Genomic DNA, 131,511 nt, shown 5'->3' on the forward strand with positions numbered 1-131,511 from the left:
AGGAACCACTCATCTGCTTTCTGTCTCTAGGGATGTGCCTCCTCTGGACATTTCATATAAACGGAAACGTGCAATATGTAACTTCTTGTGTCTCGTATCTGTCACTTCATGTTATGCTTTTGAAGATCATCCAAGTTGTAGCAAATAACAGTACTTCATTCTTTTTAAAAATATTTATTTATTTTGAGGGGGGGAGGGGCAGAGACAGAGGGAGAGAGAGAATCTCAAACAGGCTCCGTGCTCAGCGTGGAGCCCGACGCGGGGCTTGATCCCACAACCGTGAGGTCGTGAGCTGAGCTGAAATCAAGAGTCGGACGCTTAGCCCACTGAGCCATCCAGACACCCCCAGTACTTCATTCTTTATGACCAAAGAGTATTCCACTTTGTGGGTGTAGCAGAACTCAGGCAGTCATCCGTTGATGGGCATTTGGGTCGTTTCCACCTTTTGGCTACTATGATTAATGCTGCTACAAACATTCATGCACACATTTCTGGGTAGATGTATGCTCGCATTGCTCTAGGGCCATATGGTAACTCTGTGTTTAGCATTTTAATCAATTGCAAAACTGTTTTCCAAAGCTGCTGCATCATTGGGCACGTCCACCAGTACAGTGGGAGGGTCCCTCGCCCTCTTATCCAGTGAAACAAAACAAAACCAGCAAAACAATCTGCTTATCCTAAAACACGGCGGCTGCCAAGGGCCTCTCCAGAACCAAGTGCGTTTCCTAACAATGATTCACAAAGCAGCTCTGGTAAAAGGTGAGCCTAAAACGAACACACCCAGCTGGTCCACAAGCTGCCCGCAAAGGCGGAAGAAGCAGGTCTGTCCGCCGCTTCAGGGGAAGAGACTCTACTGAAGTTGTTCTGCTCCTGTGCAACCCCCACCCCCCACCATGGTCAGCTGCTCTTTGCCCCCATTCGAACGGGTCCATCAGCAGGTCAGCTTGGCCAGCCCCCCACTGAGCATGGACCGCGTGCCTCCCCAGCTGGTGGGAAGACGCGTGGAAGAGGAAAGAGGTCAGGTGCAATTCAAGGAGCATGCTGCAATGTGGACAAGCCTGGAGCAGCGCGAAAAGGGGTGGCATTTTAGGGCTGGAAAGGACTTTGTGATCTCAACTCCAAGTCAGGCACGAGGTCAAAGTTGAAGAAACGAAGGTCACTCCGGTTCGGGGAAGCCAAGGCAAGAAATCGGGTCCTGCTACGTCTGTGTTCCCAGGCTCGTCCTATAAGGCTCACCTGGGGAGCTGGTAAAATGCAGATCCCCTGGCCAGGCCAACCAGACCTGACTATCGGGGGACAGAGGCTGTGCTTTTAGTGGGTCTGATCAGGAAACTTGGGGAAGATGCCACTCATTGTGAAGAAAATGATAAAGCTGATTTAGCAGCAGCAAAGTTGCCTAGTTCTTGATTTCATTGCTGATATCCCCTTGCATTGGAGTGAAAATATGAAGTCATCATGTTTGTATGCTATGTGGTTTCTGTTAGTCTGCCTTAGGTTCTGATGGTCCCATGATTTAGATAGTCCCAGCCTATGGGACGCACACCTGCGTGCACGCACACGCACGCACAGAATGGATGGCGAGTTGCCCATCTCCTTTAAGCCAGATTATAGCAACTAACCTCACTGTTCTGCACCTCGCTTTTAAAAAGGAAAAAAAAAAGAGGGTGCCTGGGTGGCTCAGTTGGTCAAGTGTCTGACTTTGGCTCAGGTCATGATCTTACAGTTCACGACTTCAAGCCCCGTGTTGGGCTCTGTGCTGACAGCTCAGAACCTGGAGACTATTTCTGCCCCTCCCCCATGTGCACGCTGTCTCTCTCAAAAATAAATAAATACTAAACAGATAAATAGAAAAGAAAAAATATCTTCCTTAAAGATTTCTTCTCTTGTTTATTTTTTGAGAGAGGGACAGAGTGAAAGTGGGGGAGGGGCAGAGAGAGAGGAAGACACAGAATGTGAAGCAGGCTCCAGGCTCTGAGCTGTCAACACAGAGCCCAAAGCAGGACTTGAAGTCGCGAACCGTGAGATCATGATCTGAGCCAGAGTCGGACGCTTACCTGACGGAGCCACCCAGGTGCCCCAAAAGAAAAAAAAAATTAAGTGTGGTGTCTAATCTGATGAAAATTAAGGGAAAAAAAAGCCTGTAGGGGTGCCTGGGTGGCTCTGTCGGGTAAGCACCCAACTTCGGTTCAGGTCATGATCTCACAGCTAATGAGTTCAAGCCCCACGTTGGGCTCTGTGCTGACAACTCGGAGCCTGGAGCCTCCCTCTCTCTCTGCCCCTCTCCAACTTGCACTCAGTCTGTATCTCAAAAATAAATAAAACATCAAAAAATATTTTAAAGACTCTGTAGTAGAGATTTTTAAAATCCTGATTTCACAGATAAAGAAACTGAGATTCTGTGAGTCTCAGATACTTGCTCAAAGTCATGAATCTAGTCACTCACTGGCTGTTATGGGTTGAACTGTGTCCCCCTTAAAAGATTATACTGGTGTCCTAACCCCCCAGTACCACACAGCGTGACCTTATTTGGAGACAGGCTTTTTCCAGAAGCAGTCGAGTTGAAATAAAATCATTAGGGTGGACCCTAATCTAACATGACTGGTGGTCCTTATAAAAAAGAAGAATTTGGATCCAGACGTGCACACGGGAAGACCACCATGCGAAGACAGAGGCAGAAATTGGGAAGATGCTTCTACAAGCCAAGGATTGCCAAAGATGGCTGGCAAACAGCAAGAAGCTACGGGAGAGACATAGAACAGACTCTCTCCCGCCAGCCCTCCTAAGGGACCACCCTGCCAAGAATCGATTTCAGACTTCGGAGCCTCAGAGCTGTGACACAGTACATTTCTGTGGTTTAAAGCCACACAGTGTGGGACTTTGCACGGCAGCCCTACACTGGCCGAACTGAGAGGCAAACCTGGGCCTGTCCACACCTAATTAAAGTGCACCCGTCACTGCACTGCGACCACTTCAAAGAGCCCAGAGTGTAATGGGGGAAAGATGTGAGCAGATGAGCACCTGACTGTTCCACACAGCTCTACGCAAAGATCATGAGAGCACAGCGTAGGGAGTGGCTGGGAATGGTTAGAGGTGGTTTCAAGCGGGTGGTGCCTGGACATGGCCTGTGTGCTCAAGTTGGTTCCAAGGTCATGGTCTAAACACAGTACAGCAAGCATAGATCTCAAGACACACACAGATACGCACACCTGTGCGCATGCACACACACACACACACACACACACACACACACACGAACAGTACCATGGACAGCGGAAAGAGAAGCCCCCCCCCCCCCCCCCCAAAAGGCAAATACACTGAGTCCAAGCCCCATTCTAGCTCTAGGACAAGTCACATAGTCTCCCAGGTCCTTAGTTACTCCTGTAAAATGGGGATAATAAATAGTAAACCTACCAACCCCAGTGCGTGGTAATGGACCAGACGCCCATTTATGGTCCATTTATACGGCTTATATGTGGGAAAGGGTGGCTTGCCTTTAGGTAGCGGTTTCCAAACTTGGTTCAGTCCGGCGAGTTGTTGAAATCTACAGATTCCAGGTTGCCTCTCCCAGAGCCTCTGATTCAGTGGCCTGAGGTGCTGCCACGGAGTGCGTGGGGAAACACACTCTCCAAGGGACTGTCACGGGCTGCCAGGGAGAAGGTTCTAGATAATTGCCGAACACCCAGGCAAACGTGCTGTTGTGGGTCGTGGGTTCAGGGAGCTCACGTGTGCTGGCACAACCAGACACATACTTTGTCAGGCCCAGGGAAAAATGAAAATTCAGGGGCTCCTTGCTCAAAAATTGAGGATTGTAAGACAGCAACACCAGAGCATTCAACTCAGCACAGATTCTTCTGAGTGCAGTTCCTGTGCTGAGTTAGAGCAGAAGCTGCTGGAGGCCTCAGTGGTGATGCCCGCATTGGGGGAAAAACAGCTCAGAGGATGCCCGCTAAAGCCAGTCTGATGCGGAGTCTTTCGTTTTATTGGCTAAAAGCACCTTGGGATTTTGGAGATGGTGTAGCATGGTCCAGACAAGTCAGCCTAAAAGACAAAGCCAAGGATCCTCAAGGCTCATGTCCAACGATCCAATTACAGGGCCTTCCCCCATGTCAAATTCTGCAGCCAGTCCCACGGGTTTCCATTCTGCTATAATTCAGACAGACACACAAGTACAGTAGCAATTGTGCAAATAGTCCCGAGCAGGCAGGGTGCTGCTCACCACATTCATTACTTTTGTCACGTTTCCAACATACTCTTGGTGCCAGAGATCACGGGCCCCTGACTATTCCGAAGGGTCTATTTCCTTTCTGTCGCGTGCAGCAACGCTGACAGGTGAGCACAAGAATGGCAACTCGGTAATTGGATTCACACTCTGATGTTGTAACAACTCCTGCCTGAGAACAGGTCACGGGGAAAACACATTCTTCCACTGAACTCAAATAACCTAAGCAATTTGTTATCCCTTCTCCTTCCGGAGGGGGGAAAATAAGATGATATAAATGTTGAATGCATATGTGCATGTATGTATGAATGTATGTATGTATGAAAAGGTGTATGAATGCATGTGCATGTATGTATACGTGTGTGCGCGCATGTGTGTAGGTATATGTGTATGTGCAATATATGTGTATGTGTGTATATATAAATATATACGCATATGTGTATACGTATTTAGGTACATTGTTTCCATAAAACTAACAAGAGTTATGGTGACTATGAAGGCAACTTTAGTCAGTCAATATTTATTTGGGGGGAAAATAATGTATTAGAGAGGCTATCAACTCAGTTCAGAGAAAACTATCACCTCGTATGGGGAAAACTGGTTTCTTCCATGTCTGCTTATGATGCGGGACTTAAATCACCTCTGTACAGACCTCAACCTCCCTTTCCCTCCCCTGCCTCCCCCCCTGCATATTTGCCAAGTCACAAGGTTCATAAAGCATATTTCTCCCTCATGCAAAGAAATAGGGACGGGCGTCTGGGTGGCTCTGTGGGTTAAGCATCTGACCCCGGCTCAGCTATGATCTCACAGTTAGCAAGTTCGAGCCCTGCATGTGGGTCTGTGCTGACAGCTCAGCACCTGGAGCCTGCTTCGGATTCTGTGTCTCCTTCTATCTCTGCCCCTTCCCGGCTCGCTCTCTGTCTACTTTCTGCATGAGGCTGACGATGCCTGATTCAGAGGAACCAGATATTGAGACAAATAGCTCAAGAGCGTGAAAGACACTTGTAGGTCTTTCCTTGTGTTAAATAGAGGGTTGCCTGACATAGAGCCACACCAAGGCCTCACACGGATATAGAGTCAGTAGTATCTCAGGCTGTTTACTATTTTACTTTACCAACATGTCAAAGATGCATCCTGAAAAAGTATGAGGAAACCGTATGCCCATTTATTTTACTTCATGTCAACCGGCCATCATTGGGTTTGGTCCTTGTGTCGTCTAGGGGTACCAACTCTTTAGCAAGAAAGAAAGACTGAAGTTCTGGCCATTTTAGGAGAAAATAACTCATTTTTTTGGAGAATCGTCTAGGGGTACAAGCTCTTCAACAAGAAAGAGAGACTGAAGTTCTGGCCATTTTAGGAGAAAATAACTCATTTTTTGGAGAAGCCTCAAAAACCAAAACCTACTAAATCATGGTTGGTATCACTGCATGTCTAACATGAAAATAGAATAAGAGAGAAAGCAAGACAAAATATTAAGATCCATTAAACGCAACTGCTGGTTTTTTCCTGAAAATCAGACTGGCTGTTTTAATTTCCCTCTCTGACTCTGAACTCAACAAAGGCAGGGCTGTTCCCATGTTTCTGAAGTGCAGGCTGTTGCTTGCAAGATGGACCCTGACGTCTCCAAGCTTGCATTCGACACAGGTAATGTTCAGAGGGTGGAAGAATGAATTAACAGCGGCATGAAGAGAAAGCTTGGGGACCGGGGAGAGTGGTGATCGCCCGACACCGCGAACATCCGTCATGCCACCGAGGTGCGTACTTTACGATGGTTACAATGGTAGTTTTTATCTTTCATGTATTTTATCATAATAAAACAATTAATTAATGGGTGCCTACCAGGCACTGATTCAGAAATGGAAATGGAGAATAAAAAGCTCGAGGCTTCCCAAGTCCATTTTCATAGGAGCCCCATAACATAGTTCATAGATACCCAAATGTTATACTCAAAAGCACATCCACTCAAGGGGTGCCTGGGTGGCTCAGTCAGTTAAGCATCCAACTCTTGGCTTCTGCTCAGGTCATGATCTCATGGTTTGTGAGTTCAAGCCCTGAACTGGGGCTCTGTGCTGACGGCTCAGGGCCTGCTTGGGATTCTCTCTCCCTCTCTCTCTGCCCCTCCTCCACTCAAGCTCTATCTTTCTGTCTCAAATAAGTAAAAAAAAATTTTTAAAAGGCACATCCACCCAAGAACATATCCCACATACATTGTGGCAAGCCCATAAGGCTAGTGTCACATTAGAAGAAAAAAATAAATAACGGTGACTAGACATTATCCAAAGGAAATACTCTAAACCAGAAAAGGGGTTCGCAGAGATCGGCAAACTAGGGCCCTCTTGTCAAGTTCAGCCCCATGCCTGTTTTTGTGTGGTCTGTGAACTAAGAATGGTTTGCATATTTACAAATAGTTGAGAAAAAACCAAGAGAAGAAAACCATTTCGTGACTGGTGGAAATGAAATGAAATTGAAATTTCAGTTTTCCCAAATAAACTTTTACTGGAAGAGGTCCATTCGTTTAGGTACAGTCCCTGGTGCTTTAGAACTATAATGGCAGAATCTAATAGCTGTGATGTAGATCATATGGTCTACAAGGCAGAAAATATTTCTTATGTGGCTCTTTAAGAAGAAGGTTGCCAACCCTTGCTCTGGAGGGTGGACAGGACTTTCAGATGAGGGTAGACCGTCCTGGAGCCTTGATAAAGTCAGCGTGCAGACAGAGGTTCATCAAAGAGAGAGAGTCCAGTCCAGAGCCTCAGAGGGTCCCGCTCTGCTGAGCTCCAAGGCCGGAGGCACAGCAATGCCAGAGAGCACGGGGGATGTCCTGGGACCTAGGCTGCTGTGGGTAACAACACTCCCACCTTCTGTGTGCTTTAACACACCCTCACCCCAGAATCTGCTTCCTGCTTTTTCTCCTTTCAAAGCTTCTGCGTGTGCTCATGATATGTAAATATTTTAGGTATACCAATGTTAGTAGGGGAGGGATGGGGGTGGGGCGCCTGGGTGGCTCAGTTGGTTAAGCATCCGACTGAGGTCATGATCTCACTGTTCCTGGGATCGAGCTCCGCGTCGGGCTCTGAGCTGACCGCATGGAGCCTGCTTGGGATTCTCTCTCTCACTCTCTCTCTCTGTCCCTACCCTGCTCATGCGCGCGCGCTCTCTCTCTCTCTCTCTCTCTCTCAGTAAATAAACTTAAAAAAAAAAGACAGAAGGGGAGGGATGGAAGCATTGCTGAAGGACCTAACGGATGCCTGATATTTAAATGTTGGCTCTTCACTTCTTCTCTAAGACTCTCCCATAAGGTAGGCATTATTAACCCCGTTTTATAAATGTTACTAGCTACATTTCCTTTCTTTTTCTGAGTGATTGCCATAGTCCCTGGCCTTCTTCCATAACCTTTACACACGTTAAATCATTTAATCCTCAGGACAACTCTATAAGTAGGTACAATTATCACTCTCATTTTACAATTGAGATCGTTGAGGCCGAGGTATATTCAGTAAGTTGCTCAAAAACAAAACACAGAGCCAGGATTTGAACCCAGGTGCTCAGCTAGACTGTCTTCCACCGCAAGCAGCAGAGAAGTTCTGGATCTCGCTCAAGGAAACACAGGTGGTAACGGCAGAGCGGCATTTCAGACCAAACTTACCCTGCTTCCACTTGTGTGTTCCCCACACTGTTCCTTACCTGATCTTCCTCGTAGGCTCTGGTTCTGGGACATGGGCCACCAGAAAATGTCCATTAGTCAAGAAACCACTAGATCTCTCAATGTCTTCTGATACCCAGCATCGAGGACAGCTGTCTTTGTCTCCTTCTCTAAGAAGAATTTGATTGGCGGTAAAGTGAAAAGCTGTCCTCTTCGTGATGAAACTGACCTTCGGGATCCGAGTTGGAAAAGTGGCTTTTCGGCTCGCTCTTTTCAGAACTGAGACGGATTTGCTGGAGGAGAAAAAGGAGAATATCAACTCAGCTACCATTGTATATAAGGCAATGACTAAGAAGGCGAAATTCTTTCCTGATAGATTTAGTTGATCTAGAGAGAGAGAGAGAGAGAACTTCTTTTGACTCTACACTGGCTAGGGAGGCTGGGGAATCTCTGAGGGAAATTTTCCATGTGTAATAATATATTCGTAATAATCTGTGATTCAGGTAGCTCGTTCTAAAAAAAAAGGCGTTCACAGTAAACGGCGTAAGGGAGTCCGCAACGGACTCAGAGTGTGCCAGGGACATGAGCTCAACACTCCGTGTTCATGCGACTCCTCTCTGCCTAAAATGGATTGCAGCTTGTCAGCAGCTACTTGGAAGAACAAAATACTTTGAGACGATTTGGAAGGCCAGATTCAGGACACCAAAGAGCAAAAGGAACCTTTGTTTCTTGTTTCTTGTTTCTTTAAGCGTAAGGGTTCTGACTCAGCAGGCTTAAGGAAAGACTGGACCCCAGGTGGCAGGAAAGGGACCAACCCCTCTCTCTCCTCCTTCACCGACTGTGCTTGCTCCCCACAGCTTTGCTCCCAGCAGGAGCCTGCAGTGTAGACTGGAGATGCCCCAGTGACCTTGCTTTGGAGAGTGAGGGAAAGGATGAATCAGAGGCATTTTTCAGGTGCATGGATTCTACTGCACCAATGCAAACAGGAATGTACTATCACGCTGGCGAGAATGTTCTTGCGAACAGCATCCTGGGAGACCCTGCAGTTTGCATCTCTAAAGGGAAAAAAAGGGGCGCCTGGGTGGCGCAGTCGGTTAAGCGTCCGACTTCAGCCAGGTCACGATCTCGCGGTCCGTGAGTTCGAGCCCCGCGTCAGGCTCTGGGCTGATGGCTCGGAGCCTGGAGCCTGTTTCCGATTCTGTGTCTCCCTCTCTCTCCGCCCCTCCCCCGTTCATGCTCTGTCTCTCTCTGTCCCAAAAATAAATTAAAAAAACGTTGAAAAAAAATTAAAAAAAAAAAAAAAAAAAAGGGAAAAAAAAAATCTCAGAAGCCAATAGGTGGTGGGTGTGTGCCCTTCTGTCTGTAAGAGTCGGCGTTCATTTTAGCTGGCCGCACGGCAAAAAGATGTGACAGCCACCTTTGGTTTTAAGCTTTAATCAATTTCCCTCAATGCTTGGTTCTATTTTGCAAACCCTTACAGAACAGCTGCTTTGAGCCCGGCCCTGTGCCAGCCTCTGGGACAACAAGATCAATTAGGCACAGCCCCCGACCACAAGGAGTGCAAAGTCTAGCACCTTCTGCAGACCTCTGCGAAGTCAATCCCAAGGGCCGCGCTTGGGATTGTTGACTTGTGCTTTTGAGGGCAGAAACGCATCTGGTGGGGGCTCACAGATGCATGTCCCCACTCCTCCCAGGGGGCCCTCCTGTCCTCCTGTCCACCACACAGAGGGTGAAGCAGATCTGAGGGTTCTGTAGTCCCACCCACAAAGAGCTGCTTCACTTTCGTCCCGGTGAAACTCTGGGCCCTCCTGTCATTATTGCCACGCTGCCTCTGAGAAGTACAGATTTCAAAACAGGGCTCATAATTCCTGCCAAAGCTATCGTGCCGACGTCAGGCATCTACACTGGCCTGGGCTGAGGGGTGAGTGCCCTGCCGTTAAAAGGAAAATCAGAGGTGGGAACTCAGCCGCCACCTAGAAGGAGGGGACACACGCCTGCTCACGGTCCCGGGTGCCCACACGTGCCTCCTTCCCGCTGCTTGGACCCAATCACTCATGTGACCCCATCCCAAATGTCCAGAAAGAAGAATCTGTCCTGAGCACCGTGTGTTGAAAACTAAACACGAGCACTTCAGCAGCTTCCCGGAAAGAATATCAGCAGGGCAGTGCGGGCTTTCCTCCGGTTCAGTCATGGGAACACGCCCAGCCCGAGTGTGTGTACTGGAATGATCTTCATCCCCTGACGCTGGAGGAGGGTCAAGTCTGCCATGTTTAGAAAGTGAAAGCCGCAGGCGTCATTTGGCAAAAGTCACCAGTACCCTGCCCAGAGCCTATCAGCCGTGTTCCAAGCATTCCGAGAGCTGTTCTGGAGCTAGTTTGGCAATCTTCTTATGGCAGCAAAAGATAAGAATGCTAAAAACTAAGAATTTCCAAGAATGCGCTGTGGTCCGGGTCTGGCGATGAGGGATTTAAGGGCATTGGCCCACGGGGTCCTCACCACCATCCCCTGAAAGGATTATTATCATTCTCAGTTCACAGATGGGAAAAGTTAAGCAATCTGCCCAAAGATCGCGTGTCCAGTAAGTGATGGAGCTGGAACATGAACCGGGCCTGTGTGACAAAGTGACAGTAGTCACAGCCTGGGAGGGCTCCCTGCCTCGTAGTCCCCCACCTTCCTCCTGTTACCGGCTCGCCCCTGCCGCTCGGCTCTGGGGGCCGGGGTGGGGAAGGTACAGAGGGGAGAAGTGGAGAGAGTCCAGACGGCCCTAGTCCCAGGATGTAGGGAGGAAGGAAAGTCATTCATTTCTTTGTACTCGGCAGCAAAGTCCCCCTTCCCCTCTCTTTTTGGACCTCAGGTCCATTCAATTGAGACACCTTGGCTCCTGGCCTCCTCTTATCCTTTCAGGCGAAGCTTATCTGCTTCATTTTACGTTGTCTCCCCTTTATTCCCTCGCCAACATCCATTCTCACTGACATCTGGTTTACACACTAACCCGTGTAAATATATGTCTCTAGATATACGCGGACACCTGAACGCACACATCGACGTCCACGTCCTTAGATACAGGCGTATACCCGAATGTGTACACAGATATACACGTATATGTATACACACATATGCACATACAGCATCACTTTGCGTATACGTCCTTAAGCCCTACAGATGGCCCCGTGCCATCGATTTTATTCTATGTCTTCTTCCCAGTGACCACGTTTTTAAGTTTTATTTACATTAGCGTTTGTAAACCTAGTTCGTTACTTCCGGTGATGCAAAGTATTCTCTCCCTGCCCTTCTCCCTGTAGCCCTGATATGCATATGCGAGCGTGTGAGTGTGTGCACGTGTGTGTGTGCGCATGCGGGTAACAGCTGTCCGTTGTTTGTTAGCATTGAGAGCAGGGACTTGTTGTTTTTCTTCAATGCTTATTTGTTTTTGAGACAGAGAGAGACAGAGCATGAACGGAGGAGGGCAGAGAGAGAGAGGGAGACACAGAATCTGAAACAGGCTCCAGGCTCCGAGCTGTCAGCACAGAGCCCGACGAGGGGCTCGAACTCACGGACCGCGAGATCGTGACCTGAGCCGAAGTCGGCCGCTCAACCGACTGAGCCACCCAGGTGCCCCAGGGACTTGGTTTTAATCACAGCTACATCCTCAGCAAATAGAACAGTGCCAGGCACAACAGGTTCTCAGTTAATATTTGTTGAGTAAATGAATGAACGCAACTCCACCACAATTTCTTTTCTCCCCAGTGAGGAATACCTAGCGGGTCTCTTACTCTTTTTTACCACAAACACGGAATGGAGGAGAGTCACTGGGTTAGGAGGTGTATTCATGTTGAACCCTCCCTTCCCCCCTCATGCCCTCTCCCCCCGCCCCGTCTCTCCTTCTCTCCTTTCTTTTTCATATATATATATATATATATGCCACTCAAAGTTCTTTGAGTCCCCTGGAGGCAGAAGAATATTTATGTTCTTGGAGGTCTCACTTCAATTAGCTATAAATGAAATCTTTCTAAAAGTATCTGCTATTCCTGAGCAGATACACAGGACCTCAGATCACATATTTTTAAAAATTTATTTGGATTTGACAAGTATATATGGAATCCCTCCTCTGTGCAAACCTCTGCGACAGGCAGGGAGGGGCATGAGGAGCAGATCCCCAAAGTAGGGGAGAAGGGGGGCATGCAGGGAGGAACACATAGCATGAGGGAGGGCGTGGGCGGCCAGGTGCAGACTGAGTGCCTGTGTCATAGAGTGTGGGGCCTTCTGGTCTGTTCTAGAAACCACGGGGTACAAGTTTGAGAGGAACAGGATATTTATAGTCTCCTGGTATCTCCCCCACAAATTAAAAGTAACATCATGTGCCTCTTGGCACGATACAGTAAGAAGATAACATTTTTGTAGCATTTCTGCCAAAAGCTCATAATCTGAACCTAATCACAAGGAACAAATCAGGCCCAAACGAGAGGCATTCTAAAAACTGTGTGGTTCCACATGAGCGACAAAACAAGGCTGAAGAGCGAGCCATCCCAGATTAAAGGAGACGAGTGCGCCATGGTAACTGAAAGCAACATGTGATTCTGGGTTGGTTCCCGGAACAGGGAAAAGCAGTTTCTCTAAAGGACGTTATTGGGTCGATTGGTGAAATTTGAATACGGGCTGCATGTTAGGTCATATATTGTATCAGTGCTAAACTTCCTGAAGATGACAATTGTGTAGCGGTTTTCGTGTTTCTTTTTTTTAAAGTTTAGATAGAGAGAGAGAGAGAGTGCGAGCAGGGGAGAGGGGGAAAAGGAGACAGAGAGAGAGAGAGAAGGAGAGAGAACCTTCAGCAGGCTCCACACGCAGCACAGAGCCTGACGCAGGACTCGATCCCACCACCCTGGGATCATGACCTGAGCCCAAATCAGGAGTCGGACACTTGATCGACTGAGCCACCCAGGCTCCCTGTATGGTAGTTTTATATACATACATATGTGTGTGCACACACACACACACACACACACACACGCCCAGTTCCCACAGGCTAGGGCCAAATACTGCCATTCACCCAACTCTTAGGTGGTTTAGCAAAACCATCAGTAATGATAGCAAGTGTACAGAGGAAAAAGAGGTGAAACAAATGGGACAGAATATTAGTAATCAGTGGACCTGAACATTTCATTGTACGTTTCTTGCAAATTTTCGGTAAAGGTGAGATTTTTTATTTTTATTTTTTTATTTTTTCTTTCAGTTGATATTTTTTAAAAATGAAACGTTTAAAAAGCTGTCCTAGTGTTAAAGGCAGGGGTTGAAACATGGAGGCAGGTGTAGCGTAAGAAAAATAGAGATGAGCCCGTACGATCCTTGCGATGTGCCGGGCACGTTTTACCTCTCAGTGATCTAATCGTCTCAGTCAGCTGCAGGAGGTGTTATTATTACTGCCCCATTTTTTTTTTAATTTTTTTTTAATGTTTATTTATTTTTGAGACAGAGAGAGACAGAGCATGAATGGGGGAGGGTCAGAGAGAGGGAGACACAGAATCTGAAACAGGCTCCAGGCTCCGAGCTGTCAGCACAGAGCCCGACGAGGGGCTCGAACTCACGGACCGCGACATCATGACCTGAGCCGAAGTCGGCTGCTTAACCGACTGAGCCACCCAGGCGCCCCTATTACTGCCCCATTTTACAGGTGGGGACACTCACTCAAGATCTCACAGATAGTATGTTGAAGAGCTGGGTTCTGAGCCTGGGAAGGTTGGCTCCAAGAACGTGCTCTTTACTGCTGCTGTGTCGGAATTAAAACCGAGGTATGGGGGCACCTGGGTGGCTCAGTCAGTTAAGCCTCTGACTCTTGGTTTCAACTCAGTTCACAATCTCGTGGTTTTGTGAGTTCAAGCCCCATGTCAGGCTCTGCGCTGACAATGAGGAGCCTGCTTGGGATTCTCTGTCTCCCTTTCTCTTCCTCTCTCTCTCTCTCTGCCCCTCCCCTCCTCAAAAAAAAAAATAAATAAATAAATAAACATGAAAAAAACCTGAGATCAGAGACAAACATATCTTACAATTTCACTCATATGTGGAATTTGAGAAACTCAACAGAGTTTCAAACATAAGGGAAGACAAGGAAAAATAAGATAAAAACAAAGATGGGAGACAAACCATAAGAGACTCTTAAATGCAGAGAACAAGCTGAGGGTTGCTGGAGAGGCGTTGGGTGGGGGGATGGGCTAAATGGGTGACAGGCATTAAGGGGGGCACCTTTCGGGATGAGCACTGGGTGTTAAATGTAAGTGATCAATCACTGGGTTCTATTCCTGAAGCCAAGACTACACTGTATGTGAACTAACGTGAAGAAAAAAAAAAAAAGCTGAGATGCCAATCAGACCATCTGGCTTCAAATCCCACATTCATCATGTTCCTGACTGGGGGTCCATGAACAAGCTACTAGCCTCAGTTGCCTAAAATATTTTTTTTTTTTTAATGAGGGTTATATAGGGTGCCTGGCTGGCTCAGTTGGTAGAGTGTGCAACTCCTGATCTTGGAGTCATGAGTTTAAGCCCCACACTGGGTGTAGAGTTTTCCTTTAAAAAATGAGGACTATAAAAGCACTTACCTTATAGGGTTGTTCTGGCGTTACCTGAGGTAGAGCATTGTTAAGGGCTCAAAAAAAGTGCTCGGTGCATAACAAATGTATCATTACGCGTAACCTTCTGGAACCTGGGGCCCGTAGAGCGGTGGCTCCTAAATCCCACCAAGTGTATGGGTGACTGGGAGTAATTAGACAGAAAGCAGTGACCACAGAGGCGAAGGCAGGTTTGAGTCAGGGAAGTTGTTATGTGCAAAATTCACATTTAGCAGGGTGGATGTTCCACGGGATGACTAGAAACCACTGCAGACAACTGTGGAGGTTGGAATTTCGACCCTGTCAGTTCCTAGGTCCTTCCTGGATTGTGCAAGTAAATATCCATGGCCAGAACCGTCATCTACACGGACTCCCAAAGGGAGAGAATATTTTGTCTACGCGATAAAACAAACAGCTCATTCACTTTTGGGTCCTGTCTATACTGACAGAAGCCCCTTGGTAAGAGTTCTTGACTCTGTCTCTCGCTGTGTCTATCTGTCCCTCCCCCACTCCCCTGACACACACCATCACACCACCCAGGGTAGTTTTGGTCGGAATCCCCATGGATTTGTGTCTAGTAGCCCAAAACTCAGCCTGGCCACACTGACGGCCACTACTCTGCAGAGCATTTCTGTTGGGGATGATACGGGTCCCAGGAGTCCCCACGACAATCACCCCAGAGAACTCTGCTGTTTAAAGACAGATAGGTTTGGGGCGCCTGGGTGGCTCGGTCGGTTAAGCGTTCGACTTTGGTTCAGGTCATGATCTCATGGTTCATGAGTTCAAGCCCCATATCGGGTCTCTGTGCTCACAGCTCAGAGCGGGGAGCCTGTGTCAGATTCTGTGTCTCTGCCCCTCCCCCGCTTGCACTCTGTCTCACTCTCTCTCTCAAAAATAAATAAACATTCAAAAAAAATTTTTAAGTAAAGATGGCTACGTTCAATGGGCTATTTTTGACTACAGTTGTTCCTTTAGGGATAGAAAAAGTTAAAGTTAGAAGTTATTTGTGGAGACTGTATATATAGAGAGAGACAAAGACAGGGAGACAGAGACAGAGAATGAATTAGCAACCTGGAGGTCAAGGTTTGGCAAAAATGATAACCAACAGGGAGCGGTGGTTGGGAAATTTAGACCAAAGTATCCACAGAAAGGGAAAAGACTTGGAAAACCTGAAAATCGTTCGTGTAGCCCATCAACGAAAACCAGTCCAAACAGAGCTAGGAACAGGTCAGAAGAAAGCGAACCCAGGAATATGGGCCTTTTGGGGGCAACCACTTTAGCTAAGTGTTTCCTGTTCTTCTCAGGGCCAGGCTAGGCTGGTTGAGCGTCGAGCCCAGTGTGCTGGGGGCAGGGTGGGGGGGATAGTGGATGGGCTGGGCTGGGGGGCGGTACCAGGGGCTCAGGTATCCCGCAAAGGAGACACAACTTTGAGAAAAAGCCTATAGGTAATGAAAGCCTCAGACCGCTTTAGTGTGGGTTTAAACTATTTGTAGGTGGCCGCAGTGAAATGTCAAATGTCCTCTGGGGCTCGATGTAACATCCGTTAGTTTAAACCGACATTGTATCTTTCACCGTCCCTTGCCTCCACATTGCCCATGAACTATGACCTCAACCTAGCCCACGTTCTTAAGATTTTTAAGGTGAGCAATCAAACTTAGGTAAACATCCCCACCAGAGAGAGAGAGAGTAGCCATGGGCCCAGCTTCCTCCTGAAAGTGCATGTATATATTTATGTCAAACGTACAATCACAACCCTTGTGTGTTATCGGACTCGCCTCTGTTGAAAGAGAATGCTTTGTTGAGGAGGCTGAGTGCCCTGGAAGGAAGTTGCTCAATGTAAGTGGAAACCAAACCCTAGCTTTGGTTTCCTCGGGAAATTTTGCAGTAACTGCTTCTCTATAATTAGTTAGCATGGGCTTGACCAAGGCCTTCAGCCTAGACCCAGCCATCGGATGATAGACACTAGCCACGCACAGACCTCGGAGCCGTCCCACCAGTCGTCTGTTCCGTCCTGGAGCCTGGACGCCTTGGAGTCTTGCGAGTTTGCCTTTGAAGGACCCACCCAGTCTGGGGGTTTGCCGTTGTTTCTCTGAGTCTGCTGCGGATCCAAGAGAAGGAGTGAGGGGAGGAGAGAGGAGGAGGGGCGACGAGGGCTTGGTGCAAAGCAGAGTCACTTCCATCTATCACCCATCTATCACAGGCACACATGTGAAAGGCGGTTCCCTTGTCAATAAAAGGGGGAAAGGAGTTAACAATCTCAGATCTGTTTTTGCTTTTTCACTGATGAGGAAATAAACCCAGAGAGGTTAAGTGGCCCAAGGTTGTGAGTTTACGGTAAGTGGCCGAGACTTCTGGCTTCCCGCCCAGGGCCTGTTCTCACTACTGACCCGCTTCCCGCCCCCAATATAACACTGCGGACGGCAGAGTGACAGGTGCTGCTGATAAACCTCCTGAAGGCTGATTGACCATCCATCACTCATCAATCAACTATTGATGTCTTATCAGGCCGCCAGATGGTGCCTGGAAGGTGCAGAAAGGCTTCAACTCATGCCATCTTTCCCACAAAGAGCTTGATCTGTACTTTGAGACGTGACACATATTCAAAACGTGTGAAAGACAGTGCAAAACCAGGGCGGGGGAGTGTGGAGATCAACGTCACGGCAATGAGAGGAGGGAGAACCCTCTTCAAGGAACCTCCCTGGTGGGCTTTGCAGAGGTGAGCCCAGCGCTGAGCCTGGAGGATGCCTTCCAGACACAAGGGCAGGAGGGCAGCCCAGGCCCCTGCAGGGACAGTGTCAGCAGCAGAAACAGAGGGGTCTGTGAGGACCTGAGGGGGTCTCCTGGCACGGGGGTATGGTCACACTAGGAGAGATGGCCGCTCCCGATCGCCTGGACCTACCGGCTGCCCCCCTTCCCCTCCCGCCTGACTGATGGGCGAATCACGGTGATGCAGTTGCTTGCCAACACCCACTTCTGGATCCTTCATTACCCCTCCCCCACCGGCCTTCTCCTTGGCTCTTCTAGCCCTTGATCTGGCTTCCCTACCCTTCTCACGGCCACCAGAATTCTCTTGCTAAAGAGCCAATGTTGCTATGTCCTCGCTCTGCTTTTAGATCCAACCAACCCACTGCCTGTAGGATAAGTCCCTGCTCCTTTGCAGGGGAGACCAGGCCCTTCAAGGGCTGACCACACCTACTTTCTCTCCCCTCTCCCCCCACCCAGCCCCTGCATCCTTGGACCCAGGCTCATGTCCTCATAGCCCCTTCCTACAAACAACAGGCATTACTCTCCGTGAGGGTAATGAGAGCTGAATCTTCCATGACTTTCTGGCATTGTTCCTTCAGCCAAGAAAGTCTCTATGACTATTTGCCTCCTGACTTTTCTATTGAGGCTCACCTCGAATGCATCACCTCCTCCATGAAGCCTCCCTTTCTTGCTGCTCAGGTTCCTGGCCCTGAGCTCTGATATCACATTGTTGTTCCTGTTCCCTATTTGTTTAAATATCTACCTCTTCTGTAAGCTGGGCACCCAGGGCCTGATTCTCATTCTGTTATGCCCAGGGCTTGCTATAGCTTATTGTTCATAGAGTGTTCTTTTTTTTTTAAATTTTTTTAATGTTTATTTATTTTTGAGAGACAGAGCACGAGCAGAGAAGGGCCAGAAAGAGAGGGAGACACAGAATCTGGAGCAGGCTCCAGGCTCTGAGCTGCCAGCACAGAGCCGGACGCAGGGCTCTAACCCATGAACCGTGAGATCATGACCTGAGCCGAAGTTGGACGCTCAACCGATTGAGCCACCCAGGTGCACCCATAGAGTGTTCTTAATAAAGATCTGCTGAATGAAGGAGTGAATGAAGGAGTGGAAAAGTATGATAGAGAGGAATAAAAAATGAAGCCAGATTTTCAGGTCACTGGGACAAAATCAGGAGAGGACACTGTGCAGATGTGGCCCCATGGAGAGGCCAACTCTGCCCCAAGAAAGGTTGGGGTTTGCCCCTCCTGCAGTCGTCCCCCTCTGTTACTGAGCACTCCACCCTCCAAGACTGAGATTAGGGCTGCAGAGTGACTGCAGAGGTCACAACAGCAGAACTTTCACACATTTTTAAAAACCTATTTTGATGGTAAAAGCCAAAAAATAACACAGGAAGTCAGGACGAAAAAAGAAAGTTAGCGACGATCCTATGACCTCAATACGATCAATTACTATTGTTTTTTGATGTCCAGTCCAGTCTTTTTCCTTAGGTCTTGTGATGGTTAATTTCATGTTAGCCTTATAGGCTAAGGGATGAACAGAGGGCTGGTGAAACATCGTTCTTGGGGTGTCTCTGAGGGTGTTTCCAAAAGAGATTAGCATGTAAATCAGAAGACTGAGTAAAGATTGCCTCACCAAGGCATGTGGGCATCATTCAGTCTTGATGTAGGGCACAAAGGCAGAGGACGGATGAATGGTCTCTCTCCTCTCGAGCTGGGGTGCTCATCTTCTCCTGACCTTGGCCATCAGTTCTCCTGGTTCTTAGGTCTTCACACTTGGACCGGTACTTACACCATTGGCTCCCCTGTTTCTCAGGCCTTTGGGTTTGGACTGGGATGGCACCATGGGCTTTTCTGGACCTCTTCAGCTTGCAGACAGCAGACTGTAGGGCTTCTCAGCCTCCACAATTCCGAGCCAGTCCCTCATAATGAATCTCCTTCTGAAATCAACACGCTGTACACCTTAAACTTACAGTGTTATATGTCCTTTGGGATGTGAAATGTTGGGGTCGGGAAGTGAACGTTCAAGAAAGGATTCTTGAGACATCTTCGGTGCAAAAAAAGATGGTTTTATTAAAGCATGGGGATAGGACGTGTGGGCAGAATGAGCTGCCTTGGGGTTGTGAGGGGTGGCTGATTCTACACTTTCAAGTCGGGAGGGGGTTAGCCATAGTGGAGTCTCCAAGGCATTTGGAAGCAAGGCTTCTAGGACCTTAGGAGCTATTTACTACCGTCTAGTAAACCATTAGTCATGAGACCCTTTAGATGTATATCAGTGGAGCCACGTGTTTGGAAGATGACTGCTAACATTTATCTTTGGGGGGAGTAGACATAAAGGAAGTTTCCAAAGGGATTTTTATATGTTAAAGAGGACCTACAGGATCCTGGAGAGGTCAGGCTAATGTCAGGCTATGGTTGCCTTTTGCCTCTAGCAAAGTATTCACATCAAGGCAGTTGAGCTCCTGGAGGAAGGTCACTCTGCCTCTCTCAAGTACTTGTCAATGGCTGCAAAGGAAATGAAATCTTCTATATTTCTTTTGCCTTTGTTCTCCACATCAAACTGTCTATCAGCAAAGCTGTAAAAAAAAAAAAACAATCTCTTTCTATGTACCCATAAATCTCCTACTGGCTCTCTTTCTCTGGAGAACCCTACTTCATGTCTATAGTTGCAATTATGGTTTTTTAAGTAGAGCAGATAAGCAGGAAATCAAAATTCTTGAGAACATGTCTTTTATATGCCTTCCAGTGTTCTGCATACAATGGGCGCTCAATAGGTAATTTTAGGCAGACTGGCCTGTATCCTGACCAAAAGCTTTTGTGAAAGGTGATGTCACCACCCTAGCAACCCTTCCAGAAGGAAGCCTGTGATAACATCTCTCCAGTACCTCCAGCCTTCTCTTTCCTGCCTGGAACAACACTTTCCTCCCTTCGTGTTGTATTTTCATTACTCAACACGCCATTCGGTCAACAAACATTTAGCGAGTGCCGGTTGTAGAGTGGGTCCTGGGCTACAGTCCCCATGCTTCCTGCCCTGTGGCTTTGCTGACCTGCAAGCCTGTGCCTCCACCCTCGTGACAATCCTGCCCAGAGCCTCCTCGAGACCCTTTATTGGTGGCTCACCGCTCAGCGCTTATCCAGTTAAACCAAAAGTCCATGTGTACTCAAGTTCCTTCTTTTGTCTGTGCTGCACCCAGAAGCAAAATAATTGTCCAGCTGTCCTGAGAACAGCCAACAGTTGGGATTGTGTCAGCGAGTCTTTGTTCAGTTCCTATAAAGGACTGTCTATTAGGTAATAATCCGTTCCAAATGGAAAAGACGCCTTTCGTAAGGCCTGAAATTAATGATTGCCACATCCCCCTCCAGGCCCACAAACAGTTCTTTCACTACGAAAGAACAAGCTTGACTAACTAGAAAGAGTCTTGAAAACGTCTTTTCTAGCTCTAAAAATCATGGGATCTGGCCGCAGAGACAAGCAGAGGATGACAGTGCATGAGGGGAGCTCCTGTGAAGAGAGGCGAGCCAGGGGCGGCTGGCGTGGGCCGAGCTGCCACGCTGCTGCCCGCGCTGCTTTTCTTCCGTGCAGGGAGCATCAGCAAGGGTGGGCTTGCGGAGGGCGACGCCGTCACAGGATGGCGCTTGGACGAGGGCATCACCTCCACGCAGGCGAAACACCACGTGAGCTTGGGAGGAGCTCGTCCCACATCCGACAAGAACCGCGCTCACCCGTGGCGGCTCAGCACTCTTCAGCCTCCCCGTAAACTCACGAGGATGAGGCAGGAAAGAAAGTCAGATTTCGGGCACGCCGGCGCTCTTGCCGGACAGGCAGCTGGAACTTTCCGTAAGGCGCACGTGTGTGTGTGTGTGTGTGTGTGTGTGCACTCACACGTTGTCACGGGCTGAACTTTATCCCCCTGATATTCATACGTTGAAGTCTTAACTCCCGGGACCTCAGAATGTGACTGTGGTTGGACACAGGGCCTTTCGAGAGGTACTTAAGGTTCAATGAGGTCATCAGAGTGGGCATTAATCCCTCTGACTGGCGTCCTTACGATAAAGGGAGGTTGGGACACAGACACACAGTGGGACGACCACGTGGAGACACAGCGGGAACACAGCCACCGTTAAGCCACAGAGATTGGCCTCGGGAGACGCCAAACTTGCCGAAGGGGACCAGAATATGCCACCCCAGATGTGCCACTTCTTGATTATGTTGAGCTGAAGGCAATGAAGACCTAGCACATTAGGAGGAAAAATTTTCTCTCTCCCTGAACTGCCTGGAAGAAGTGAAAAAGGGGCCTGAGCTAGAACAAGAACAACGGCCGGAGGTAACTTTCTTATCTGAAAGACTTACCTGCGTGGCAGGACAAACGTCTGACTGCCAAACATCCGCTCTTTCTCATGGTCCTGTGCTGTGAATCACCCCCTCCCCTTTGAAGCCCCATAGGATGGCAGGAAAGCCTCAGGTGCCCGACTGCCTTTGGGTCCCATGTTTTCATGGGGCTCCTGCATGTACAAAATTAAAATAGATTTTCCCCCTGTCGATCTATCTTATGTCAATTTAATTATCGGAGCAAAGAACCTAGAAGGGTAGAAGGAAACTATTTCCTCCCCTACATGGCCAACACCTTGGTCTCTGACCTGTAGCCTCCAGATCCGTGAGAAAATTAACTCGTATTGTGTAAGCTGCCCAGTCCGCGGTACTTTGCGGAAGCTCAGGCAGACTAATGCACCCACTCCCACACATTCGCACACTCTCACGCTCATGTAGAAACACTTTCACACACTCAGCCTCGCACACACACACACACAGACTCATATACTCATACACCATCTACACAGACACACATCAAACACGCTCACTCACACATATATCCTTATACACTCCCCCCCACACACATAGACACACACACACACAAAAATCACACTCTCACATACTCACCCACGCAGACATGCTCGCACTTATCTCAAACACAAACACTCGTACCCGTTCTTGCACAGACTCGCACTCAAATGCACACTCACCCACACAGATACATACTCTCACACACCCACACACGCCACACTTCACCCTCACCCACACTTCCTGAGCCCCGAGACTTGGGCTGTTGTGGCTCGGGCCTGCACGGAGGTCAGTTCCCTTCCTTTGGTCTCTCTCAACCTCATTCCTCTTGCTAGAACCTTCGGTCCATCCGGGGCCTTCTGCCTGGAGTCTGACTTCTGGCATTCCGGCACTCCCTGCGTGCCTGGCACTTTGCTTTTCTGTCTCCAACTTTGGCCTGGATGGGAGCAGAGTGGCCGAGATGCTATTGACCGCAGGCAGGGCGCACACACTCTGAGTCTCAAGATTCTTATCCCTAAAATCAGTAATCTAAACTAGCACAGTGGTTCTCAAAGTGGGTCCCCAGACCAATAGCATCAAGGTCACCTGGGACTCATTAGAAATGCACATTCTCAGGGCACCCGGATCGCTCCGTTGGTTGAGCGTCGGACTCTTGATTTCGGGTCAGGTCGTGATCCCAGGGTCATGGGATCGGACCCCGTGTTGGGCTCTGCATTTAGCATGGCACCTGCTTAAGATTCTCTCTCTCTCTCCCCCCACTCATGCACACTCTCTCTCTCTCTAAAAAAGTAAAAAAAAGACATGCACATTCTCAGGCTCCACCCACATATACTGAATCAGAACCTCTGAGGGGGTAGAGCCCAGAAATCTGTGTTTTAACATGTCCTTTGGGAAGTTCTGACCCAGGCTAAAGTTTGAGAATCACTGAACTGCAATATCTCTAAAATTTCTGTTCGGTAATAAACCTCCCAGACTTGCTGTGTGTATTGGGTTATTTATGAAATGCCTTCAATGCGCCCATTCCCTTCCAAACATCATCTCTACAATCCCCTAAAGTAGGTGTCATTAAAAAGTGTTTTCCGGGGGCGCCTGGGTGGCGCAGTCGGTTAAGCGTCCGACTTCAGCCAGGTCACGATCTCGCGGTCTGTGAGTTCGAGCCCCGCGTCAGGCTCTGGGCTGATGGCTCGGAGCCTGGAGCCTGTTTCCGATTCTGTGTCTCCTTCTCTCTCTGCCCCTCCCCTGTTCATAAAAAAAATAAAAATAAAAAAACGTTGAAAAAAAAAATTTTTTTTTAAAAAAAAGTGTTTTCCGGAGTCACCTGGTGGCATCCAACTTCGGCTCAGGTCATGATCTCACGGTTCGTGAGTTCGAGCCCTGCATCAGGCGCTCGGCTGTCAGCACAGAGCCTGCTTCTGATCCTCTGTCCTGCTCGCTCTCTCTCTCTCTGCCCCTCCCAGCTCATTCTCGCTCTCTTTCTCTCTCTCTCTAAATAAATAAATAAATAAACTTTAAAAAACGATTTTTAAAAAGTGTTTTCCAGATGAGTGACACGAGGCGCAGAGAGGCTAAGTAACTCACAAGGGGACACACAGCTGGAGATGAGCAGGAGGAGGATTTGAACTGGGGCTGCCCCACCACGCTCTCTCCTGCCACAGTGACGAGGGCCTGACCCCCTATCAGCACCCAGGGAATGTCATTTTCTGGTGGTCCTATGACCCTCAGGAACCTGCCCTTCACACCTTGACCAGCATTTCTAGTGTCCACCACTGCCTATGTGAAGTGCCTTCCAGCTCCCCTCCATCCCCTCCCCCAGCTCCGCCTTCCTTTGGTTTTCACAGTGGCGAGTGGCGAGGCACCCCAGCACTCCCCGGATCCCACAACCCTCGGAGTCAGCTTGGCTACTGGAGGAAAGCCACTGTCCTAAGTTCCGGACCGTGATGGCCTGGAAAAATGCACCCTCTCTCCTCACCGTCTCTCCTTACGAAGAGAACCTCCTCCTGCGGGTGGCTGTTGAGACCATCAAAGATCTGATCCTCACAAAACCCCAACACCTGTGGGGGAAAACGATGCTTGCGTAACGTTCCCATGGACGAAGCCTGAGGCATGTGGGCATTGAGCGGAAGGTGAGCCCTCTCCCAGTACAGGTATTTGGGGGCGGCTGGACCACCCTGAGGCATACTTCGCTTCTTTCCCATTTCAGAGAGGCTCACCCCGCCCCACCTGGTTCTCTCCCAGCAACAAGCATCCCGCTATTCTCAGTAGGGCCTGCTTAGCGGTGCGTCCCCTACCGGGAAGACAGGGATTTTGTCTTGTCCCTGCTGTAGCCCTAGTCCACACACATAGAAGTGTCTCATCAATATCTGTTGATCGAGCGAATGACTGCTGTCCCGTCTACCGGTTTCTGCCTCACGGGAGAGCTTCACACACATGCATGCACGTGCCTCAGGGCCGGTGGAGGAGAGGCCAAGTTAGGGCAAGGAGGTAGGACACGGGAGCCCTAACAGAGGGAGGGTGATGGTGGGGCAAGAGCAAAGCACAAGGGGCCGAGGGGGAGCCGGGAACGGGTCTTTGCACAGTTGGGACTGAAAATGAAGCCCAGCTGAGGGCGAAGGAAAAGTATCATAAACCGGAAATCAGTCCCAAGACCTGATAAGGATGTTTTTCAGATTATGGAGGAGGTCTGCTCAAAGACAAATTATTATTTGTTGTGCCGAGTGCACAACGGTCACTGATGGTCGCCAGCCTGTGAACCTCCAATTCAGTCTGAGTTCAGACCAGCTGGCGGGGATGCCTCGTGGGCAGGGCTAATTTGGTAACATGCAGAGGTGCACCACGGGGGTTTTTGTGGGCTGGACTTTCACCCTAAGTGATGCTAGGTTTAGTTCTGTTTTCTGTCTGCAGAGAATTCCTGCACCACTTGTCCTTTGGGGGAAGCACTGCGCATAATGCGGTACACAGGGTGCCCTGCGCCAGATTTCATGGCAGCGTGACCAGGCTGGAGACTCCAAGCCGTCTGTGACCAGGTTAAAATTCAGTCCTCCCACCTCAAGCCCCTCCTCTTCCCCCGGGGCCCGGCCCCTCCGTTTTAATGGGTCCTCTGGTCATTCCCGGTAATTCCGAGACCGGGGCCCCAGCCGTCAGCAGAAGGGCGCGGCTCACCTTCGGTTTCTACGCCGCCCGCGGTGTAGAACAGGTCTGGAACAGGGCTGTCGCTACTGCCCTCTAGACGCAGGCAGTGGTTACAGAGATCAGCTCCGGAACCGAGGGGTGTGGTGAACCAAACTCCAGGCAAGGGAGGCGGCGGAAAACAGCAGCGATCTGTCCGCTCCTTTGCAGCGATAACCTGGTGTGTGAGGTTAAGTTCGCACTCGTTGCGGGCGCGCCCTGCCAGCTGCCTTCCCCTTGGGAAGGGCCGTCGGTTGTAAGTGAAGACACATGGTTGCTAGACAAACTGCCTCACCAGAAGTCAATCAGGGAGGAGTGGAGTTATCCCAGTGATGGATTTACTCAGTCCTGGCGAAGCCGCGTGACCAGGATGATCCAGCTTCGTGAACAGCCTTTCTATTCAGTTGTTCTCCCGGCTTAGGGGGTGTGTTCGATGTCAACAGAGGCTCTCCACTACGTGCACCAGGGACACCTATGGAGAGGAAAGTTGTAGGCATTACGTTCCTCCTGCTCAGAGCAGCCAGGCGTGTGATGCCTTCTGATGTTCCTGTAAAAGTCATTTTATTAGGAATTAATAACTGAAGGCGGCAGGGGTGGGGTGGGTGGGGAGCTAGGTGGCTCAGCCAGTTAAGTGTCCGTCCAGCTCTTGATTTCGGCTCAGGTCATGATCTCACAGTTTGCGGGACTGAGCCCCGTGTAGGACTCCACAGTCAGTGGGAAGCCTGCTTAGGATTCCTTCTCTCCCTCTCTCTCTGCCCCTAGCTCCCCTGCAATAAACAGGCAAAAATAACCGTGAAGCGATGAAGGGGGTCAAAGGCACAAAATTCCACTTATAAAATAAATAAGTGCGGGCCTTGTAATGCACAGCAATGTGACTACATAGGTAACAATACTGTATTGCATGTTTGAAAGTTGCTAAGAGAACAGATCTCAAAAGTTCTCATCACAAGGGAAAAAGTGTGTAACTGTATGTGGTCTGTATGTGGTGATGGATGTTTTCTAGACTTTATTGTGGTGATCATTTTGCAATACATACAGATATCAAATCATTATGTTGTACACCTGAAACTAATATAATGCTGTATGTCAATTATATCTCAATATAAGGCAATTTTAAAATTTTATTTGAAAAAAATTTTTAGTGTTTATTTTTGAGGGAGAGACAGAGTGCAAGGAGGGGAGGGGCCACGAGAGCGGGAGACAGAGAATCTGAAGTAGACTCCAGGCTCCAAGCTGTCAGCACAGAGCCCAACACAGGGCTTGAAGCCATGAACCGTGAGATCATGACCTGAGCCAAAGTTGAACGCTTAACCGACTGAACCACCCAGGTGCCCCTCAATAAAAAGAATTCTTAAAAATAGCCGTGAAGTTTTGTCAGCCATCTCTAGGCACAGAGTGGATCTTTGACTAGTAAACGAATAATGTGAAAATAATACAGCAAAAGGAATCTAATCACTAACTAAACCCAGGCTAAAATTCCTGATTCTTCTATATATTCAAAGAACTTGTGAATAATGAGCTAATGAGAGGTGCCTGGGTGGCTCAGTCAGTTCAGCATCTGATTCTTGATTTAGGCTCAGGTCATGATCTCATAGTTTCATGGGTTCCAGCCCTGCATCAGGCTCTGCTCTGACAGCATGGAGCCTGCTTGGGATTCTCTCTCTCTCTCTCTCTCTCTCTCTCTCTCTCTCTCTCTGCCTCTCCCCAGCTTGCACACTCTCTCTCAAAATATATAAATAAAATTTAAGAAAAATCAAAACTGAGCTAATGACACATTGCCCCAGGGAAAGGAGGTTTTATCTTTGCTTGAACTCCAGATGTGCAAGTAAATACTATAAAAACCAAATGGGTGACCAACAAATTCTAACTTTTTGAAATAGAGGAATTATTCCTCAATTATATCGCCAGGGTAGGTCAATGGCAGGAAGAGGTAAGGAAATAAAAATAGGAAAGGAGTCATTAAGCTCCTGGCTGGGATGATCACAAAACCCAGGTGAAAATGTGGCCATAGAAGATGGACTCTCCACAGGGTGGCCGGCTTCTGGGCTCTGAAGGGGACAGTTCAGTGATCTGACCTTCCCCCAGGACGGGGGTGGGGGGTCCGAGGAGAGCCCATAGCAGCCCTTTCTTCCCCAACCCTCAGGCACCTCAGGCCTTCCTGAGACAGTCTGCTTCGCCTAAGGCTATTCTGTTTCATTTCCCACTTTCCCTTTCAGGCCAGGGTCAAGGGAACCTAATAAGCAAATGGTTACAAAACTTCCGGAACACAGAGCTCCCTAACATACAAAACCCAATTTCCCTTAAGAAATGGGCAGCTGTCTCCATTTCTTTTTGGAAAGAGGTGACGTATAAAATATTTATATTCATTAAATAGAGTCATTTGTCCTAAAATAACATGTCAGCTTACCTCTGGGCAGGAAGTCTCATCTGCCCACGAGCACACCCATCTGCTTATACTTAGGGCCATGGTGCCTGCCTGCTGGCGAAAGTCATCAAAAAGTTGTGACCGCCAGTTGACCCAAGAGCTGGCCCCAGGCCATCAGAGGCTTCTCGCCCTCTCCTGTCCTTGGAATGTGGGTCTAGCTTGCCTTTCCTGCTCCTACAGTCTCCTCCAAGGATACAGCCTTGAGATAATGATGCGTCGTTGAGAACACCTGCAAGGTATACTTAACCCAGTTACGGCCTCTCTATAGATAAACTTAAGATGTGGCGGCAAGGGTGGGGATCCATTTGTCTTGCAGCCACCCAAGATGAGCCTCGTATGCAAGTTCCCTTTGCTTATTAAAGCTGCCTCCTAGGGGCGCCCGGGTGGCTCTGTCGGTTAAGCGCCCAACTCTTGGTTTCAGCTCAGGTCATGATCTCACGGGTCATGGGTTTGAGTCCCACATCGGGCTCTACACTGACAGCACGGAGCCTGCTTGGGATTCTCTCTCCCTCTGTCTCTGCCCCTCCCCTGCTCACTTTCTCTGTGTCTCAAAATAAATAAATAAACTTAAAAAAAAGAGAGAGAGACAGAGTTCTTGTCTTCACAAAACTCGCAGGCCAGTCTTGGAAGTGGATTCAGAAGTGGGTCATTTCAGTGCCTGGTGAGAAATGCCCCGGTGAGGGAAAGTTGGGGACAGCGGCGGTGGGGAAGGCTGTTGGTTGGGGGCGATGACAGAAGGGAGAGGGAGAGGCAGAGTGCCGGGCTCACCTACCCCGGGTCTGCAGGGACCCTGAGGGCAGCACTAGAGTGCATCCCCTGTCCTGGCCAGACTTTGCAGGAGCACTTCCTCCCCAGAGGGCAGAGCAGGTGGCCCTGCCCAGACCCCTTCTCTTGCTGTCACAGCCGCATCTTCCTCTTTGTCACTTTCACGTGCTACCTTCGATCATAGACAGGAACTACTGCAAGACCCGCATCAGCCATGGGTGAAGTGGCTCCGGAGATCGGGGACGTGGCTCGTGTGTGCCTCAGAGGCCACCCGCAGACTAAAGGGTATGGCTCATTCCCTGGGGTGTGCACCTTCCCCACCCTCACCCCCACCCCCATCCCCGCCGGGCACAGCACGGGCACTAAGCTGTGAAGCAGAACCAAGGAGCTTCCCATTTTCAAGGTTCTGCAATTGGCAACACGGGGGAAAATCTTTCCCCATCTCTCTCAGCTAGAAATTCTTTTCATTGTAAAGACAATGCTTGCTTACAATAAAGCACTTTTTGGAAAATGTTTATTTATTTATGAGAGAGACAAAGGGGCAGAGAGAGACAAAGAGAGAGGGCACAGGGGAGGGGCAGAGAGAGAGGGAGATAGAGATCCCAAGCAGGATTCTTGCTGTCGGCACAGAGCCCAATGCAGGGCTCGAACCCACAAACCATGAGATCATGACCTGAGCCGAAACCAAGAGCTGGACGCTTAACCGAATACGCCACCCAGGAGCCCCATACAGTAAAGCATTCTAGAGACAGTAGAGGACATGGGCCGCCTGAGTGGCTCAGTCGGTTAAGCGTCTGACTTCAGCTCAGGTCATGATCTCATGGTTTGTGGGTTTGAGCCCCGCATCGGGCTCTGTGCTGACAGCTCGGAGCCTGGAGCCTGCTTCGGATTCTGTGTCTCCCTCTCTCTCTGCTCCTCCCCTATTCATGCTCTATCTCTGTCTCTCAAAAGTAAATAAACATTTAAAAAAAAAAAGAGAGAGAGAATACTGATGCCTCATCCCAGACTCAGAGGCTCTGACTTAAAACGGGGCTGACACTGCGAACGGAGGGTTGACTAGGACCACCGGGCTCTGCCATGGGGTTGCTGTTAGACAATGGCTCGGGCTGGAGTCACCTGGGAGGTCTCCTCACCTGAATATCTGGCGGCTGATGCTTGCTGTAGGCTGGGGCCTCAGCAGGGACTACCAGGCCAGACACGTATACATGACCTCCCCATATGGCCTGGCCTTCCTCACATCACGGATGCTGGGCTCCTAGAGACAGAGTCCAATGGGACCAGGAGAAGCTGTTTTACTTTGCTAGATTACCGTCAGATTTCACACGGCAGGCCCTCGTAGTCACGGGCTTCCTTCGATTCAGATAGAGGGAGCATAGGCCCTACTTCTCGGGAGGAACGCCAACATCATATCAACACAAAATCGTAAGAATACGTGGGATGGGAGACAGTGTCACAGCCGTCTTGAAAAATACCATCTGCCACAGGGCGGAGTTTGGACACATTCGGCTCATGACTTGTAGGCCAGTGCTTTCATTCTAGTTCACAAGCACATGGTGTGGTAGAACAGGCAGGAATTGACTACATACAGATTAAAATCTTCTTTTAACAGTATTTGTCATATATATGACAAAAGGCTAGTTAGCTTTATTTTTTTTTAATGTTTATTTATTTTTGATAGAGACTCAGAGTGTGAGTTGGGGAGGGGTGGAGAGAGAGGGAGACACAGAATCCGAAGCGGGCTCCAGGCTCTGGGCTGTCAGCACAGAGCCTGACATGGGGCTCGAACCCATGGACCATGAGATCATGACCCGAGCCGAAGTTAGACGCTTAATGGACTGAGCCTCCCAGGTGCACCTTAACATTTTAATAATAGCAAGTCTTATTCTAGAGAAATGAGTAAGGACACTTTAAGTACAAGGGTGTTAATTGTTATTTACCGAAGGAAGGAAGGAAGGAAGGAAGGAAGGAAGGGAAAATGGAAGGGAAAGAAAGGAAGAAAGAAAGAAAGAAAGAAAGAAAGAAAGAAAGAAAGAAAGAGAAAAACAATGAAACATCCTAAATGTTTTTCAATAAGAGGGTTTGTGAGAGTTGATGGTCCTTTCACAGAATATAATACTATGCGGACATTAAAAGTGATGTTCATATGCACATTTATTTAAATAGAAAACAAAAATCCCAAAAAGTATATTTAGCAGGGTCCCATTTTTTGTTACATACATTTTACAAAATACATACAACAAGGTTTTGTGTGTGTGAGTGAGTTTTCATTTCTGGGATAAGAGATCAATGTAAGAATGGGGTGATTGCTAAATGGTAAGCTTTCTGGTGATTTCTTTTTCTTGTGCCTTACCTTGACTTTCTAATTTTCTGAATGTAAAATGGGTTGAACACAAAGACATAAAAGTAAGATACAGTAAAAATAAGTTTGTTTAAAGTATTATGTAAAAAGGCTGGTGGGAAGGATGTGTACAGTGTGGCCTATAGAGCAAACTAGATCCGGACGTGGGTTCTGCTGTGATATTTGGTGGCTGACTGACCTTTGCCAAGTTACCTCACTTTGGGCCTCAGTTTCCTGACTTGCGCAATGGGTAGATAAATTCTACTTCACAAGTAGAATTCTACTTCACAACGCTGAGTGCATGGCCCTGACTGGGTACCACAGTCATCTGTAAATGTTTGAGGCAGATAAGGCTTTGGGAGGAACCGCCCAGGGCTACGTGCTGGGGGGGGGGGGGGGGGGGGAGGGTGGAATCTGCATTTAAATTGCACAGGCTTGTGCACACAGAGAAACTGCGACATTTAGATTTCCTTTGGCAGCAGATGAGGCAACTAACCAATATTGGGAAAGTTCTAGAGCAACAACATGGGAAAGCTTGAACACCATCTTTTGGGGAAGTTATCTGGGCCTTCAGGCCTGCGAGCCTCAACCTCCACCCCACCCCCACCAGCCAAGCAGGCACGGAGAGGCTTTTTCTGCCCTCTAGTGGTCTCTTCTGGAACTGCCTTTGAGAAGACCTGCCCAGGTGGGGAACCTTCCGTCTCACTCAGGCTGCCACCTAGGCCGGGCTATTCCCAGCTACCCTTCAAGCAAACAAGGAACCAACCACAGAGCCTGTTCTTGCAGACTGTTTGGCCCTTCCATCTCTTAACTCTGGTTGTTGTTGTTGAATTTTCTTTAAGTACCGAGCAGGGGGGAGGCGTGGGGTAAAAGGAAGAAGGCCCACCGAGCGGGCCCACTCACTCTGGTGGGAGAACTGAGCCGGTAAGTGGGGGCATGGAGCCCTGCAGGGCCGGCCCACTCACTGCCCTGTCCCTCCCGGAGCGCACCGCACCCCTGCGGCAGAGAGGGCTGAGGGAGTCGCAGCAGCCCAAGCAGGCCAAGCGGCGGGGTGACGAGGCTGCAGAGTGAGGGACCGTGAGGACCACGGGACCAATGACTCCAAGAGCCACAGAGAGAGACCCCGCGAAGCCAAGCTGCCAAGCGCAGGCCCCACCGCTGGGGGTGCCAGGCCAGCCTAAGACTGAGGGGGCTGGGCTGGGGGCGTCCTCAGCAGCAGGCCCACGAGCCACAGAGACTTTAGACTGGGGTCTGGGTGGGGGGAGACCCCTAAGGAAGGACCCAGCGTGACGGAGAAATCACTGAATGGAACCAGAATTCTCCCCGAGTGAGCGGTCTGCCATCGCAGGGCTCCAAGTCTGAAAATCACGACGAGCTATGGAAGAAACTGGACTTTTCGGGTACATTTTTTGGGTACATCTGTATGATTCATACCCACTAGCTACACTGTAACATGTGTCCCAGTTGGACACAAGTGTATGTGAGGTGATCAGGAGACAGATTTTAACTTTTTTTTCCCCCTTTGGAGCGAAACTACAGACAAACATACAAGTAGAGATCACAGCCTTAAGAACTGTATCAGGTACGGTCTCGATAGGCAGGTGCGCTGGCATTAATTTGAGCGAGGTTTCACGTTATGGGTGGGGTGTGGGGAACCAGCCTGAGCTGTTACCTCCCCGACGCCCAGATTGACTAGGGGAGGAAAGGGGTTCTTGGGACCACTGGCGGGGTGTGGGGAGAGGACACCTGGAGAGGGGGCTGTGACCTCTGGTCAAGAGATACACCCGGTCCTGGGAGGGAGACTCAGCAGGGAGGGAGTGGGCGGTACAGATCTGTTCTCGCTCTCTTCTTTCCCTCCTCTGCCTCCCAGGAGGCCAGGGGGCAAGGGAGTCATTATGTCATCCATGTGGTTTGGCCTCTTGGGGTTGGGATCAGGACGGGGAGAGCAGACGGACAAATGGAAAGTATCTGGCATAACCCCAAGCGGCAACAGCGTATTAGGTTTCTGTTGCTGCCGTAACAAATCGCCCCACGTTTTGTGACTCAAAACGCCACCGTGGAAAGTCTCACAGCTGAGTAGATGAGACGATTAGCATGGCATGGCTCAGGTGGGTCCTCTGCTGAGGGTCTCATCTGGCCGTGACTGTGGCATCTGCAGGACTCCACCCCTTTCTGGAGGTTCTGGGGTTAGAACCCACCTCCAAGCCCATTCAGGTTATAGCAGGACTCAGTTGCTTGTAGTCGTAGGACCGAGGTCCCAATTTGCTGATCGCCAGCCAGGAATTGTTTTCAGCTTGTGGAGGTAACCTTGCTCCTCGCCCATAACTGCCTTCCTCCATTAAGACACCAATGTCCAGGCGGGTCCTTCCTACCCTTCAGCGTCATCTTGCCTGCTTTCTGTTTTTGCCTTAGTTGATTCTTCCGCATTCCTCTTCTGGTTTGTTTTTTTAAATTTTTTAAAAAATATTTATTTTTTGAGAGAGACAGAGACAGAATGCGAGTGGGTTAGGGGCAGACAGAGGGAGACACAGAATCCGAAGCAGCCTCCAGGCACTGAGCTGTGAGCACAGAGCCCGATGTGGGGCTCGAACTCACCAGCTGTGAGATCATGACCTGAGCCGAAGTCAGATGCTCAACCAACTGGGCCACCCAGGTGCCCCCATTCCTATAAGGGCCCACCTGCATTGTCCAGGATAAAGAATCCCCTGTTTTATGTTCTTTTACATTTTTTTTTTTACAGTTTATTAATTTTTTGAGAGAGGCAGGCAGAGTGTGAGTGGGGGAGGGGCAGAGAGCGAGGGAGACACAGAATCTGAAGCAGGCTCCAGGCTCTGAGCTGTCAGCATAGAGCCTAATGTGGGGCTTGAACTCACAAAGTGTGAGATCATGCCCTGAGCCGAAGCCCGATGCTTAACCGACTGAGCCACCCAGGCCCCCAATAACCCTAGTTCTCTATTTGCAAAATCCTTTCACAGAAGTACCTAGACTAGAATCCTGGAATCTATACAATGTAGCCAACTACAACAGTGATCAGCATTTTGCCAACCTTTGGTAACAAGTTGTTTTTCTTTTTTTAATTACAGTGATTTTTTTTTTTTGGAAAACTAAGTTTTGGGGCACCTGGGTGGCTCAGTCGGTTGAACGTCTGACTCTTGATTTCGGCTCTGGTCAGATCCCAGGGTTGTGGGGTCGAGCCCCATGTCCATTCTCTCCCTCCCTCTGCCTCTCTCCCCACTCGCTCCCTCGCTCTCTCTCTCAAATTAAAAAAAAAAAAAAAGCTTTATTGATATATAATTCACATGCCATATACTTCACTTATTTAAAGTACACATTTTATGGCTCTTGGTATAGGACATTAATTTTTAGAAGTTGTGATAGAATATATATAACATAAAATTTGCCATTTTAACTATTTTTAAGTGTGTGATTCAGGGGCTGTAAGTACATTCACAGTGCCGTCAGGGCATCACCACCACCTACGTCCCCAACTCTTTCATTACCCTAAATAAAAACTCTGAAACCGTTAAGTGATAACTCTCTATTCCCCCTGCTACCCGCCCCGGTAATCTCTCTGGTAATCTCTCATCTACTTTCCGTCTCTGTGAATTTGCCTATTCGAAGGACCCCACATGTGTGGAATCATGCAATATTGGTTCCTTTGTGTCTGGCTTACTTCACTTAGCATAACGACTTCAAGTTTCATCTATGTTCTTGGAAACTTTTTCCTCTTTGTAGCTGAATATTTCATTGTATGAGTACATTTTATTTATCCTTTCATCTGTTGATGGGCACCCGGGTTGTTTCCATCTTTGGTTAAGGTGAACAGGTGATACTTGTCCATGAACACTGATGGACAAGGATCCATTTGAGCCCCTGCTTTCAATTCCTCTGGGTGTCTACCTGGAAGTTATGATCATTTTCTTCTTCTTTTTTTAAAAGTTTATTTTTGAGAGAGAGAGGATCCAATGTGGGCTCCATGCTGACAGCAGAGAGCCAGATGCGGGGCTCAAACTTACAAATCACGAGATCATGATCTGAGCTGAAGTCACTTACGCAACTGAACCACCCAGGCGCCCCAGAAGTACTGTAATTTTCTATCCAACTTTTTGAGGAACCACAAAGCTGCCTTCCTTCCTGCTACACCAGTCTACATTTCCACTGGCTATGCACAAGGCTTCCATTTTCCAAATCCTCCTCAACACTTATTATTTTCTGGTCTTTTTTGTTTGCCTGCTTGGTTTTGGTTTTGATTTTCTGACAGCCATCCTAACTGATGTGAAGTGACATCTAATTGTGCTTCTGGCTTGCATTTCCCTAATGATGAATGGTGTTGGGCATCTTTTTGTCCACTTATTGGCCATGTGTAGATTTCTTTTGAAAAAAAAAATGTTTATTCAAATCTTTTGTCCACTTTTGAATTGGGTTTTTTGTTATGGTCACTGCTGAGTTGTAGTTCTTTATATACTCTGGATACTAACCAGGATTTGCAAATACTTTCTCCCCTTCCATGGGTTGGTTGTCTTTTTGCTGTCTTAGTTGTGTCCTTTGGTGCACACAAGTTTTTAATTTTGAAGACCGATCTATTTGTTTTTCTTTTGAGGTTTGGGCTTTTGATGTCATCTACAAGAAACCATTGTCAAATCTAAGGTCCTCAAGACTTTTTCCATGTGCTGGCCCCCCAACAATTAAAAGCAGCAGTCAGCAATCAGAACACACAACCCTGATTTTTGGAGAACAAGGTCCTTATGGCCCACCCTGGCCCCAGCAATGCCACTCTAGGAGCTTGGGCTGCTGTCCCCTCTGCCCCACAGTGGGGCTGCATGATGGCGGATGGCCACCACGACTCAGGAAAAGCTGAAATTGGCCGAAATTCAGCAGCCTCTTCATCAAGCTCTCCCCGGGGTGCAGCTGTGTTTTCCTACATCTAGAGATCCAAAGTAGTTCATGCAGACAGCTCCTGCCAGTGCAGTCCTTGTCTTGGTAGAGATGTATCCCTGGACCACCCCACTCTACCATCTGCCTTGATGTACCCTTTAGGTAACTAGGTTTTATGAACCTAAAACGCTGTAAGTTTTAGCCCAAATAGAAGCTGTCCCCTTTAGGAAGTTCACGTTGGCAGGCTGTCACTGGTCCCACGGATGCTGTCATGTCCCACGCAGGCCCTCGGGTACCAGTTCCCTTCTGCCTACAACAGCAGGTCTGAGTATCATCACCCCTGCAACTTCTGAGCCCCCCCTTCGCTCTATCCAAGTCAAAGCCCCATTCCCATCCCACCCAAGGGCCAGCACGGAACAGTCCAGCGATCTCAGGCCATGGTCAGTGCCAGGAAAGTGTCTTTGTTCCTTCTGGAGGTGAGGAGAGGGAAAAGAAAAAAACACGGCTCATCTTCAGAACTGAGTTAGGAAACTCCGTTGCCTGCGGTTGAAGAACAGTTTTCTAGAACATGAAAACAATGTCCAAAAGGGTGGTTTGGGGTCCCTGGTAGAATGATTTTTTAATTCAATAAGCCCCTAAGTCTTTTGTGGGAAACAAACCACCCCTTGTAACACTGGGGATGCCACAGATTTTGTAGATTTTTTTTAAAGAGTTTTATTTATTTGAGAGAGAGAGAGAGAGAGAGAGTGAGAGAGAGAATCCCAAGCAGGTTCCACACTGTCAGTGCAGAGCCCAATGCAGGGCTCGAACTCACAAACTGTGAGATCATGACCTGAGTCAAAATCGAGAGTGGGACGCTTAACCCACTGAGCCACCCAGACACCCCAAGATTTTGCAGATTATTAAATGGCGATCTTCTCATTGTGAATCAGCCCCCAACATTAAATCTCTTTATTCAAAAAGCATAAAGACTTTTTTTTACGAAAAAAATTTTATTTTCTGCGCTGATATTTATACAACTGTAAACTCAAGGAATCATCCAATACTTGTAAAAGTCTGGGGGGAACAGTTAATAAGCACCTTCAGTGGTTTCCACAGTTTAAGAATTTACCGTCTGAAAACTTTTAGAATGAATCTAGTAGAATGAATAAAATAGTTATAAAAATTATACAAAATCACGACGAACATTTGATATAGAGGGCTTGATATGGAATGATAAATATGAAAAGGTGAAACTAATTCATGGGGCTGGGCTGGATAAAAGACCCACACGTTCCCCGAACTGCGTGATTCTCGGGAATGTGTTTGGCTCTCAGAAGGAACTCCGATCATTCAGGGCAAGGCTCGTTCCCGGTCCAGGCTCCATTGAGATGCCGCAGCACATGAGGACAAAGTGAGGAGGGGATACGGGCTGGAGGGGTGATGAGTGTACTGAGGTGTGCAGATAAGGGAAGGACCTCTTCCCCAAGGAGAAAAACAGACAAATTCTTCCACGTCCTCAAGCGAAGGTGTCCTTTGGCAAAATGTGCCGTTTTCTCTTTGGAGAGTTTTTCCTTCTTGCCGTTGCTAAATACCTTCTTCTCCCCTTTCCTCTTGGGTTTTCCACTCCTGCTCCTGACCAACCTCTTTGTGACACTTTCTGCTGAGCCTTCTCTGCGCCCTTACCCCAATCTTTACAGACTCCATCTCCTCATGCCCCACTTTCAATCCAAAATCCCTACTGTTTTGCACCTCGGGGCGGCAGCTGATAAAAAGATAACACTAGCTGCTCGTACGGCCAGGAGATGTTTCTAAACAAACTGTAGAAACATAAACATGAAATGTGGTGACGGTCCCTTTAATTACACCAATGAGCAATAACGGGTCTGGGTCAGGAGTATAAATACTCACTCTGGCCCTCGTGGGTGGGAACACAGCCAGCAAGAGCCGTGAACAGAGGGGGAAACAAAGGAGACACGGGCTCATGCTGACTGACTGTAGGTTGGCTCTCACCAGTGGAGGTGCGAGATGAAGGCCTATAGACCCGTCACCACTGGCACCAGCCCCCAGTGGGGCCATGCTGCTCAAGAGACCAGATGCTCGGATCCAGGTGCTTTGGGCAAAGTGGGATCGTTTGGTATCCAATGGTGTAATTTAAGGCACATCCAAGAATCCTCGTCCTCAAAACCCGACTCTACGTGTTGAAATTCCTACCACTGGACACTCCTTTGATTGAAGGGCTTGGCCTACCAAGGGCTGCTGCCGAAATGCCAGTAACTTATCTGGGAGGGAATGCTGACGATCGACCATACGTATCCACATGGCCCTAAGACCAGGTGGGTTTTGAACAAAACGGCAGGGCTCGCTCACTACGATGGGGGCCTTGGGCAGGATGCAGGTGCTATAGAACTTGGGAGTAGAAAGCCAGGAGCATGAAGAGGGAAATCAGAGCACCAAGAGAAGAAAAGAGGGGGAGGGTTAACTCCCTCCTTCATTCACGGCCTTGCCCAGGTGGCCCTGGCTGGTGCGTCGGGGAGTTAACAGGATGGTGGGTGTGTCAGATTGAGGCTGAGCTTATAAGGCCACAGAGGGAGGGGGCAGCTCAGGCCTGGGCGGGCCCTGCTCATCACCGGCGGGGATAAACTGGGGACAGTTTCCAGAGCACTGGGATGGGCACATAATCCGGAGTCGGGGTTTTCTGTCTTTGTGGAGGGGGAAGGGGCTTTCCCGTTCCAGAAGCCGGCGGCATATGTTTTGGGGAACAGTGAGGGGAATACTGTCGGGGCTCAGGCTGGGTAGGACCTGGGCCTGATCGCCACCAGGTCGGACAGTTTTCAGTCTGGACCCTTTCAAGTAGGGTGACGCTGAGTACCTGCCGAGGGAATGAGGCCTTCTTGTCTTCATTTCCGCTCGATGCAGTCAACTCCCAGGGTGTTGTCAGGGCAACGGCAGGTCCTGCTTCCGGGGGTGGCCAAGCAGAGGTGGGTGCAGCCACCATTGTTCACCGAGCAGTAGTTGTGACCTGGGAAAGGCAGAGGTCAGTCCAACAGCCATCTAAGAGAAGAGCCCGCCCATCAGTCCCCTTCTCGGTTTCCAGGAGACCAAGCGTGTGGGTGCTTCCAGAAAGGGAATCCTCATGGTGATGGATTTGCCAGAGGGCAAAAATACTGATTTCTGAGTTGGGGACTGTGCGGATTTACCGTGAACGTTATCGATGGTCTCAGGGAGGGTCTTCCGGCTCTGGCTGTAACACGCAGCTGGGGTTTTCAAGCACAGAGGGCTCTCTGTCTAGCTTGTCCACTCGGCTTCGCACTGGCCTCGGGGAGGTGGGGAGCCAAGGGGGGTGAGGGAGGGGAGAGGTCTCCCAAGAGGCAACACAGCAGGTCCTGGAGCCAGGCTGCCTGGCTGACCCTCCGGCTGCACCACTGTGAGCCCTGTGACTTCGGGCTAGTGGCTTCCGTGTCCTTATGCATAAAACAGGCCCACAAATAGTACCTACCTCGTGCGGTCGCCATGAGGATTAAGCAAACTAGCGAACACAAGGCACTTAGCCCACCGCGTTCACATATGTAAAGGACCAGCTCACGGTAAGCACCTTGTCCGTGTCTGTGATTATTATTAGAGGTAATTACTATTGTGGCTGTTAGGCCAAGTGGAGGGACCCTTAAAGCCACAGAGACCGTAACACGGATGTTCCTATCTGGAACCCGGAGACCACATACTTCTAGACCCGGCCCAAGATTCAATCCTTTTCCTCCCCCTTGTCCACCATTTCCAGTTCATTGCCTAATGTTTCCTAGGTATCGACTTGGCTCACTTCTTAAACAATGCAGGCCCTCGATGGAAGGGAGTGCGTTTCGCCTGCCATGTGACCAGACCAGGGCAGGTGGAGGCCCCACGGGCAGCAGGCAGGATGGAGGCGTGGAGCCACAGAGCATCCCTGGCCCCTGAACGGCAAGAGCACGGGGGCGTTACCTTGGGGACACTGAGACAGGGCCGTGGTGACACCGTACAGCCGGGTCTGCTTGTGGGGGTGGAAGGTATCCGTCTCTTTGGAGATGGCAAGATCTACAGCAACCACAGAACTCCTACAAAACACCAAAGGGCAGCAAGTAAAGACACATCTGGTGGCTCCAACCTTCTGTCTACTGGGCAGCGTCTTCTGGGGTTTCGGGGATAAACTGGAGGCCGTGAGGGGACACGCTGGGCTCACTTCCTAGCCATCCTCCCCTCCTCCTGTGGTGGGAACAAGCCTGCATTTCTCTGGCCTCTTTAAGAAAAAAAAAAAAAAAAAAAAAAGGACAAAGTTGAGCTAGCTCTGCCCCTCAGCTCTAAATTCCAGGCTGGGAAATCGGCTTTCTCTCCAGATGCCCGTGGCCACAGCTGCTTCCTCCTTTTTGCAGGAAGAGGTGGTCAAGAAGGGGCTGTGGGAATGTCGCAGTTTAAATAGAATGAAGTTGGGGCACGGGGTAGGCGGGGAGCCCGCCGGCCAAGTGAGCCTGGGCCAGCTCCTGGGGGAAGAACAGACATGCTCATGAAGTCCAAGTTCACAGACTTGAAGCTGCCCATCCGGGAGCCCTGGGACGGTAAACGGCCCCTCCTGGCCCCCAAGGAGCCCGGCCCTCACCCTCCTACGCCCTCCCCTCCTGACGGGCAGAAGGGCGAGGCAGAGGGCGGGTATCCTGGAAGGTCAAGCCGAGAGGCCACATGGGAAGGGCCTGGCCTCCCCGAGACAGGGTGGCAGGCTCCTGCTCCCCCGCCACCACATACCCCGCCCCCACCCTCCCCCCTGCCCGCCCCCAGCTCACGTACATCTTCCAGTCTGTGTAATACAGATGCTTCCCGTAGCTCGTAACAGCGAAAGGATACTGGAGCCCTTCGAGAACCTTCCGTCTGCTCGGCTGCCCGGGCTTCAGACACTCCACCCGACTGGTGCCTGTGTGGAGCAAAGACAAGCCGTTCATAGAAGAAATGGCCCCTTCGTGTCAAAACGAGGAACGGAGGCAAGGGTGACAGAAAGTCAGCCTTACGATGACAGATCCCGGACAACACACACGACTTGCTCTTCAACAGCAGAAAGCGGTCTCCTCATCCTGCCTTGCCCCTCTCACTGGTCAACACCCACCTCCGCTGGGGAACCCATACCTGGTTCCCATGTGGGCTGGGCAGAGGACCATTCCTTGTCCCGCCCATTCCCAGAGCAGCTGGGGACCTGGTGGGAACGAGGACGTCTTCCAGCTCTCGCTCAAGTCCCTACGCCCCCTGAAGCCTCCCAGGCCCTCCCTCCCTGCAGTCAGAGCTCTTAACAACTGCTAACCTGCACCTCGGCTGCAGCCCCGCACAGCCTCCTATCAGTGCCTACACTGGGGCCAGCTCACGGCTTGCATTTTGATTTAATTATGCGTGCTTCCCTCCTGTGGTACAGTCCCTGCACCGCCCCCCACCCCGGCCCTGAGTACCTGACAGTATTGGGAACAGGGCAGGTACTCCACAGGCACTCGAGGGATGACTGACCTTGCTCCCCGACTGAGCCCACATCCCTCCCCTGAGGGACACCCCAGGCCAGGGGCTCACATCAGGACCCCATGCCTCTCTTCCCTGGCTCCACAAGTCTTGCCTGAGCCCTTGGGGAACAGATGCAAGTGACAGGATGGAAGTCACAAATTGCATAATGCAGAGATAATAATAGGATGAGAACAACTCTAAGGGTCAGCAAACTTGTTCTCAAAGGGCCAGACAGTAATTAATTTAGCTTTTGTGGGCCAAGAGGCAAAATTGAGGACACTATGGAGGCATTTATTTATGGAACTTTTAAAATGTAACATTTAAAAATGTAAAACCCAAGGGTGCCTGGGTGGCTCAGTCAGTTAAGCGTCTGACTCTTGATCTCGGCTCAGGTCATGATCTCGGCTCAGGTCATGATCTCACGGTTCATGAGTTCGAGCCCCACGTCAGGCTCTGTGCTGACAGCATGGAGCCTGCTTGGGATTCTGTCTCTCTCTCTCTCTTTCTCTGTTGCCCTCCTGCTCTCTCTCAAAACAATGAATAAATAAAAACCATTTATAGCACCAGACTCATACCAAAACAGGCGGCTGGCTGGATGTGGCTCACGGGCTAGGATTGGCTGACCCCTGATTTAAAGATGGAACACTTGCCCTGGACACCGTCAAGCCTATAGAAACCATGCATTTCAGAGCAAAGACAGGCAGCTGATTTTTGTGTAGGAAAATAAAACAGGTATCTTATACTCTCTTCCCCATAACAGATCCCAGCCTACAGTGGGTGAGAATAACTGTTTAGGTTAAAAGGAAAAAGCACTATTGCAACCCCAGCAGCCAGGCGCGGGGCTCTTCGTCACCTGCGTCCACCCAGCAGAGCTGAGCCGAGTAGGCATCGAATGTAAGGCCGTTGGGCAGGCCCAGATCATCCTGCACCAGAACCCTCCGGTTTGTGCCGTCCATATAGGATGTTTCGATTTTGGGGCTTTCTCTGTTCCAGTCTGTCCAATAAAGGTTCCTGCAGGAGGAAAAGGAAGGGAAAGAGGAACAACAAAGATGTTATAAGAGGAATAACAAAGAAAGAACACAGATGGATGAGAAAAATTTTATTAAAAAAAAAAAAAAACTTTAAGAGAACCCACGATGAACACATTAAAACCCAGGATGGCTAAAAGGGGTCTGGAGGTGATAAGACACCTTTTCCTTTGCAGGAGATACTTGGGTTTGGTTCTTGGTTTGAGTTTGGTTATTCTGGACATACTAATGACTTCACTTTCCTTAAACATAACTGATACAGCGTATCTCCATAAAGCTATTTAAAAGAACACAAAACAACCCACACCTGAGATAAACATCTGGGGATTCCTACATGCTGTCACTACACAGGGGTGCATAGTAGACCCAGGGGCTCGGGCACAGAAGCAGATGTTGACAGAGTTGGTGGCTGAGGTGTCTGCCATAGGGGGGGGAGGTGGCCAAGCGGCCACAGAACTGGGGGTGTGGTCTCACGGGGAAGGAATCACAGCGTGAGGTGCAAAAGGTCTCGCAGGTAAGATTTAAAACTAACTGTAGGGAAAAGAAAAAAAAGCATTGATGTGATGACAAAGCCCCCAGGAAGGGGTCTCCAAGGTGTCCATGCTGTGTGGGTCTCAGCCCCAGGGGTACATTTATGCCACTTGGACACCATTCTGGGGCTGGTACGAGGCAAGTGTTTATCCACATTCGACTCGAATGGAAATACCCAATTTCTGAGCCGTGAACTTAGAAAGTCCCTTCCTAAAAGATTTACAAGTAGAACACGGTTGATCAAGTCCATGGTCACAGGGAACTATAATAAATGTTCTGGCATTTCACAGTGCATATCTGTAAGGCACCAGCTGTAGACCTGTTCATCCTGGAACTCATTCACTTCAGGAGACTGATGCTGGCATTAGAGCCTGACATTTGAGAGTATCTGAAAGAGCAGCTGCAAGTAGAATAGATTTACACAGATTTACACAAAGATACCCTCTCACGGAATCCGTTACGATGCCTCTGGGATTCACCAAGTCAGTCTCAAACAGCACCCGGCGCTGGGTCCCATCCAGCTTTGCAACTTCTATTCGATCCAAGTGAGAATCAGTCCAGAAAATGTTGCGGCCAAGATGGTCGAGGGCAATGCCTTCTGGGCTTCCAAGATCTAGAATCAAACACGGCATACTTCTGGGTTTTTAAAGCAAGTTAAGATTAGGTTTTGTGCATTACTCAGTGTTATTCCCCTCGGTGTTCAATCCTTGCACTTTGGAAAAACAAATGGGAACATGAAATGCATGTTGCTGATCAGATGAGCCACAGTCAAAGTGACAAGGTCACTCGTTCACTCGGCGGACCTCTCATTATGTACCAAGCCCATAATGACGCCTAAGTGGTGGCCCTGGTTTCCAGGAACTTGCAACCAATCTCAATTCAGACTGAGTTTTGGTTTTATGGGAACGTGGAGGGAGACACTAGACTTAGCCTGGGGAGACCTGGGAGGGATTTCTGAGGGAGACAACACCTCGTAAAGCTGGCTCCCCAAGGACCCACAGGAGTTTGTCAGGCAAAGATCCTGGATGCGGGCTTCCAGGGAGTGGGACCCGCACGTAAGTATAAAAGAGAAGATTGGATACAGCATGATTTTGTATGGCTGGAGTCCATGAGGACGGGAGAGTGCCCAGAGATGAAGTTAGGATGCCCGTGTTAAAGAGCTTCGAGCTTAACCCGCAAGCACGGGAGGGGGGGGTGGGGAGCATAGAACAATGCAACAAATCCATACACCTTGTTCATTAGTTATTGGGGGAATAGGGTCATCTCAGAGGAGTAACTGCAAGAAATCACAGCTGTTACTACTTTTGCACAGGTATCAGGAGTACAAAGAAGGGGTGTCGGTGATCGCATATAGCATTCCCAGAAAGTCCTCACTAGGTTTTAAGTAACTGATTTCCAAGCCAGCACTGCCACAGAGTAAGCCAGCCGCAACAGGAACCTTCAGAGCCACCGAACTAATGGTTTCCGGACTATAAATAAAAGCAAATGAAACATCAGAACCCCACCAGGGTTTTAGTAGTGTCGCTTAGGATTCCCTCCCCTCTACTGATCAGAGAACTGAAGGTCACTTAGTATGGCTGGAAGTGTAAGCAGGAGGCAGAAGAGGCCAAGGATGAAGCCATCCTGCCCGAGGGATCCTGGATATGAGGAAATCATGCCCCCATGTGTTCTTTCATCAACGTGGAAATGGTTCAGAACGTCCGCTCTCTCGTATCAGCCTCCACTAGACTCCCAATATGACCATGACCCTGGATGCTGGAAACACCACAGCCCCGTCCCCCGGAAAGGACCCCAGCCAGAGGCAGTTTATTAAGCATTAGAAACAGCACTCAAACAAGATTTTTGTTATTCAAACCAAAAGTAGAGATTTGTAAAGTATGAAACTGTTTCCCACGTCCCTAGAGGTGAAGGGACAGCGAGCCTGACCTCCAAAGACCTCTTCCGACTTTCAGACAAAGGTAGAATAAATCATTCTGGGGGTGTATCTGGAATGAGCACATTCTCTGCCAGGACACCAGTCACTCAGACACACAGACAGAAGAGTGGGGGAGAAAAGGCTGTTCAGTGACAGTACTTTGCAAGATATCCAGAGGAACCCAGAAACTCCATGTCTCTCTGGTTCCTTATCAACAGCTCTGATCCTGACCTCAAACCCAAGAGCAATCAAACCTCCTCCAACCAGGAAAACACTACTTTATGAACTATCATGCCAAAGGAAAGGTCTGGAAAGCCTCCCCCTTTACTGTGCAGTCAGGGCAATTAGGGAAGACAGCAAGGCAATATATTCCACACTGCTGATGTCAAAAGGAAACAGATGATGATCCTGATTAGAGATGTTTGGTTAGGAGTTTAGCTCAAGGAAAGAAAGAGAAGCTTAGGATTCAGGCTGCATGAACTAGAGAGGAGATACATACCCCCTCTTCCACTCACTAGGGATGCACCAACCTGTACCACAATGAAGATTTAAGTGGAAGTTTCTTTCTCCTTTATTTAAATATTTTAAAAATTATTTTTCAATAACTATTTTTATTTGTAAATAAAAGAAAATTTATTCCCAGTGATCTTTCTTCTACAAAGATCGCATTCTAGTTTAATTCTGTGTTTTCACAGTGGACTTTTGGCCTGGAATGTTTCTTACTGTGCTTAAAGCTTTCTTGGATAATTATCAGTTCCAGAAGCAACAGGAAATAGCAATGATGACCTATTCCCCTTTTCCACTGGGTTTTGAAGTCAAATCACAGACAATAGCAACCACATTTTTCACACACACACACACACAATGCAAAAAGGCATTTTCAAAATTCTGCTCATTAAACGAAACCATGAAAACTACCAGACATTATTTAAATAGCATGTCAGCTTCCAGAAAAGGAGTCAGGGTCTATGTCCAAAGCTAGACATATTTAACTCAACCTCAGCCTGGTTCCTGTTGATCATCTTTTGTGAAGGAGCCAAGAAAGGAAAAAAACTGCCCCATAGGCACCCTTCCGGAACATCAATTATTAGAGAAACATTAAATTGGGAGTGGGAAAAGTGACATGCAGCCCCAAGTAAAAAGAAATACCGAACGAGGCTCATACATTTTGAAACCGTACCTTTGATTTGAGTGTTTTGCAGAGGAAACAAGATGATTTTATACAACTATCATTGGCATAACAATGTCTTTCTTTTTCTTTCTTTCTTTCTTTCTTTCTTTCTTTCTTTCTTTCTTTCTTCTTTCTTTTTTATTTTAGGGATAGAGAATGCAAGCAGGGCAGAGGGGCAGAGGGAGAGAAAGAGAGAATTCCAAGCAGGCTTCACGATCAGCACAGAGCCTGATGCCGGGCTTAATCCCATGACCCCACCCTGGGAACATGACCTGAGCCAAAATCAAGAGTTGGATGTTCAACCGACTGAGTCACCCAAGCGCCCCCACGATGTCTTTCGATTGAAAATACCTGCAAGTCAGCTGCTGAGTTACTGACTTAGCAACATGTAATATTTGACCTTTTCAGTAAAGGTGAATTTGTACAGACCCTTGGATTTTGGCTGTAATGGTCTTTAATCTTGAGAAAACATATCCACATAAAATAGTCGTGACTTGTTGAAAGTAGGCATTACAATAACGCATAGAGTTCTTGACCTTAATCAACCTCTGTAAGTTAAGAAATTGAGGTTAAATGCTGAGGGGGAGGCTGTGCCAAAGCGTCGTGCACCTCATTACCAGTAATGCAACTGAAATTTGAGGAATGTCTATGGAAGCCCAGCCCGATTTGCTGCACTCCTCTGACACAGGCCATCAGAACAGGTGCCAGTGGAGCTAAGGTAGAAAAGACATCTCCCCACCACCACCACGATGTCACAGGTTGAAGTGACAACTTTTGACTTGAAAACTGTCTTGGGAATAGACAGCTATCAGGGACGATATTTGCCAATATGCGTGTAACCCTCCCAACTTTATGATCATCTGCCTGTTGCCTTTGGGGAAATCCCAGTGGAGCATACCATGGGGCAGGCATTCTGAGAATCAAGTCTAGGCTCAACAGGCAGAGGAGAAATGCATATCCAAAGTGGATGGTGGAGTTTGGCCCTTACTGTTCATTAAAACTGGGTACGTAAGCTTTTAGAGAAAGGCGTGGGCACTTACCTGTTTTAACTTTATTCATCTTAGGCCAGCCACAAGCCCCAGCTAAGGTGTTCACGATTTAACAATAAGTCCTTGGAGGACTTTCCAGAGAAGGCTGGAAAGGGTGGCGTTGAGGCCAAGGACCCAGTCACCATATCCTGTATGCAACCATACGCCCACTCCTCTGCTCTCTCCCAGGAACCCTTTGGGCTTCCAGAAGCCAAACCAAGAAGGAAGAACGGTATTTGCTTGCCCACCTTGCCGAATGATGGTGGTTGGCTCTCCGCCATGCAGACTGGCTCTCCCAATGGAAGGCTCACTGATGTCGGTCCAGTAAACCATCTTGTCCACACAGTCGAAGGCCAGGCCAATGATGACTTTATCCTGGAAGTGCAGACCAGCCATAAGAGTGGCCCACTCACTAGCATTTGAGTGACCAGTGATGGTGGGAATCTTCCATGTGCTTCCTGGCATTCAGACACCTTTATTTTATGAAAGGTCTTCAAGTCTTGAGTCCACTTAAAAATGTTTATTACTGAGCTGTAGAAGTTCTTTATATAGTTCAGCTAAAAACTTCTGTCGTGTGTGTGTGTGTGTGTGTGTGTGTGTGTGTGTGTATTTCCACTCATTATGTAGTTTTTTTCAGTTTCTTTTTGTTGTTGTTTTGGGTTTTTTCTTAATGGTGTTTTTAACAGAGCACAAGTTTTAAGTATTTATTAAGTTCAATTCATGATTGCTTCTCTTACACTTTTTTACATCATCTAAGCAACCTTTGCCTACCTAAAGATCATTTTTTAAAAAGACAAATATTGGAAAGGAAGAGGTAAAACCACTCTAAGACAACTTGATTGTTTCTGTAGAAAATCTCAGGGAATCTATAGAACTATTATAACTACCAATTGAACCAGCCAGGTTGCAGGTACAAGGGCAATATAAAATGATGTTTCTACATACTAGCACAAAATAAAAAATTTAAGAGAGTAATGTTTAAAATAACATTCAAAACAAAGTATTTAAGGACAAATATTTTTAAATGTGCACGATTCTACACTAAACGCTATAACACATCACAAAGTGAAATTAAAGAAGACCCAAATAAATGAAGAGATAAATTAGTTGAATAGATTGTAACATTTAATATTGCTAAGATATCAACTTCCCCTAAATAGAGTTAAAGATTCAATGCCATCTGTATCAAAATCCCAGTAGGCTTTATTTTTCCCTTTGGTAGAATCTTAGAAGCTTACTCTAAAATGTCTATGGAAATGCAAAGTGAGGCAAAGCAAATATATGAAGAACTCCTACAACTCAGTAACAACAAATGACTCAATTACAAAATAGGCAAAGGATATGAGTAGACATTTTTCCAAAGAAGATACACGGATGGTCCATAAGTACATGAGAAGATGCAGATATCGCTTGTTGGAGAAACACAAATCAAAACCACGACGAGGTCGCACTTCACACATATTAGGATGACTAGCATTAATAATTAAAAATCTTAAGTATCAACAAGGATTGCGAGAAAGTGGGATCTTTGTACCACGCTCGCGGGAATATAAAATGGTGCAGCTAAGGAAAACAGTATGGCAAGTTTCTCAAAATATAAAGAAAACATACACAGAATTACCATATGATTAGGAAATTCCGGGTCTGGCTCATCCTTAAAAAAAGTGAAAGCAAGGATGTGAACAGACGTTGGTGCATACATCCCCACAGCAGCAATATTCTCAAATGTCCATCGAAGGATGAACAGGTAAACAAAATGTGGTAAATCTATACAACGAAATATTATCCAGCCTAAGAAGGAAGGAAAAGTCTGGCACGGGCTACAGCATGGATGAACCTTGAGGCCATGATGCTAAGTCAAGTAAGCCCCTTCCAAAAGGATAAATACCAGATGGTTCCAAATACATGAGGCACCCAGAGGAGTCAAATCCATAGAGACAGGAAGCAGACTAGAGGTTGCCAGGGGCTGGGGAAGGAGGGAGTTATTATCTAACGGGGACCGAGTTTCTGTTTGGGATGATGAAAACAGTTCTGGAGATGGATGGTGGTGACAGTCACACCATCATTGAGAAGTGGTTAGAAATGGTAGAAACAGGGGCGCCTGGGCAGCTCAGTCGGTCAAGCGTCCAACTTCGGCTCATGTCATGATCTCGCACTTTGTGAGTTTGAGCCCCGTGTCGGGCTCTGTGCTGACAGCTCGGAGCCTGGAGCCTGCTTCTCTCCCTCTGTCTCTGCCTCTCCTCTGCTCACACTCTATCTCTCTCTCTCAAAAGTAAATAAAGATTTTTTTTAAAAAATTTAAAAATGGTAACAATACACAAGACACAAAATAAAAGAACAGTGAGTATCTCTCCTATTGTATCAGTGCCCTCCCCTCCACCGGCCCCACCTCCATTTTCTGCTTTTCACAGCCTCCCTTGACATTTAACCTCTTCCCTTCATCGTGGGCGACAATGACTTTCACAGGGAACCTAGCCCACTCCCGCTACGTGAGCGTGTGCCTGAGAGGACACAAAATGAGAATGATGCTCACCCTCAAAGGGATTTGTGTGTCAGTAAGGCAACAGGACAATACAAAGATCACTTATTCATTCGGCAGCTATGTTCTGAGTGCCAAGCACTGTTTTGGCTCTAACACTGCTGTGAAACAAATACTTCCATGAAACAGGTGGATGGTTTCTGGTCTGGCATGCTTATGTTCCTAGCGGGAATAGATACATCGGATACGGAACATGTACACTGACACATAATGTATCGAGCAGTACTGAGTGCTATGGTGAACAGAAAGCAGGATAAGGGGGCAGAGAGCAGTGTGGCCAGGGTGGCCAGGTCAGGCCTCTCAGAGAGGTGATGTGCCAACAGAAATCTGAGTGAGGCGAGGCAGTGCACTGCAGAAGGGTCTGGGAGGGAGAGGACTCCAGGCAGGTGCAAAGGTCCTGAGGTGGGAATGTGCGTGGTGTGTTGAGGACCAGCCAGAGGGTCAGAGAGCTGAAGCTGGAGAGTGGGGGGATAGTGGCAGGAAATGGGATGGAGGAGGTGGCCAGAGGACGAAGGAAGAACTGGATTCATTCCGTGTGAAGGAAGAGCCCGTCAGAGGGTTTTGTGCAGGAGAAGAACACGAATCCAATCGAGGCTAATTAGGAGGGGATTTGAAAAGCGTCTTCACTCCTTACGGGACCTGAGGGCCGCCCCCCCCTTCCGCCCCACTGCTCTGGCAACCCTGACCCAATCCCGCCGGAAGCCCCCAGGTCTCAGGTCTGGTTTCTTGGCGAGAGGGGGTCAGGATCACAGATGAAACAGAACGGCTTTTCAGAAGCGTCCAACCCTTAACAGACAAAAATTCCCCAACTCGCAGAATGCATCTTTGATGCTTTGGAAAGCTCTAAGCCGAAGCTGTTACCGCCTCGGGGCAGATTTGAGGATCCTGAGGCGATGGTCTGCCAAACACGAGCCACTGTACTGAGCAGGAAGGGCAAGGTCAGACCTGGGAGACGCACACAGACCAGATCTGCCAACTCGTGTGATGCCCCACCCGAGGGGTCAGACACCACAGTGGCCTCCCCATGGCCTTCCCGATTCTGCTCCTGCCCTCCCAGCTACACAGGCGGCTCGGGAACACAGTGGCCCCGTCTAGAGACAGACACCTGCGGTCACGTGGAATCAAGAGGCTCCCGCGTCCAGGGGTCAAGCCCCGGTACTGGTCTAACTACACCCTGCTTGTTTTTCCGGGTCGTTGAAGCAGAAGCTGTCACCAAGTGCACGAAGCCAGCACTCACCGGGGCATGAAGCAGCGTCTTGGCTTCTGACTTCTGCATGGTGCTTCCTTCCAGGGGGAGGCGCTCTATCTTCCCGGTCTGAGCAAAGAGTAAGTGGGTCCCAGGTGGCAGAGGGATCACAGCAGTGGGGACAGAGGGTCCATGGTGAATTGGGGGGGCCACTGTACTCAGACCTAGGTGGCAGAAGATGTCAATGAGCAAGGCCTATGTGCAGGAGGAGTGCACACAAACACACACACAGGGTCACGCCAGCTTTATGGCACCACAGGCACACAGCTACTCAATGCCCATTTGTGTCTAAAAGCACAAGTTGCAGAAAGACCTCAGTCAAAGGGCATTTGTGAGGAAGAGGAGGTGGGGCATGAGTCTGCCATTAAAGATCACTTGAAAAAAAAATGGCCTGGACTTCCCCGAAATAGAAATAGAAATAATGCGACCATTCACGTCCTGCTTTGGGCATGGGCCGCGGCAGTGAACCAAAACAGCCCCTGGAAAGCCCTGCCCGCAGGGAGCTCACTTCCCAGTGGCAGGCACTAAGCTTCCCAATGCTGGGGGGACTAGCAGGGAAGCAGCCCCACGCACCCTGTCCCCGTGGTGGGCGAGGGTCACACCCACTGCTGTGCGGGAACACGCCCCTTCTGGGCTTTCAGGGACAGAACGAGGATCAGAGACTAATTCGCCCCCAGGTTCCCCCTCGCCTCCTAAATGCTGACCCCGATGCCCAGCACGACACCCCGGCACCCCTGACGACAGAGTGTCCCGAGAAGGGTGAGGGGCACAGAGTGGGGGTCAGGAAGCCTGGGTCCCAGACCCAGCCCTCCATTCCCTTGCTGTGTGGATGAGTCATGGCTCTTCCTGGGCCTTCTCTCCCGCTCTCTGAAGAGAGAGGGCTGGACCCGGTCGTCACTGGGGCCATTTCCACGTCTTGCTCCTTGTGCCCAGTCAGTGACATAAACCCATCTGGCTCTCTTTACTCTCTCTGGAGTTCATCCCTCCTCTCCAAACTCACTGCCAGCCCCTGAGGTCCGTTCCCTCGAAGCTTCTCACCTGGATTAGTTTTCAGCACCTGGACAGCCCCTCCCCTCCCCCAGGGGCCTCTTACTCTTCTCTCGGCTTCCACGGTCCAACCAGCAATCCGTCTAAAACCTACATCTGGTGGCATCAATGCCTGCTCAAGACCTTCCCCGGACTCCCAGCTGCCCTCGTGATCAACCCCAGGCCCCTCTGCTGGGCGTCTCAGATCCTCACCTCGACTCCCCTCCCACAGGACAGACACCCCTGCAATGTCTGTGAGCTCTCAGCCTGCTCCTGCTGCCTGGAATCGGCCTCTCAACCCCAGCCCCTCCCCCCCAATAACTTGGTTCACACCATCTGCTCTGGAAAGCCTTCCCCAACTAGCCCCCCATGCCCACAGAAGCCAGGGACACCTTCCTCTGGGTCTCCCGGCCCCCTCCTCTCTCACAGAGCTCCTCTCCCTGCCCTGCACCTGTTCACCTGTCCTCTGACCTTCTGGGTGCCACACTGTGACTCCCCCTTCTGGACCCCCAGCACTGACCCCAGCATCTGAAGCTCAGTGAACATTGGCCGGATGGATTAATGACCACTTCCTGCTCACTTAGCAGCCTCTTAGCAGCTTCCGGAAAATATCTGGTAGGGGGTCAATCCCTGATTATTAGCTGTATGGAGAATGGAGATTCAAGGACTGACTGCATCTGATTCTGGTAACTTGTGACAGCTACCGTTTCCTACGTTTGAGACAGAGGCAGGATTTTAGAGCCGGGATCCATCCAAGAGACTGTTCTGCTCCTCTGCTGGGTGGAGGCTAAGGAAGCCGAGACTGAGGCTATTCGGGTCCCGAGCCGCACAGCCCCGCTGGGCTGCACACAGGCCCCTACTCCCTGCCCAGCGCCTCCCAGGGAAGGGCTTGGGTCGGCCTCTCCCAGGCCTTCAATGTCCCAACACCACAGACACTGGAAGGCCAGGCCACCACTGCAGGGACTGTGCCCCGGGGGACCCACAGCACACGCACCCTCTGCCACCAACCGAGAATCCCCGCAGCCAGTCCCGCTGGCATCTGTACAGAACAGGTCTGCACAGGAAAGGAGGAGAACGGGTATGAGGAGGGAGGGAGGAAGGACGGAGAGATGGAGGGAGTGGGGTTCATGCGAGGGAGACGGAGAAGAGGGGTGCAGAGGGCAGACACAAAGTGCCACCTGCGTCCTGGGCAAGGCCCCCGGTGACGCTCACGGGCACTGGACCCCCGGTGACGCTCACGGTCCCCCAGGCCCTTCTCAGACACAAGCCCAGCACGGCGCTGCCCTCGGACTTACAGGGGGGACTCATCCCGGGCCTGGTCCTGGTGCCCTCCAGCTCACGGCCGTCGCCATCCACGCACCAGCAGTAGCCGGTGCTGCCGTGGCACTGGGTGGGCACGTAGTGCCCATGCTCGTCACACTCGGGGACGAACAGACCTGGCCGTGGTGGGTCCGCTGCCCCCGCCGCCCCGAGGATGTGTTCTCGCTCCAGCTGGCACCGCGTTTTCTCCATTTCTACGACAGAGACACACGGAGGGAGACGGTCAGCTGTGTCATCGGTCGGTGCTCACCAGCCGTGGCTGCGGGACACCCACGCTGGACTCGGGCCCCCGGAGGCTGCCCGCTCATCACCGGGTTTTGTTTTATTCGTTTTCTAAAACGTAAACTATCATCCTGGTTGAGGGATTTGACAGTCACGATTACGTTTGCGTTTTCTTTTGTCTGCTAAGCACTTTTTGGTTTCAGTTTGTGACAACTGAGGCAGAACGAACACGCCATAAAATTATTTCAAAGTGAGCGATTCCGTGGCATTTCGTGTAGTCACGGTGAGAGGCAACCGCCACCCCTACCGAATTCTGATCCACTGTCCTCAGCTCCATAGGAAACTGTATACCTAGAAACAGAGCACTGCTCTCTGTTTCCCCCTCCTCCCAGCCCCTGGCAGCCAGCCGTCTGTCTCCATGGATGGCCTCTCCTGGACACGTCCTATAACTGGGATCATATCACACGTGGCCTGTTGTGTCTGGCTGCTCTCCCTCGGCACAATGTCTTCGGGGCTCATTCACCCTGTAGCATCCGTCAGTATGCCATCCTTTTAGATGGCTGAATACTATTCCACAGGGTGGTTACGCCACATTGGCTTGTCCATTCATCACCGGATGGACATCGCTGAAATTTGCTTTGGGAAACTTTGCTTCTCTGAAATTTGTCCTTTTTATCATGTCAAGCTGCTTGATTATCCACGTCGAGTAGAGGTCAAAGATTTGGGGAGACCAAACACCACAGGTCACATTTTCCAACAACTGTGTTTCATTTTAATGATGAGCTCGTGTTTGGCATGAAACATGGCCTCTTAGCCTTGCAACTCAGATCCCCACGTAGGGAAATACTTCTAGATCTTTGGGAATCGCCGATAAGAAGCTATGGCCTGGAATCAACAACTTCCCAATACACAGAGTTCTAGCTCGTTCCGAAGCAGCTGGAGTCCGGCCACCACAAGGGCCAGGCCAGCACCGCCCTCAGCCCTACAGTCTCCATCACACGAGTGATGCCCAGCCATCAGCAACGCTGACTGCTGACAGCCACCCTCCGGCCAAACCCAACTATGTCAGCTGCCTCTGTTTTCCAGGTCTTTCCATGTGCTGTGCGTGGTGGGACACTTCCTCCTTGACCCTGCTTTCCCTTCCTCCCAGTTCCTCCCAGTTACTTCCCCCAGGAAGCCTCGCCAGGCCCTCCAGGGCTGGGTCCTGTGTGCCTCCATAGCTCCCGGGGGGCCTGGGCTCACCTGCCCTGGAGCTATGTCACACTGACAATGACACTGACTCTGTTCCTCGTTTGTCTCCCCAAGCGGATTCTACTGCATCATCCCTCACCTCCACTCAGGAAGCACCTGACAAGGGAAGAGCTCAAGGGGCTCACGGTCCAGAGGTGAGGGGACAAGAAAACACACTGTTACACTCTGTCCTGACAGAAGAGCCCAGGACAGGCCAGATCCACAGAAGACATCTCCTCCATGGGTCTCAAGGGCAAAGGGGTACCAAAGTGCTGTTTTGGTTTGTTTTTGTTTTTAAAGAGAGAGAGAGAGAGAACGAGAGCAAAAGGCAGAGTGAGAGAGAGAAAGAATCTTAAGCAGGCTCCCCACTCAGCACAGAGCTGGATGCGGGGCTCAATCCCACAGCCCGGGGATCATGACTTGAGCTGAAATCAAGAGTCCAGGCGCCCCCAAAGTGCTGTTTTTTTTTAATGTATATTTATTTATTTTTAATTTTTTTACATTTATTTATTTTTGAGAGACAGAGACAGAGCATGAGCGGGTGAGGGGCAGACAGAGAGGAAGACACAGAATCCGAAGCAGGCTCCACGCTCTGAGCAAGCTGTCCACACAGAGCCTGACACAGGGCTCGAACCCACAAACCGTGAGATGATGACTTGAGCCGAAGTCGAACACTCAACTGACTGAGCCACCCGGGTGCCTCCAAAGTGTTGGGTTTTTTTTTAATGTTTATTTATTTTTGAGAGAGAGTGAGAGCATGAGCGAGGAGGGTCAGAGAGAGAGGAAGAGAGAATCCCAAGCAGGCTCTGCACTGGGGCTCAATCTCAGGAACCGAGAGCTCATGACCTGGGCCAAAATCAAGAGTCAGAAGCTTAACTGACTGAGCCACCCAGGTGCCCCTCAAATATTCATTTGTGACCGTGTCTATACATGGCCTTCGCGGTGACATTCAGCACGCATCCTGCCAATAAATGTTTAAAGTACCTTTGTCTGTGTTGCCAGGTCTCATGTTAGCCTGCCTCATGTGGTTGTTCCCTTGATCGGAAGCAGTGAAGGTGCCTGGAAAGTGTGTGTTAAACCTGGCAAGGGAAAAATGGGTATTGCTTTCCCTTTTAGCCCTAGGGGCTAATATTAAAAAAAAAATGATGTAGGAAGAGCCAAACAAAGATGCAACTAAGCCATGCAGTTGGGAATAAAATGTTGGGTCCTGTTCACTCTTGGACATAGAACTTATTCACTTCCTCAATACCTCCCGTGTGCACAGGGTTTTAGAGTTCCCGTACAAGGGGTCTCCGTTTACAGGTGTTTCATTTAACTCTCTACTAGGATCCTATGCAACAGGCAACTAACTGTATTTTTTTCTACCAAATGAGACCCAAGGCTCAGACTGGTGAAGGGCTCCCCGATCACAGCATGAGTAAGCAGCTCAGCTCAAGCTACAACGTGGGTCTTTGGATTCCTAGCCTAGCCCCCTGCCCCTCTGTACCCACAAGCCCAGTGCACGTACACAATGGGTGGGTTGTGTCAACAGTGACATACACAAGTGAGCTTAATACACTCATGAAATCATCTGTGGCCCACAGACTCCTCTTCCTTCCATCACCATCTGTGTTTGATGTTGCCTTTCCAACTTGAAACCACACCTGGTGCTCTGTGTGCAATCAACCAAAGCAAACATCTGAGGAAGCAGAGGCAGCTCCATTCTACGTGGCTGACGGTTCTGCACTGACATGGTGTTTGACCAACGTACAACATCTCAAGCGATCGGCAACTTTTACAGCGGAATTTTTAAGTGCTGTATCCTGAACTCATACAAAGGAGGGGAAAACCCCAGTTGTGACTCAGGAGATGGAATTTCAAGTATGTTTATGGAAAGCTGTGATGTCGCTGGGTTTCTTGGGATGGCTTCTCAGCCTGGCCACCAGGCAGTGGGAGCTGCTCCAGGGGCCCCAGCCCCCCATGGAGAATTTTCCACTGTGGGCAGGGTGAGGACGGGGTAATAACGATCCATTTCCTGGCCCTGTTTCTGGCTGATAAAATGACCACTCAGGCAAGATTCCTTTCACTCATCTAGTCTGATCTGCGCGGGGGAGGAAGCAGTCAAGACCTGCTATTTATCCAGGGAGAAGCAGGAAGTCTGGGGTGACTTTCTCAAGGTTGGGGACAAAGAAAATGAGAGAAAAATGAAAGAGAAGGAGAAATAAGAAAAAAAGTACCTTTTTAACTTTCTTGACTTACATTTCATTCTCTCGCTTGATTACATTTCTTTCTCTGTGCTAATTCGCATAGATAACTATTGCAGCCTCTGATATACTCCATGGGGCTGAGGAACTCATTTGGGGAGGCGCCATTTTTTTAGCCTCTTCCTGCCCCGTCTGCCCCGAAGAGGGGCTGGCTGCTCCTGGGGGCTCTTCCACACACGGAGACTTATTTATAATAAAAATAATCTAACCCAACACCAGAGTCTTTCTTTTGGGGCGCCTGGGTAGCTCAGTTGGTTGAGCATCTGACTCTCGATTTCGGCTCAGGTCATGATCTCACGGTTTGTACGTTCGAGCCCCGCATTGAACTCTGCGCGGACGGTGCAGATCCTGCTTGGGATTCTCTCTCCCTCTCTCTCTGCCCCTCCCCCACTTGCATGCTCACTCTCTCTCTCTCTCTCTCTCTAACTAAATAAATAAACCTAAAAAAAAGAATTTCTTTTAAAAAGGGTTTTACTCGGGGCACCTGGGTGGCTCAGTCGGTTAAGCATCCGACTTCGGCTCAGGTCACGATCTCGCGGTCCGTGAGTTCGAGCCCCGCGTTGGGCTCTGTGCTGACAGCTCAGAGCCTGGAGCCTGTTTCAGATTCTGTCTCCCTCTCTCTCATGACCCTCCCCTGTTCATGCTCTGTCTCTCTCTGTCTCAAAAATAAATAAACGGGGGCGCCTGGGTGGCGCAGTCGGTTAAGCGTCCGACTTCAGCTCAGGTCACGATCTCGCGGTCCGTGAGTTCGAGCCCTGCGTCGGGCTCTGGGCTGATGGCTCAGAGCCTGGAGCCTGCTTCCGATTCTGTGTCTCCCTCTCTCTCTTCCTCTCCCCCGTTCATGCTCTGTCTCTCTCTGTCTCAAAAATAAATAAAACGTTAAAAAAAATTTTTTTTTAAATAAAAAATAAAAAAAATAAACGTTAAAAAAAATAAATAAAAAGGGTTTTACTCAATTTTGAGAAAAATTGCTATAGAAAATTCTTTTATATGAAAAGTTCAAGGAACTTTTTTGTAAACCAAGAAATTACTCAGTCCTCATGTTCTTTGTTTATAAAACAAAGGAGACGAATTATAGAATTCTAGAGCTGCTTCTAGCTCTGACTGGGAAATGCAAGTTTTCTACCATAGGGTTTGATTGAAGTAAAATGCACACTGAAACACAAACAAGACATATAAAAAATAAAAAGTGTACAAGTTGTTCGTCAGCTTTCTTTCTCTTAAACTGTATTATCTCCTCGATGTTTTCATCTTCTCTTGCAGCCCTGCTTTCTGAACTCTTGAATTGCCTTTGTGTCTACAGTTGTGTGATGTGTCTCTAGGTGCGAGATGCTGGTAAGTGTGACGGGCGTCACACGTGAAGAGATGTGATCAAACATCCATAGGCTTGGCATTTGCCCTTAAGGACCAAGCTTTGCAACTCTAGCCCAGGACTTTGTATTATATGTCTCTTGATCCGCTAAGAATCCGGTCTCCTACTTTCCAAAAATCTAGCCAATTACATTCCTCCAGACAGTCCTCAGGCAAGGTCATTGGCTCTGGTAGCCCGCCTCCAAGATGGCCCCCATCTCCCGCCTCCTGGTAGTTTCACATTTAGGCAATTCCCTTTCAACGCTGTTAGGGGGCTGGCCTGTGACTAACAGTATCACCAGAAGGGACAGTGTGCCCCTTCCAAGATGAGGTTACAGAAGACCATGGCTTCCAGCTTGGGTGTTCTCTCTCTCATCACCTGGTCTGGAGGGAGCCAGCTGCTAGGTGTTGAAGTCACTGAGGCGCCCTATGAAGAGACCCAGGCTGTGAGGATGTCAAGTCCTCAGTACAACAATGCATGAGGAACAGAGGCCTGTCAGCAACCACGGGGATCCTTCAGCCTCTGATGACCCTCAAAGACCACAACCCCAGCTAATCCCCAGACAAAGACCTCATGAGAGACCCTGAACCAAGACTACCCAGTTAAGCGGCTCCTGAATTCCTGACCCACAGAAACTGTGAGATAATAAAGACGTATCGTTTTAAGCTGTCGACCTTGAAGATCATTTGTTACATCACAATAGATAACTACAAAGGCCTCTTCAACAATACGGGTCTGAACGGTGAATTTTTTTTTTACCGAACAGAACTGTAAATGTATTTTCTCTTCCTTATGACTTTCTTCATGAAATTTTCTTTCTTCTCTCTTACTGCATTGTTAGAATACAGTATGTAATACATACCACATACAGACTATGTGTTAATTGACTGTTTATGTTATCGGTCAACAGTAGGCTCTTAGTAGTTAAGTTTTTGGGCAGTCAAAAGTTATACGTGGATTTTCAACTGCGTGGGGGCGTCAGTGCCCCTAACCCCCGTGTTGTTCAAGAGTCAACGGGACCATGGTGGCTTTCAAACTTTCTGGCCATGACCCACAGGAATACATTCCGCTCAGCAACTCGATACACACATGTATACGCACACACACATACTCATCCGTGCAGATACAAGCATCATTTCGTGAAACAGTACTTTTTCCTACTACATATACTCTATATACTCTGATATCTTCTTGATTCTTGTTTTCGATTCCATCTCATTTAAAAGAAAATGGTGCTAGCGATCCATGGAACATACACAGGTCGTGAGCAAGAGTGCAGAAGCTTGGGGGAAACAAATCAGAATTTCTGGTCTTGCCTGTCACCAGTGGACACGGCAGAAGCTGTTGCCTTAACTGACTCACCCTCGAAGCCAGTTTAATTTTTTCAGCTAGTCCCTTCTGTATACAGTAGGTACCAAATTAAGTGCGGACTGTCCGACGCCCTGCACTTCATTGTGTTTGGCAGTAGGCGGCCGGATGACATGAGTTTTCTCGCCGCTAATATTTCAGAAAGTATTTTAGTCAGCCATAATCTAGAAATATACGATGAAAACCTCAGTGTTCATATTCCAGCTGAAAAATACAAAGTCTGCTCTTGTGTAACCTCCACAATCCCAACTGCCTCTCTGCTACATGCAGGTAACCCCGTGCTCTGAGTTTTCGTTTTTCATTCCTCTGTATGCATTTTGTAGATTTCCTACATATGTATACACGCATAGGTTTATTTTCATACAGCGTTATATATTTTTTAAGTTTATTTATTTATTTTTGAGAGAGACAGAGACAGTGTGAGCAAGGGAGGGGCGGAGAAAGAGGGAGAGACAGAATCCAAAGCAGGCTCCGCCCCACGCGGGGCTCGAGCTCACGAATAGTGGGATCATGACCTGAGACAAAACCAAGAGTTGGGTGCTCAACTGACTGAGCCACCCAGGCGCCCCAAACTTTTTAACATTCTTACGTTGTTTACGTTTTTAACATTTTACTCATTTTAATTGCTGCATATTATTTCATTGTATGAATTGTTCCAAAACTCCATTGGTCCATTCCTCCCACCAACAGTCATTTAGATTTCTTTTCCGTTACAAGCAATACTCGGTGAACATTGGTATGTATTTCTAGGGCACATTCTCTCTTGACTATTTAACTAGATGTTGAATTTCTTAGGAGAACAGGATTGAATACATAAACAATCCTAGCAGACTGTGCTCATTGGTTTTATCCTTGTCCCAGCTTCATATCCCAGCCTGCAGGGATGAATTTGTTTCTGTTTACTTAACAGAGCCTTAAAGAGGGGGCAAGGAGTGAGGTTAAAAACCAAAAACAAAACCAAGAGATGAAGACATCTGCTTCTTTTTGAACTGGTGATATGAAGCAAGCTTAAGGAAATAACGGGATGTCAGTGATTTTTAGTAGCTGCTGAAGAGTCTTGACTAAGATCATCACGAACTCTTCTCTATGTAATCTGCCTGTCAGAATCGATGGGCAGCACAAACAGTTTTTACCCACAATTTCAGGAACAAAAAGTTGGCCCTGCCTCGGTTCATTCTGGGGTTGGCAAACATTTTCTCTCAAGGGCCAGGGTAGTAAGTATTTCAGGCTTTGCGTGCCTTATAATCTCTGTCACAACTACTGAATTCAGCCTTTGTAAGATTAAAGAAGCCACAGACTATACATAAACTAACAAGCATGGCTGTGTTCCAATAAAACTTTATTTATAAAAACAGGAGGTGGGCCAGATTTGACGTGTAAGTGGTAGTATGGCGATACTTGTTCCAATCAGAAGGGAACAATGTAGATCAGAAATATGTATTATATACCCAAATTTTAACTTAATCTATGATTTTTCCCCTGTTAGTTGGACAACTATCCTAAAAACTGGAAAACACCTAGTCCTGTCGAGAGCGGGGATAAATAAATACTTTAATATACTTCTGATAGAAGTGGAAACTGGTACATTCATTTGGTTCTTCAACAGTTATAAATCTGTGAGCACCATCATGGGCCACATGCTCCACGGGATACCGCTGGACATAAAAATAAAATGCATACGCACCCTACACTCACAAGCTAGTGAAGGAGACAGACATTGATCGCTATTAATTGCTTAAAAAGGTGGTGACATGGGGGCTCTGGGTGGCTCAGCAGATTGAGCTTCTGGCTCTTGATTTCAGCTCAGGTTGTGATCTTGTGGTTCGAGCAGCGCAGAGCTTAACTGGGACTCTCTCTCTCCCTCTCTCTCTGCCCCTCCCCCATTCACGCTCTCAAAAATATGTATTTTTTTAAAGGTGGTGAAATGGATATTTTGTCGAAACATTATATATTTGTGTATTTATATATATAACATATTGACAGTGGCATAACTATATCTGGCTACAAACAGTAGCAGTCATTAAAAATAAGTAACTACGTGACTCCAGTCTGCTGTGTCAAATACATTCTTAATCTCATGACGGAATACCGTGTGGTTTAGAGGACTGAATCCAGGCTTGGAGCCCATCAGACAGACCTGGGTTTGAGTCTCAGTTCTAGCACTTACTACGGGTGGGACCTTGATTACGCCTTTATCTTGGTAAGTGTCGGCATTCTCTGCCAATGGGGATCGTAATAGTGTTTGCTCCAAAAGGACAACGGTGAACATTACATGAAAGAGTACGGGGGAAGCTTCTAGCACAGAGCAGGTTCTAACAAACAGCAGCCAATTACACGTATTCACGCGACAGCATCTGTCGAGTGCCTCCCACGTTCCCAGAATTGAGTCCAGATCCGGACCCAGGACTATCATTATTCTTATGGTCTAATGAGATGCCACCCAAGCCTTGGGTCAGCAGGTAACTTCGGCAGGTGCACAGTCCAGGTATATGTGGTAATATAGACAATTCTGTGCAGTCCGTGGCCTCCACCTTTCCCCAGTGGTGGCCCTTCATGCGTGCTCCCCACCACCACCCTAGCTCTATTCCCCGTGACTCCTAGGAAGCTGGGATGGGTCACTTTTACGTGTGAACTTGACTGGGCCACAGGGTGGGGATATGCCAGATACGTGGGTGCCAGATATTTGGTCAAACATTCTAGGTGCTTCTGTGAGGATGTTCTGGATGAGATTTTACCTTCACAGACTGAGTAAAGCAGATGGCCTCAGCCAAACAGTGGAAGGCTAGGATAGAACAAAAAGGCTGGCCCTTCCCTGAGTAAGAGAGAATCCTTCCTTCCTAATGACTATGAACTGGGACACTGGCTTTTCTCTGCCTTCAGCGTCAAATGGAAACATTAGCTGTCCGGGGTCTCCAGTTTGCTAACTGTAAATCTTGGGATTTGCAAGTCTTTATAATCATCAGAACCTCCCTTATAATACATTCCTTTACAAACAAACACAGATAGACAGACACACACACACACACACACACACACACACACACACACACACTATTAGTTCTGTTTCTCTGGGGAACCCTAATCTAGAGCAGTTCTTACCTGAACTGCTTGCTCAAGTTACAAGGACGACAGACTTCAGGTTGCCAGTACAGTTACGGTCTGTGTGGCATCCTCTGGAGTTGTGCAGTGCACAATCTGCATGCCCGTCCACTACAGCTGTGCTCTGATATCCCACCTTAACAACTCTGAGGACCCTCCGTAGAGACTGCAACTTCCCCACCTCACCTCCTCTCCCAGGTTCAGGGACTCAGGATTCACGAATGTGGCAATGGCTTACCAACTCCAAACATCTCTGACACCTTACCTCCAGGCACACAATGGAAGCCGTCTCCGCGATAGCCAGGTTTGCACTGACATGTGAAGGAGCCGGGAGTGTTGTAGCAGAAGGCATCGGGGTGACACTGGCTTGGCTGGCATTCATCCACATCTGCAAAAGAGCCACCAAGCCCAGGGACAATGACACTTGTTCTGGAATTCATAGTTTATACAATAATTTAAACCACTTCGTCAGCTCTAAGGGACTCTGTTTCTGATCTGGGAACAGTGATTTAAAGTTCACTAAACATTACTCATCAAAACACAATCTCCCTGGGGCGCCTGGGTGGCTCAGTCTGTTAAGTGTCTGACTTCGGCTCAGGTCATGATCTCGAGGTCTGTGAGTTCGAGCCGCACATCAGGCTCTGTGCCGACAGCTCGGATCCTGGAGCCTGCTTCAGATTCTGTGTCTCCCTCTCTCTGCCCTCCCCTGCTCATGCTCTGTCTCTCTCAAAAATAAACAAACATTTTTTAAAAAGCCACTAACTCCCCAATTTCTATCTTGTGTATTTGTAAATGTGTTTCACTTTGATGATTAACATTTTCATGGAAAATTAAGCATGCAAAAGGAAAAAAAAAAAGAGAAGATTCTTTTGCATATTGTATAAAATGATCCTTCTCACCACAAATGAGAGCTTCAAAAATGTCTGAGAGTTTGGAGACATTATTAACCACTGACAGAAAAACCTCGGAGACAAGAGAAAATTCACATTTACTTTTCGTTCAGTAACAAAAAGTAAATATCCCAGGTATGCCTGGGTGACTCAGTCGGTTAAGTGTCCGACTCTTGATTTCAGCTCAGGTAATGATCTCACGATTCTTGAGTTCAAGCCCTGTGTCGGGCTCTGTGCTAAGGGTGGAGCCTGCTTGGGATTCTCTCTTCCTCTGTCTCTCTCTCTCTTAAATAAATAAACTTAAAAAAAAAAAAAGAAAGTACTGTATCTCAGAAATTATAATCTTAGAAAAGCTTGGACTTTTCAGAAATACTACATAGTGTATTATTAAGTAACTTTGCAAATCAGGGGATTGGGGTACTTTTTTTTTTTACAGCTATCTTACCTAAAATCATCTTTAAAAAGCATCTTGGCAGCCAACAATGGACTCACCTCAAGTCTGAAAGAATTCTGTGGAGACATTTACTCTCCCAGACTCTGCAGTCATTTATTTAATAAGGGGACTTGGCTTTTTCTGGAGCAGAAGGTGAGAGCAGACCAGGAGAATGGCTATAGCTATGTTACTAAAGAAAAAGCTGGACCTCAAGTCCCCATGTATACAAGGATTATCTGCCTTTTTGGAAAAGACAATCTCCTCAGTTCCTACCAGACAGCAGGGGTCTAATTGTTGCTGAAGCGAGCAAGTCACAGAACAAAATAGTAGGGGGAGGCTGAGCGTCTTCTCCAGTGAGAACAGCTTCCAAAGGAAAATGCATGGTTCACACTACCAGAGACAGACAAAATGCAGCCCATTTACCCAACAGAGTTGAAAGGGTAATTCTCAGGGCGCCTGGGTAGCTCAGTGGGTTGAGCGTCCAACTCTTGATTTCGGCTCAGGTCATGATCTCACAGTTCATGAGATTGAACCATGCCCTGGGCTCCGTGCTGACAGGGCGGAACCTGCTTGGGATTGTCTCTCTCCCCCTCTCTCTGCTCCTCCCCTGCACTCACTCTCTCTCAAAACAAATAAGCAAACTTAAAACAAAAAAGAATAGCTCTCTTAATTTCAGGATGAGTTGGTAATTAGCACATGGAATCTTTTCGGGTTACACAGGGAGAAAAATCAGAGGAACCACATACCTTGGCAGGCTCGGCCGTCCCCAGAGAAGCCCGGCAAACAGGAGCAGGTGTAGGAGGACCCTCCCATGTAGATACACTGCGCCCGCTGTGGAATGTCACAGTCATGGAGGCCCGTCGTGCAGTAGTTGATGGGGCGCTGGTCCATGACAGCTACAAACAAAATGTTGACACGGTGTTTGGAGCGAGGCCTCTGAGTGGTCCCAGTGACCTTCTAAGTTCCCTCTGCATCAGTGGTTTAGTCCACGGAGGGGAATGTGCAAGAACCCCAGACCTCTAGGCATCTTGCCGGGCATCATCCTCCGCTCTCCACTGGGTGATACCCATGGACTTCCTGCTGTCTGCCACCTGGATCCTGCCTCTGATGGTCTTTGCACACGGACACCATGGCTGCTCATCCAACGTGGTACTCACCCTCTCTGTCTCAGGCCACGCTCCATACCAGGCTCCCCCAAACCCAACTTCCCTTTCACCTGGAAGCGAGTTGGAACACCTGCAGGTGTATGTACACACCTCCCGTGGCAGTTCTGTCAGAGCATGTGAGGAGAAGGATCTGAGACTTCCCCACGGCGTCTTTCCCCTTGGCCCACCGGGCAGGAAGAACACGGTTGAACGTGGCTGAAGTCAAAGTCACCCATTTCCCACGAAGGAAGGAGAAATCAATTTTCCCCGTGCAGTGAGACAGGTGTTATAGAAAGACGGTGGGCTTTGCGGGGGGAGGGTAGGCGTCCCTGGGTTTCTACCAGGTGCATGTGTCCGCCACATGGCTTTGGGGAGATCACATAATTTCTCAGAGCCTCAAGTTGTTCCTCTGTAGGAATTACTCCCCGCATGCCAAGCACAAGGAGGCCCAGTAGATGGAACTCCTGTTTTCTAAAGGGTCCTGCTGATAGAACTCATAGAACGAGGGCTCAGGAAGTGGGTGAGTGACACAGAGGCTAGCCAATAACACCCCACCTTGTTCTCTTCCCTCAGGTTGGAAGTCAAAGGCTGAGGTCTAGGGCATATTTTCAGTGGCTGGTTCAGGTTCTCTGGGGGTTCCCAAGGTACCAGTTAACTTTTGGTTTTAAAGCTCTAAGACCCAGGACAGAATCCTATCCCTCGAAATGGCAGAACAGAACCTCTCCTTCCCTCGAGGGGGCCCTCGGTGTCTGGATTATCCTACAGGAGGGCTTCTCCTCTTTCTCCCGAGTCTTCCCAAGACTGATTCCAGTTTTTCTGGTCTCATGTGCTTTGAGAGTGAGAACTCTGAGCACTGTCAGGGGATACAGAAAGGAGAGGATACTCTTCAAAGGTCTGTGGGAAACGAGAGGTTAGCAAAGTAGCGGTGGATGGAGGAGGTCTAGCCTGTGCACTTGGCAGCTTAGACTCCTGAAGTCAAGACTAAATCAACTCCCATGGGACAGGCGCCATCAAACTGAGTCTTATGGGCCAAAGGGTTGCTGGATTTTAAATTACTGCTAGCAGTCCACAGATATGTCTGGAAAACAGTGAGCTAGATGATACCTAACAAGTCCTAACACGTTCTGCTTCCTTGGACCCTCCTGCTGTCTATTCTTCTATTCTATTCTTTTCTCTAGGGTCCCCTCCCCCACCCCAACAAATCCTTCAGCTCCTGGTGTGAAAGGGGGTGCTTTCAACAAATTAGGATCCCCAAAAGGTAGGGAAAATACTGGCCGACAGAACAACCCGGAAATCAGCCTCACTCTGCTTTCTTTTCGCTCTTCCAACAAATATTTATGTCATTTATAGTTTTTAAGCGATCCTTTTATAAATTACGTTTGCCCGGGGCCTCGTTTTGCTGCACCCTTCTCAACAGAGGGGAACCTTGGTGCAAGCACGTATGGGTTTCGGTGTTCTCTCCCCACCATCATCTTCACATATGTATGCGTTTCTATAATCTTCAAATCGTTTCTAGAAAAAGGCAATTTATAACTGAATTTCTTTTTCTTAATTTTTTTTTTAATGTTTATTTTTGAGGGACAGAGACAGAGCATGAATGGGGGAGGGGCAGAGAGAGAGACAGGGAGACACAGAATCCGAATCAGGCTCCAGGCTCCCAGCTGTCCGCACAGAGCCCGATGCGGGGCTTGAACTTACAGACCATGAGGTCATGACCTGAGCCAAAGTCAGACCTTTAACCAACTGAGCCACCCAGGTGCCCCTTAATTTCTTAAATCTAGAAATTTAAGAAAATTGAATCTCTTTTTTTTTTTTTTTTTCAGTTCCATGCTTTGCTCTTTATTTATATGGTATGATAAATGCATCCGAAAAATGCATTCAGAACCAAAAGATGCCTATTTCTTCACTCCAGACTGGGACTAGCTGTACATTAGCCACTTTCTCCTGTCTTAGATCAATCCCTACTATCAGAACACAGTTTATTTAGTAACACTAATGGGACATGCAGATCTGCTTTTTTTTCTTAAACTAAATCGCTCTGCAAAGTCAATAGTCTCTGACTCTAAAACTGGACCCATTATGTTAGAAAATTGAATCTCTTAAGTCATGTTTTTTTTCTTTATGGAAGACCATGTTTCCATGCCAAAGCAATTTTCTTCTTAAAGCGGTTTTAAAAGCTGCTTTCACGATTCCAAACGGTTTCATTCTACTTTTTTCATTTTAAAATAATGACACCACTTTAAAAAATGACACACTTTTCAAAAAAGACACCAGGGTGCCTGGCTCTGCTTTCTGCAAAGGCCTTGACCTCGCAGAGCTGGTAACCTCTCTAGAACTCTGATCCCGCCCATTCAACTGATGGGCAGCTACAGGGTGGGATGGTGGGGCAAGTTTGGGAAGGAGAGAAAAATTGGGCCCAAATGGGAATTAAAAATGAACTATAGCTACAAGTAGATGGTACGTTGGGGTTGTACTTTACCAGCTCCTCCGTTTGGGAAGACAACCCTGGGAAAGGAAGGGGCCCTGACCTGGAATGAGCAGAGTAGGTTGGCTGGGGCTGAGCTGCTGCCACAACCCACCCCCCCGCTTCCCCCCGGAGACACCTGCAGGCTGGCTCAGGCTGGAAATGAGGCAATGAGAGAGAAGGAAGAAGATGCCGGCAAGGGAGGGAAGGACAACTAAGGGAAAGAAGTCATGTGTTAAAAGGAAAACAAAGGGCAGGGTATAAAGAGCTCCAAGTGGGGTGGCTTCACACAGCCTCGAGTTACTTCCAGTTCTGAAAATAAGGTCACAAAAATGAAGGATTTATAATAACTTTTCCTAGCAATATGACAGGCAAGGAGAGAGGAGATGGGCAAAGGAAGAGAGGGGAAAGGCAAGGGATAACGATGGGTGAGGGAAGGTTAAGCCTAAGCCTCAGCCTGGCCCTCTTCCTGCCCTGAAGGAGGGGCAGGTGCACGGGGCCATGCACTGGGCAAAGAAACCCACGCAAGGGGTCAACAGAACCTCAAGTTTCCCCACGTTCCACACGCAAAGCCACCTATCCTAGAACCGTGGCCACTCAGAGGGGGTATCTGTGTCTTCATGTAAAGGTGATTTATGGGCTTTTTCCTTCGTGTGAACATACTCTGCACATTCTTTTTCTCTTTTTTAATTTTTTAAATGTTTATTTTTGAGAGACAGAGAGAGTGTGAGTGGGGGAGGGGCAGAGAGAGAGGGAGACACAGAATCGGAAGCAGGCTCCAGGCTCTGAGCTGTCAGCACAGAGCCCGACGCGGGGCTCGAACCCACACACTGCAACATCATGACCTGAGCCGAAGTCGGACGCTGAACCGACTGAGCCACCCAGGGGCCCTGTATTCTGATTCACTGCAAAAGTCTGCATGCCGTGGACAAGAGAAAGTCAAAGGTTTACAGAAAATGCCAAACACGGAAGTCCACGAAGCTGCCCCTCCCATAATGGATGCCAGTCCTCATGAAAAGTTCATTTCCTCCCGCCAGCTCATATCCACTGGGCGTGGGCCCCAACCCCTCACAGCTGGCAGGGCACAGGACCAGCCTCCTAACCTGTCCAAATTCTTTTCTCTTCCTTCCTTGCTGTGACCAGGAGAAAACTCTTCCTGTGACCAGGAGAAAACACTGCTTATTCCTTATTCCTAACCCAGGCTTCCAACCCAAGACACAGTTTTCATGAGGAATTCTGGGATAGGTGAAATGGCCATGAAATTATGCAGTGATGAGCCAGAGTGATTTGTTTGAATGCGTTTAGGCAGACCTGGTTTTACCCCCTGAGCCAGCCCTCCATGCAGTGAGTCTCAAAGGAGCTGAGTAAGAGGGGTTAAGAGCCAAGTGGGATGGAATCGTGTGGGGCCTCCAGGCAGTGGGAGAGTCAGGAAACCTCACAATGCTGGGACCCGTGGAGCACAGTGATCTTCAGGTGGTTTTCACATTTGTTTCCAAGCAATGGGATCCACCATTCAAACAAAATCTCGCCCAGAATCTGATATGTAGAGAAATCAAAGGCTAGAGGTCGGGGTGGAGGCCAAATCTGCCCAGGCTTCCCTGTGTCCTCACTGGCAGCTCCCGAGGCTTCTTCAAGGGCTCCAGGGGACACAGTGAGCCCAGGATCCAGTCTGAGGAGTGGACGCCCAGAGACATTAAGTGTCTTCCTGAAAATCCGATGCCTTAGGAGTAGACATTTGCACCCCACCTGCCTTGCACCCTGCCCTATCCTCCGGTGAGTGTGCATGGCAGGAATGGTCCGGCACAGAAACCCACGACATCACGCCTCACAGCCATTGGCCCCACGACTGCACACTCCACCACCCAAGTCTGAGCCCAAATGTAATGTAAACGGTGCTGTCGTGAGAAGTAAACCTTGGAGGGGCGCCTGGGTGGCTCAGTCGGTTAACTGTCCGACTGGATTTCGGCTCAGGTTACGATCTCACAGTTCATGGGTTTGAGCCCTGCATTGTCTGCATGGACAGCGTGAAGCCTGGTTTGGATTCTCTCTCTCTCTCTCTCTCTCTCTCTCTCTCTCTCTCTCTCTCTCTCTCATAAACAAACATTTTTTTAAAAAAAGAAAATAAACCTTTGAATCGCCTTCATCTCAAAAAGCATGGAAGTCAAGCCAAATACACAGAAATGGTTGTTCTCTATCGAACAAGAAAAAGAAGTAACCTTAGCAGCAGAGCTGAAATCTTCACTCTGTGCGAAGGGGACCGGCTTTTCTAAATCCACAGATGTTTGGGTCACATTCAAAATTTGAGAACTGCCTGTTCCCTCCCGCCCTCGAGACATCACCTCGCCCTGGGACCTTGGAGTCTCATCTGAGCTTCAAGACAGAGCAAACAGAAAGCACACTAGGGTTTAGTGAACAGCAAGGAAGGGGCGATGAGACGGTTCACTGATGCCATAAAAGAAGAATCTGTTTTAAGTTGGGAAGAAATGTTGAGTTCAGATGGTCCATTCCGCATGCTGCTCTCCAGCCCTGGAAATCGCCACAAATCTTTGAACTTAAAATTCTTGGAACCAACAGGTCAAAGTGCGGCAGTAGGAAAAAAAAAGCGAAGAAATCTAAACAATCTGGGTCTTTGTGGTTGGCCTATCTCCATCACCACTAAAATCATCACCAACCTAAAGCATTATTAGCCCAATTAATAGCTTTAAGTCACTCGCTTTGACGAGGTTACTACTTGTGGCTTATAAATTCGAAAGCCATGCACAGAATGGTCCCAACTGGAATTTTATTTTATTTTTATTAAATTTTTTTTAACATTTATTTATTTTGAGAGAGAGAGGGAGAGACAGAGCATGAGTGGGGGAGGGGCAGAGAGAGAGGGAGACACAGAATCCGAAGCAGGCTCCAGGCTCTGAGCTGTCAGCACAGAGCCCGACACAGGGCTTGAATCCACAAACCGCGAGAACATGACCTGAGCTGAAGTCAGATGCTGAACCGACTGAGCCACCCAGGTGCCCCTGAATTTTAGAGGTAAATCACGAAAAATTCAATCTAAAGCATCTGTCAGGTGCTCCCTCCATATGAATTTCAAGACCACCGATTATGGGATGCCTGGGTGGCTCTGCTGGTTCAGCGTCCAACTCTTGGTTGCAGGTTGCAGCTCAGATCATTATCTCACAGTTCACGAGTTCAAGCCCTGCACTGGGCACTTGTCAGTATGGAGCCTGCTTGGGATTCTCTCTCTGCCTCTCTGTCTCTCTCTCTCTCAAAAATAACTAAACTTAATAAACAAACAAATGAAGAAACAAGTGTAATTGTTTTAACAGGTATTAAAACAATGGAAAGAATTAAAAGGAAATTTATAAGAAGGAACGTAGTGCAAAAAAGCTTATAAAAGGTGAGGGGACACTATTACGATAGCGTAGACAATAACACTGCTTATTCGTTATACGTAGGACCCTCTGGGTAGTTGGGGGTAGGGAATGAAGTATGATTCATCTTTGAAAACTGCTTCCCTCAACAACAGAAGCCAGCACTCGCCAACCCAGCCAGGACAATTACCTGGGGCAACACCTTTGCCGTATGAACAAACGTCTTGGAAAGTTACCTACAGAACTTACCCACACACGTCCCCTCCTCTGAAAACTGATAGCCTTCCACACACTCGCAGCGGAAGGTTCCGGGGTGGTTATTGCAGATCGTGTGGCTCCCACACACCGAGGGCTGTTCTGAACATTCATCGATATCTACAACAAATTTTTTCAACAGGCAGACTTTTAAAAACTACTTCTTCAAATATCACCAGGTATAATGAAATAGAAGGCATTTTGGCCCTTGAAGGGATCAATTTTGAAACAAACTGTTCTATATTCCAAAAGTAGCATTAGTAAATAGTGGTTTTTTTTCCTGGGCGTAACTTTCGAGAGAGATCTCAAGGTCCTCCTGCTGTAAACGTGGGCTTCCCGTGCCTATCCTGGGATTCGCTGCTGAGCCTGGAGTTCACCAACACCAGAATGGTACACACATGTCAGAAAGATGTGCAGACAAGTGTCCAGACCGTGAGTAAGCCTCCTAAGTTACTGAACATATGTAAATATATGCTCCTCAAAAATATTACCTTTCTCCAGTTACGGTTACAAAGCAAAGTCGAACAATGTAAAGCCTGACTGTCAATTTTTGAATGTTACCTAGAGCTTAATGCTCTAAAAGGAAAGCTGTTAACTCACAAGGTTGTAAATGAACTAGCCGGGTGATGTCCTCTTGCATGATGATACCAAAGCCATCACATGGGGTAAAGTAGAACCAAAAAAGCATATGCTTTGGAGCTGGACGTACTGGGGTTCAAATCCTGCCTCCTTCAGTTACCAGCTTGTGTGCTTTTGGGCAAGTGGCTGACTAGTCAGCCTTAGCTTCCCCATTAGTAAATAAGCAAAGTGCTATTGACCTCGAGGGGTCCTTCTGAGGATGACACAAAATGGATGTAAGGCAGAGCAGCACCTAGGATTCTCAAGAAATGTAGCTATTATTCTAATTTTTAAGGATTCAACCTATACAACCAGCCATGGGGATGGATTTGGCCAATTCTAGGAACGTGGCCCTCGCATGACCTCTCGGCATCGGGGTCCAATCTAGAGCTAATCCCACAGGAAGCCTGGTTGGCCCGGACAAGAAACCGAGCTAACCTGTCATGACCCTGGTTACCTGTCCACTGATGGGTTGAAATAAACACAATCACACAAGGTCTTTCCCATGCCAACCTCATTCTCAGAGGGTACACGGTTATTGCCGGCATTTCTAGAACTCAGACATGTAGACAGATTTCATGACGGCTGAGAACAGACAAGTCTCCTCCACCTCTCACACCCACCCCCCCCCCCCCCCAATGCCTTAAGGTGAATCTTTCACACTTGGGAGACAAAGCCTCATGCGTCCACCACCTGGTCAGTCTCTTCACTGGTAAAACAAATGCCCCGCTGGCCTAGTGGACATGGCACAAGATAAGCATCTTTGCCACACCATTCCCGTACCCACGCAAAACCCCAAAACAAATGGTAACAGCTTTTTGAAAATATACTGCAATGAACGTTCCTGCGACACATTTAAGATACAAGGTCTCACACAAGGGGATGGCTCCAGGCACAGCTGGAAGGTCACGGAACAAAGCCCCCTCCCCCAGCAGCCTCTTCCATGAGACTGGGGTGCGGGCGCGGGGATATTGAGCAAGCGTGGCCTCCACAGCTCCATCCACCAGCTGCTGTTCCAACAACACAGGAGAAAAAAAAATCATTCCGGCTTCCACGGTCTCCATGCGTAACCCTCAGAGGACACTCCCAGCACAGATGTCTGGACGCCCTGTACAGACTGCAGGACTCCACGGCTTCAACGCGATTGCCAAAGCACAACGGCACAGAAGCAAAGCTTTTCAATCAAAGGGACAGAACAAAATCGCTAGGGGAAGTTTTCCAAGTTCCATTCGCCCCCGGAAGGTTTATGGCAGGGCAGCTGTGAGTTTCAAAAAAGCTACGTAAGTGATTAGGAGGGAGCTCAATCCCTCATGTCCTAGGTGCTACTGGCCAACAGGATGGGGGCGGGGCTCACAGGATGATGGAGGGGACAGTCCCCTGGCACAACCCACACCTCCATAAAAGTCTGCACATATAATCCAAGCAGGGTAACACTTTTTCTTTAGAGCAAGACTCTAGCAGTTTCCCCACTAGAAGTGCACAGTCCTTAGAGTGTGGAAACTCTTCCTAATGTCTAATTTAAACCCATACCCTCCCCCCTTCTGTAAATTGAGGCTAGGACTTTAATTCTTACTTTATTGGAAACAGTGCATTGGCGATAACTGTCCCTCCTAAAATCTCACAGTATCTGTTCAAAGTTTATTTTTCTTATTGTATTATCTGGTCAAACTCTTCTTTGGGAAGACATTTCCTCGCACACAGCTCATTCTCTAACCCGAAAGGAAAATGCTGGACTATTCCTGTAGTCACTGCTTCCTTTTTTAGTTTTTTTCAGAATGGCTACTTTTCATGTCTTTTCAACAACTCTAAATTTGCCCCTTTTATAAAGGCCAGGCTCTCTGAGGAGGGGACTTGTTCACTTTGATTTAAGGGTCTTGTGTGTGCTCAAGAGATGACAGGTTATCCACAACCATCTCTACAGACACCCAATCGAGAAACACACGGAAGCCATTCTGCCAGGCACCCGAGCTCTTGTGTTTTCATCTGGAGACCTTCTCCAAACTACCTTCGAGGGTCACTCTGCAGTGTCTCGCCAACACCGGGCTTGTTCGGGATGCCAACTGTCATTATATCCACATCACCCAAACTGAATTACAAAGGATCGTTCTCTTCTAAGTCATTTTGCAGGTCAAAATAATGCATGAAGTGATGTGCCTAATGCAATTTCCTATCAACGGCCTCATGTCTCCATGCATTAACACTGTGAGGCATGTTCTAGTGACCCAGAACAAAAAGCAGCCTGACTGGGAATCTACCCACATTCCATGGTGCTAATCTGCCAGAGCAAGGGCTAACCCCAGAACAAAAGCAAGTCCCCACATGACCACCTGTCTTCCTGAGTGACTGCATCAGAGAGTTTTCTATGATAGCAATAGATTACGTAACGTATGGCTGGTTGTGCCTTGTGAACTGAATTAAGTGCTCCTTCTACAATAAGCTCAGGTACCAAGAGTGGAAGAATTAGCCAGATGTCATGGCCCAGCAGCAGCGGGTTGGGGTATCTCCATGTTTTATTAACATTCTGTTGGCATATGAAGTTGACACAGGGCCAGGTAAAGACTAAGGAGGTATATGCTTCCCCCAAAGAAATGAGGGACCCCCTGCATGGTGTCCATCACCACCTTCACAGCCCTGGGAGATCTCTGCTCACTCGTGCTCTCTCTCACCCTCTCTCTCTTACACACACACACACACACACACACACACACACACACAGGACCATGCTTTTTCAAATTCGCCTGAGCCAATTCAGCCATTCAAAACTGTTGGGCTATCTGGGGACATATTGGAAAACTGATGATCTGAGGCGATCAGATCCCTTCCCAGTGGTATGTTCCAAGGAAGGTGAGCCTCCGATTGAATTCTATCCCATGTACAAAGCTATCAGCAGGCTGGTAGCTTTGAAAATAAACTATATTTGACTATATGAAAACGACTATACAGTCTGTTCTTTTAAGCACAGGTCCTGCTCTCCAAGATTTCAGATGCCCCCACGAGGACCTCACATAGAGTCCACTCTGCCACCCTTTCTGTTAAATCAGCACATGAAGCGTGCCATTCATCAGAGGGTTGGATTCCAGACCTAAGGCATCGTTCCCAAATTTCAGGGCTTCTGGGCTCACCAGATTCTTTCTCCCGAGTCATTCAAGGGGGCTGCTCATCTTTCTGGCCAAACACACTTTGTGCATGCTGCTCCTGCACTAGGGGGATCTACTTCTAACATTCCTTACGGTCACCAGTGAGCCCTGTGTCACAGATGTCGGGAGCTCTGGTTGAAGCACCTGACTTCCTGGCACTAGCTGCCTCTGCTGTATGGACTCTTCACTGAGTCAGGAATCCACCAACTGGCCCTTGCTACTGGACCTGATACATCACGAACGTATCAGGATCCAGCTGTCTACGTGCATGTATTAAAAATTAAATTATAATGAGGGGCGCCCGGGTCGCTCAGTTGTTTGAGCGTCTGACTTCCGCTCAGGTCGTGATCTCACAGTCTGTAAGTTCGAGCCCCGCGCTGGGCTCTGTGCTGACAGCTCAGAGCCTGGAGCCCGTTTCAGATTCTGTGTCTCCCTCTCTTGGCCCCTCCCCCCTCATGCTCTCTCTCTCTCTCAAAAATAAATAGGTATTTTTTAAAATTTAAAAGGCAGAAGCGAAAGAATGGATCTCTAGAGCTGCTGGAAGAAATGAGATGGGGTTTGTGGGGCATAGGACACCAGCAGTGCCTGGGTTCCTTACAGGGACCGTTACATTATTAATGTTAGAAACAGCGCTGACTTCAGCTTCCCTTTAAACCTGTGTGCGGTGTGGCTTTCTAAATTCTACTCTGCTGCTCAGAGTCTGTGCACTGGACCAGATGGAAGAAAGGGGCGGTACCCCTAACGTGACCACAGGAAACCCAGGGTGTGGGCCTTAACCAGGCTCAGCAGGCCCACCGGCGTCTCCCGCACCCACGCTCCCTCGCCACACCCAGCCCTCCAGTTTGCAGGATCTGGATACCCCCTCCCAGCTCGCTTCCCAGCCCCCCCACAAGTCAGAACGGACGGCTGTACCGGAGCAGGTCCTCCCGTCCCCTCGGAAGCCGATGGAACACTCGCAGGCGAACTGAACCCCGGGGCCGGGGCGACAGGCTGCGTTGGTGTCGCACCCATGAGTGCCGATGTAGCAAGGATTCTGAAGGGCATCGGGGGAGCCATCTGTGAAGGAGAGACATTAAAGCCAAGTGAGTATTCAGAAACAGCTGATGACCAGGAGAACAGCAGTGGGTCCTGGAACAAGAAACCAGACTCCTGTGTCACCAGGGGGCAGCATCGGCAAACTACATCCCTCCAGATCCACGCCTGCTTTTGTAAATAAAGTTTTATTGGAAACCAGCCGCATGCATTCACTTGCGAACAGTCAATGGCTGCTTTTGCGCTCGAATGACAGAACTGAGATCCTGTGACAGACGCTGCATAGCTGGCAAAGCCTAAAATATTCACATTTTTAAGAAAAAATGCGCCAACCCCGATGCCTAGAGCTACAGTTGTCAAAGGATGGAGAAAGGCACCAGCCCTCCTTGTCCTCTGTGGGGCTACGGAAGGACAAACGTGGTCAGCTGGAGAAGTGACCCGGGTGTGGGGGGACCCCACCAAAAATAACCGACAAAGAGAAAGACCTTAATACCCAACCCCAAAGATATGGAACCCCTGGGGCTTGGAGATTCGGATAATGTGAAGTCTGACGCCAAGATGTCATGCTCGCTCTCCAAATGCCAGCTCCTTCCACGCAGCCAGAAGCATGCACAGACCCGACCTCAGCCCCAGCAATGTGCTGTCACAGGCGAAGGGCATCGTAGGCGCTGTGCCTGACTTTCATCAGACTTTATTCAGATTTCCTCAGGCTCTGCGCACACATTCCATTCAAGGCTGAGCATGAGAGTGCTCTAAATGCCCTGCTGAAGCCAGCTGTAGCCTTTTGGATGGTCCGCTCTGTGGGGTAACCCAACGGGTTAGCATTCTTCACCCCAAACAGAACAATGAAGAGGCTTTAGGTTAGCAGAACAGAGACGCCTAAGCTAAGAATCACAGGTGATGAGATTATTTCGTCTGTCAGGCCATATTTTAGTATATTTTCATCTTCTCACTGAGAGTAAAACGTGAAAAGTAATACGCCAAAGAGCGGAGATGGATGCGCGGGCAGACACGCGATGCCCAATCTGAGCTGCCATTCCTACCCTTCACGGGACCGATGGAGTTGCTTAGCGCATAGCGCAAGATGCTCTCCTCCTGGTTGTACAGGACGAACACGCTGTCCACTGAGAGCTGCTGGGTGTTGGGCAGGGCCGGCCGGGAGGTGTCGTGGGCGCACTCCTGGAAGGTGATGGTCTGGCGCCACTGGTAAGTGTAGATGGTGGAAGGGGCAGCGCCATCTTGCCCAGGCTCCATCACGGTGTACTCCCGGGTGGAGGAGGATGTGATCACTGGGATGCGGTGCGGCGGGAAGAAGGGAGACAAGGCAGGGAGACAAAGGAGGCAAGAGGCTTAGTCAAGGGCTTTAAAACTATTGGCAAGATTGCCTGCCCAGATGAGAGATCAGATGCAGCAGGTTGCAGAAGGCCATGTATTTCCGTGTTCGGACTCGCTTTGCTACCTAGATTCCCATACTATTATTGGGATTGTTTGCATCAGTAATATGTATTCCTTTTTCTCATCACGTGCTCTTTAGAAGTTCTGAAGTCACCCAGAACCACCCCAGAGAGTAAGGTCTGGTGGAAAGAGCACACGCGGGGAAGCAGATACATCCGAACTTACACCTTGCACTACCACTCACAAGGTGTGTGATCACAGGCCGGTTACAACTGTAGCCTCGGTTTCTTCTACAACATGGGTTGGGGCGCAAATGACATAATGCGTGTAAAATTTCTGGTCTCAAGCGGGCTACCACTATTAAGATAAACTACCATCCATGGAGCATTGACCACGTGACCAGCAGAGCGCTAACTGCTTCATACAAGTTATCTTACTTAGGATTCAATAAATAGGGGCTGCTATGTGTGACCCTAGATTAAGCAGTTCTCCCATATAAAAAATGAGACACTAAATGGGTTTCAATAACCAATTTTTGAAAAATTACTAAAGTGCTGTGAGCCAACCTCAACAGAGAAGAGAGACAGCCCTCCCCACTCAGAAGAGCCTCCTTTTCACCCATATGATGAAACTCTCAACTTCCTATTTAAGAAAAAAAAAGAATAAAAGGCTCTTTATATTTGTGTGCTCTGATGTAGTTCATAACAAAAGCCAGAAGATAAATAAAAGATCAGTGTAAGCTGCCTCCTGTCCAGCTCCCATGTGCTTATGCTGCCAGAAACACCATCTGGTTGCAGGCTGACCGCAGACTGGGGTCCTGTTCCCCAGCTCTTGTCATCCCCAGGAGAGCCCAATCAAGCCACAAAGCCTTGGTCATTAGCACAACCTTTGTGGATGGCAATTTTATAAGAGCCTTCTAAAAGTTCCTGTTGTTTGGCTCAGCAGTTCTATTTCTAGGAATTGAATCTTAGAAAAGAATCAGAAATTTGGTCAAGATTTCTGATGGAGATGGTCATTTCAACTCGTTACAAGATGGCAAAATTGGAAATAGCTTAAACTTCAGAAAACACAATGGTTTAGGGGTGCCTGGGTGGTGTTCAGCTCTTGATTTCAGCTCAGATCATGATCTCACGGTTCATGAGATCAAGCCCAGCATTGAGCTCTGCACTGACAGCGTGGAGCCTGCCTGGGCTTCTCTCTCACTCCCTCTCTCTCTGCTCCTCCCCCATTGTGCTAGTGTGTGTGTGCACACACATGCTCGCTCTCAAAATACATAAACATTAAAAAAAAAAAAAGAAAATAGAATGGTTTAAAGTAATAGCCGTATGATAGTACAGACTCACTAAGCAATGTTTTCAAAGCCCACTGAAAATGAAGATATGATAATGTGATATAATTGCAATTTTACTTAAATAACAACTATATACCCAACTGTAGAATATGTAATAGAAATGCATCGATGTTAAATTTCCTGACTGTGTGATCATTGTACTGCAGCTACGTAAGAGAATGTTCTTGTTCTTAGGAAAAATAGGTGACTTATTTAGGGGACGGAAGATCACAACAACTACAACTTATTCTCAAAAAATATGTATAATTTGTGATATATATACGCATATATATATACACACACATATGCGCAATGGAATGGTAAAGTAAAGGTAGCAAAATGTTAACAATTGGTAAAGGTGCATAAATGGCAAATGTAAACTGTGTTGTTTTCAACTTTTTTTGTAAATTCGAAATTACTTAAAACAGGTTAAAATATAGAGACATACATATGTACATATATACATACAGTACATACATATGTATAAACATACATATCCATGCTGTACGTTATATCCCCAGAGACTTATGAGATCTATGTTGAGATATTACATGTATATGTTGGGGTATTTTATATATAAATATACACATATGTATATATACACACACACACATATATGGGGAAAAGGCTGAAAGGAAATAAATGCATTTAAATCTAATAATAATGGCATGGTTTTACCATTATGCTTATTTTCTTTTTTGCACGAATTTTCTACAAGTGTGTACTATGCCTGTAATTAGGGGGAAAGGTGATTTTAATAAGCTAGCACCCATCTATTTCCTGCTCCGAAGCCCAGGAGACAGTGCTGGGGCTGCAGCGGTGGGCGGGCCGGAGGCCGGGACTGCCCCCCAACTCCCTAGCCCTACTCCCACCCTCCCCCACAGCGCTGGCTGCTCACCCCCGGGGGAGTAGTGGTAGAGCTCTGTGTAGGGCTCGATGTGCACCGAGGAGCCGAAGGGGATCTGTGGCACGCGGCCCTCCAGCTCCGTGGTGATGGTCAGGTGTCCGTGCTCGTCGATGCCGCTGAACCGCTGCTTGATGACCAGCTTGCCTGGGTGCCCCACGAAAGTCACCTCGGCTTGGCGGGTGAACTCGCCTCCTGGAATGCAAGGGCAGTCTGTCACCTTGCCATCTGGGAAGCCCCCTCCTGTCAGCCCTAGGCTCACAGTGCTGCGCGGGAAGGAGGCCAGAACCTCCTCTACAGGTGCTTTAGTCTGATTGCTAGAAACGGAGCTGGCGACACGGAGGACAGAGCGGGGATGTCCATGCGGCCCAACTGAGTGCTGCGCATTGGAGAGACACTCCTTCCCAGCCCCACCCCTGCATCTGAGATGGGCTGGCTCAGGAATGGTGCTGCAGAACAGAGGACCAGCAGTGCTAGGTACCGACTGGGTAAACCAGCACATGTCCCCTAACCCCGCTGAGCCTCCATTTCTTGGTGATAAAGGAGTGATCCATTCTGCCTTGTGGACACCAGAAGAGGTAAAGGATGTTAAAAACTGCTTTGCCAAGGGCGCCTGGGTGGCTCGGGCGATCAAGCGTCCAACTCTGGATTTCGGCTCAGGTCACGATCTCACGACTTGAGGGATCGAGCCGCACCTCCAGCCGCACCTAGGGCTCCACGCTGACAGCACAGAGCCTGTTTGGGATTCTTGTCCTCCCTCTCTCCCTCCCCCATTCTCTCTTTCTCTCTCTCTTTCTCTCTCTCTCTCTCTCTCTCTCTCTCTCACACACACACACACTCTCTCTCTCTCTCTCTCTCTCTCTCTCTAAATAAACAAACATTTAAAAAAATTTTTTTAAAAAGTGCTTTGCCAAACGTCAAGCGTTCCCAGATGCCAGTTACAATGATGATTATCGTAACAGCTAAATGGTGGTCAGGAAGGGGGAGTGGCTTAGGGCAAACCCTGGCCACTACCGGAAACCACCTGAGGAGCACTTATTACAGGTGTTGGCTCAGGAAACCTCCTTGGTCTGTGCAGGGCAGTAGCCCCAGACAGGCAACAAAAATACCTGCCCCCTCTTCCGGCTTCTTCCCTTTTCCACATTTGCACACTCCCATTACAGCAGGGGTGCTGGCAAACAATGACCCCAGGGCTAACTCTGGCAGGCAGCCCTTGGGCCAAGAACACTCCTTACATTTTTAAATGTCTTTTTTTAAAAAAAGTCAAAAGAACGATGGGACGCCTGAGTGGCTCAGTTGGTTAAGCGTCCAATGTAGGCTCAGGTCATGATCTTCCAGTTCGTGAGTTCGAGCCCCTCATCGGGCTCTGTGCCGACAGCTCAGAGCCTGGAGTCTGCCTCAAATTCTATGTCTCCCTCGCTCTCTGCCCCTCCCCCACCCATATCAGTCTCTCTCTCTCAAAAATAAATAAGCATTAAAAAAAAATTCAAAATATCACCATTTTAATTAACCCCCCATATAAAGCAACACCAGCATGAAACGCTGTGCAGGGAAGGAGTAGCGTCTGTGGGTCTGACTGCAAAGCTCAACTCTGTCTGCCAAGGAAAGAGCATGTCTGCATGAGAACATGAACGAGGTTATAACACTCAGGATATATATGCCTGAGGAGCAGAGAGAAGAAATATTAGGCCAAACATTAGATATCTTATGGGTAGGTCCACCCTTTTCCAAATATATATCCTCTCCTTTCTGAAAATGGCCACATTTCAGCATGTATTTACGCTCCATCACTTTTGGAGGGTTACCCTTGTAAAGCCCAGAGACCCTGCTTTTGGGGTGTTTCCACAACAAAGCCACAGCTGAGGCTCCAGCGAGGGGAGGCAGTGGTGGAGAAAACGGAGGCAGCGGCTAGGTACCTGTGACCCAGAACAACAGGCTTCAGGTCCCGGAAGTGGCCGGAGAAGAAGAACAGAGTCTCCTGCACCCAAGCTGTTCCAGAAAAGGGCCTCTAGCACGCACAGGGCTGCTGGCCTCAGCAGAGACCACGACTACTCTACAGAAACCTTCCTCCCAACCATATGCCCCTGTGTCCAATAAAGACTGAACTTTCCCTGGCACAGCCTCTAAGAAGCTTCAAGGAAAGTCAGGTTTTCTAAGACGCAGGAGGATTATGTTTATCGGGCTTAATTTACCAGCTAGAAATGACAGGTTCCTTTTCTCCAAGCAGATACTGAAGAAACGTCAACTATCAGTTCAGATTGGTTGGGAATCTGGAGGCAGGCTTGATAACCAGAATGAGGGAAACTGTGAGCCCCACACTTTGGGGTGTGAGGATGTATAAAATGACATCACTTGCTCTGCTGGAGACTTCGAAATCCCGCCCCACATGAAATCACTCCCTGATCACAATGCAATTCTAGATAGCTTTAGTTAGTACACAGTAATGAAAAAATTGATGCTTTTGCCTCAAAATCTTATTTCTGGAGCCACAAAATGTTCATCAGTAAGTTTCTGCAGACAGGAAGTTCCCTTTGCATTCACCCCCCAGCCCTCCCCCAGGGCCCCAGGCACCATCGTGCAGTCCACTAATTTCAACGTCTGAGATGAATTACCTGTGATGCTGAATCCATTCTTGAACCCATCTTGTTCCACCGCAAACATCCATCCAATGATGCCTCCAACAGGGGCCAGAGGAAGCAGAGAATAGCCGACGGTCTCGGGAATGGTGCTGATGGCTGTGTACGAGCGCCCGTGGTTCATCACCACATAAGAGTGGAGGTCGGTGTTCTCGAAGACAATGGGCACCGGGCTGTTCCCCACCAAAATCCTTCCTTTCACCTTGCCGTTAACTCGCTGCGGGGAACCTGAGCAAGAAACAAAGAAGCCAGCCTTTTAACAAAGAGTAACATGCCTGATAGGACCTGTACCTATAAAGCAAGTTAGATATTCCAACATCTTGGGGCGCCTGGGTGGCTCAGTCAGTTGAGCGTCTGACTCTTGATTTCGGCTCAGGTCATGATCTCACAGTTTGTGAGTTCGAGCCCCGTGTCAGGCTCTGTGCTGACAGCACGGGTCCTGCTTGGGATTCTCTCCCTCCATCTCTCTCTCTCTGTTCCTCGGCTTGCTTTCTCTCTCTCTTCCAATCTCAAAATAAATAAACATTTTAAAAAGAAAGAATTAAATTCTATCAGTTATTGACGGCACATATCTTGTTTCTCTTCCTAGAGTACTAGGGACAGGACTTTCCTACCCAGCTCCTTCATTGGTCTCTGCAGAGTTTTCTGCACATATTTAAGTTCTTAATGAAGTCTGTTGAGTCACACTAGACAGAGGGGCTTGTACCTGACCGTCATCGCCCATGTTCAGAAGACCTTTCGCTATGTTCGGGATGCCCAAAGGTCACTGACAAGCCAAAGCATACACACACAATAACTACGCACACAAATTGTGTCACTGCACTGGGGAATGCTATTAAGTTGGGACGACTAATATGAAAAAAATGCATCCCCTAAACAATTACAGAAACAGGCAGGAAAGCCAAGTTAAGGAAACCAAACAAATTTTTTCCACCAAACCTTGAGCCAGAAAAATGTTTCCAAAGTAGCAAGAATCCAATAAATATTTAAACCACAGAACTATTATGGGGCGTGTATAGAATATCAAAATATGTAGCTGAACAGTTTGTTATATCTGAGCTTGCAAAACAAGCACAAACTGCTCAGCATTTCCAGCTCCGATATTTGGCATAGAAAGAGCTAAGGAGGCTGCTCTTTAAGAAAAAGTTTTCAGTGTCGATTCTAGAAGCTTGTCTCAGGGTGAGGGAAGTATAAAAGCCAAGCCTAAAACAAAGAAGCGAAGGCACACCATACCTGGGGGGTGGGGGTGGGATTTACATTTACAGAAGTTCAAAACATCCCCCTAAATTAACATGAAAAGTACACGTAATTTTCTTTCATTGCTTCAGATAGTATTTAACAAAACTCACTTTATCTCATTGTGACCCAGAAGAAAAAGAAATGTTTTTAGCAAATTAACTGATTTTACCACAGCTATGGCTGGGGATGCGAAAAACAGAAACCATTTCTGCAACTGAGTTTTATTTAGTCAAATTTGCAAAGCAGTTGGGGTTCCCGGTGAAACACAAGGAAAATGGCCGGTGACAAGTGAGGTGACTTGGTGTCTGAAGGGGACAAATGTTCAGTATGGTAGGGTTTTTGCTGGTTTTAATTTTATGGCCCTAACCTCCTGGACGCCTCACTGTCTGACCCTCTAGACCTTCACCGAGAAGATTCTTCTCACCTGAGAACATCAAGACTGGCTGGTCCTGTTGGGTGCAGAGCTCAGAGCTGATGTCCGCCCACAGCTGAATCCATTTTGGAGTCAGCCGCCCCCATGGGTCTGGAGCCCGGAATTAATTGGTGTGCCCCTTATGCTCTGCCATCATCGTGCTGTGATTTTAGAGGCATGGGGGAAGGACAACCCAAGGGGAAGGGTGACTGGACTAGACTTTTCCCCACTACAAACTCTGGTCTACAGCCGCCCACGTTGGCCCAGTTGGGGCTTAACAACCATTAGGCCAGTCAGGTCTTCGAGCAGCACCACACGGGAGGTTGGAAAGAAAGTGAGGGAAACGAGAGGCATTAACGATGCCAGGTCCAGGCCGCATTCTTTCAAAACTTCAGCCTTTGTCCAACACTAGGGGCCGTTGTGAAGATGGGCTCATTTCAAAGATGGAGGAAAAAACAGCGCAGGAAAGAAAGAGACCTCACCGTGCTAGAAAAACGGGCATTCCCCGAGAAATACCCTTTAGGAGAGGATGACAAAGAATGGGAACGAGATCTTAAATATGACTGCCCTACTAAAAAGACTACCCACCTTTAGAGATCTGGGTAAAAGCCAACCTTTCAAAACAAGCACCAAAACAGAAACTCCACTCCCTCCTTCCTCCCGCACAAATCGGAACACACAAAAGCCGAGTACCTTCTGCGACACACTGTCGGCCGTTCCCAGTGTAGCCAGCAACGCAGCTGCAGCAGAAGCCCGTGGCGAAGTCCCTGCATTCCGCGTGCACAGAGCACTGGTGTCTGTTGTTGGCACACGTCTGGCGGGAATCCGTGTTGTAGCTGAATACTGTTTAGGGAAAACACGGCACACCGGTTAGCGTGTGCATGGCGGTGGACCAGGCTGGGTTAATGACACTGTGCGCCCCCAAGCCCTTCCCGTCTGCTGGGGGGATTCCAGGACAGTGCTCACACCTGTAGCTTCTTACGTAGTATGGTGGCTGTAGTATGCAAACCACCAAGGCAAATGGGTCTAAACGGGGCTTGAGACATCGCAAGGGTGAATTGTTATAAAATGCTATAATCCTACGTACTGGGTCATGCAATCAATATTATCACTGTATCGATATTAGGCTACTACCACCAAATACAATCTTAATATGGGATCCAGGTAATGTAGCCACATGGGCTTGACATTTTAGGGCAGATCGTACATTTTTTTTTAAATTTTTATTTATATTTGAGGGAGAGACAAGAGCATGAGTGGGGAGAGGCAGAGAGAAACTGAGACAGAATCCGAAGCAGGCTCCAGGTTCTGAGCTGTCAGCACAGAGCCCAATGCGGGGCTCGAACCCATGAGCTGTGAGATCATGACCTGAGCTGAAGTCCAACGCTTAACCAACTGAGCCACTCAGATGCCCCTGAGACCGTAAATTTTTTTAAGTTTATTTATTCATTTTCGAGAGAGACAGAGGGTGAGTGGGAGAGAGAGAGAGAGACAGAGAGAGAGAGAGAGAATCCCAAGCAAGTCCTGCACTGTCAGTTAGGAGCCTGATGTGGGGCTTGAACTCACAACACTCGAGATGATGACCTGATCTGAAACCAAGAGTCAGATGATGAACCGACTGAGCCACTCAGGTGCCCCTAAATTTTTTTTTTTTTTACTGTTATTTATTGTGGTAAAAGAAAATTACACATATAGACCTATCTCATAAAATGTGTCATTTTAATGACCTAAAATATTTTAAAACTTTGTTGCCTCTTTCTTCTCCCCAGGGGAAAACTCAGAAGCCCTTATACTCAAAAGCTGATTCGAAGTAATTCTTTAGTCATCCTTGGTCTAAAGGCCTTTGACCCAAGAAACAAAAAGAATTTCTATTTCCAATTCCTACTTCCCAGGTTCATTTTATTAGAACTATGAACTAGCTCATTAAATTTAATAATCCAGAGCAAATTAATTTGCGATGAACTTCAAAAGCACAAGAGGGATGGACTTTCAGAGGGGATAATGATCCAATTTATAAGTGACTGTTACGAGGGAAGATTAAAGTTTAACCTCAGGTGGATTTGATTAGTCTACACCCTCCGAAGGGAATTTCCAGTGTGTATAAGGGTGGCGTTTGGAGCTGGGAACCTTCGGGCCCTGAGCTGAACACACAAGACGTGACTAATTACTTCAGCTCTAGCTGTGGGCCCAACTCCCAGTGGGTCCCTTATGGCCTGTGTATCTGTGGGTGACTTTTCAAAGAACACCGGGAATGTACTGCTGGCTACAGGAGACTGACCTTTCTAATAAAAACAGTGGGATTGGAGGGACAGGAAACATCTGTTCTAGACACATTTGGGGTTCAAGTCTAGGCTTTTACCAGTACCAAGCAATAAACCACCATAAGTTGTTGGTGCTAGGTATGATGAAAGCTTCACAAATGTTATGTCAGAGACACCTAGACAGGGAAAAGCAGAATAAGATTCCAGACTAAACGCCTACAAGTAAATACACCCCACATGTCTGGGGGGATCAGTCTGGAACAAGTTCTACGAGTAAACACACCCTACATGTCTCGGGGAAATCAGTCTGGAACCAGCTGTAAGCACAGAGTGCCATATGCTAGCTGTTAGCATCACCCCAAGAAATCCAGGGCGCAGCGTGTATAGGGGAGCCCTGAGACACGAGCCCATGTCCTCATCATGCCAGTAAGGGGTAATTTCCCCATTTCTGTGCCTAAAAGGTAAGTACTCTTCCCCTGCCGACCAGATCTTGTCCATGCTTTGGGATATTCGAAAAGAACAAACACGTAAAAGGACTTGGATGAAACAAACCAGAAGGAGAAATAAAACAGAGTGAATCATGTGCAACGGAGTAGATTTTCCTGGGGACCTTAAAACTTCGTAGTAGAAGCAGGAAAGAGTCGCAGTAAACAACATTTAAAGGCTTGGACCATCTCATTTATATGAATGTTAATGGATTATGCGTCAGCCTGAAGAGCGAAACATAATAAATACAGTTTAATTTGAACATCTTTTATATGACAAATCAAAGCACGCTGGAGCCCAAATGGTTTTCCCTCAGAATGCAGCAAAAATCTGATAGAATGTGGTTGACTAGAAGAGACTGTATTTTAAAACTATCTTTAAAAGAGGGCTCTGTTTGTGTTGCATTTTTAAATCTTCACACACCAACTCTGAAGCTGACAGGACCGGGGAGGAAAAATAATCAACCATTCTCCTTCCAAAACCAAGAGGAAATAAACGTCAAAGATAAACTGCGTAAATAGCCAAAGAAACTTCGAAAATGTTTTTTCAGGTGGGTGAATACATTTCTGATCCCAGAAGTCACCAATAAGAAAATCAGACTTGCAAAATAATTCCAAAGCACTTTTCTCTTTAAAACGACAGAAAGGAGTAAGAGGAAACTTGAAAGAGCACCCGCTCAGCAGTCCCCCGTAACCTCAGCCCTAATCCCAAAAGATGGCTTGGAGTCTTTGAAGCCATCAGGCCCATCCACCGAAGCTCTACGGCTGAGAACGGGGTCTGCCTCTACTTCCCCAGCTCACGTCCTCACAAACCACCATGTGAGACACACGACTGACATCCCCCCAGCAGGACTCCTGTCTGGAAGCCCAAGTGTCCAGGAACATACCAGCTGCAACCTCAAAGGCCTTACCCACTCCTGTTTCCTCAACTTCATCCACATCTATGACCTGTGGGTGCTGCTGGTGAAACCTCTCCCCCGGCAGCTGGAAAGATCTGGTCCTCTCCGTAGGAGGTCCAGGAGGTCCGGGGGGCCTCTCGGTGGGCAGGCGGCGGGGGGAGAGGACCCAGGGCACGCTGTGCATGCTGGGGTCTCCGCTTCTCGGAGCCTCATAGGGGAAGGATGTCGTGCCCACGTCCTCTAGGCCCAGATGTGTCACCGAGTCGTAATCTTCATCATCATATTCTGCTCCGTCGTCCAGTCCAAGGCTCACGTCGGAGGGCACTACCCCGCTGGCCGTGGCCGGGCTCCCGATCTCAAACACCCAGACGCCCTGCTGCCCGGAGTTACTGCTCCTAGAGGGGAAGGATGGGCTTCTTAAAAACAGGCCAGCAACCACAAACCGCCCCCACTAACCAAGCAGAAGGAGCCCTGGGGGTCTGGCATCAGCCTGAAACCTCTGGCTCTGCCACGGTGCTCCTAAAATCCTTGTAATCTCTGGAGTGATGAGATGGGCTTTTCTCTGCCAATGAACGAGTGGTGGCTGCAACCCTGGGGAGCTTCAGGATGGGGGCGGGACAGTAGAAAGACCAGGGCAGGGTTGGAAGGTTGGAACTTTCAGCCCCACGCCCTGACTTCCAGAGAGGGGAGGGGGTTGGAGACTGGGTTAATCATCAAGGCCGATGAGTTTATCCATCATGCTTATGTAAAAAAAAAAAACCCTAAACGATGAGGTTGGGAGAGCTTTTGCGTTGGTGGGTGGTGTGCCCAGGGATAGCATGGAGGGTTCAAGCCTCCTCTCCCTCCCACACCTTGCCCTATTCATTTCTTCTATCCGGGCTGTTCCCGACTTGTATCCTTTAAAATAAACTGGTGGGGCACCTGGGTGCCTCAGTCGGTTATGTGTCCAACTCGGTTTTGGCTCACGTCGTGATCTCAACGGTTTGTGAGTTCAAACCCTGCATTGGGCTCTGCTCTGACAGTGCGGAGCCTGCTTGGGATTCTCTCTCTCTCCCTCTCTCTCTCTCTCTCTCTCTCCCCCACCCCTCTCTCTGCCCCTACCACACTCTCACTCCCTCTCTCTCTTGAAATAAATAAACGTTAAAAAAGAACATAAAATGAACTGGTGATAGTAAGAAAAGTGCTTCTCTGAGTCTGAGCCATTCTAGCAAATTATCCAACCTGATTGGGGTGGGGGTGGGGGTGGGGTCAAAGAAACCCCCAATTTATAGAGCTGGTTGATCAGAAGTACAAGTGGCAACCTGGAAAATGTGGCTGGCATCTGCAGTGGGGCCGGTCTTGCGGGACTGAGCCCTTAACCAGTGGGGTCCGTGCTCACCCTGGGCTGTTAGTGTCAGAACTGAACTGAATTGTAGGACACCAAGTGGATGTCCAGAGAGTTAGAGTATTGCTTGGTATGGGGCTGGGGGGGGGGGCCGGGGGGGGGGCCGGGGGGGGGGAAATCCCACCTATTTGGTGTCAGAAGTGTTGTGAGTGAAAACAGTACAGACTTGGATGATCAGAAATCCCAAGCCTATCAGCCATGGAATCTTGGACAGCCTCAGTTTACCTTTTTATGTTCCAAAGGTACAGTGAGATGCAAATGAGATTCAGAATCTAAAGGCCTTTTATAATTAAAAAACACAGCAGAATAACCCTAATCTCTCCTCTCGGCACCATGTTTACTGTTCTTATGTGTCTGTGATCGGAAGTGCTCCTATCAGAAACTACGCAAAATGACCAGCTTCTGCAGCGGAAGGAGGGGACAGACGTTCCTCGGTGGGGAACACTGAGCAAGATGCTGGGGTGGGACGGGGGGATGAGGATCCAGAAAGCCCTGCAGAAATAAGATGTGTATTCAATCTGTCTGCCAGGGACTTCCAGGAAAGGCAAGGGTGTACAGGACCTTGCTAGCACCAGCTCATGAGAACCAGTTGTTAAATGTTAGCAATTTTGCAAGCCAGTTATTAAACACAGCCATTGTAAGTAATTAAATTACGTAAACTTATAATTAAATAAATTACATTAAAAAAACAAAGGCAACAAATACTTGAAACTCATCACGTTGATTTATTTTACGATCGCCTCCATGTTCTGGAAGTTATTGAAATCTATTGCATCTGCGTGCTGAGAATGGTTCTCTTCTGAGCCCCATGGTTGAGCAACACGAAACGGGTAGCCGGAAAGCGGCCAATAAAGGAGAATTTACACCATGGAAATAGGCAAGAAGTATAAACGAGGGCTTTCCTCACCCATATAAAGCCAGTTGCTAAGCAGGCCATTAAGTCAAGGGCAGGGGAGTTTTAGAGTCAATTTGACAATATGATGTTGAGGGAGGGTGTTCTTTCTTCATTTTTTAAAGCACACTGGGAGAGGAAAGATTTTAGTTTCAGAAAAAGTAGTCTGAGCTTTCCCCGCTTCCGCCAAATTCTACGAAATAGCCCAAGAGAGCACTATTTCTGTTGTGAGAATTTCTCCTCTAGTCCGTGTGGCAGGAGAAGGTTTTTCTCAGCCCTGGGTTCATAGCAGGAGATAGGGTTTGAATAGCTTTTATTTCTACCTTTATACTTGCAGAAGAGATGGTAGAAACAGTTTCAAATGAGCATGAGATCTAAAAAATAGGAAACCTGCTCATCCTAAGAGTGTATTACTTTTAGTTCATCAGGAAAAAAACACTACATAATATAAAAAACTACATACAAAGTTTAAATCTGTGGGAACACTTTTAGGAAATGTTCCATAGTGCCCATTATATCATATATCATCCTTAGTAAAATAATAAAATGATCATCTTAATAGTGAAATGATCACGAAGGGGATAATCGACTGAAGAACAAAGAAAGCGTACTTGGCCAAATTTCCAATTGATTCTCTGTCGTTGGCAAATATGTTATAAGCTCCATCGCTCTTCCATATAAATCCTTGTACACCTTGACTGAATGCAACCACAGCGGGAACTTGGGTCTCATCCTTCTTTGAAAATGTCGTGTCGAACTGCAGACCGTCTTCAGGATAAAGGAAAATGGCGTAGGAGCTGGAATCAGAGGAGGCCAGAACAGCCTGGAATGTGTTTCTCTGTGAAGATGAGTTGAGGTTGAGTTACTCCGATGGATCTTAAATTGTTCTATTTCCCAGACTACACAGAGAACATCCAGAGATGGCAATATCCTCACCTTATTCTAAAAGTATTTTTGTAGCAAAAACCAAGTATTCCAGGATGGCTCCACTTAAATATTTCTGAGCCTTTGTCAACATGAAATTTTCCAATTAATGAACGAATACTTTCTGCATGAAGGTTAGCCAAAAATTATAGAGATGGTACCTCCAGACCTAAATCTTATGTAACTTAGCAAATTCTTATCCATAGAATTTGTTTCCATTGCTATGAAACTTATTCAAACATCATGCTCAACAGCATTTAGCATACATCTGTTGAGCCCAAGCAACGCACAGTAAGAAGAATCGTGAGCTCTGGAAGAAAACAGATGTGGATCCAAATCCTTGCTTGACTCATCATGGGTTGTGTGACTTTGGGCCTGTTACTTCAATTCTCTAAGCCTGGATTTCTGAATCTGCCAGATGGAGAGAAAACCATCTACTTCGCAGAAACGATAGGAGATCTGTGTGAAATATGAAGGGCCAGGCACAGAGAGATATTCCTTAAATATTGGTTATCTTTCCTATAAATACATGGTCCCTGTGCTTGAAAATTTCTGGTCCAGATGGGAAGACTGACATGTGAAGAAAACATTGCAAAACTAGGGGACAGGGGTGCCTGGCTGGCTGAGTCAGTAGAGCATGTGACTCATGATCTTGGGGTTGGGAGTTCGAACCCCATGTTGGGTGTAGAGATTACTTAAAAATAAACTCTTAAAAAACAACGGGGGGCAGATTCTATAAGGGAGTTGTATCCAAGCGCTATTGCAGCCACAGAAAGAAGTGCCCGATGCTGGGAGGGAGGGAGCAGACAAGGCTGGGCAAGTTGGGAGGCTCAAGTACAAGTTCGACACCAGCCGTGGGAGTCGGGGGAGAGGCTGTCACAAGCAGAGAGGAAAGCAAGTGCAAGATATTGGAGGGGGGGGGGGGTGGGGAGCAGGATGATCGGAGAATTGCTAATAATTTGGTGGAAATTGTGCTGCAAAGGGTATGTGGAGAAGTAAGGGGAGATTAGGCCCAAGAGGCAGGCAAGGGCTCTGCACAAGGGGTTGGGCATTTATCACTCAAGTGACAGGGACAGACACTTCAGAAATGGCAGGTTTTAAGCGGTTTCCAAGGACGGCACTCACACAGATACAAAAAGCAAACTGTGTCACGCAGGCCCACGACAGACTTTCCCCAAGCGTGTGTTCTGTGGGATGTAACGGGTCTTATTCGGGAGGGGAAAAAAGAATCTGGCCAAAAGGTTTGGGGACTCCTAAATTTTTTTAAAACATTAAGCCAGTTTCGGGGCTCCCGGGTGGCTCAGTCAGTTAAGCACTTAACTCTTGGTTTCTGCTCAGGTCACAATCTCACGGTTGGTGAGAATGAGCCCCCATACTAGGCTCTGTGCTGACAGTGCAGAGCCTGCTTGGGATTCTCTCTCTGTCTCCCTCTCTCTCTCTCTCTCTCTGCCCCTCCCCTGCTTGCATGCTCGTATGCTCTCTCTCATTCAAAATAAACAAATAAACTTAAAAAGAAAATTACACGGTCTTCTTTATCGTAGGACTTTTCAGAGTGAGTCACCAGGAGAGAGAGAAAGTTTTGCATCTCCAAATTTATTTGCCCGGGGGGGCTTTTTTCTCAAGGACTCTCGTGCAGGACTGGGTGTTCTATGGTACACACTTTGGGAACCACCAACCTGGAACCTCCTGTGTTTAAAGGGAGTGGTTAGGGACCTTTCAAGGTTCTCTCTCCTCTGTAATACTGTAAACATTAAATAATGGCGGAGTGAAATTATTTTTCTAAGGAGAAACAGAGGCGTGTCCTGAACAGTGACTTCAGATCTAGAGACGGCTTCTCGACTCACTCAAGTATTTTCCCTCCTTCGAGGAAGACTGAAGTGTACAAAGCTAACCTGTGGAGTATTTGCACTTGTACCTGGGTGAGCGCTTACCTTGCCTTCCTGGGCGGGGTCCTTGCTGGGCCCTTGGTAAGGGGCCACGGATTCCCAAGTGACAACCACCGCGCTACTGGGCTGGAAAGAGATTTCTGGGAACCCTCTCTGGACACACTCCGCTGCCAGCCGAGTGACAGAGGGGGATAAGTCTTCCCGGTAATAAACCTTCCCAAAGCCATCTGTCGTGTCCAAGTCCGCCAGGAAAGGTGCAACTACTCCGAAGGTCGGTGGGAAGAGCCCAGGGGAGGATTCTTTGGCCGGGGGTTCACTCATGGCAATAATGCCATTTGTGGTGACCTGTACAAAACCAAGCATAGTTACGAGGCATGTGGGAAAAAAAACGTCTTCCTCAGGGACTCTGAACTGCCACTCACGGAACACTGCCACAGCCACCCCCCCATCCGTCAAATACAACGGAACTGGAGAAGGGCAGGGTCCCGAACTGTAAGACTCGGGACTGCCCTCCTCAGCAGGATGACCCAGTGGAAGGTTCCAGGGCCGAGAATCACAGGACCTGACTCTGGCATAGACCAGTCACCCAACCTCGGACACGTGTCTTGAACTTCAAATCTTGGGCTTTCCATGCATGCGTGCTTTGCCTCTCGCAAAGCACCCCTCACACATAAGCCATTGTGAAAGCCTTCATCACGTTCCCCAACAAACTGAGTAGTCGTTACATCCCAGGATTGTGTCAGGTGCTGTGGGTAGTACCCAGGCTCTGCCTTCAAGGATCCCATGATCCAGAAGGATATGGGGAAGGATTGACACAAACAGATGATGATATAATAAGTAACGAGTCAATAACTAAATTTGGGGGCACCTGGCTGGCTCAGTCAGTGGAACATGGGACTCTCGATCTCAGGGTCGTGCATTCAAGCCCCACTTTGGGTGTCGAGCTTACTTAAAAAAAGGTAATAATAAATAAATAAAATAAATTGGAAGCGTATCTCTTAAAAAAAAAAAAAGAAGAAGAAGTACACGTCGGGGCGCCTGGGTGGCACAGTCGGTTGAGCGTCTGACCGTGGTTTCAGCTCAGGTCATGATCTCACAGTTGGTGAGTTCGAGCCCCGCATCGGGCTGTGTGCTGATGGCACAGAGCTTGCTTGGGATTCTGTCTCTCCTTCTCTCTGCTCCTCCCCTGCTTGTGCTGGCTTTCTCTCCAAGTAAATAAATAAACTTAAAAAAAAAAAAAAAAAAGAAGTACATTTAAATGGGACATTATGGTATCATTAATGATTATGTCTGGTTTAATCTGTCAAAATAATAGATAACACTGAGTGTTTATCATGTTCCAGGCATCTTTTTTTTTTTTTTTTAAGTTTATTTATTTATTAAGAGAGAGACAGAGAAGCATGAGCGGGGCAGGGGCCGAAAGCGAGGGAGACAGAGAATCCCAAGCAGTCTCCTCACTGTCAGTGCAGAGCCCGACGCAGGGCTCGATCTCACAAGATGTGAGATCATGACCTGAGCTGAAAACAGCAGTCAGATGCTTAACCAACTGAGCCACCCAGGTGCCCCCATGTTCCAGACATCTTATTAACATTTAATCCTTAGAAGAACCCCATAAGACTAGATACTGTTATTTTCCACGTTTTTCTGGTGGAGAAAATGAGGTAAGTTAAATCAATTTGTCCAAAGGTACCAAGTGTCAGCACTGGGATTCGAACCCAGGGAGCCAGACTCCAAAGTTGGCCCTCTTTAATCACTGTGTACAGCCCCCCTGAAATCAGTTTTAACGCCCTACAAAAAGAGCTCAGTGTTCTCATCCGGCTAACCCCCACACTCCTTGGGGAAAAAAGGGAGGGGGACAAAGAGCCCCTTGATGGAAGGCACTTGGTGGTGAGAGTGCTTGGGTCTCCTGCAAAGCCATGCTAAGAATGAGGCTTTGACCCCCTTGCTCTTTCTTGTTAGTGCACAATCTCTATGATGACACAGAACACCGCTCCGGTTGCTCGTTTTACTCCAAGAATTTGTGAATAAGAATGCCCAAGGGGCGCCTGGGTGGCTCCGTCGGTTAAGGGTCCAACCCTTGATTTTGGTTCAGGTCATGATCTGGCAGTTCGTAGTCTGAGTTCTGCATCGGGCTCTGTGCTGACAGTGGAGAGCCTGCTTGGGATTCTCTGCCTCCCTTTCTCTGCCCCTTTCCCGCTTATGCGTGTGTGTGTGTGTGTGTGTGTGTGTGTGTGTGTGCGCGCGCGCGCTCTCTCTCTCTCTCTCTCTCAAAAATAAGTCAACTTTTAAAAAACTGCCCTAATCAAATGGGAGAGATTTTGCAAATGGCACCTTAGTGTGCTCTTTAAGAGGCTGTGGATCAGAAGAACATGAATGCAAACAAGGCACTCTTTATTGTTAAGGAGTCGATTAGAGAAGGCTTTCGGCGGGAGGGAGGTTGGGTTTTCCAAGTCACTTATTTCCCCCCACCCCTTCCCTCCTTCAGCCTTCTCCTCCACTCGCTACAGACCTCACTACTAGAGAAGGGGGCGGGGTAGACACTTAAGAGAACTAAAGACCAAACCCTGCAACAGGCCGAGAACTGGGTGAAAAGGTTCAAAGGGGTGGAGCAGATCTGGGCTCCAGGAAGAGAAAGCCACAAGAGTTCTGGGAGTTCCGCGTGGACTTTGCAAAGCCCTCCCTTTACACCCGTCTTCACGGGCTGTTAACTGTTTAGAGGACACAATTTCCAGCACCATCTGGCACAGTGATGATTTTCCAGAGCGTGCTGCTGGCAGGCTGCGGAGAAGGGAGTCGGGGAAGGAGCGCTGCCAGCTCATTTCTCACCCTCTCGTCCCGCCAGCCCATCCACACATCTCCCCGCACGGACATCCCAGCGGGACTTGTGTGTGGGGGCGTGGGAAACAGCTCACTCTCCCAAAGCCTCCAGAAGCTGGCAGTTACCAGCCGCTAGTGGGAAGCGATCACACGGAGGCCACATGCACACAACTTAGTTTTAAAAAGCTGTTTTCCGGTGGCATTTAAGTCAGTCCCACAATTTTGAAAACATTCCCGGTGTCTTTTCTTATTTAGAATCTGGGCACGGGGCTGTTTCTATTATCACAAGGACTGCTTTGGGAATCGAGTGTTTCGACAAGTATCAAGAACACTGCAAATGCTTTGGACACAGACCACATAACCCTCATTAGGATCTGTCCTGCACAATTACTTTTCAGCCATTTTTTAATGGTACATGTGGCTCAGTTGCTGGTGATAACGAAGAAAGATGACAACAGAGTATAAACGTCGTATACAGAACATCCAGAAGTATCGTCTGACTCTTAGCTTTACACTTCTTCCAGGGGGCGCCTGGGTGGTCAGTCAGTGAAGCATCCGACTTGTCCTTTCCACTCAGGTCATGATCACACGGTTTGTGAGTTCGAGCCCCGCAGGCAGCTCTGTGCTGACAGTGTGCTGCCTGCTTGGGATTCTCTCTCTCTCCCTCTCTCTCTCTCTCACTATAAATAAATAAACTTAACAGAAATATGCTTTAAAAAGAAAAAACTCCCCAGTGAATGTTTCTTTGTTTGTTTGAGACATACCAATTAATGGCTGACTTGAACAATAATATTCTCTTACATTTGGATGCCAGTCTCACTGTACAAACCTCTCAAGGGTGTGATGCTCCCATTGTCTGGTTCCTTTTCTCCTTCTTAAAGTCAAGCAAGCAACAGAAGCACAGGGGACACAAAGGGAAGGGCCTAGAAGGTTCTTAAGAGGCCAGGAGGACGGACGTGGGCACTAAAACCTCCAAAGGGAACAGAGTGGGAACTACTCAGAGATCCATGCCATTTGCCGCATTGCTTAAGCCAGGAAACTGGAGAGTCGGCCATGATTCTTTTCCCTTTCCCAGGCCATGTCCCATGTGTCCCACCTCCAAGGTCCCTGGCATGCTCTCCAACCCTGCCACCAGCAGCACTGTCTCCCCAGCCCCATACAGTCACATAACTGGCTCACTCCCGTCCTCCAGAGCTCAGGGAGGTACAGCCTCTAAGAGAGGTAGCCAGCATAGTCTCCTCCTCTTCTTTCCTCTCTTCCCTCACTCCCTGGCCCCCCATTTCTGTCCCCACTTCCTGTTTGTGTCCTTCCAAGTGCAGAACACGCTGTGTAATGACCTTATTTACTCATGTGCTAGCTCTGGCTGCTTTCCCCGCGAGGCAGTGTGTCCCCTCGAAAGCCGGGACAGGGTCCACCTTGGTCACTACTGTAGCTGCAAAGCTTCGACAATGCCTGGTATGTGTTAGCCCCGTCCCTTCCTGACTTCCTCTAGAAAATAGGGTGAGGAGATTCATACAGAATAAGGCCTGATTACCAAGGTTGTTCTAGAAATAGTGCCCGAAGGTGCATGAGTTCCGTTTGTGAACGCATGAAGGATCACGGCATGATGTGTTAACGGAGGTCCTTCCCACTGGTCATTGGTCCATCACACCAATGATTAAAACAAGGAGTCTGGGGGCACCTGGGTGGCTTGGTCGGTTAAGTGTCCAACTTCGGCTAAGGTCATGATCTCACAGTCTACGGGTTTGAGCCCCGCCTCGGGCTTTGGGCTGACAGCTCGGAGCCTGGAGCCTGCTTCGGATTCTGTGTCTCCCTCTCTCTCTGCCCCTCCCCCACTCATGCTCTGCCTCTCTCTGTCTCAAAAATAAACATTTTTAAAAATTTTCACTTTTAAAAATAAAAAATAAAAATAAAAAAATAAAACAGAGTCTGTTGGGATGCCTTGGGTGGTTCAGTCGGCTAAGCGTCCAGCTTTTGATTTTGGCTCAGGTCATGCTCTCACGGTTCGTGGGTTCGAGCCCTATGTCAGGCTCTGCACTGACAGTGTGGAGCCTGCTTGGGATTCTCTCTCTCTCCCTCTCTCTCTACCCTTCCCCCCACCTCAAAATAAATAAATAAGCTTAAAAAAAAAAAAAACGAGAAGGAGTGAGGTTTAAAAAAAGAAGAGTCTGCATAAATCTAAACTGGTAACAAGTCTCCAGATCTAACCACCAGTTTATAGGAAATACAGGGCCCAGAAGAACATGTTCAATGATACTGTAGGGACATGATCAGCAAAATCCAGAGTATGGGACACTGTGAAGGGCAAATACCCAGTTTCTTTAATAAATACATTTCAAGAAAAAAGGCTGTGAGGGGAACCTGTAGATTTAAGAAGTCCTAAGAAACGTATCTGCCAGATCTGGGTCCAGTGTCGGACTGATCCAATCTAAGCTGGCCTGGGTCCAGCATGAGGCCTCGGGGGAATAAAATTTTGTTTTAAGGAGGAACAAACAGGTTGACCTTACCAAAGATAATCTTGAAATACAGTGGCCCACAGTGGAGAACTTTTAACCTAGATAAGCTTATCCATTTATGAGGTATCCTACAGAAAAAGGGGTCTCAGCCAAGCACTCACCATAAAAGGTAGAGGGAAAATTATTTTTCCTGCCCTATGGTTTCTGGTGACCAGGATATGACCTGCTGGGACACCCCACTCCCTCCAGAGCCTACAGATGGGATCCTGGGAAAACTAGCAAAAGCCAGCAAACGGTGAGAATTCTCGCCAAAGTCAGCTGTCCCAGATCTCTATCTGTAGCGCCTGGTTGAGAGAGGAAGGTAAAATTTCATGCTGTCCCTTCCTTTCCAAATTCAGATTGGCAGGCAAAAAGACATTTGTAACAATAAGGTCTTTGAATTGTGACTCTCGAGAATTTACTTTTGGGTACCCATTGGTTGTTGATCCTTTCTCTCCCGGGGACAGCTACTGCCTTCTTATTTATCTTGCTTTGTGTCAGGTTGGGGGCCCCCCAAATTTGGCCAGAGATGTGCGTTGCACTCCATTTGCGGCTAGGGTCCTATCAACCATTGCCAGCTCTCAGGAGAACTAAGTCTTTCATTCTTTCCGTTATGTTCGGGGGAGGCTGGTGGTTATCTTGGGCAGGCAGTATCCTCCGCACCCTCTTTGGGGATGCCTCTTGTATTCAAGGGATTGTTCAATACTGCCAGGAATATTTACCGTTTGTGCCTGTTGAAACCTGACAAGATATTTGAAAGGATCTTGTTAAGTAGCTCTATGGTCAGAAGTGGGCCAGCCTGGAAGCCGGTCTTCAGAGATGAGAGGTGAACACTTTTTAGGCCTTCTCACCCGAACTAAAATGAAACCATGTAACCCAGAGGGAAAGAAACACATTCTCAAGTCTTTCCTGGAAGGATTTACTAAAATATTCCAAAGACCAACAGCTCTAAACCTAGAACACAAGAATCTTGTGATTTCCATCTTGGTTGAAGATCTTCTCCCTGATAAAAAGAAGCAAATTGAAGCCAGTGTAGTTAGATGGGCGGTTCAGCCCCTGGATACCTTTAAGACTATAAGCCAGTTTTCAGAATTAAGAGCAACTGTCCCTATCTTACAAATCTTTGCAAAACCAGAAATGCAGCTCTAGAAACAATTCAAAGTCTACCTATCTCCACCATCTCCCAAAACCCCCCTATTCATCTCAGAATGGCTACAGATGTTGTAAAAGATCAGAACTTTGGAATCAGAACCTTTCTGCTTTTCAGAAAATGAAGGAACAATTTAAGTAGTAATTACCCTACCCTTCTGATAATAGACAAATAGACCCTAAAACTCCTAGAAGAAAACTAGCTTTCTCCCAAGGTCCCTTGAAGATGTAAATGTTACCACGTTTCTTTGAAATGTAAATACCCCAAGGAGGTAAGTAAAACAAGGCTCACAGTCACCTGAGACAGAAGGGAAAAAGAGGGGAGGAGGAGGCTTTTAAAAATATAAACAGTTAAAAAAGCTCTCTGGGCCCAAATCTAGTCCACAGCCTCCATAAGGTTACTTGCCAAGGACAAATACAAATCTCAAGTCTCTTCCACAAATATTACTAAAAAGCTTCAGCCACCTGCCATCTGAGCAGATAAACTTTCCATCCGCCAGAAAGAAAATTTGGATCCCACTGTTCGTCTATAAACTAGTTAGTTTTGCCTCACGGCAAAGCTTTTAAAATAAAAGCCAGAAGATCTCTGTTGGCATCTGTCTATGTGTTTATGTATGGATATTATAAATGTGTGATTTTTCTTCTACTTCCACATAGTAATGAAGTTGTAAAGGGCTCTCTTTAATTGGCTTAAAGACAAAAACACATTCTATAAATCAAGTATGCTCTCAGAAATATGAAACTAACCCAACGGTTTTGCAAGAGATCTAGGATAATATTTGGTACACAGAAGCTAGTTTAAGTTTGTTGGTTTAATTAAAACAGGCTTGTCTTTAGAGTTTCATTTAGAGTTATCAACATTAAATATAGAATACTTTTATTCCACATAGATTTACTACAAGTCAAATAACTACTGATCTCTCTATTACAGAAATTTGTCAATAAGAAAAAATAACTTCAGATAATGGTTAACCTGTTTCATGTCTTGTGAAATTTTCATGGTTTACCTAAACATAACTGTTCAGAACAAGTGAGTTAAATGCATGCAAGTAAGATAAAAGTTTATAAATGAACTTTTCAACAATAATGATGCTTTACGATATGTCTACATAAAACTAGTTTCCAAAATCTTTTTCGTAACTTGAAACCTTAAAGTTATACTGAGATAAGTTAAATGATGGATATTCACTGAATATCTAGATCGTTTCCAAATAAGATAAAACACTGAAACAGTAATTACTGAACACAGACTTATTTATCATCCTTTGGCTTTCTTTTCTAGAGGAAGTCAAGATTTTTAGGGTGTATTAGTAAACATGTTCTGTGCCACATTGGAAAATTTACGATTAGGAAGAATATACTTCTAGAAATTATAAAATGTATTTATAAATTTGTCAGTCTACAATTGCTTACTTCTTAGTGTTCACCAGGAATTAAGGATTTTAATACTTAAGAATTCTAATTAACATATGTAATTAAAACTACTAGAAATAATAAGAGGTTTTTTTATTTTTAAAAAATTTTTTAAATGTTTATTTTTGAGAGAGAGAGAGAGAGAGAGAGAGAGAGCGAGCGCACAAGCAGGGGAGGGGCAGAGAGAGAGGGAGACACAGAATCCAAAACAGGCTCCAGGCTCTAAGCTGTCAGCACAGCAGGGCTCAAAACTCAGGAACCATGAGATTATGACCTGAGCCGAACACTCAGCTCAATCAACTGAGCCACCCAGGGGCCAAGATGCTAAACTTTATTAGGTTATATTGTACAAATGCATATTACTAATATACGTGCTCTAGAAATCGTGTGAAATTGCTAAAAATCTGGTATGTCCTGGTGTAATGTTATCAGTCCCATTTCCAGTTAATGTCTTAAAATGTTGTAGGTCACAGAAACAACCAAATTTTCTATTATAATTACAATTCTGTTATAATAACTCTCATCAGATGTTGAAACATGGTCATTTTATGTTTTTTGTCACTTACAGATGTTTATTTTACTCTGACGCTTTCGCAAAAGTGCCTCATCATCAGAAAGACAGGGGGAAAGGACTCAACAAATACTCAAGAGTACACGTCTCTGGGAACTTGAAGATTATAAAACTGCACTGGGTACGAATTTCCAGAACTCATGGACAAACTGGATTAAAGCAGGACAAGAATTAATACCATGGGACTGAATGAACTAATGAGGATTATTATTATTTTTTTTTAACAAATTAGTCTTTGAGACATTGCTGGTTCCTTAATGTTTTGGTTTTTTTCAGCTTCAAGGAAAGCATTTTTACTTTTTAATTTTGTAAAGTTTGCCTTTGTAAGTATAATTTTTTTTTAATTTTTTTTTTCAACTTTTTTTTTTTTATTTATTTTTGGGACAGAGAGAGAGACAGAGCATGAACGGATGAGGGGCAGAGAGAGAGGGAGACACAGAATCGGAAACAGGCTCCAGGCTCTGAGCCATCAGCCCAGAGCCTGACGCAGGGCTCGAACTCACGGACCGCGAGATCGTGACCTGAGTCGGACGCGACCCGAAGTCAGACACTGAACCGACTGAGCCACCCAGGCGCCCCGTAAGTATAATTTTTTAATGTTAATTTATTTTTGAGAGATGGGGGGGGTGGGGGAGAGAGAGAGAGAGCACGCGCACATGCGCACGCATGCAAGCGAGGGAGGGGCAGAGGGAGGGAGACAGAGGATCCAAAGCAGCCTCCACTGACAGTAGGGAGCCCGACATGGGGCTCAGAACTCAGAACTCACAAGCTGTGAGATCATGATCTGAGAGGAAGTTGGATGCTCAACCAACTGGACCACCCAGGTGCCCGTACCTTTGTAAGTATACATTAAATATTTACTTTTTATCCCTACTTGGTTCCTCCAGAATGTGGAAACTTAGTATTGTTATTTTCATATCTATATTGATATTTGCATAAGTTCAGTAAGCATCTGTTCTCCCTTGGACACAACGGGAAACATTGGTTATATGACCAAGGCTTCGACTGGTATGTCAGATTTGAAAATGTACGCAGAATCAGATAGGACCAAACAGCTTTGAGAAACTAAAACTGACTTTGCAGAGCCAAAAACAGCACCTTGGAAAAACCAGCCTGGTGTCTTGCTTATAGGGGTCCTGGCAGCCTAACCAGGTAAGGACAGTCACTTCCCAGCAGCCATAGGAATCTCAGGATATCTTGGGGACCTCTTGAAGAGAGAAATTCACCCAAATCTATAGGGATTTCAGGTGAAGTTTGATGGTGAGTCTTTGGCTTGCTTGGCTTCTTAGTCTGGAGAGGCTTTTAAAAGTCCAATCTAAGATTCCTTATGAAAAGTTCCAGCAAAGTGGATTTTTGGAACCTATACAGTCAATCACTATTCTTGCTGCACTTAACACAAATAGTCTGGTTAAATGTAATTTTTCTTTTTTTTTTTTTAAACATTTATTTATTTTTGAGACAGAGAGAGACAAAGCATGAGCAGGGGAGGGTCAGAGAGAGAGGGAGACACAGAATCCGAAACAGGCTCCAGGCTCTGAGCTGTCAGCCCAGAGCCCGATGCAGGGCTCAAACTCACAGACCACGAGATCATGACCTGAGCCGAAGTCGGACGCCCAACCGACTGAGCCACCCAGGCGCCCCCAAATGTAATTTTTCAATTTATTTTACAAACAGATTAGTCTGACTATGATTATCTTTGATAGAAATAAGGGTGATTATTTCAGTAGAAACTGATAACACAACCTTGTGGATATCATAATTTTTTTTTAATTTTTATTTATTTTTGAGAGAAAGAGGGAGAGAACAGGGGAGGGGCAGAGAGAGAGGAAGACCTAGGATCCGAAGCAGGCTCTGTACTGACAGCAGTGAGCTCGATGCAGGGCTCGAACTCACGAACCGTTGAGATCACGACCTGAACCAAAGTTGGACGCTTAACCGACTGAGCCACCCTGGCACCCTGTAACCTTGTGGATATCAGATTCTACTCCCGTTCATTTGTGTTCGAGGTTTTGTGATATACCTCTAATTTGGACCAGATTCTTCAAGGTTCCTCAAATCAATTCTTCGAGTTTCCTCAAATGTCTGGCTACAACTCTCCAGACTGACATTTCCAATTTTCTCCTACCCTTCTCATTTGGAATCACTAAGAACAAAGACTGTCCTTGAACCTCCATGTAAGGGACTATACCAGGTCCTCCTCACTACCCAGAGAGCAGTCAACCTTCAGGGACTTGAACCTCAGGTCCACATCTCCCAAATAAAAAGAGTCCCTCGAGATGCTTGGAACGGCACACCAGCTGGAGTTATAAAATTAACATCGACAAGGGAGGCTCCTCCCCAGAAGCAGACAGCATCTCGAGGTGGACGGCCCCTCCCACGGTCACAGATCAAGATCTTCACCTCCACTATGAAGATTTGATTCCTTTTTCCTTTTCACTACTTGCTTTTTCTCTTTATGAATGCATGCAAGGACGATGCTCCCTAACTGTGGCACCTACCTCTGAATCTACTGCTAAAGCAGTAACTGCCCAACACAAATCCTTCCTCCCCAAAATTGTTCTCGATAATAGGACAGCCCTTGATTATCTTTTAGCTGAGCAAGGAGGTGTGTGTGCTATGGCCAGCATCACTTGCTGCACTTAGCTTAAGAAAGTGACTCCTTCAGGGTGCCATTGAAGCACCCTGGGTGGCTCAGTCAGTCAAGCGTCCGACTTCGGCTCAGGTCATGATCTCACAATCTGTGGGTTCAAGCCCCGTGTCGGGCTCTGTGCTGACAGCTCAGAGCCTGGAGCTTGCTTCGGATTCTGGGTCTCCCTCTCTCTCTGCCCTTCCTCTGCTCACGCTTTGTCTCTCTCTCTCTCTCTCTCTCTCTCTCTCTCTCTCTCTCTCAAAAATAAATAAATATTAAAGAAAAAAAGTGACTCCTTCAATGGGGTCTTTCTTTGACTTTATTTGATTCTGACTGGTTTGGTTCTTGGATGCCATGGCTCCAAAGAGCACTCTAGACATTGGGAATTATCTTCCTTATAATAATCATAGTAGTCTCCCCGAAACACTGTGTTTTCTCAGAAGCTTTAAATGCATGTTTACGGCCGCTAGCCACCAAGCAGATGATCTTCCTAAGACTAAATCATCAGAAAAGAAACAAAGAGAATAACTGACTTAAGGAATGTGAGCCCAAAGTCATGACCTGCAAATGCCCCAGATAGATGCAGCAGAAAGGCATACTGACCTATGAATACCACGTGGAGGCCACGGCAAACGGAGGATGAGGCAATAAAACCTGCACGACCTCAAGAGCTGGGAGAAGCATAATGCCTTAAAATCTGATCACATCTCTCAGGCTGAGAGCCTGATCAAAAGGGGAGAATTGCCAGTGGGGTGCTTGGGTGGCTCAGTCAGTTAAACGTCTGGCTCTTGATTATCAGCCCAGGTCATAATCTCATGGTTCATGGGTTCGAGCCTCACATCGGGCTCTGTGCTGACAGCACAGAGTCTGCTTGGACTTCTCTCTCTCTTTCTCTCTCTCTGCCCCTCCCCCAACTTGCATGCTCTCTGAAAATAGACGAACAAACTTTTTAAAAAGGGGGAGAATTGTTAAGAACAAAACAAAACAAAAAAACCCACAAGACAACAAGCCCCAGTGGAGTCGCTTATGCTAAGCTCCACATCACCAAACCAAGACTTGACTTAATTACAGTTTCAGCTCTCCCCAAAATGGAATCAGAAACCAGTCAATCAGGAATTGCCTGATCAGCACTAGCTAGGTCATCTGCCCTCCAGACAGACCCCTACCATCCCGTAAAAGGAAACGGACTGGGCCATAACCAATCCATTTTCCACCTAGTATAAAAGTTCCTTGTTCCTGCTCCCTTCTGGCTAGGAAAGTCTTCCATTTTGTACAGCTCCTCAGAGCTCATTTCTACCTGCTAGGTATGGATGCGGTCCAATGCCAATTGATTTTTGTTCAAGTAAACTCTCGGTTTACCTTCAAACACAGTTCTTACCTCGGGGCCCCAACTCAGGTGCCCTGACTCCCAATGGCACCAGCACATTCCTTGCTGTAGATTATGTGGTGTCTAAAGGGGGTGTCTCTTGATCAGCTGGGGCCCCACGTGTGGGGTGACGATCAGGTAGAAGCCCACCTGAAAACATCCCCCTGAGGGAGAACGAAGGAGACAGGAGTTTACTGAATCCAACACAAGGGCGTGGTGGGCAGGACAGCAGAGGAGAGGTGGTCTGTAAGGAGGCAGTGGGAGGGGGCTGCTCTTAAGGAGGGAAGGCGAGGCGGTATGGTGATGGATGGAATTCTCCCTCTTTTGGTAACTGTGCCTAATTGTTAGTAGCCCCTTGATCAGAGCCGAGGGCCTGTCTGTAGTCAGCCATGTGGTCAGTGTGTCCCTCTCTGCATTCCATTGCTCAAGCCTGTTTGCCTAAAAGTAGCCTCCACAGATTACACCACAAAACTCTTATGGACTGAATGTATTCCTGAGAAAGGCTGACTGAATTATTGACAGAGTAATAATAATAATAATAATAATAACTGTAATAAATAATGTAATAGTATGGTCTATACCACTTCTTTATTGAAACCAGCTACTTTCAGTACATTGACCGATGTAAATATTGCCCTGAAATCTTATTTACAGTTCACACTGGGAAAAAGAAGTTCCTTTAGCAAAGTTAAACTTCAGCTCAGTGTGTTACTAGCACAACTTAATGCCCCCTTTAAAGAACGTATCTAATGCTTAGGTGGCTCAGTTGGTTAAGCGTCTGACTCTTGATTTTGATCTCAGCTCAGGTCTTGATTTCAGGATCCTGAGTTCAAGCCCCAAACGGGGCTCCATGCTGGGCGTGTGGAGGGAGGGAGGGAGGCAGGTAGGGAGGAAGGAAGGAAGGAAATATCTAGGGGCGCCAGGCTGGCTCTGTCAGTGGAGTGTGTGACTCTTGATCTCAGGATCACGAGTTCAATCCCCATGTTGGGTGTAGAGCTTATTTTAAAAAACAAACAAATAAATAAAAATCTAAAAAATAAAGAATGTACCTATTCACCCACTCCAAGGAACACACCAAACAATAGGCTCTTCATCCATTTGCACAGCGCAGAACAAGTCGCTTACATCACAAAACACCCCAGGGTGAAATGCCCAGCACCACATGGCTAACAGCTGGAGCCACTTAACGTACAATTGTTTCAACTCAGCTGACATTATGAAGAGGTAGACAGAGCAACTATTCCCCATTTAAAAAAGCACTTCCTGTTTCATGTTTGTTCCTCTGTGAAGACAGACAGCATGAATCAGTGGAGAAAGTCTAAATGCAGACACCCAATAAATAACATGTTAAATTCCTTACATTCAAATGCACAGGGAAGAAGCTGAAACAACCATCTCTTGAGGCTTAAATGAGCCTAGTAGTGATCCCCAGGGCAGAAGGCAGCCTATGATTGTTGGGGAAAGCCCTCTCCAAAACAGATGTGGTTAAGAATACTGGAGGGTAGGCACAAATAAGAAACAAATGCGGTCGTTTTCCAAATGCAAATTGTTGTAATCAGTTGTACTGAAAAGACAATGAAATTGCATGCAGTTGCAAAAGCAAACTCCATGGGTGGGAGAAAGTGGGAATTTAAGGTAAAATTATTTGGGGTAAAGAAGGGAAAGGCAACAAACACAGACTGTCTGCCAACTCAGGAGTCCTTTACTACAGCTGTCCGCAGTTTTAAAAATTTAATACGACCATACTTCTTTTCACATACATAAAAAAGACAAGCAAATGGGACATAATTTAGTTTAATGTCATAGCCAGTAAGTGATGGAACCAAGATTTGAACTCACATTTGCTGGCATCCATAACCTCTGCTCTTTCTCTTGTATTTGCTGGCTACTTGGGAAGACTTGTAAGCCACAGTGGAAGTTGCAAAGCTTCATGGGATAGCTTCATGGATAAAGACTGGATAGCTAGAAAAAACTAAGAAACTAAAAGGGCCTAAGGAAAGGAAAACTTGATAAAGAAGTCCAGGAAAAAGCCAAGCCCGTAATACAATCGAGGAGGAGGTTGACTGATTTTAAGTCGAGGGCAAAAAAGGGATCTATGGCCTTACCCCCTTCTGTGGTACTTTACAAAGCATTTTTATTCCAGTTACCTGATTAAATCTAGTAAAGCAGGCATTAATATCATCTTCATTCTTCACGTGAGAAAAAATGAGTTTCAGTTTATAGGTCTTGCCTAAGATCACACACTAGGAGTGCCAGAACAAAACTCTTGAGTCCAAATTGCAGATCTTTTCCATTAACCCCACTGAGCCAGAGAAATGGCTCTGGCTTGAATTAGAAATAAAAATAAAAGTCTTCACACATAAAAATAAGGGACAACCTAGGGGTAATAGTTAAGAGATTTGCCAGTGGTTTCAATTTAATCCAGTTAATGTCTAATGGGAGACTTTGGATCAGTTACCCATCTCTTCTGCAGGGAATTTCTACCTGAGATTACCTTCCAATATTTAAAAATGGTCAGGGTCTTTAAATGTTCACTTCTAGTGTGTCTATCAAAAAAGAGGTAGAAATGTGCCTCAGCAGTCCAGAATAGGAGCCAGTCAGGGAAGGGAGAAGGGCTGGTCTAAACTCTCAGTCACTGGGGAGAAGCATGCTCTTCTTTGACACCCTAGAGATCAATATCAGAAGTTTCCCTGTGGCAACTGGAGCCCCAGAAACTCCCCTAATTTGGATTACACCAGACCCTTAATTTGAACACCAATCCTTTCATTTGAACATTAGAAATGATAAAGAAAGAATTAAGTATCCATCTGCCTTTCCAGAATGGACCATATGTCAATATCACCCCAAAGCCCCAGTTGATGAGGGAAAGCTACTCTTTACAAAGAAGTATGCCGGCTAGTAAGTATACAAAGAATTATAGAGGGGTGCCTGGGTGGCTCAGCCAGCTGAGCATCCGACTCTTGATTTTGGCTCAGGTCATGATCTCAGGGTTGTGAGATCTAGCCCTGTGCCTGCACTGAATGCAGAACCTGCTTAAGGACACTCTCTAAATAAATAAATAAATAAATAAATAAATAAATAAATAAAGGGGAGCCTGGGTGGCTCAGTCGGTTAAGTGTCTGACTTCGGCTCAGGTCATGATCTCACAGTTCATGAGTTCAAGCCCCGCGTCGGGCTCTGTGCTGACAGCTCAGAGCCTGGAGCCTGCTTCAGATTCTGTGTCTCCCTCTCTCTCTCTCTGCCCCTCCCCCAATCATGCTCTGTCTCTCTGTCTCTCTCTCAAAAATGAATAAACATTAAAAATTTTTTTTTTCATAAATAAATCAATAATATAGAAAGAATGATAGAAAGAAACAAGCAAACCAGAAAACAAACTAAAATACGACTTGGCAACCCTTCATTTAATAGCTGAGTCAGGCAATGATCATCAATGGATGCTAAGCATTAGTTGAAAGGTTGGTGGGAAAGGGGTCCCCTCCATAAGACCAAAGTATCACCCCATAGCTTGCTTGCTGTTCACAAGGGAAAAAAACATGACTTGACAGACATGATTTCACTGTCATCTCCTTATCAGTAGCAGATAGTACAGCAATAACCACGTTATCACTTGCCTCCTGATGTTATACAGTATGTCACAACTTCATTCATGAAGGACTCTTGTTAAATAATCTTTAGCCTACTCTATAATAAAAATACAGGGGCGCCTGGGTGGCGCAGTCGGTTAGGCGTCCGACTTCAGCCAGGTCACGATCTCACGGTCCGTGAGTTCGAGCCCCGCGTCAGGCTCTGGGCTGATGGCTCGGAGCCTGGAGCCTGTTTCCGATTCTGTGTCTCCCTCTCTCTCTGTCCCTCCCCCGTTCATGCTCTGTCTCTCTCTGTCCCAAAAATAAATAAACGTTGAAAAAAAAAAAATTAAAAAAAAAAAAATAAATAAAAATACAAATATCCTAAATAAAAAAATGAGTAAAGGATTTGGATAAATGTTTCTCCAGAGAATATATATAAATGGCCAATAAGCACATGAAAAGGTGCTCCACATCATTAGCCACTAGGGAAATGCGTATCAAAACCGTAGTGAGATACCACTTGACACCCACTAAGTTGGGTAGAATCACAAAGTCAGATAATAAGAAGTGTTGACAAAAGATGAGAAACTGGAACCCTCCATACATTGCTAGTGGGCACGTAAAATGGTGCAGCCACGTTGGAAAACAGTTTGATAGTTCCCCCAAAATGTTCAACAGTTACCACGTGACCTAGTGCTGGGAGGAGAAGTTTTCCTCCACCCTTAAAGGTTCTTCTGGCTGGTCTAAGAATTAAATTGACACGAAACAGATTAACAGGAGAAAACCACATTTAGTTTCAAATGTACAGGAACACCACATGCATGGGGCATTCCAAGACAGGAAGGTAAAATGAGGCATATATGTTTATCCTGAGCTAGGGAATGAGATGGAAGAGTAGGGCAATTCACGGGGTGATAAGAGCAGATTTTTCATAATCAGAGGTTTGCCCTGCCACATTGATGGGTCACTCGGGTAAAACTTATCTCTGATAAAAACTCTCATCCTGGGAAAAACCCCCAACTGACATTCATTAGGTAGTTAAGGGAGGTGCAAATGTTTTCAGCCCACTAGGTCTTGATCACTTTCAGCGCAAAATAACCCACATGCTCAAGTGGCATACTTTATGGAGACTTCTTTTGAACCCCTTCACTTGCAATTCCAGATCTCACGACAGATTCAGGAGAACTGAAAGCAGATGTCCACACACAAACTTGTACACAAACATTTACAGCAGTATTATTCATAAACAGTCAAAAAAAAAAAAAAACAAAAACAAAAAAAGAGAGAAACAATCTGGATGTCCATTAACTTATGAGTGGACAAATAAACAACAATATTAGTCGTGGAAGAATAAAGTACCAATCTATGTTGAGACATGGAGGAACCCTGAAAATGTTATGCCAAGTGAAAAAAGCCGGTAACAAAAGATCACATATAGTATGATTCCACTTGTGTGAAATGTCCACAACAGGTAAATCCATAGAGACAGACAGTAGATTAGTGGTTGCTAAGGATCAGGGATGTAGGGGAGCAGGGAGGAGATGGGATGTGACTGCTAAAAGATATGAGGTTTGTTTTGAGGGGAATCAAAATATTCCATAGTTAGAGGTGATGGTCGCACAATTTCCTGAATATACTAAAAATCACTGAATCGTATACTTTAAAGGGGTGAATTTTATGGTATGTGAATTATATCTCAATAAAGCTGGTATTTAAAAAAATCAAGGAGGTATATAAAATCAGGGGGTAGTTGTATATACACGTATGTTTGTAATTTGTGAATCTCTCTGCAAGGAGATAAAAAAAACAACTCATGAATAGTGATTGTCTCTAGGGAGGGCAGTATGGGGCTGGAGGCCAGGGTGGGAAGATTTCCCTGTTCTCTGTTTTTACAATTTTCTTTTAACCATTCGCATTGTCTTCCTATTTCCAAAATTAATTTTAAAATAAAATTCTACATGCTTTCTAAAGAAAAAAAATTTTAACCTGAATTATTTTTAAGATTGCCAGTTTTCAGAAAATACAGGGATGGAATAACATACATAGAAATGGTCATTACATTACATTACATTACACAGAAATGGTCAAATGCAGAAGGTGGGGCATTCTACGGGACAACAGGCAGTGATTCTTGAATAGGCTGATGACTCAAAAGGGGGAGGTCAAGATTAAAACAGACTACAGAGATGCAGTCAAATGTAATGCTTGTCTTTCTTTAAACCCATCTGAGTAAGTCTAGCTATAAAGGAAAGCTTTGGGAACATTGGACAGCTGTGATATGGACTGGATACAAACGGATAATAGGGAATTATTATTGATTTTGTTATGTATGATAATAGTAGGCTGGCTATATAGGGAAATGCTCTTTTCATTTTAGGAATGGACACTAAAATAGTGATGTAAGTCACAAGGACTGTAATTTACTTTGGATACATCAGCAAAGGGAAATTAACGAAATAAATAGGGAAAACGGCTCACAACTGTTACATTTAGGTAATGTGCCTATGGGTGCTCATGATATTTTCTCCCTTTTATGTGTGTGTTTGAAACATTTATAATTAAAAATTAAATAAAAGAAAAAAATTTACCTGAGGACAAAAGCAGTTTAGAGACTTGCTCTCTAGGGGCTAAGAACCAACTTTTCTCACAAGTAATGCAGTGGTGAGTGGGGTCACACAGGGGCGAGTAGTGCAGGCAGTGGCGGGTAATCTGATCAGTGGTGAGTGGGTCACGCAGGGGTGGGTAGTGCAGCGGCGGGTAATCTAATCAGTGGTGAGTGGGGTCACGCAGGGGTGGGTAGTGCAGTACAATGGCAGGTAATCTGATCAGTGGTGAGTGGGGTCACGCAGGGGTGGGTAGTGCAGTGCAGTGGTGGGTAATCTGATCAGTGGTGAGTGGGGTCACACAGGGGTGGGTAGTGCAGTGCAGTGGTGGGTAATCTGATCAGTGGTGAGTGGGGTCACGCAGGGGTGAGTAGTGCAGTGCAGTGGTGGGTAATCTGATTAGTGGTGAGTGGGGTCACACAGGGGTGGGTAGTGCAGTGCAGTGGTGGGTAATCTGATTAGTGGTGAGTGGGGTCACGCAGGGGTGGGTAGTGCAGTACAATGGCAGGTAATCTGATCAGTGGTGAGTGGGGTCACGCAGGGGTGGGTAGTGCAGTGCAGTGGTGGGTAATCTGATTAGTGGTGAGTGGGGTCACGCAGGCGTGGGTAGTGCAGTGCAGTGGTGGGTAATCTGATTAGTGGTGAGTGGGGTCACGCAGGGGTGGGTAGTGCAGTACAATGGCGGGTAATCTGATCAGTGGTGAGTGGGGTCACGCAGGGGTGGGTAGTGCAGTGGCGGGTAATCTGATCAGTGGTGAGTGGGGTCACGTAGGGGTGGGTAGTGTCATGCCCTAGTGAGCTTCATGAGAGCAGAAACCATGTGTGATGCCACTCATCACAGCTGCCCCATAAACCCAGCCCAGAAGTCTATACAGAACAGGGACTGATAAGATACTGTCAAATTGAAGGGGTTTGGGATGAAGGTAGGGTTCGCAGCTGACACCCAAGAAAGAATTCTTGAAGACGTCTTTGGTGCGAAAAGGCGATTGTATTAAAGCATGGGGACAGGACCCATGGGCAGAAAAAGCTGACAGGTAACTGATTATATACCTTCAGGTTGGGAGGGGGTTAGGTAAGTCTCTGAGGTATTTTGGAAGCGACGTTTCCAGGAACTTGAGGCGCTAGGTGCTGTTAGGAAAACGCCATTTATCACCACTTAGTAAAACCTCAGTCATGAGACCCTTCAGATGGATACCAGGGGCCATAAGCTTGGAGTATGATTGCCAGCATACATCTTGGGGGATTTGAGATAAAGGAAGTTTCCAAAGGAATTATTATATGTTAAAGCAGACTCACAGGATCCCGAGGGGTCAGGATAATGTTAAGCCAAGATCCCCTTTTGCCCCAGCAAAGTGTCATCATCAGGGCAGCTGAGCTCCTAGAGGGAGGTCACCCTGCCTGTTTCAAGCACTTGTCTATGGGCTGTAGGCTGTAAGAGAATTTAATTTTTCATTTGCTTTAGTTTCCCACATCACCATGCAAGCCCTTAAACCCCTTTCCTTTGTTCTTGGGTAGCCAGGAGTCTCCGGGGAATATCACACATATTCCACGTGGGGAGGGAGGGGGCCAGCCTGTATTTTTCCCTCGGCTCGCATAATACTTCCTCATCAAAATGAATAAATGCAGAAAGGAAAAGAAGAACGTGCTGTCTTACATGGCATAGTATAAAGACCGCAGAACTCAAGAGTCGGAAGATCCAAGTTCAAGTTCCAGCTCATACTTATGAACTGAGTGAACCATGACAAGTCCCTTAGCTGCACGTGGCAGTTTCCTCCCCTACGATACAAAGCTCATCCCATGATGCACCTGAGCCACCCTGCAAAGCGGCATGTCTCAAGTGAGCTAGCACAGGAGCAGGCCTCCTTGTTCCCACCTTCCAAATGGGTCTGGAACCCACCGCCCTCATCCACACACCGACTCTCCTCTGGCCCCTGGCAGCAGGCCTCTCTGGCTCTGAAATTCACTCTCTCTCCTCCACCTTGCCCCCCCAAATCCTCTGGCTGGAAGGCAGCGTAATTTTTTAAAAACTTTTAAAAACCAGACTACTTACAAGGGAAAATGTCAACACACACAGAACAGCGTAACGAACATCCATATACTCATCAATCAGCTCCCACAATTACCAACAGGCTCCACTTTCCGTTTTACCAATTCCTCCCACGCATGAGCATATTTTTTTTTTGAAATCTTTTAAATGAAATCTCAGACATCAAATTATTTCACCTGTCAATATTTCCATATGTATCTCTTCTAGAAGAGCAGTATGTGTCAAAGATGTCCTTTTATGGCCACTTTGTTTCAATCGGGACACGACAAGGTGCTCCCCCTGGCATTTGGTTCACATGTCTCTTAAACCTAATCTTTTAATCTATAGGCTTCTCCCCCTCACGCTTCTTCTCCCGTGCTGTCTTTTCCTTAAAGAAAGTGGGAATCTTTTAGAAATAAATCATGTGACTCATCTTCTTAGAAATGTCTAACGGCATCCCGCTGATGATAAATGCCTAGGGTTCATTCATTCATTCATTCATTCAGTAAATCATAACAGAGCACCCACTATGTGCCACAGGCCACTAGTAGATGGGGGAAATGCGGGTGAATATGGCAGACCCTGCCTTCACAGGGCTCAGATTCTAGTGGAAAAGAGAGCCAACAAACAGGTAAACTAATAAACGAACAACCTGGTTTTAGGTGGTGATGCATGCCATGATGTAAATAAGACAGCACGCCGAAAAAAAAAAATCACAAATGGGGGTCTGCGTGTGAGCAGAGGCTGCACAACAGGAAGGCGTAGCCACAGAACAGTGGGACCTTGTGTCCCAGGCAGAGGGAAACCAAGCACCAAGCATGACAAGCTGGCTGTGGTGGGGAGAGAAAGCAAGCTGGTGTGGCTGGAGCCTGGCTGGTGAGAACAGGGTGAGGGATGGGGGCAGAGACACCTGCTGGACAGGGCCACAGGAGGCTTTGGGAGCGTGATGGGAAGTCTGGATGTCGTGGAGAGCGAGGGAAACCTTTCGAGGGTTTCTGACCTGGGGGTGACAAGGTCTGATATAGCTCTCCAGGGTCTGGGGCCACTGCCCTAGCTCACAGTGCCTTTCATTCCTGTGACATTACACACTCCTTTTCTCTACACTCATGGTCTCATGCACAGTAACGTGCACGGTCCTGCCCACCTGCCATTTTCACAGGCCTCGCCTCTACTCATCCTGTAGTTCCAGCAGGGTTGGGAAGGTTCTCCTGACCCCTCCATCTAGCTCAGGTGCCATCACGGTATCCGGACTTCTCTTTCATAGCACTTGTCACAGGGGCAACTGGCCAATTATGGGTATAATCATTGGTTCAATGTCTGCCTTCCCCAGCAGACTATAAGCTGAGAACAGAAACTGATCTTGTTTCAATCTGTATCTCCGAAGCCTAGCACCATGCCTCGCATATTAGGCAATAAACTGTTTGCTGAGTGAATGGATAGCATTATCTTCACATTGCACTGAATTTTATGAGAAAAAATATCCACTGTCTTGAAATAGAAATGCACATATTCAACCCCTGGTCACTCAAAGAATATTAAAAATCTAAGATAAAACGGAGCTCAGAGATAATCTTGTCGAATCTTTTCATTTTAGAAAAAACAAGACCAGAAACAACATGAGGGTGAGAAATGAAGTGATTTGACCTCAGCTGTAAGTTGATCAACAGGGGTACCTGGCTGGCTCAATCGGTAGAGCATGTGACACTTGATCTCAGGGTCATGGGTTCAAGCCCCAAATTGGGTGTAGAGATTACTTAAAAATAAAATCTTAAAAAAAAAAAAGTTGATCACCATAATGACTCAGTTTCATTTTAGTCCCAACTGGAAATTAATAATCTTTTAAGTATTCTATTATTCAACCAGGGCCTCTGCTAGACCATGGGGCACCTTTGGGCAAATCAAATGCAGGTGTCCTTTCCTGAGTGGCCCCAGTCCCAGGCTGAGGTTGAGGGCTTGGTCAGTGGCCTGTGGGATGGGCTCCAGCTCTCACTGCCCCCTTGGTCATGGCCCTTGTGCAGCAAACAACCTGTAGACCCTAGGCGCTGGCCCTGGGCTCAACCAACAGATTCATAAACTTCCCATGTGCCAGTAAGCGTGTCCCTTCAATGGATAACAGCAATGGGAATAGGACCTGATCTCTGGGAGCGGGGCGGGCCACCTCTCAACTAAGGATGGGACCCTGAATGCCCTCCTAGCAAACTGGGGCCACTGCTCTGGGCTGCCACCTCCAAGGAAAGTCATGGGACTATGTTGGACATGGAGAAACACCTATTTAACTTGAAGTTTTCTGTGAAAGAGCTTAAAAGAAATGTCAAACACGATTAAGAAGGAGAGGCTGAGGGGCGCCTGGGTGGCTCAGTCGGTTAAGCGTCCGACTTCAGCTCAGGTCACGATCTCACGGTCTGTGAGTTCGAGCCCGGCATCGGGCTCTGGGCTGATGGCTCAGAGCCTGGAGCCTGCTTCCGATTCTGTGTCTCCCTCTCTCTCTGCCCCTCCCCCATTCATGCTCTGTCTCTCTCTGTCTCAAAAATAAATAAAAATGTTAAAAAAAAAAAAAAAAAAAGAAGGAGAGGCTGAGGGATGCCTGGGTGGCTCAGTCAGTTAAGCATCTGACTCTTGGTTTTGGCTCAGGTCATGATCTCCGGTTTCATGAGGCCGAGCCCTACGTTGGGCTCTGCACTGACAGTGTGGAGCCTCCTTGGGATTCTCTCTCTCTGCCCCTCCCCCTTCTCCTCTCCCTGCGTGTGCCTGCACGCGCGATCTCTCGCTCTCTCTCTCTCTCTCTCTAAATAAACTAAAAAAAAAAAAGAAAGGCTGAAAAAGCTGAGAGTAAAAAAAAAAAAAAAAAAAAAAACCCATTCAGAAGAGCAGCACAAATGTTTTGAGAACACACACTGAAAATGAAATCCACCAAAAGAACCAAGCAATTAATTTCTCGAGCAGGAGTGCTAAGGTTAATGCGGTGGGTGCAAGCGTTCAAACTGTAGGAACAACAGGCAAGAGAACGGAGGCCATGGCCATCTGGTTAAGTGGATGCTAACTGAAGGGTATGAACCTTGACAAGATTTCCGCCCTGATGGACCAACGCCAACACCAATGTGCAATGCTGGATGTTTCATTGCAGCAAATGGTAGGCACAGGAGTAGCACCACTACCCTAACAATACTGCAAAACCAAGTCCATATGCGGCTGCAAGAAATGACCCATGAAGCTGGCCTTAATGTCCACATGCAACCACCACAAGGTCAGATAGGTTCTGCAGATAGGTTGCTTCCCAGGGAACAGGATGAGCTATCACAGCCTGGCTCCTGATCAAGAGTAATTTAAAGAACAGGTGCTTCTGTTAATTTCACTTGCTTCTGAAATGTGTTGTGTGTTTATATAGATAAGTTGCACTTCAATTACTCTAAGAAAGCTGTGTATGGCCAGAAAGCTTAAATACTATTTGGATGGAATGCTTTCTCCTGCCTTGCTATACTTCCCAACGCATTAAGAAATACCAGGGAGTTTTCACCTTGACAGATTTGATGATCGGTTATGTGTAAAAGCACAGGGGCATATTTTTGTAGGTGCCTTTGACAAAGCTAGCATCAGCTTGTTACATATGAGACCTCTTTTCTCAAAAGTTACATCAACTGTATAGCACCAAAGTACTACAGAATAAAGTGTAGAATAAAGGTTTGGGGCTTTTTCAAAAAAGACACAATCTCTGCTCTCAATGAAGAAGAAAGCCCGCAGTTTTAGAGCACCTTACTACATGATAAGCTGTCTGAATACATTAATTCAGTGAATGTTCACAACTCCATGAGAAAGGCAATGACGTTTCAGTTTTGCAGATGAACAAAATAAGGCTTTCAGAGGTTGGATAACTTACCCAGGGTCCACAATAAGTAAGTGGTAGAACAGAGATTCAAGCCCACACGTATTGGGCTCCAGAGACCCCACTCTTCCCACATTACCTACTGATACTCCCGTTGAACAGATTAAGTTATGTAAACATTTATCAATATACTAAGCTCCAAACCAGACAATATTGGAGTTACAGAAGAGTTCTAAGGACTGAGGGGTGAATGCAGTCTACAAGTACCGGTCAGTTAGGAAGGAGGAAGGGCCTAGAGAATGGGAGAGAATCTGAGAGGTTAAGAGATGGATAAAGTGAAAGAATGAAAGAATGAGTAAAGGGCCAAAGTGAGACATATTCTACTGTCTTAGAAGTGTTAAGACAAAGCTGGAAATGAAGCTAGAGTGCTAGGATGAGGCCCTGAATCCAGGTCAAGGAGTCCAGGGTCCTCTGAAGTCAGAATGGAGGGAGGGCACTAAAGAAATTGAACATCAGGGCACCTGGGTGACTCAGTCGGTTGAGTTTCTGACTCTCGACTTTAGCTCAGGTCCTGATCTCACAACTGGTGAGGTTGAGCTCCTCGTAGGGCTCTGGCTGACAGCATGAAGCCTGCTTGGGATTCTCTCCCTCTCTCTCTCTGCCCCTCCCTCGCTTGAGTGCACAAGGGCTCCCAAGCCCCTTCCCTCTCTCAAAAAAAAAAAAAAAGAAAGAAAGAAAGAAAAGAAACAACACAGTTGGAAAGTGTCACTGCAACAGGACAAGAAAGATACAGATGCAAGGGCCTTCTGTGAAGGTGAAATGGGGAACTGAGCACCGTGTTACTCAAGCCAATGGGCAACTCTTCAGTCCTGACCTTTTGTGCCCATTTAACCTTGGTGGTTCACTCCCTCCTCCTTGAGACACTTTCCTCATTTGGCTTCCAGGACTCCACTTCCTTTTCATTTCCTCTCAACTCACTGGCCACATCCTGTCAGTCTCCACTGCTGACTCCTCCTCTTTTCCCTGACCAGTGGAGGCTCCCTTGGACCTCTTCTCTATTTGCATATACTCCCCTGCAGGGGTCACTTTAGTTCTGTTTTAAATACCATCTATGGGCCAATGATTCCCAATTTATACCTAAAGCCTAGGCTTCTCTTCTAAATTCCTGATTCACATACCTACTCCATCCCAGACCCTTTACATTAGGTAGTATATCACCTCCTGATATATAATTTACTTACTATGTTTGCTGTTTGTGTTCTTGGTCCCACTCCCCTGCTAGAATGTAAACTCCCTGAAGATAGGATTGTTTTGTTCACTTGCATTTTGAGTGCCCTAAATAGTGCCTGGTACATAGTAGGCACTTGGAAGGTATCTGTGGAATAAATGAATACAAAGAAGGGGTAAGGCAGCCTCAAAACAGTGTAAGAACCCGCATAAGGTACTATGAACAAGGAAAACCAAGTAGTAAAAGTATCCGAGGGGAGGAGGGAGGTGAGTGATTTTCACTTTGCCGCGTGGAATCTGAAGTGACAGACGGGCATTTGGGTGGAAACATCTGGTAGGATTTTGGAATTCTGGGACCAGTGTTTATTATTATTTCTTCATCTGAAAAGGAGGAGGAGCCGTTTTGAGGATTAAATAACGTGAAACTAGCAGGTCCTCTGACACATGTGGTTATACTCACCCGATACTTTTCCTTCTCAGTGAATGTTCATATTCCTAGCCAAGTGCCCAGGACCGTGCAGACCATCTAGCTCAGACACACATCCCTGTCCATCCACCTTTTACACAGTAGATGCCCCTCGAGTCCTGGGAACGCAGCCCTCCAATGTCGGCCCTCTTTGAGGATTGCCTCCATTGAAAAACTGCTTGGCCCAGGATCACACTTCCTTCCAAGGCAGCCCTTACCCGTGACTGATCGCTGCAAGGACACAGAGGCTGAGCCCTCTCAGGCACACTGGAGACAGCTCGAGACACCCCACCTCCAGAGCTCCCAGGGAGCTGGCTGAGACCTTTGCTGGCGAATCAGCCTCTGCTCAGTTCTTCACCTCCCTGCCTCCATAAGTGTGGAAGTGAGGAGCCCTCCCCCAAGAAATAACCTGCTGGCTAATCTCCATTTCACAGTCAGCTTCCTGGGAACCCTTGGGGGAGGGGCGGGGGGGGGGTGCAGATACAACCAAGAGACCTCCGGGATTCTTTCTCACTGAAATGCAGAGTAAACCCAAATAGACCTGGAAGGTATGGCTTGACAGGAATCGTTTTTTTCAGCAATAGATTTTCTAGGTCTTTAGAATGTAATGTGGTTAGTCTGATGCCACAAGTAAAGGAGGGCAGGAGGTCTCAAATTTAACACAGGGGTTCTGAACTTGGGGCTCATGAATAGAATTCGGTGTGTCTGTTAAGAAGGGAAAAAGAGAAATTTTATTTTTATTTTCAATAAGTCCTAAGCGATATTTTAGCATTTCCTTCCATTATGAATGCAGGCAACAAATCACGGTAGTAGGAACTCTTAATGACCTTGCCACCAATAGGAGTCACTGATATTCCCATTTCACGTTTTAGTCATTGTAGGTGTCCTCAAACACTGTTCACAGTCCTCATGATCTTGAAAGTTCAGTAATTACCTGACCCTCCCCCCCCTTATACCTTATATTTAAAATGGCTAAAAATACACACGTTACTTCACACAATTTCTAATATTTGTATCTGTATTTGAACACAACTGATTTCCTTGGCAATCCTGTGGATGTTATTCTATGTAATTAAAAAATCTTATTCTAAAAAGGGGTCCGACAGGCCTCACCAGACGGCCCACGGAAGTCAGCCAACAAGGGCAGCACTCTCTGTGGGTGGAGACTTGAAAGGCTCCTTCTTTTTAGGCAAAGCCGACAAGCTCCACGTGGGTGTTGTCCAAGGCACGGTCGGCCCGGGCCAGGCGACGAGCACAGCCATTTCAAGGGCAGGACAGGCTCCCGCCGCTGTTTGCGCTGTTCCCCCCACTTGTGGAATGCGCACAGCTTTATATGAAATCCACATGGTGCGCGGCTGGGGAAGGCGGCGGCACGGAAGGACTTTACCAAGTTGACAGCGTCCCCGGGCCCGGCCAGTTCTGAGAAGGCTCCAGAGAACTAAAGGCCACCTGGGCCCGCTCCCCCTTTGGGGCCCCCCATGGTGACAGTGCTCTGCTACAGGAAACTGGATCATCGGGTCGCCCTGCTTTCCCAGCGCTAAACTCTGGACTGAAACGAGCTCAACTGGAGAGCAGAAACATTGCCAAGACATATCCGGAGTCCACACTCACACATGCAGGCTGTCGGCTAAATTCCCGGGGCAGAGGCCGGGTTTGGCGGTCTTTTCCTGACCCGGCACCTACGGAAGTCCCAGGGCCCGCGCGCCGCCTGCGACCCAGCTCTCGCCTTTGCCCGAGTCCCACCGGACCGGGTCCCGTCCCCAAGGGAACAGGACAATAGCGAGACGCGGACCGACTTCCCGGCGGCGATGCCGCCCACAGCCGCCGGAGAGGAAACTCCGCCCGGGGTCCCGGGGTCCCGGGGTCGGGAGGGCGCGCGCGGGGCCGCGCAGACGGGACGAGCCCCCCAGACCCGCGTGCTCCTCTGGCGACAGTGGCCAGGCGGCGCGGAGACGTCGGCGGGCCCGGCGGGGGCGGGAGGCCAGGAGACCCAGCGCCGCGCCCCGCGCCCCCGCGCCCCCGCTCCCAGCGGGTCCCGGTCCCCGCCCACGACGCCCACGTCCGTCCGGCCCCGCGGGCGACCCTGCCAGCCTCGGCCTTCCTTCCGACCCCGGCTCGGCCCCCACGCCCTCCTCCCCGACGGCCCCCTCCGCCTGCCCCGGGTCGCACTCACGTAGACCGAGTTGATGTCGGATTTGTCGAAGAAGCGGAGCGCCCGCCTCAGCTCCAGGGCTGGGGAGACTTGGTCATCCCCAGCCTCCAGCTCCAGGTCCCCGTGTCCCGGGCCGAACGGAAAGAGCTCCTGGCGGCTCAGGCAGCCCCCGGGCCCCGCCAGGAGCAGCTGCAGCAGCAGCGCCCGCGTCCACGCAGCCCCGCTCCGGCGGATCGCGGCCAGCATGTTCCCGAACTGCGGTCCCGCAAACCTAGCGGCTCGGCGGACACGGCCGAGGAAGGCGGAGACGTAACCGGACGCCCCTCCGCAGCCCCTCCACGCCTCCCGCCTGCCTCCCGGCGATCCCACCCCTGGAAATAGGGGAGGGGAACAGGGGAGAGGGAGAGGGCCCCGCCCCGTCCACAGGGCGCGCCGCCGAGGCTGCCCAATGGCCGCGAGGGGGAGGGCGTGGGCGAGGGGCGACACCGAAACCCCCCGGCGGTTCCGGCAGCGTCACCCTCGACCCCTGCGGGGTCTTGGGCGCTGGTGACCCTAGGTTCCCGAAACCAGCCCGGTTGCCTCCGAAGAGCAGAGCTTGGGACTTTGCACCACTGTCCCCGGGTCAGGGCTAAGTGGGAGGGCGGGCTACGTGGAAACGCTCTGGGTTCAGGAACACAGCCCAACCCAGGGCTGCTCGGGGGCGTCCGGAGGTCGGACTCACCGGGTCACGCCCCAGTTAGAGGAGGGGGTAGGTGCTGGGAATTAGCAAGCAGGGACTGGACCAGGAGCATGTTCCTGAATACATCCATCCAGATTTTCAGCGTTATTGAGTGCGGGCGGGATCCTTTGCCTGGTGATGTGGACGTTCGGCCAAACATGGGGTCCTACCAGCGAGACAAACTCACGAGTGTATAAAATAATTCAGTGTCAGGTGGGTGGGGTCCCCAAGTGATAAAGGGCAGTAGGGCCGGAATAATTGCCCAAGGAGAGCTTCCTGGGGGGATTGGGGGGTGGGAACAAACCAGGTCTTCTGGAAGGGATGGAATTTCATGAGGAGGCTGGGGAAGGGACGTTCTGGAACGTGGAGCCGCGAGTGGATTCAAGGCGCCATCCCCCAGTTGATAATTTGGAAAAGGAAAGTTGAGAATTTGGGAGGAAGGCTTAATACCAAACCTAGAAATGTGAACTCACTCTAACACTCCCAGGACAACCATTGAGAGTTCTTGACAAAGGGAGATTAAGTGGTATCCTGACGAATGGGTTGATCATTAATTTGGCACTGGGTTGAAATAGAGATGGGACATTCAAGGCTGTTGAAAAGGAAAAGGGAGTGGGGGGAGGATGAGAAAGGAAAAGGTGGATATTGAGAAGAATTGAATCTAAGAGGCATTACAATGAAAGAAGGAATGAGACCTGATTTTGAATTTGATATGGGGGTTGGGGAGAGGACTTAAAATTGGGTGTAAGGTTTTGAGCCCGGAGGCTGCCTTTTGAAGTCAGGGGGGAGGACCCAGGACAGTGGGTGTTGGGTATGCATTTGCTGGCAGACCTGTTAAAACCTGGAGGTGTCAACAGGGCATTTTTCTTGCCTGTTGCCAACTAAAATTAAGGACCTAGGACCCAACTTGAAATAATTTTCCCAATAAACAGCAAATTCAGCATAATATAAGGAGCGTGAGTCCCGAACCAGTAGAAAACATAAAAAGCAAATGAAGTCCACTCTCTGAACATAACATCTTTGCTCTACTCTCGACATCTTTTTCCTTTAAATTCATTAGCCATCAGAGAAAATACTAAGTTTCTACAGGTACTAATTGGCTTTGCAACCGCAGTAACCCTCAGGAACAGAGACCCATCCCCATTTTATTCAAGAGGGGCACAGAGATCAGAGAGGTTTAAATCATTCTGCTAAGGTCACATGGCTGGAAGGCTTCAGGTGATCCAAGCTGGTCCAGGATCAGCTCCAGGACAACCTTAACCACTATATTAACCTTAACCAATCAATACATAGCTTCTGTATGGTATTACTGTGTGTGTGTGTGTCTTGTTGTTTTTTTTAACGTTTATTTATTTTTGAGACAGAGAGAGACAGAGCATGAACAGGGGAGGGTCAAAGAGAGAGGGAGACACAGAATCTGAAACAGGCTCCAGGCTCTGAGCAGTCAGCACAGAGCCTGACGCGGGGCTCGAACTCACGGACCGCGAGATCATGACCTGAGCTGAAGTCGGACGCTTAACCCACCGAGCCACCCAGGCGCCCCATGTGTGTCTTGTTGTTAAAGTGACTAAGGCTGCTTGCAATCCGTGGCAACCCAGTGGATTTTCCTTCAACTCCCTCCGGGAATTGCAGTGCTCTCTGCCTCTGTTCCCCTGCCCCAAAAGTACTTCCTGACTACTCCATGCCACCCCTAGCTTCAGCTGCTACACCTCTGGGCTTCCAGGCCCCAGCACTGCCCATTCGAATTGCCAAGAACTCCGTCTGGAGGCTCCTCTTCTTCCTCTGTGCTTACCTGCACACAGCATGAAGCCTGAAAACACCCAGCTGGCTTTTTCCTGCCTGTGCCTCAGACTCTCTCCTCCTTCAAACCCCCACCCCACCTCCTGTTTCGCTTCAGAGCTACGCTGAAGTTATTGCCTGTGCCTGGAATGCTCTCACCCCTCTCACGAATTCTCTCCGTTTTTGGTGCTCAGGCAGCTTCTGAACCTCCTATTGGTTCACGGAATTTTCCTCGGCTAATAGAGGAGCAAGAGCACTTCTCCAGTTTACTGGTTCCAAGTACCAAGACCATTAAGACACAATCCCTTTGTGCACAGCTCACAGTCTATGGAAGACAGACATACCAGCAACACGGTGGGATGTTAATTAGTTTTAGCAGAATTAATACTAGCAACAGTTGCCTAAGTTAGTAGCTTCAAGTAGATGTGGAGAAATGAGATTTACAGAAGTTAGATAATGCACCCGGTTCCAGAGTGGGAAAGCCAGGATTTGAATGTTTTCAAATTTCAGTGTCTCTGAAACCAAAGCTCAGATTCTGCCACACCCTCCCGCCTTTCTATAAATGGAGAGGTTTCTCCCTCGATTTCCATCCACAAGGTGTATCTGCTCTGTTTATACATAATGTTCATGCTGTATTTACATATGCTTCTGTTCACTTATTTCATCAGTATGTTCTTGCTCAAGTAAGTCTCATATGTACTGTAAACTGTCTGTCGTTTCCTATTTATAGCCCTGCACTCAGTGAACACTGCCTGGTGCTGGGGAATGTGACATCTATGCTGTGCTGCTGACTAGGACAATGTGGGCTGGCTGCCAGCCAGCCACTCCTTTAGGATTTCTAGTTTTAAATACATGTAGATGCATAATCTTCATCATAGAATACTTAATTTTATGTAGTGCCCTGGTCATTTCCTAAGTGTATATAATAATTAGGTATTTTTCTCTAGTTGTCTTGAGTATCTTTTCCCCCGATATAAGCTCTTTGGGGAAAGGCTGATGTGTTCTATTCTTTTCCAGAGTCCACAGAGCCTCACTAATACTGTGTGCACATTAATAAAAGCTAACAGTTTGAAAACTCAGTAGTACTTTTAAGAACTATTTGATATCTGCAGTAGCATATGAACCCACAATGACATAATACACCAGTTTTTTTTTATTATCTTTTTTTAAACCTGCCACTTTAGAGACTCATACTTTTTCACTGACTGCTGTCATCTGGATGAGACAAAAGGAAGACAAAATTCAGGAAGCAGGCTGTATCTATAAGAAACCAAGTTAAACTTTCTATATGGTTTATTCAGACAAAAGTCCAGGCAAATGAGCAGAGAAATAGCTCAACTGGCTATTTCACTGAAAAAGACATCTGTTCTAATCTCACTCTCCTGTGAGGTTTGGCCACTGACCACATATGGTTATGGAAGATTCCTTTATTTACTAGATGTTATGTAGAAATAAATGTGTTATTGTCTCAATTCCAGGGGAATTCACCTGATTTGTGAATAAGATGATCACTATTTTAAACAACTTAACCTCAATTATTATCTCAGATAAAGATAACATAAATTAAATAACCATCCTCTAACAAAGGATGATAACTATTTGTGAGAGTATTTTTCTAACTATGTCACGTTCCAAAACAATGTTCATCCCAAGATAATATTATAGGAAACTATTAGGAGATCAATCCAAAAACTTTATGGCTTCTCAGATCCTCCTTTTAATTATCTTATTCTAACAATGAGTTTTCACATGTTAATCACTTTTTTCCAATCTTTATTGAGGCATAAATGACAAATAAAAATTATAAACATTTAAGGTGTACAATGTAATAATTTGATATGCATATAATATGTGAAATGATTACCATAATAAAGGTAATTAACATATCTATCATTTCACATGTAGTCACCATGCCGTACATTATATCCCCAGAATTTATGGCATAACTGAAAGTTTATACCCTTTGACCAACACTTCCCTATTTTCTCCACTCTCCAGCCCCTGGCAACTGCCATTCTACTCTCTGCTTCTGCGAAAGAATATTGTGACCCGTATTCATTTTAGATGGCCCACATGAATGTTTCATTGAAAATAATACTGATTTAGGGGCGCCTGGGTGGCTCAGTGGGTTAAGCGGCCAACTTCGGCTCAGGTCATGATCTTGCGGTCCGTGAGATAGAGCACCGCGTCGGGCTCTGTGCTGACAGCTTGGAGCCTGAAGCCTGTTTCAGATTCTGTGTCTCCTTCTCTCTGACCCTCCTCTGTTCATGCTGTCTCTCCCTGTCTCAAAAATAAATAAAACGTTTAAAAAATTTAAAAAAAAAGAAAATAATACTGATTTAGCCGCAGGAGTCCCACAAGAAAACAAATAGGAGGCATCCGTACTGGTAAAGAAGTTAAACTGTCACTACTTGCGCATGACATGATATTTTATATAGAAAATCCTAAAGATTCCACCAAAAAAACTATTAGATTTGATAAATAAATTCAGTAAAGTCACAGAATATAACATAAATATACAGAAATCTGTTGCATTTTTATACATGAATAAAGGAGTAGCAGAAAGGGAATTTAAAAACAATACCATTTACAACTGCACCAAAAAGAATTAAAAAACCTAGGAATAAGTGTACCCAGAGGTAAAAGACCTATACTCTGAAAACTATAAAATGCTGATGAAAGAAGCTGAAGATGACACAAACAAATGGAAAAATATCCCCATGCTCATGGATTGGAAGAATTAATAATGTTAAAATATCCATATGACTCAAAGCAATCTACAGATTCAATGCCAATTCCTATCAAAATACTAACAGCATTTTTCAGAGAACTAGAACAAAAACTCCTAAACTTGTATGGAACCACAGAAGACCCTGAGTAGCCAGAGAAATCCTGGGAAAGAAGACCAAAGCTGGAGGTATGACAATACTGGGTTTCAAGATATGCTACAAAGCTGTAGTAATCAAAACAGTTTGGTGCTGGCACAAAAACAGACACGTAGATCAATGGGACACTATAGGAAGCCCAGAAATAAACCCCATGATTATATGGTCAATTAAACTATGACAAGGGAGGCAAGAACATACAACAGGGCAAAGGTAATCTCTTCAATAAATAGGGCTGGGAAAACTGGACAATTATATGTAAAAGAATGAAACAGGACCACTTTCTAAACACCACACACACACACACACACACACACACACACACACTCAAAATTAATTACCTAAATGTGAGAACTGAAACTATAAAAATCCTGGAAGAGAACACAGGCAGTAATTTCTGACATCAGCCATGGCAACATTTTTCTAGATCTGTCTCCTAAGGCAAGGGAAACAAAAGCAAAATTAAGCTATCAGGACTACACCAAAATAAAAAGCTTTTGTACAGCAAAAGAAACCACCATCAAAACAAAAAGGCAACCTATTGAATGAGAAAAGATATTTGCAAATGACATATCCAATAAGGGGTTAATATCCACAATACACACAGAACTTATACAACTTAACACCAAAAAGACAAATAATCTGATTAAACATGGGCAGAGAACCTGAATGGACATTTTTCCAAAGACGTACAGATGGCCAACAGACACGTGAAAAGATGCTCAACATCACTAATCATAAGGGAAATGCAAATAAAACCACAATGAGACATCACCTTACACCAGTTAGAAAGGCTAATATCAAAATGACAAGAAATAGCAAGTGTTGCTAAGGACATGGAGAAAAAGGAACTCTCATGCATTGTTGGAAATGTAAATTGGTGCAGCCACTGTGGAAAAAGTGTGGATATTCCTCAAAAAATTAAAAATAGAATTACCATATGATCCAGTAAATCCACTATTAGGTATTTGCCTGAAGAAAATAAAATCACTAATTTAAAAAGATGTATGTACCCCTATGTTTATTGCAGCATTATTGATAATAGCCAAGATATGGAAGCAACCTAAGCATCCATCAATAGACAAATGGATAAGGAAAATGTAATATGCATGTATGCAGTGGAATACTATGTAGTCATGAAAAGGGATGAGATCTTGGATGAGATCTTGTCATTTGAGACAACATGGGTGGGCATACAAGGTATTATGCTAACTCAAATAGGTCTGACTGAGAAAGACAAGTACCATGTGATTTCAGATATAAGTGGAATATAAAAAAAAATGGATAAACAAAGAAAAAGAAGATTCAGACCTATAAATACAGAGAACAAACTGATGGTTGCCAGAGACAAGAGGGGTGGCAGTTGGGCAAAATGGGTGAAGGGAAGAGGGACACGCTGGCTTCTAGTTACGCAATGAACAATCATCAGAATAAAAGGCACGACATAAGGAATGTAGTCAATGCTATTATAATAATGATTTAATGGGACATATGGTAGCTATACTCGTGGTGAACAGAGCATAATGTATAAACTTGTCAAATCACTAAGTTGAAATAAATGTAACATTGTGTGCCAACTATACTCAATAAATAAATAACTAAAAAGTAATAGTGATTTGTGATAGATCATATTATCTTTGCCTGAGATTGTCAAATAACATTCAATCTGAGTCAAGTGCAAAAAAAGGTATTATTTCTTCTTGATTTTGTTAATAAATCTTCATAAAGTCCTATTCCTAGAGTGCCTGAGTGGCTCAGTCAGTTAAGTGCCTGACTTGACTTCGACTCAGGCCACGATCTCATGGTTTCTGAGATGAAGCCCTGCATGGGACTCCATTTTGACAGCACAGAGCCTACTTGGGATTTTCTCTCTCCGTCTCTCTCTGGCCTTCTCTGGCTCCTGTTCTCTCTCTCTAAACAAACAAACAAACAAACAAACAAACTTAAAAAACAGTTCTGTTCCCATGTGGTAAACAATGTAACCAAACTTGAAATTTTGCATAAACTTTGCAAGAATTCAAATTTGCATAAATAAATAAATTCAGCATAAATTGTGATGACTGACTGATTGTAATGTACTTCACTATATGACTGCACTCAGTCATACAGCAAGAAGGTTGTTAGACCATGATGGCTTATTACTTTGTCTTAGCTAATTAGAAGACAAGTACTTACAAAACTATATTTGTAAAAATCTCCTTGTTGGAATGGGATTGATCAATAGTCACCATTTAGCTTCTGGCTCTATATTTAATGCTGAGAGTCAATAACGACTTAGCAAGGTGGGTAGGCATCAGATCTGCCAAAATTTTAAAAAACTGTAACACATTTCCTTATAAGATCCTTATGAGATCAAGTGTGCTTAGCAGGCTAAAGTAAGTGACTATGTTTAACTAGAACTTCTGTAGACAATCCACGCCAATGGTATAGGCTACTTAGATGCTGCGATTAGAATCCAGACCTTCTGGGGCAAGGTTGCATTATAAAGCGTTCTCTGGATATTTTATCTTTCTATAAAATAGATTAGACAACTGGCTTCAGGGGATTATTTTAGAGGATACAAAAGACTTCTTCAAGTCCTGATTTACCCACCAGCTTTAATTTTAATTAATTTAATTTTGTTTGCCTAACTTAAGGTTTTCCTTCCAATTAAAATCAGAGGCCACCTAAGTTTGGAAGTTATGTAAAAGCACCTTTTCATAAAGCAGAGAGAATTTCAGGAGACTAGATGTAAGGACACAATTGAGGATGGGAAAATAACAGACTGGGAAAACTGGGTGCTTAAGGCACAATTGTCCTGTTCCACATTCCCCCAGGGTCAGCCAGGTATAGCCATTCAAGTATTGAAGACAAGGCACACATTTGGTGCTAGACTTTTTTGATGAGTTAATTGACCCCGAATAATTTTACCTAGCATTTATATTTATACCTTCAATAAACCTATGCTGATCATGCATTCATCAATTACTATTTATTGAACACTTACTATGTACCTGACACTGATAAACACCTGAGAACAAAATATTCCAGTTGGGGGAGATGAACAACAAAGGAATGAACAAGTAATTAGATACTGTGTGAAGTGCTGATGGGTAAAAGTGCTAATGAATGAAAACAAATTAGGAAAAGACTTGAGAGTAGAGTGATGTGGGTGGGTGTGAGAATAATTTATTTGGGAAGATCAGGGAAGTCCCCTTCAAGTGCTTATTCCCCTTGGAACAGAGGCCTGAAGAAGTGAGGGAGCCATGTGGACAGGATAAAAGAGCAGTGTAGGCAGATGTCTGGATGGGGCCCCATTTGGAGCAGATGTGGGGACCGCAGATGTAAAGTTCCTCAGCAAGAATGGGCCCCTCTGCTCAAAGACCAGCAAGGTCAGATGGGTGAGCAGGAGTAGACCCTTTGGCCTTATTAGCCACAGTAAGGGCTTTTGACAGTTAGTAAGCACCTGAAAGTAGTTCAACAGGCAATATCAAAACTGGAAGTAATCAACCAAATTACCAGAATACTTCCAAGACTGAATTCAACGGCTGCCTCTGAAAATGGTACAAATCTAGTACCAGAGAACCAAGAAGGAAAATGATTCCAGCGTGAGACAAAATGAGACATTATCATTGGAAAGGTTTTAGTACAAAGAGCAAAATTCTATTGTCTTCTCACTGAACTTTAGGTACACTCAGTTCTGCTATAATGCTTGTTTCAAAACTGCAGATCTGTTCCAACACGAATGATATATTAGGGTACACTTTTAGCATAATGCGATTTTGCATTTGCTTATGCAAAATTTTGTCTTGGAGAAACACCAGATGACCACAGAAAACTGCACCCACTTGAACTGAGCCATGTAGGAATGTGCAAAATGCATGCCAGCACAGCTCCGGCCAGGACAATGAGCCACGCCCAGTCCCATCTGGGGTTACAACTTTCTGTCTGATTTCAGATATTCCTCCTTCCACTCCTTATGCTAACTGGCAAGCAGCTCCTTTTGCAAAGGTTGTCCTGTCCCCCTGGGCCCAGTGATCTTCTCTTTAATTCCTACTCAGCCTACTTCGTATTTTTCCTCTCTGTTCTTTTTCTCCCTTGACTTCATTTCTCTCATTTTTCTCTCTTTTTTGTTCCCTTCCTCCAGCACCCTGACCATGGGCTTGGGAGCCGTGCAAATAATTCTACAGAAAGTTTCAGGTGTTTCTCAAGGGAAAGGTGCCATAGGTGCTTCAGTATGTATGCATTTCTCAACCATTGAGCATGTATCAAACTGAGATAATATGCGAATTTCATGTAGTATTGCTGCTAAGGCATATATACATTATTTCGTATTCACTTTTTTCCAATCAACACTATAGTATACTGATTTTCCATGTTGGGACATATCTTTCATAGTTATTTCATACACACTGCATTTATTAGAGCATAAGTGATCTGACCATTGCCCTACTGTTAGCATTTAAGTTGTTTCTATTTTTTTTTGGCTATTATTGAATCACATCTGCAGTAAATATTGCTCTTTCTCTCTGGGGATTATTTCCTAAAATCCTCTTCCCCAAAGCAGAATTACTGGGTCAAAAGATGTGAACATTTTTTTCAAAAACCAACTTTATTAAAATATGATTGATAGACACTAACCTGTAATAAGCATGTGAACATTTTCATGGTCCTTGGTATGTCACTGTCGGGAGTGAGGGCAAAGGGAGTTGAGAGGTAGGACACGGACAAAAGTCACAACCATCACTGGGGAAATAAGATGCGTGCCTTTAAACCTTTCTGCAGATCCAGTTCAAATGGATCTTCTGCAAAAATCCTTCCCATATCCCCCCAGAAGAATTAATCTCTCTCTTTCCTACATCCTATTTATCAATGATTTTAATGCCACCTCATCTTGGCTGAGAACTCTTTAGTTTACATAGTATGTCTACAATCTCATTTCTTCTGCAGTGTTTAGCCTCATTTTACAGATAAGGAAACTGGGACTCAGATTAAATGCCTTCCCAAGGACACCTAATGATCCAGAGGCAATGCCAGGTCTTTAAACACAGGGTCCTTTCCATTACAGAGATATGAAAGGACAACTCATATTAATGGTGAACTTTTCATTTTGGCTTTTGAAATAATGCTGATTTCTCCATGCAGCCTCTCCAAGAGGTTGGGCAGCCTCTCAGTTTTTCGAAACTCCACCAGGGACAAGAAAGCACATCCAGCTGTCTTCAGAACAGTGATTCCTGGCAGGGTGGACTGAGAGTGGGAAGCAGAAAGGAGGGTAAGAGTCAGAATCACCTTCCACAGATTCTGATAACCTGGGGGTGTGCCAGGACCTGGGAAGGGGGTGGGGAGACAAGTGCAGCTTACAAAGAGAATCTGGTAAGCAGCCTAGATGGACCATAGTCAATCAAAACTTAAGATCTGCCAACTGTCCACGGGATCATCGTT

At 47.2% G+C, this 131,511-nt stretch overlaps 1 protein-coding gene across 1 annotated transcript; it reads right to left on the minus strand.

Annotated features, from left to right (window-relative positions):
- Window positions 1-36,590: 36,590 nt before the first annotated feature.
- On the minus strand, window positions 36,591-121,306 carry NID1 (nidogen 1). Its single transcript, XM_060642877.3, has 20 exons — window positions 120,730-121,306; window positions 92,454-92,753; window positions 90,210-90,436; window positions 87,335-87,717; window positions 84,371-84,520; window positions 82,003-82,254; window positions 79,385-79,585; window positions 76,805-77,050; window positions 75,642-75,785; window positions 70,969-71,094; window positions 64,489-64,638; window positions 62,685-62,807; window positions 52,882-53,100; window positions 50,552-50,724; window positions 47,024-47,150; window positions 43,103-43,274; window positions 41,956-42,113; window positions 40,410-40,533; window positions 39,573-39,685; window positions 36,591-38,619 (listed from the first exon to the last, which is right to left on the minus strand). The coding sequence occupies exons 1-20, from the start codon at window positions 120,952-120,954 to the stop codon at window positions 38,498-38,500; spliced, it is 3,735 nt and encodes a 1,244-aa protein (XP_060498860.1). The 5' UTR covers window positions 120,955-121,306; the 3' UTR covers window positions 36,591-38,497.
- Window positions 121,307-131,511: the final 10,205 nt, after the last annotated feature.

Source organism: Panthera onca, chromosome D2 (genome assembly GCF_046562875.1).
Source record: "Panthera onca isolate mPanOnc1 chromosome D2, mPanOnc1 haplotype 2, whole genome shotgun sequence".
NCBI lineage: Eukaryota > Metazoa > Chordata > Mammalia > Carnivora > Felidae > Panthera > Panthera onca.

Excerpts from the sequence above, each read along its gene's own strand:
- NID1 (XM_060642877.3), bottom strand. The coding sequence starts at position 120,954 with ATGCTGGCCGCGATCCGCCGGAGCGGGGCTGCGTGGACGCGGGCGCTG. Across the intron at positions 71,095-75,641 it reads GGACGGGAGGACCTGCTCCG|ATATCGATGAATGTTCAGAA; the intron begins GTACAGCCGTCC and ends AATTTGTTGTAG. Across the intron at positions 40,534-41,955 it reads GCTCTGCTGGGTGGACGCAG|GCACCAGTCGGGTGGAGTGT; the intron begins GTGACGAAGAGC and ends TGCTCCACACAG.